General features: G+C 35.8%; 12 protein-coding genes, 2 long non-coding RNA genes and 1 other non-coding gene across 23 annotated transcripts; 6 read left to right on the top strand and 9 right to left on the bottom strand.

Annotated features, from left to right (window-relative positions):
• Positions 1 to 216: 216 nt before the first annotated feature.
• On the bottom strand, positions 217 to 8,863 carry LOC130732926 (uncharacterized). Of its 8 annotated transcripts, none has more exons than XM_057584944.1 (11): positions 8,565 to 8,794; positions 4,641 to 7,596; positions 3,827 to 4,430; positions 3,395 to 3,516; positions 2,945 to 2,995; positions 2,503 to 2,694; positions 2,220 to 2,357; positions 2,067 to 2,138; positions 1,818 to 1,941; positions 1,587 to 1,663; positions 217 to 1,386 (listed from the first exon to the last, which is right to left on the bottom strand). In XM_057584944.1, the coding sequence occupies exons 2-11, from the start codon at positions 7,566 to 7,568 to the stop codon at positions 664 to 666; spliced, it is 5,031 nt and encodes a 1,676-aa protein (XP_057440927.1). In that variant the 5' UTR covers positions 7,569 to 7,596; positions 8,565 to 8,794; the 3' UTR covers positions 217 to 663. The 8 variants fall into 8 exon arrangements, with proteins under 8 accessions (XP_057440927.1, XP_057440929.1, XP_057440926.1 ...); XM_057584943.1 differs by having other exon boundaries at positions 218 to 1,386; positions 1,773 to 1,941; positions 2,067 to 2,135; positions 8,565 to 8,793; XM_057584942.1 differs by lacking the exon at positions 8,565 to 8,794 and adding an exon at positions 8,810 to 8,863 and having other exon boundaries at positions 221 to 1,386; positions 1,773 to 1,941.
• Positions 8,864 to 9,592: 729 nt separating this feature from the next.
• On the bottom strand, positions 9,593 to 12,884 carry LOC130732927 (uncharacterized). Of its 2 annotated transcripts, none has more exons than XM_057584950.1 (2): positions 12,583 to 12,884; positions 9,593 to 12,103 (listed from the first exon to the last, which is right to left on the bottom strand). In XM_057584950.1, exon 2 carries the CDS (start codon positions 11,998 to 12,000, stop codon positions 9,883 to 9,885), a length of 2,118 nt encoding a protein of 705 aa, XP_057440933.1. In that variant the 5' UTR covers positions 12,001 to 12,103; positions 12,583 to 12,884; the 3' UTR covers positions 9,593 to 9,882. The 2 variants fall into 2 exon arrangements, with proteins under 2 accessions (XP_057440933.1, XP_057440932.1); XM_057584949.1 differs by having other exon boundaries at positions 9,593 to 12,100; positions 12,583 to 12,883.
• Positions 12,885 to 14,735: 1,851 nt separating this feature from the next.
• On the bottom strand, positions 14,736 to 15,791 carry LOC130731485 (F-box protein SNE). The gene has a single exon (XM_057583800.1). The coding sequence runs from the start codon at positions 15,637 to 15,639 to the stop codon at positions 15,133 to 15,135; it is 507 nt and encodes a 168-aa protein (XP_057439783.1). The 5' UTR covers positions 15,640 to 15,791; the 3' UTR covers positions 14,736 to 15,132.
• Positions 15,792 to 23,561: 7,770 nt separating this feature from the next.
• LOC130732929 (phytochromobilin:ferredoxin oxidoreductase, chloroplastic) lies at positions 23,562 to 28,552 on the top strand. Its single transcript, XM_057584951.1, has 9 exons — positions 23,562 to 23,823; positions 24,925 to 25,041; positions 25,696 to 25,790; positions 26,446 to 26,539; positions 26,856 to 26,987; positions 27,118 to 27,222; positions 27,633 to 27,683; positions 27,756 to 27,924; positions 28,228 to 28,552. The coding sequence occupies exons 1-9, from the start codon at positions 23,632 to 23,634 to the stop codon at positions 28,233 to 28,235; spliced, it is 963 nt and encodes a 320-aa protein (XP_057440934.1). The 5' UTR covers positions 23,562 to 23,631; the 3' UTR covers positions 28,236 to 28,552.
• Positions 28,553 to 31,904: 3,352 nt separating this feature from the next.
• Positions 31,905 to 36,648, bottom strand: LOC130732930 (transcriptional regulator STERILE APETALA). Its single transcript, XM_057584952.1, has 2 exons — positions 36,265 to 36,648; positions 31,905 to 33,202 (listed from the first exon to the last, which is right to left on the bottom strand). The coding sequence occupies exons 1-2, from the start codon at positions 36,556 to 36,558 to the stop codon at positions 32,045 to 32,047; spliced, it is 1,452 nt and encodes a 483-aa protein (XP_057440935.1). The 5' UTR covers positions 36,559 to 36,648; the 3' UTR covers positions 31,905 to 32,044.
• A 9,168-nt stretch (positions 36,649 to 45,816) lies between these two features.
• LOC130732931 (glucose-1-phosphate adenylyltransferase small subunit 2, chloroplastic) lies at positions 45,817 to 50,086 on the bottom strand. Its single transcript, XM_057584954.1, has 9 exons — positions 49,713 to 50,086; positions 48,688 to 48,984; positions 48,262 to 48,531; positions 47,990 to 48,169; positions 47,558 to 47,661; positions 47,337 to 47,448; positions 47,099 to 47,197; positions 46,800 to 46,919; positions 45,817 to 46,134 (listed from the first exon to the last, which is right to left on the bottom strand). The coding sequence occupies exons 1-9, from the start codon at positions 49,974 to 49,976 to the stop codon at positions 46,018 to 46,020; spliced, it is 1,563 nt and encodes a 520-aa protein (XP_057440937.1). The 5' UTR covers positions 49,977 to 50,086; the 3' UTR covers positions 45,817 to 46,017.
• Positions 50,087 to 56,122: 6,036 nt separating this feature from the next.
• TRNAG-UCC (transfer RNA glycine (anticodon UCC)) lies at positions 56,123 to 56,194 on the top strand. Its single transcript has one exon. It is a non-coding gene; the product is annotated as a tRNA-Gly (tRNA).
• A 2,080-nt stretch (positions 56,195 to 58,274) lies between these two features.
• LOC130732932 (DNA damage-repair/toleration protein DRT100-like) lies at positions 58,275 to 59,936 on the bottom strand. The gene has a single exon (XM_057584955.1). It carries the CDS (start codon positions 59,903 to 59,905, stop codon positions 58,808 to 58,810), a length of 1,098 nt encoding a protein of 365 aa, XP_057440938.1. The 5' UTR covers positions 59,906 to 59,936; the 3' UTR covers positions 58,275 to 58,807.
• A 13,530-nt stretch (positions 59,937 to 73,466) lies between these two features.
• LOC130731486 (FT-interacting protein 7-like) lies at positions 73,467 to 76,053 on the bottom strand. The gene has a single exon (XM_057583801.1). The coding sequence runs from the start codon at positions 76,045 to 76,047 to the stop codon at positions 73,651 to 73,653; it is 2,397 nt and encodes a 798-aa protein (XP_057439784.1). The 5' UTR covers positions 76,048 to 76,053; the 3' UTR covers positions 73,467 to 73,650.
• A 1,623-nt stretch (positions 76,054 to 77,676) lies between these two features.
• Positions 77,677 to 85,866, bottom strand: LOC130732934 (cytosolic enolase 3). Its single transcript, XM_057584957.1, has 13 exons — positions 85,525 to 85,866; positions 85,278 to 85,432; positions 84,298 to 84,472; positions 83,404 to 83,475; positions 83,186 to 83,302; positions 82,833 to 82,913; positions 82,372 to 82,448; positions 81,801 to 81,904; positions 80,586 to 80,684; positions 80,401 to 80,486; positions 80,088 to 80,174; positions 79,499 to 79,696; positions 77,677 to 77,889 (listed from the first exon to the last, which is right to left on the bottom strand). The coding sequence occupies exons 1-13, from the start codon at positions 85,627 to 85,629 to the stop codon at positions 77,824 to 77,826; spliced, it is 1,422 nt and encodes a 473-aa protein (XP_057440940.1). The 5' UTR covers positions 85,630 to 85,866; the 3' UTR covers positions 77,677 to 77,823.
• A 290-nt stretch (positions 85,867 to 86,156) lies between these two features.
• Positions 86,157 to 92,525, bottom strand: LOC130732933 (neutral ceramidase 1-like). Its single transcript, XM_057584956.1, has 10 exons — positions 92,305 to 92,525; positions 91,670 to 92,011; positions 91,118 to 91,326; positions 89,907 to 90,236; positions 88,760 to 89,024; positions 88,396 to 88,663; positions 88,169 to 88,294; positions 87,670 to 87,733; positions 87,025 to 87,188; positions 86,157 to 86,847 (listed from the first exon to the last, which is right to left on the bottom strand). The coding sequence occupies exons 1-10, from the start codon at positions 92,508 to 92,510 to the stop codon at positions 86,296 to 86,298; spliced, it is 2,526 nt and encodes an 841-aa protein (XP_057440939.1). The 5' UTR covers positions 92,511 to 92,525; the 3' UTR covers positions 86,157 to 86,295.
• Positions 92,526 to 96,440: 3,915 nt separating this feature from the next.
• On the top strand, positions 96,441 to 98,509 carry LOC130731487 (uncharacterized). Its single transcript, XR_009016695.1, has 3 exons — positions 96,441 to 96,530; positions 97,331 to 97,366; positions 98,139 to 98,509. It is a non-coding gene; the product is annotated as an uncharacterized LOC130731487 (long non-coding RNA).
• Positions 98,510 to 102,700: 4,191 nt separating this feature from the next.
• On the top strand, positions 102,701 to 104,768 carry LOC130731488 (uncharacterized). The gene is made up of 3 exons (XR_009016696.1): positions 102,701 to 102,790; positions 103,591 to 103,626; positions 104,399 to 104,768. It is a non-coding gene; the product is annotated as an uncharacterized LOC130731488 (long non-coding RNA).
• A 3,892-nt stretch (positions 104,769 to 108,660) lies between these two features.
• Positions 108,661 to 116,651, top strand: LOC130732935 (uncharacterized). Its single transcript, XM_057584958.1, has 9 exons — positions 108,661 to 109,113; positions 109,338 to 110,057; positions 112,503 to 112,598; positions 112,675 to 112,758; positions 113,870 to 114,104; positions 114,197 to 114,357; positions 115,317 to 115,595; positions 115,671 to 115,830; positions 116,260 to 116,651. The coding sequence occupies exons 1-8, from the start codon at positions 108,772 to 108,774 to the stop codon at positions 115,719 to 115,721; spliced, it is 1,968 nt and encodes a 655-aa protein (XP_057440941.1). The 5' UTR covers positions 108,661 to 108,771; the 3' UTR covers positions 115,722 to 115,830; positions 116,260 to 116,651.
• A 256-nt stretch (positions 116,652 to 116,907) lies between these two features.
• LOC130732936 (cyclin-dependent protein kinase inhibitor SMR13-like) lies at positions 116,908 to 118,532 on the top strand. The gene has a single exon (XM_057584959.1). It carries the CDS (start codon positions 117,633 to 117,635, stop codon positions 118,035 to 118,037), a length of 405 nt encoding a protein of 134 aa, XP_057440942.1. The 5' UTR covers positions 116,908 to 117,632; the 3' UTR covers positions 118,038 to 118,532.
• The last annotated feature ends 12,424 nt before the right edge of the window (positions 118,533 to 130,956 follow it).

Genomic DNA, 130,956 nt, shown 5'->3' on the forward strand with positions numbered 1-130,956 from the left:
ATTGGGTAGAACCTACAAAGCATTTCTTTTGAAGCACATTTTGACCCCTTTTCTTCATAGCCATTCCTGAAATTGGCTTCTGAAGCATATTGTCAGGAGAATGATACATCAGAATAATCTCATCCTGCTATGCTATGGTCGAGCTGGATCAGATGGTGTGGATGGCAGTAATCAAGTGAGTGTTTTTAACTGATGCAACAGAAATCAATAGTAACAAACTCATAATCAATATCACTATCACTTCATGAATGAATATGAAGTGTTGTGTGTTAAAAAAATATTGGAAATTTGATGTTAATCAATGAACAAATAATATATATCAGAGCCATTTTTCATTTATGTTAGTAAACAGAGGGAGAAGGCTCACTCTACAAGTGTAACCCCAAACCATACAATAGTTATAACAAAAAAATTCAATAGTTCCTGTTTATGTTGATAAACAGTGGCACACATACATACAGGAAGCTACACGTTCAGTTCCATATTTTGCATTAACCAATGTATGGACTATGGACTAGAAACGAAGGAGTGGACAACATAGTTGGTATGTGTCTTCTATTATTTGCAAAGAATTAATCTGCATAATAGTTGAGTAAATAATTACTAATATGATAGCCTCTAAAACTTAATGAATTTAGAAAAATAACAACCAAGAAATATCCTTTAAGAGTGATTTCTATTAACAATGCGGTTGTGGTGAAATTGGCTACATAGAGCCGACCATTTATAATCCACCGCAAATAATTCTTGCCGAGCTTTTCTTTGATCTTCCACCATTTGAGATATGTCTTTGCTCACATTCCCAAAATCCCTTTTGTAACCTATACTTTCTTGAATGCACTTCTTCTTTTCCTCCTGCAGAGATGATAGGTCAGCCTCACGATCATTCATTTCTTTCTTCAACCGAATAATCTCTCCCTTCAATACTGCTTCCTTCTGTTGAGCTTCATCCAAAAAATCCTTTACCTTAGAAATTTTGGAAACAAGATTATTGGCAGCCTCATTCTGATGAGCTCCAATCACTGCAAATTTTTCAATGGTAACAAAGGCTTGCTTGAAGGAACATAGAATGCTTGGAAGTTCTTTATGCATAGAGTCTATTATAGTTTTAAGTCCATCTGGCAGAGCTGCATCTTTTAAAGAAAGGTGGGACAAGAACTTAAGAGCTGTCAGAAGGCGAATGCAGTTAGCCTCGGACCTAGCTATGTCCTTCAGAGGCATATTTAGAGACTCTTCCAGGTCAACAACTGTCTTTGCTACTAAGTTATCTTTGGTGGAAGAATGCTCGGAAGCTAGTTCAGAAACACACAAGTCGTCAATATTTATAGGATGGTCTGCACTTTCTATGTCTATATCTGTCTCAGTCTGCCTGAGGTTTATTCCGCTCTAGAAAAAACAAGAAGAAAATGTATAAAAAATGGCCTGACCAATAAGCCACAAGTTGCTAAGTTTTTTTTTTCCGTTGCATATAAGTACAATAGTTTCTTGATTGAACTATTGTGGAAAATAATAAATCAGAAACAAGACAACATTATTTTTAAGATTACCACAATTTCGGAATGAGCATTTGCATAGAGTAAACTTACATATGGACATGACTTAAGTTGAGCATTATTTATAGCAACTTGTGCATCATCCATACCAGCAAAGTTCGTGCATGCTCCTGTTTTCACAATGATCAAAGAATGGCTTCCATGAGTATATGCAGAAGATGCTAAAATTTAAAGGACTTCTTGGGTGAGATATATCTCAGACAAGAAGAGAGTACTAACCTGTAGGAACCTCAATGCTGTCATTAGAAACAACACCTATCATACCTTCTTTATTCATCATGTTTGATCCCTCTCCAATGCCTTCTACACCAGTGGACAAAGTTTTCATCCTAGTTTCATTTGATGCATTCCCCTCTTGAACTGTTTCTTTTCCTATGTCCTCAATGCTCTGTGCATCACAAATGGAAAAGCATTTTAAGAGTGGATTTAAAGTTATATCTTTGAAAGAATTATCGCTTTATAATGTATATCATGAGGTGGTATGGCAATAATATGAGCGGTTTCAGAGTTTACAATTGTTTCTCCAAGGGTGACTTGTTTTTCTAGAACACCTTGTAAGCTGGTTTGCTCTTGATCCACCAACTTCTATGTAATATTGAACAAGCATGAAGCATTAGCCTTACTATTATGAAATATTTTTTCAAGCTTTGTGATTAACAAACTTACATGCAGAGGTACTTTATGTAGAGGAGTTGTTAATGATGTTGGAGATGGCCCTCTTAGTTCTGAACCAGAACTTGGTATGGCTGGTTTGTCTAATGCTGGATCCTTTCCCGTATTGGCTCTCTTGGTTTCCTCAATACTCTGTACAGTGCCAAAAGTGTGAAACTTAGTGAGTCAACTTTCATTGTCTCTTAGTAACTGCCTAACCTTATCCATAATTAGTTCAATGTTATCTAGTTTTTTAAAATGAGGAAAAAAAATGAAAGACAAAAAAAAGAGTTAATACATCTATCAAGTTGGGTGAAGAAATGGGTGCAATTTCAGCTTCAACAATTTTAAGTGTGGTATCGCTTTGCTTTCTCTTTTCTGATTCTACGAACTTGGATGATTCAGGTGCAGTTGATTCGCTTTGAATTTGGTTGTCTTCACTTACTGTTTTACCAAGTGTTGAACTGGTTTTTGGCATGGGATCCTTCTTCTGTAGAAAAATGATAAATGAAACACAGTTGAACATGTTCAAATGGACAATTTCATACAGCAAGCTTAGTTAGTTTAGTTGTGCATGTTATTTATGTTATTTATGTTGAAGAGTATCTGATGGGACTGGGCTAGTTAATTCTAAATGAGTTAAAGTAACAATCATTGTCTTATTTAGAGGAGCATCCAAGGGACTTGGGAGATGGTCTTTCAATCAATTGAGAATCTGTTAAAGTTGTTGTAGAGAGTACCTCTGAACTAGAAACTTCCTCAATAAATTCCTTCTTTGATTCTTCATTAATCTGAGCAACAGAAAAAGATACAAAAGGGGTAGCTTAATAAGTTAAATGTTTTAGTAAATGTTAACAAGGATTATTTTTCAATCAATAAGGGGACGATTCTCGAGACTGGAACAGAATCGTAGCATTAATATATCATAACAGAACATATCAGAATCTATCTTACAATTAACTGCCTACTGGAGTAAACGTTCCAAATGGTGTGTTTGCTAGGACTTGTAACCAGTAACACATTCCCTTCTAATTCCACAAAGCCTCGAACTCTATCAGACATATTTTACATACTAAATGTCTGTGTCAAGTTTAGTGAAGCAATGGACAAGACATCTGTTTTGATGCTAGTATCATGATAATTGTATTCAACCAGGTTAGCATGCATAGCCTAGATTAATTGCTACTGACCTGTGAAGAAGCTAACTCACTCCCTGAGGCTGCTTGAGCTTGCTCAATAGAATTTTCACCCCTTATCACTGAATTTATTATGTCACGTAGCTCCCAACTTTCAATCCCACTAATTTGCGAAACTAAAACAAAAAAAGAAAATTACAAAGATAAATCTTCCATGCAACTCAAACAAAAGTGCAACTTAAACAATCAATGGAATTTTCTATTGGAAAAAAATGACATCATATTTAACAATTTCAAAATCTTCATGTTGACACATTTAGACATAATAACCAAATATAAAACACAACTTAAATCGAATTTTCTAATTGTAAGAAGAATATGTCATTATTATAAGGGGAATTTATATGTTGTGATTCATCATATTCATTCCATTTGTATCTATGTATATATGTATAAACCACCATGAAATACATGTATAGGATTTACCGTCGTCCTTTAAGATTTCTTCCTTGAACTCCTGAAAAGTGGCAGTTGAAGTCAAAGAGAGTTTTGGGCAATTGATAACAGTACAATGCCTTACAATCTGTGATTCAATCAATTGGCAGAGTTTTGGCAGCTGCCTGAACATTACATATTTCAGTTTTGGAAGCTCAACTTTCTTTTCTCCTATCTCATAACCACCATTTCCTTGTTCACATCCTATTAGTTCTTCTAGCTTTGAGGCTCTACTTATGATCAGAGCAACTAGGTTGGGAAGATCATTACATCTAGAGAAAGAGATGAAACGTTTCAATTTGTGGCATTCTTCGACGAAGAGTAATTCTAGCTTTGGGAAGCATGGTTGTGGCTGTTGAGAAGGAAGATTTGATAATTTGTCATTCTCCACTTCCTCCTCAACAATCTGCTTCAATTCTTTGCATTCTCTTATAACTAAAATCTTCAACTCACATAGGCATCTTGAAACACGCGCATGAAAAATTACATCTACTTTTTCACATCCTGTTATGTTTAAAAATGCAAGTTTTTTGAATTTAGAAGGGTCTTTGAAAGACATGCAAATATATGTCAACTGAGGTAGATTTTCCAAGTCCTGTAAAATAGGAAGAGGAAATGTGTAAAATGAATTTGTGTTCAAGAAATGGCAAACAAAAAATAATTAAATAAATGAAAAAAAAAATAATTTTCATATACTATAGTTGATTAAAATTTCATTTATTTCATCTATTAAAATACATGATGATGTTAACCACATGATAAAAACAAATAACTAAAAAAAATCCAACGGGTGATTATGTTATACCTTTTTTTCTTCGTGATCGTACCAATTTTCTATCTTCCTGCAAGTTCTGATAGACTTTGTGGCAAATTCTGGACAGCTTATCAAACAGAACTTTTGCAGAGATGGCAACCTTGGATAACAATTGTCTGGGAAAATGCTAATTGCTTGTGGCAAGTCTTCAAGCCAAAGAAAATTCAAAGCAGGAATCTCGATATCGAGTTCATTTCCACTCTGAGGTCCAAGTGAGTTTCTTCCAAATACATATTTTAATGCATCATTTTTCAAAATATGCAAAGTCTCTAACTGTACAAGGCCTTGGGCAACAGTGACCGGGATTATATATTCTATCTTTCCACATTTATAGACCCTGAGGAACTCTAATTTTGAGAACACCAAACTATTATCATATGGACTTATATCCTCTGTGTCATCCTCTACTAATATATGCTTCAAACCATGGCATTCTTCTATCCACAAAGTTTTCAGCTCTGCTAGACTTCGAGCTACTACAGTTGTGAAAAGATATGTAACCTCTGGGCAGTTAATTAAGTGCAGCTCTTCTAATTTCTGGAAAGGGTCGCTCGAAGGTAAATGACCGTGGCATAGAGTTATTAAGTGATCCATATCATAAATTTTCAGAACAAGCAATTCAGGGAAGAGATTTCCAACCTCGCTCAAATGATTGCTAGTGTCAATTAAGTACTTTATCTCCTTGGAGTTTCTTATCTTAACATACTTCAACTCATTCATACTTCCTCCTCCTCCTCCTCCTCCTCCTCCTAATTGAATTATGTCAGGCATAAAATTTTTCGCGCCTCCCTCAATCTGTTTTAAAGTCAAATACTCTGCTCTTTCGGCCAAAACCTTTGCTGCTGCATATGATGTATGAAAATAACCAAGCACCAAAATTTTCTGATAAGGAATGTACCTTAGCGGCTCAAATTCGAAAATAGGATATGGGATGTCATTTCCTTGTATCACATACCTTTTCAGCCCTTGGACCACACTACACTTGTTAAAGAGTTCAGCAACATTTTCATTGTAGTGATCCCATGTTGATGACCAATCACCAACGTACAATTCTTCCAACAATTGGAGTCTTGCAATAGCCTCAAAATTATTCTTTTTTATGCGACATTCTGCTAAAGCTAACAATCTCAAGTTCTTCAGTTGTGTAACTTCAACATCATTGGGTAATTCAATGAATGAACAACCAAATAATTCAAGAGTTTCAAGTTCCTTCATATCTCCTAAAAACGAAAAGTCACTTAATTCCCACCAAGAGAGGAATAGATATCGAAGTTTGGTCAACGATTTGAATGCCATTGTCGACAATGGATTTCTTCCAGTGGGATTGAGAAGAAGCAAAACTCTAAGCTTCCTCATCCTTTTGTAAATTTCACCTGATATTTCCAATTCTGTTCTTAGCCATAGATATTCAAGATTGGAAAAATCCAATTCATATGGAACATTCTCAGTCCATAGGTATCTTGGTGAATAGTGATCATTTGCAATCCAGTGGGCTACATCACGAACCAAGTCATGCATCTTGACATGATCTTGTCCATCTAACAATAAACAAGAACTTATGAGCTTGTTTATAGTTGCACTGACTTCATTCCTTGCCCCTTCATATGAGTGAATTTCTCCACCAAGGCCTAGCCCTATTGCACATCTAGTTAATTGTTCTACTGAAATTTCATAGTCTTCAGGGTACACAGAGCTCAACAAGAAAAGCGCCTTGGCTTCTTCAGTATCCAAATTATCATAACTCAACTGCAAGCACTTGTAAGGATTTTGAAGACCTTTTTCAACATTCACTGGCTTCGAATTTCGCAAGCTATCCAATGCAACCTTCCATTCCACTTCAGACTTGCCTTTCAAAGTGCTGGCCACAGCTGCAATAGCAACAGGTAGTCCTTTACATTCATCTGAAATTAGCCTTGCCAAACGCTTTAAGGTATCAGAGGTGACTTCAGACAAGCATGCTTGCTTTCGGAAAAGAACCCATGCTTCATCATTCTTTAAGATTGACAGTGAAATCTTTCTTTGACAATCCATCGACGTACAAACTGCTTCTAACCGAGTAGTAATCAAAACCTTGCAGCCTTTATGAGTTGTACTGGTGGGAATCCCTATGGTGTCAAAATCTAGAAATTGCCACACATCATCTAGAATCAAGAGAATCTTATTTTCTTGGATTAACCTTGTGCGTAAGCGCTGGGCTCTCTCCATTTCTCCATTTTCAGGAAATGTATACTGCAACGGGCTTGCAATTTTATCCTGAATCGTCCGAATATCTAATGTGTTGGAGTTGGATATAGTGACAAAAAGCACTTTGTCAAACATATGTTGTTTTGTGTTCATGAGTTCCATTGCCAGCGTGGTTTTACCACAACCCCCCATACCATACAATCCAATCATGGAAACCTCATCATTTTCCACTGCCTCCATAAGTTGCTGATAAGCAAGTTTTCTACTATTAAATTTCAAATATTTGTCTCCAGAAAAAGATGGCATGCTTGTAAGTGTTGCAACACGTTCAAGTTGTATGTACTTTCTCCCTTCATCATTACATTTTTCAATGTCATCTTTTTTGTTTGCTAACTTCTTGCCCAAACGGTATCGCCAGAGCCAATTTGGACAGTAACAAAGACATTTGCTGCTCTTGCTTGTTCTTGCTTCTTTCAGTAGACCCTCCACCTCCTCTTTGAGAGGGTTGGCTTCCTCCAGCCACTTATCCAAAACTTCAGCTGTTTTCATTGCTTGCTTCTTAGCATGTTTAGCACGGTCGTCTACACTATTTATTGTTGTGATCAATTTGTTTTCTTTATGTTGAAGGTCCTCCACAAAGTTGTTGAAGCAGCAAGGATAACATAATTCATCTACTGCTCCACACACCAAATCTTTTCCAAACGCAGACGCGAAGCACGAAAGCCAGTCCATCATTTACTTTTCAAAGTGCAGCTTAATTCACCTGAAAATGAGAGATCAACATGTTGTAATGATTCACAAAGCTTTAAAAGCATTATTGTAATTCATTTATTAGGTTTAATGCTATGGCCAAACCTGATTCAGCTTCCTTTATCCTCCTAGCTGTAGTATATTTGAAATTAAATTCAAGTTCTCTTGCAGCATAACAAAATGAAAATGAAGCATTGATTGCTTCTTGAAAATAAAGGAGTATTGTTTTAAAAAAGTTAAGCATCAGATAGAATTATGCTCTGCCCCATGCCCCTATGATTAACAATGTGTTGTTGCTTAATTGCTTACCTTTTTAGGATTTTTTAAGAGGTCATGTTTTTTAGATAATTAGAGAAGGATCTTAGGTTAGTTTTATCAACATTCAGAAAGTTTTATAGTGGTAGCCTAATTTTTTAGTATGTTTAGTAACTTGGCTACATTTAATGTATTTTATATTTCTTTTGCTGCTAGTTTCCCATCAGTTAAGCGCTAAATAGAGCTGGTGTACAAAGGCTCCAATGGTTATGCATTAGTAGGGTTCGGTGCTTAGAGCTTGGGTGCTGGCAATTCAAATTCTAATGAAAAATATAAGTCTGGAGGCTTTAGGGGGAAAAGGGGGATTTATCAGATGTTTTTGGAGGCAGAGGAAGCTAGAGAGCAGTGGCTAAATCAGTAAATCTGAAAAGTTGAAGCATCAATTCATTTAAGCAGTGGTGTATCCTTTTTGTTTGTTTTTCTCATCTTACTATGTGTAGCTAAAAACATCAATCTATCCGAAGAAAGTGAAGGTGCACAATCATAGCTAGAAGAGCATGCTTGAATTGCATGTGAGTGAGAAAGTTAGGGAGTTGAAGGAAGGTTTCAGAGAGAATGAGAGAGTCAAGTCACACCATGAAAGTTAAATCAGTAAACTACTTTGAACCAAGGCTTGAGCAATCAAATGAAACATATATATAAAATTGGGAAAAAAGCAAAGCTTACCTCTTCTTTAGATGGAATACTGTTGCTAAATGATGTCTGGTTGGAGGTAGGATGAATGAAGTATGGTGGAGATGTGATAAATATAATTTAATAATTTATTCATCCATTGGATATATAAAGAAAGGAATAATTTCTACATAATATGAATAGATCAGGTGAGGTATGTGTTATGAAGGAAGCAAGTAATATGTACGCAGAGAATAAAGCAAGGTAGTGGGAGAATGAGGAAAGGAATATGAGCTTACTTGGTGCAAGATATTTAACATGTTAGCTTCTCTCATTGAAGGGTTTTCTTACTTTCTGCAATGCAAGTAATGAAAGGCAAATGCTCATGCTAATTCTTAAAAAGAAGCAAGTCTTTGTCAGTTTGTCTTCTCTTTTTTTTTTTGGTCAAAAAGTATGTCTTCTTTTGTTATCTGCAATGCCACATAACCACGTTGCTATTTGTCAATGGTGGCATGATCTGATTTTTCTTGCTTTATCTATTAATCACTTGCTTTATATGCAATGATTATTGGGTTCTTAGTAACCAGATTGGTTCACCTTTTTACTAAGAACCCAATAATCATTGCATATAATAGCAACAATCTCCAAGTCATGCAATGACCATATACAATGACCAAGAAGCGTATTAACGAATTATCGAATTTTAATTCATCTATGTTCTGTTGGTCATTTCAACCCATTGTGCAGCATATGAGTTGGCCTTGCTGATTGTCCTATTGCTGCTAAAATAAAGAGTAACATAAAGACTCAGATTCAGGCAACCATAGGAATAGAGGAAGAGATTTGGGAGTACAAATGAGGTGATACAATACGATTTAATTGATGCATGGTTGCACCTTTTCACATATGAGTCCTATAATTTAATTTATGATGTATCATAACTGTGAGTAATAATAGTCATATCCCCAAAACCCCCCCCTATACATTTTTTATTAGTTAACCAACTCCAACATTTTGAATGAGTTTATCAGTTTGCATAGATTTATATACAATCCAAATAGCTCTCTACTTTTTTTCCTCTCTTTTAAAATCAGTTTCAGCCTTTGATTGAATCAATTCTTGACCAGAAAAACTGGTCAGAAATACAGTTACAAGAGTTACACCTCCTCCTATGGCAAGAAGAAACTTTACTAAACAGGCAATCACTAGATCTCAAAGTCTAGAAAAATGTTACAAATTAAAATTTCACCCTCTAAAGCATCCATGGTTAATGTCTCATTGGTTTCTAACCAAGTGTGAAACAGTTAAATCTAAATACTGGGAAGAAATGCTATAGTGCAACCCCAATAATTGTTTCAACAATGCATATAACCTACAATGCATTTGCTTCTGTAGCAGCAGCATGAAGAAGATCATCCGGAGTTGCAGCTGGATCAAGGTCCCAACACCGTTCTGGCAAATTGCTCGCCTCCCCTTTCAGCAACCAAGAAGGCACTTGGTGCGAAAACCGCAACATTTCTCTTCTTGGTATCCATTTTATGGCACTTTTGTCTGCATTGCTCTTGTATACTGTTTTAAATCCAGATAACTTTATAAGGGGAGTAACACAAACACCAAGCTCCTCAGAGTAATCATCCAGCACCTCCACCATTTCATACTGATGCCTCACGTCATCCGGAGTAGATCTGTTCCAATCCGGTGACCAATTTCGATAAACAGCCCAAATATCACCACTTCTGGGGTATATGCGAACGCAGCCACCTCGACCAGCCTTCTCCTTACTTAGAACATGAGAAAATATGTTAACTTGGTCAACAACATCAGGATTCCAAGCCCTGAAATTTCCACAGGATTTAGTAAAACCTGAATCAAGCCACTTTACTGAGCCAAACTCACTATCAGTTTTGGAACTCAAGTAACTGATATGAATCTTAAATGGATTAACAGATATAACCTCACGGATCAGACAATATAATCGTGGCATGCCATCCTCCTCATCATACAAGGCCCATATTTGCTTTGGCCTGAAGCATTCCTCCGCCCGATCTTTATCGAAGTCATGAAAGTCAGAATCTGGGACAGTTATTGAGATTGGACCAGCTTTACTGTGCTCTAATTCAAGACCAGGAACACTCAGAACTGCTCTTCTACACGTCTCTCTTTTGACTTGACCAACTTCAGCTTGAGCTTTTTCTCTCTCTTTTAGTGTTGCAGCTTCAGATGACAACTTCATCTCTTCCAATTTCTTCCTAATTTCAGTCCTGGCCTTCTCAATCAATAACTTTCTCGCGTCAAATGCCGGTGCCATGGAGAACTGCTTGGTATGAATGTCATTTGTGCAGGAAAGCTTCTGGCTAAGTCCGACGCTATTATTTCCATTAGACACTATTGCCTCTGAAGCACCTTGAGACCCTTTTTCTTCATAGCCATTTCTGCAATTGGCTCCCACAACTTTCCGTTTCTTGTCAGGTCTACTTGGTTTAACTTCCTGTGGTTCATTACAGGAGAATGATGCATCGGGATTTGTGTTGACCACAGTCTCTGTGACGTGATTCCTTCCATCAGCTCCTGATTTGAGTTTTGGTCTTCCCCTCTTCGCATTTCCATTGGCCTGATAAACAGAATCAGCAGGTAACGTAGTTGATCCATTTTGATGGATGAGTCCAGTAGAACCCCACTGAAATGAAACATTTGCAGCATACTCATATCCATGTCCAGAATGGTATCCGGTGACCCCATTCCCATTGAAATAGGTGGCATTAGTTGGAACATATGTAACCCCATCAAATGAATGACTTCCATACCCATTTCCTGGCACATGTGACCAAGGAGAATATGGAAATGAACCATTTGCTGGGGCTGCCCCGGTTTCAACAGCAACAAAAGTGCCACGGCAGTTCTTACAAGAGAGTTTCTTATTCACATACTTTCGCAGATACTCATACTGAACCTTACAGGAGGTGCAGATTGTCCAAAAGGTGTCGAGCCCACCTCGAGAGGTTGACAAATTGGAACATTTTTTGTTATAAACTGTAGCCCCAGTGGCATGGACAGAAGAAAATTTTGAGTGACTAATCCCACCTGACTGTGAGTTTCTCTTGAGATCGTAAGAACTACGCATAGCACTATCTGAAAGCCAAGTCCATGCCTCAGAAATAAGTTTAAACGCCCCATCAGCTCCCACGCATTTGTTCTTATCAGGATGAAGCAATACTGCCATCTTCTTGTAACTTCTCTTAACAGCCTCTTTATCAGCAGAAGGTTTTAATCCAAGAATCGCATAATAATCTAGCTCACCATTATGTTTGATCTCAGAAGCAATGTAAACCTCAAATGTGGCCACCATTTGAGATATACCTTCCACTTCAGGACAAAGCGTTTTAGCCTTCACAGCATAGCTTTTCGCACCTGCAAAGTCTCTCTGAGCAAATCTCCTCTCAGCAATCTCTAATGCTTGAAGTGCTTCCTCTTTGTTTGCTTGAACTTCCATGTATGAACTGAACCACTAACTAACAGCTGAGCACTTGAAAAATGAACCTACGACCAGCCCAAAATCGTTCCCAATATCACATATAACCTCGTTTCCATGTCTGCTGACAGTTTTGAAATGACAAACAATAAAGTCACTAATTTCATAAACATTTTCCAAAAATTGAACACACAAACGCCAACACCAATCTAGAACCAATAATTTCACAATTGCTAAGAAACCAAGCCAATTTTGTGGAGTAAAATTAACAGATCACAGCATTCAGTTAACTGAAACACAATTTCCCACCTTAAAAACATTAAACTTCACTTCCCACAACCCAAACACTTCAAATTTCAAAATCAACAAACCCATTATTGATCTCTTAAAACATGAAATCACTCAAAAGGGGAAAGTGAGAATGACCCAACATTCAATCAGCACCCCAACTCAGCTAAATTTGATAAAAACAAAAACTTCTGCATATAGATCGAAACTCAAAACCAAAAGCCCCAAATTCTATACTCATAATTCATTCATGTAAAAAGAAAAAACCCAGATGCAGTAAAAACAAACACACTAGAATTCAAAACAAATACTCACTGATAATGGGGTGCTGAAGAAGACCCAGATCGCCACGTGTTCTTAGGAGCTGAAGCGAAGTTGATTTCAGCTGAGACAACTCCGAATCTCACTGCACTGAAAACAGGGAATCAATCACAGAACCCAGTTTTGCTGCAGAAAACCCCAATGGTTTCGGATCCGGGTCGCGAAGAAAAGGAAGTGGGTCGAGGTGGTGGTGGTGGTGGCGGTGGTGGCGGCGGTGAATTGAATCGGCGATGAGAAAGAGAAGATGGAGAAAAAATAAAAAAGGATTTAAATTATTTTTGTAAATAATAAAATGAAATTTCAAAGCAAGTAAACGCTTATTACTGTCATGGTGTTGGTGGTTGGAACAAGCTAACGTGCACCTTAGGTGCGTAATTGCTCAATTCAAATTTCACCTTTTTTTATTATTATATGTTTTATTTCTTAGTTTAATTTATTTACATATTTGGTCAATATTGTGAAATATCATTATAGTACTAGCTAACATTCAATCAATATTATGTATTATCAATGTAGTTGGTGCTAAGTTGGATAATGGTTGGTTAGGAGAGTTATCAGTGATAACACTCTTGTGAATGCTCCTCAATTGTCATATTGAAGTTATGCAAGACAACTTTTATTTATTTTTCATATTGAAGTTATGCAAGACAACCTTTTTTTTTTTCATTACTTTGATGCATTTTATTAAAAAGAAATGCTTGGACTATCAAGCTTAAAGAGACCATTGTTCAAATTGTAAGTCATTTATATGTTTCAATTCTTACATTTCAGGTAAATTATTCGTAACGCATTAGTAAACTTATTTCAGTAATAATTATTGTGATGAAGCTTTAAAAGACAAAATGCAAGAAAGTAATCATGATCATTATCCAATTTTTGTATCAAACTCATCATGTATGGTTAGTACTATTTGAGTTTTTCTCCATTGTAAACTCGTTTGGATGCGTACATTTCATATGGAAGATATTTCATAATGCATAGCACTATTGAACTCATTTTAGTAAAAAAAAAAAAAAAAACTTCTACATCTTAGTCGATATGATAGTAGTTAGCTATTATATCTCAATCATTCAGTAAAACGATCTACTATCGTGATAAGATGCTTCAACAGATCTCATGCCGGAAGAAAATGACATACTTGAAAAATTGTGAAGGGATGCTAGTAATGGAATGTAATTTTACTATGCCTTTATGAAAGCATATATGAACTTGTTATACATCACCCTTCTTCACATACTCGACGACACCCTTTATCCTTGTTGATCTCTAGTACTTGACTAGTATGATCTTCTTAAAAGTTTTATTTTTTGGACAAGGATCAAGCTCACGAAATCATCGTTTACAGTGAGAAAAAAGATACACCTCATCAAAATCCAACCTCATGATGACTGGTTGCGAGTTAAGGGTTAGCTTTGAGACCATGAAAAGCCACTACATGTCCATTGCTTGACTAGGTATCCTAACTTCTTTAATAATCAATATACGTCTGTAGATTTTAACTAGAAAACCTTTGTTAAGGATCGAGTGAAAGTGAGTCGGTATGCCCATCAATAATTGAACTTCTTTAATATATCTCAAAAACATTTCACTTTCTAAGTTCACCTTAATCCCTTGGTGCAAAGAGCATTGCACTTTGTAGGTTCACCTTAACCCTTGGAGCTCATTAGATAAAGAGTTAGGGTGGGAATTAAATGACTAAAATACTGCTTCTCCCATTACTTGTAGGAGGATAACTATTGATAAGACATTGATTGATGTCTTCTCTTTGGTTGGTGCCATTCAATTAACAAATTAAGAATGTACTTGAATTGAATTTTATAACTCACAATATAAATTCATCCCTTTCACTCAAAAGTTGCAAAATGTATCAAGCCAAAATCAAAAGAATTTAAGAGATTTATATGTAACGACTAAGAAGACAACTCATGCAAAACATTTGTCTAATAAAAAAGTTAAAAAAGAGTGTGGTCTTGGGCTTCATAAATTTTACTATAACACAAATAAAAGTTGTTGACAAGATTAAGTAATTTTAAAGTGTGTATTTAAATAACAGTTAAGTTAACATAAAAACACTTAACTTTTATCCATAATAAGAGTTTTGCTCACTTAAATCGTTGACACAGCTGCCAACCGACATTAAGACTAAGACATAGCTAAAATGAGTTCAATGTCATATAGTCCATTACATTTAAAAGAGCTGCACATAAACTAGAAACAAAATATAACAATCCGAGCTTATTACAAGCTTTTATTAATACATTTAACTAGCTCAACAATACTATTGGGGAGGGGAAAAAAAAAAGAGATATTAAGAAATAAGAATAAACAAACAATTTGGTGTGTGATAGTCAAAATTAACTAACCAGGCAGTGCTTCTTATTTTGACTACTAATAGTGGCAAGATTTACTTAATCCTTGCATCTAATGATGAATATTGAATAGAGAAATAATAAGTATGTTTGGAATGGACGCACAATTCAAAATAATAACTCTATAAGCTACATTTTATAAGCGAAGAACCAAACACGGTGTAGTGATCATTGATTAGAATGAAACATTGATGGGGTTGCAGAGGAACATGAGGGACGATGCGGACGCGTCGCTGGCAACCTTTCCTCCCCCCGCCGCCGCCGCCGCGAGCCTCTCATAGCTGTCGACGCAAAACAGAGACAGCGAGAGCTGCACCACCACCTCATGCCGCTTCCTCACCACCACCCGCTCCGAGTCACCGAGTCGACTCAGCACCGGCCTCACGCACACCATGTACAGCCTCCTGTACCCTCCAAGCGCCACCACCACCGCTCGGACGGAATCCGGTGGCGGAGATGACACGTGGCGGAAGCAGAGGTGCTCCCAGAGGGAGTCGTCGCTGCTGGCGAGGCTGCGCCAGAGGCGGCACACGCAGGCGGCGACGCCCAAGGAGGGACCGTCGAGTCGTTTAAGGACTTCCCTGAGAATGTCGATGTTGTCGTTGATGGAGAAGTTGTTGTGTCGTTTGTTTCTTCTCGTGTCCTGCACCTGCATGCTTTCTTGGTGGTGGTGGAACACCATGGTTTGAGAGAGTGAGAGAGGGAGAAGCTAGCAATGTTTGAAGTGGTGAAGTGAGTACACAAGAAGAAAATAAATGGCATGTCAAAGGTGAAGGGACACAGCTTATAGCTATAGGGTGTGAGGTAGGGGGGTTTAATTAAGTTTTAGGGTGTGAGAAATATTTTGACTTTGGGGTAAGTAAAATGTTTGATAGTACATTTATTTTGGAGTAAAAATTTATACATAATCCAATGCATATTTATTTAGAAGGATGGCAAGATTAGAATCCTAGTAAGATCGACATTCAATTAATATATGAGTTTTTTAACGGTTTTAGATGATCATAAATATGTATTAATGTCACAAAAGGGATTGGAAATTAAATTTCAGATAACATTCACATTATTCGTAATTTTAATTTAGACAGCTAAAACTCACATATCTTGGCATTTGTATGTTGGGGCTTATAAACCATTTTCCTATTTAGAACCAGTTGTGAAAAGCCATTCTAAATTTTAGACATTATTCAATACATAGAATTTATTTTAGCTTTAGAAGAATTTCTTAACATTAACTTATACTCCCTCCGTTCCCTATTATAAGTCACATTTTTTAAAAAAAATTTGTTACAAAATATAAGTCACTTTCTAATATCTAGGAAGCATTAAATAATTTTTTCCAAGTTCACCCTCATATTTAATATGAAAGAGATGATAAACTTTAGAAGTATTAACTTGGAGAGAGAAAATCATAGGAAAGTAAATAAGGGTAATCTAGGAAAGTAAATCATTTTTTTTACAAATTTATTACTAGTAACAACTTTTCTTAATCTAAGAGAATTAGTTATTTATGACTTATATATAGAAACGGAGGGAGTAGTAATTTCTAACCATAAGTGGTTATTTTAAAGTATTTCATCGTGAATTCAACAGTGTTGCATGTACCAATATTAAGAAAAGACATAATCAATTAGCGTGATATACTATAATATATTGGATATTTGGGGGAACAATGGAAATGTGAATGTGAACTTCTCAAGGTTAAGACTTTTTTTTATTTAATTTGATGCTACGTTACATTGTCAGAGTATTTGTTCTTATAGTTGGACTTAAGCATGCAGAGAGAGAGACAGTATGAAATTAAGGGTGTGTATGTGAGTATCGAGGGGGGAGAGAAGGGGCCAAAAGAAAGGTCCAAAGCAAAGAACTGGAACCAATGCTATGCTTTCATTTTCCTCTTGTTGCTTTTCTATATAGGTTTTCTGGGTAAAGCAGATTTGGGGTTTGTTGTTTTTGTTTTGTTTTTGCATTCTTTCCAATACCTTGGATGAGGACCGTTGTGTGAAACATATGAGAGAAGATATATATAAAATGGTTGGCTAGGTAGCTCATATCGCTGTTGCATGAATTGTCATTCAGTTTGTGGAGTGTTTGTTTGGACCATTTTTTTTCAATAAAGTGTAAGAGGTTAAAGTCAAGTACTCAGGTGTCAAATTTGAGGCTTCTTACCTTTCTATATGGGCATATGCCTATGCATGTTTTGATTACCAAACTAAAACCTGATATGTACCCTCTAATACTCTAAATGGGGGCAAGTCACGGTGTCTTTGATTTGACATTTAGATTTTGGGAAATGAGCGACACATACAATATTTTTTCTCAATTGATGTACACTTTAGCGGCGATTTTAAACCGTATAAAAAACACTGTGCGCTAAAGTGTGTGTCAAAATGTGTGTTTATATATAATTATTCTTAGAATTTTGTGGTTGGGAAGATACAATGAATATTAAGCTTAGTCAAATCATGTCATGCTAAATGGGCTGCGTCGTCTAAGGTGGACTTACTAGGTATGCCATGATCCACTATGTAAACTTCATAGTTTTATGAAATTCGAGATCATGATGGACCACCTAAATAAACCTCAATTTACTAAATTATCCATTTCTTCAACCTGGCCTCCACCATCACGATCTAAGCTCGTTCGACTCCGACCTCCATTGTTCGAATTCTCCGGCCTACACCATAATGACGACGATGACCCCTTTTTCGTTGCATCGTTTCACGTTGACCTTCTCGTTTGACTCCGACCTCCATTGTTCTCCAGCCTACATTGAGAAGCTTAATTAGGACACTTCACATTATGATCAATAATAGGGTTGACCCTTAATTATGATCATAGGGTTGGACCTCTCTGTATCCTTTTGATTCTTCTTCTGACGTTCCAAACAAAACTTTGGATTCCATCATCAGTTTTTAAGATTTGGTTAAATTAATTATCTTTTCAATTTGACTTATACCTTGGACTGATCACTCTACCTTGATTTAATGTAAGTGCAAAACATACGACATGCACCCAAAAAGATAAATTAGTGTACCAATGTAAATCTAAAAAAGAAATTGAGTATTCTCATTTTTCACCAATGTTTCATTCTCACGGAATATATTAAGAAATTTTCTTTTTCTCATATATTAATATAATATGGCATCGAATGATAAAGTGATTTTAGAGAAGTTATTTTACAATCTCTCAAGTCATTGACAGAGTAAAATTCTTGCTGATCCAGTGAATGATATTAGGGTCAGATTATGTCACAACAGATTATTCAATGAAAGTCATACTTCTTTCCATCCCCACTAATTTTATACAACTATCTTGCTATCAGTTAGGGTAAGTAAGGAAAGAAAGCTAACTGACTTGAAGGAACTACGCAGCGAGTTAGAATGAATAACTTTCCATATGGTAATGCCATTGTTTTCATTTTTATTGAATTTAGTATAGAAATCAAATCTTAATCTTGCTTAGAAGAAAAAAAGATGCTATACTGGCTTGAAGACAATAAGATGAGCTTGTATTTCTCCTTGTGATCGAGTTGGCAATCGAGTACCAAACAGTGCATTTTAGAGACAAAAGGAGAATGCACTGAAATTTTGCCTATGAATCGTTTCAATAAATGGCAATGAAAGTGGTTTGAATTGTGCTCCACTAAAGTTAGTCTCCAAACTTTTTCCTTCTCTAGCTAGGCAAGCCAATTGAAGAGTCACACCACATCATTTAATGTTTTTTGTTTTTTCACTTTGGAATTTTTTTATGTGAATTTGAATTCCAACAAAGAAAAAGAAGGAGCTTTCAGATCATGGTCAGGCAATCACTTTTGAAATGTCTCACCGTGTTGGATTTTTTCCCACAAAGGAAAATATGAGACAAAAGGCAAAAAAATATGTTATATGCCCATTTGTTTTAAAGTTAAACAAAAAAATAAAAGCCAAGGTGTTAGTTTAATCTTGTGGTTAATAAGTTAGACTCTCATAAAAATGAATACACAAGTTCAATCTCTAAAAAAATCATTTGTTAAAAGAGACATCTACAGTGTTCTAAATTAGTGAGAACATTTGTCATAAAAAAAACTAAAAAATATTATACTTTATAAAAGAATGAGAGATCTTTATAAAAACTATAACTAATTTATGGTCAGTTATAATCTAGCTAGATTTTTTTTTTTACTTCATCAGTAATATTTTTCTATCTTCTACTATTGATAAATTCCAGCTCTTTCACTATAGATATTATTAGTATATTTGAGTCACTTCTAAAACTATTGATGTACAAGTGGTTGGTTCAAGAAATAATCTAATAGACAAGGTAAAAAGGCATGGGGATAAAATCACCTTAGACTACCCACAATGGTGTTGAAAGTATGGGTAGTTTAATGTTGAAATGAGGTTTTAAAGGTGTTGAAAGTTGGTGTTGAAAGTTGGAAGGAGGAGAGAGGTGTTGAAAACTTTCAACACTTGTGAAACCTGCAGCCTGTGACACGTGGCACGGCTTGGCTGGTGACCGCCAGGCGCGTGCCACACACGCGCGGACAAGGCGCGTTATGGGCAGGGCGTGGCAGCAAGCGGTTCCCAGGCGGACCGGTGGTGGGACGCGTGGCGGTCAGAGGAGAGAGATGGTCTGATGAGTGACGCGTGTCACGCGTTGATTGGTCCGGGCGATTTTCTTTTATCCTAATCTTTCCAACTCAATTATTTCATTCAAAAAAAATTTAAAAAAATTTACCAAAATTCATGATTTTTTTTTCTCTATAAATAGAGACTTGGTTCGTTTGATTTGGACACAGAAAAAAAAACCAAGTTTTCCATCATCTTATTCATCTTATTATCTTTCTACTATCCCCTTTGCTTTGAAATGGATCCCAACAAGTACCATTATTATCTTATAATTTAATTTAATTTAAATAAATAAAAAAACATTAAATTAAATTAAATTGATAATAGTTTATTTAATTTAATTTTTAACGTAAATTTTAATTTTATGAAATCATAAAAAGGAAAAATATAAAATTAAATCAAAATATGAAATAAAAGTGGTGGGGTAGGGGGTAGGGTGTTGAATGAAAAACCATTGGAGTGGGTAAAAGTTGAATGAAGTGTTGAACTGGAGAGAGAAGGTGATGTGGAGTGTTGGGAAGAGAAAAAGTGGAGTGTTGAAGGTGTTGAATGTTGAAACCATTGTGGGTAGTCTTAGTAATAAGGTTTGTGTGTGTGTGAAGTGACTTGACCCCACTACATTTTAGAGTGTGTCATAAGGTGTTGTTTCATAGGGTTGGACTTGTTCCTTGGACACACTCGAGGGAAGCACTGTTCCCTATTCTTGCTATTAGCAACTCGATAAGTGCAAAACTACAAGGAGATGTAAAATTTTGAACCAAAAAATTCACCAACTTATTTCATCTCAATTCTTTCTCCCCCAACATCTATCCTTTGTACTTTGTTGTTGTAAAGTTGTGCCCACATACTAATTGGTCAACTAGCTTGTAGAGATTCTACCATTGTCATAACCAGACGTCAACAAATACATCCAGAACAGAGTTCAATTATAGAGCCAATCATCTGCACCCTGTGGTCCATTATTTCAGTGGAATAATCATTTCAATCTTTTCATTTAGCTTCTATATGTTGGTTCCTTGTTTGCTGGTCACTAATTGGGAATTGTTCTTCATATAGATTATGCAGATCATACACACTGGCGAGTGGCGAGCAGAAAATTTGAGGGAGTTAAAATGAATATTTATGGCCTATTAAATGGGTAAAATTGGTGTTATAATAAAATCTCTGCTATGTTTGAGGTCCAGAGGTAAATTTGTGACTGTAAAATAACAAGGCATCAACCGTTGTGCTGAAGGTCGCTTTCAATATTATAAAAAGTTTTTTAAATAAAGTAATATCTACTTATACCCCCAATTTTTTGGTAGATACTTATACCCCCAATTAATATAGAAAAAAAAGGGTAAGATGTTAATGTCCTTTATTTTAAATCACTCGCTTGGTTTGATAAAAATGACAATGCAGTAAGTGCATGTAACTCATCTAAGCTTCATTTCACCTAATTTTACTTATTCTAAATGTTTGACAGCATGTTTGGAAACGCTTTGAGCAACATTGGTGATTGTAGTCCACCGGTGACTGAACAACAATAAATTATTCCCGACATTCATTTTTATATGGCAGTTTTTGCCACAAAGTAGAAAAAATATTAGCGGTCAAAAACCTTTAAAAAAATGATGTTTAGAGTCATTATTATTTTATTTAATTGATAGATATATGTTAGTTTTAATTGTCAGTAAATTAGTTCATTCACTAGGATTTTAACCATGACCCTTCACCCTTCACTTCCCTTAACTCACAAAGTGAGCTACCTGCTACCCATCCCCCAAATAATGTTTAGAGTGGTAGCTATATTATTTTATAGTCCGCCAATCTTTTTTGTTTGCCTAAATACTTTTGAAGCCAAAATCAATTTGAGAGAAGCTAGTGTCCGTAGTTTTTGTTGTAATATAAGTTTCGTTTGGAATGATTTATTTGAATTTATTTTATAGTATAAGAGTTTATGCAAATTATCAGAAATAATAATATAAAATCATTCATATGTCTCTTACCCAACAATTTAAGCTTTTAGGATAATTTGTTTTTAACATTGTATCAGGGCCTTTAAGATCAAGCGGTCTAGACTTCGATTTTTAACTTTCCTATTCTTCAAATAAAAAAGTTGAGTATCGCAATGGTAGGTAGGTATATGCACTGTCCACACTTCAAATCCGAACTGGCAAGTCTAAATTAACGGGCTCTTGCATATTATAAATAATAATATAAAATAATTCATGTGCTCCTTACCAAACAACTTACACTTTTAGGATAATTGGTTATTTGACACAAGTGTTTGAGATAAATTATGTAATGTGAACATAATTTTTCACTTTTATCAATGTAATTATGAGTAAAAATTAAAATGTTACACAAGTCAGAAACATCTACATTGTGTTAGAGTTTATGTAGAAGTTTTTTCATTCACAAGACTAAAATTTGATACTTTATTTAAAGGGGATCTCACATGTACAACCAGGTAAAATGAAAAAAATAACACTGACAAATAATATTTCCATCACAATTTAATGTTTTGATAATACCTTATACATTTGGAGATCGTCACTAGATCATGCCTATTTTGTAGAACAGTTCAACTGATATCTCTTCTCCTCAACTTTTTTGATAGAAAAAAAAAGTTATTGCAGTTAATTGAAAATGTTGCAACAATACTATAATGGGGGTTATAATCAAAGCCTAGAGAAAAGATGTACCTTAATGATTTGTGATCTTCAATTCTTATTAGCACAAGTACCTTATGATAAAAACTTTAAATAACATCCAGAGAACAAACAAACAAGCAGGTAAAAGGTAAACAGAAAAAATAACTGGAGAACAAACAATGCAATATTGACAGACATGGTTCTAAATTAACGCTATAGATCATGACACATTTCTCCTAACTACTCTCTTAGCCTATAACTGTGCAACTATGGAATCTGATCCTAATTTTGAAAACTTACCAAATGGGGTTGTATTTTTTTCCTTGTGTCTTAGCTTTTGCAGGCATTGGAGACTTTGTTGCTCATTGATTATTCCTTGATTCATGGTGAAGAAACTTCCTCAATCTAGAAAACTAAGTTCCTAACTTTCTAGCCCTGCTATCAGAAATCTTGGGTGAGAGGCTCTGACAGAGGCATCTTTTAACAGTGATATGTTTAAAGCATAAAAAAACAAATAACTATGGGTTCATAGGATGCAAACAAGTAATAATAAGCACAAGGGAAGAAGTTACAGTACATGGATCCAAAATTAAACTTTGTTAACCAAAAACTAATATAATTAGGCCTCCATTTGATCTGAGGGTCGTAGTGAAGAAACATGATCATCACCAAGATGTCCAAAAGAGACACAAACACACAAACTATTAGCAACCCCGCCCCCTTAACATTACTCATGAGTCATACTCAACACAAACTTATTTTTTATTATAGATTAATTATTACATAATTTATTAGTTTACTTTAGTATAAACTTTTAGCCCAAATCACTAAAATAGACAATTAGCGTGTTTCATTTTGCGGTGGAAATTTCATAATTACTTTAAAGAAAAAGTTCCAAAGATCAAGCTAAGAATCCTAGAGAGAAATTCAAAATTTGATGTGGTATATATAATTGAGAGCATTACAAAAAACCTTTATGACTTACATCCAGGCGAACCCCGTAACCCTAATTTAATTGCATCCCCTCTTCACGTGGCTACCGGGTCTTGCGATTTGTGGGACGTGGACAGCGGGCCAAAAAGACTATCTCAAACCCTAATTTACATAGTTTAAGAACGACTAAGATAACTGTAATCTTAGTCGCCACCAAGCCTTTGCTAATGACCAACATGACCTTCCTTTAGAGCATGAGATCGCCCGTAGATCTTGATGAGACTAGGTCGCCTTGAGTAAGTTTTGAAACATGAGATCGCATGTAGACCTTTCAGAAATTAGTTTTTGGAGACATTTAATTTTTTTTTTCTATATGCCCCATTCACCACACCCTATTGAAACAACAACCATTGGAGTCCAGCCCACACATATTTGACAAAACAAAAACTGTCTGTCTTTCTTCTAACATAGAAAGCAGAGAGTTTGAACTCAGTAATGGTGGGATTTGGTGGTTCTTCTTCAAGCTTTTGCTTGCAACAGAGCCTTCCTCTGTTAACAAGAACCCCCATTTCCAGAAAAGGAAAAGCTTGCATTCAATGCTTTTCTTCAGTATCTTATCATAAGTTTGTTGATTTTGCTTTGGATGAAACCAGTCGCCACACCCACTTGGTCCCTTCTCCGTTGCAGGTAACTCTCTCGCTTTCTTTCTTTCGCTTTTCGATGCTTATGAATGCTTCAATTAGCTTTTCAATAGTTATGTTGAATTGAATAATGCTGAAAACTGCATATTAGAATTAGGAGAAAGTTATCTTTGAAACTCCATAACTTAATTAAGTGCTTATTCATAAGTTAATTTTAGTAGCTCGTTGAATTAAGCTTAACCCCGTTTGGATGAGCTTTATTTGAGCTTATCTTATAGCATAAGTGTTTATGCAAGTGTTTGGGAGAACTTATGTATATACCTTATGACCTACCTAGAAACTGTTTTTAGCTTATTTACATAAGTTGTTCATATCAGCTTAATAAGAGCTTATGCTTATCTATAAACAATTTTCAGTTTATTTCAATATTTTTGTCAAATTAGATAATGAATAAGCACTATTGTCATAAGCGCTTAACTTAGTTGTTTATCCAAACACACGCTTATTCATAATCTGATTTGAGTAGCTTATAAAAATAAACTCAACCTATTATAGTTACGGACATCATAAGCTATTTTTATGAGCCTACCCAAACATTTCCATTGACGCTTATGCCTTGATATAAACATGGGTGAAATATACATGGCATAATTCTTCTTGCCTCTGAGCATGGGTGAAATAAACAATCACTTTTGGTTTGCAAATGTTTAATATGTATTTTGACATTTAAGTTTATTACGGAAGTGATAAAACAGAGTTTATTATAACTATGTGTCATATCCTGTCCTCGTGTTTTTTATTTTGTTGGGTTATCATTTTGAGGATGTGGTGTGATGTTCTAATGTTCAAGCTTTTGATAATAGAATTACATCAGTGAGGTGTGAGTGGTCATTAGCTGGTTCTTTAGTTAATTAGCCATTAATTCTTATAGTTTATGTTTATTATTTTCGTGTTATTCAGCGTCAATTTGTCATTTCACCTTTCTTTTATCTATAGTGTTATTTTAGTTTAATTGAAGCACTTAATTGTTTTGCAGTTACTTAGTTCTCATTTTTTTCCCCTAGTCACTCCTTTACCCTCTACTTTATTTGCTTGAATTGTTCCTCACCATATCTTGAATTTACCTTTCCCTATTTCATTTTGTCAGGAAAAGTTTAACTCCATGAATTCTAAGGATGGTAAAGGAGGCCTTAGTATGCTATCATTCCAATCTGCCAAGATTAGGCTTCTACGAAGTTTGATCATTGAGACAGAAACAATGCAGGTGTCTTTTTAAACATGTCCATCAATTTGGTATATGATTGGTTTCCACTACTGTCTATTTATGCCTTTCTACTTCTAGTGGCTGGTAATTTATTTAGCCAGAGTGATTTCAAATTTAAACTTTAGCTGCATATATTTAAGCCAATTTTATAGCTTTTTTCCTTCTGACGACCATAACCAAATTGTTTTCTCTGAACTCATTGACTTCACTGCATAAAAATATGAAATATCTTCACTCTTTCTCCTGACTGCACAGTCAAAATGCCTATTACCGTTTCTTACTGTGACATTTCTAGCTTAATTAATTTTAATATAATACCATTTCCATCCGTAAATACATTGCATGCTTGCATCTATTTTGAAGCAATAACCACACTATTGGGAAAAATAAGTGGCCGAAGATTGCTTCTTCTTTTCTTAATTGCGCTAAATCTATAGATCCTTCTCATTTGACTTTGAGGACAAGCCATTGGTTTTCAGCCCTGATTCCAAACTTTTTCCATCGTGATGTGAACACGAACCTGTTTTCAGTTTTTCAACCATATAAAATTGAGTAGTCATTACTAAATTATTCTGCAATTTTCTTGCTGTCAGATGATCTGGAAGGTTGCTTTATAGTATGCTTACTGCATTTTTTTCCTGGCCTCTTATGCAGGTTTTGGACTTAGCTGTCTTTCCCAATACAGAATATGACGTTCCCATATTTTGTGCTAACTTTTTCTCCACGGCTAAAACAAACATTGTTGTCTTGTAAGTTAGTATTTTATTCCATAGCTATTACAATCCACTTGTATAAATGTATATTCTTGCTCATTCCTTAGTCCTTACTTCCTGGAAATGTTTCACAATATGGATTATCTTTGCAATTTTAAACTTATTCGTAACTCGTAAGCTATATTCTTTGCAATTTAGTTTATATATGACAATGCCACATTTTTCACTAAAAGAAAAGTTTATCCACTAATTATGAAAGCCTATCTGGGGTTACTTTACATTGTGAAGTATACACAACATTGAACTTTTATATCTTCACTTGGGTGTAGTAAATGCATGCATTTTACTGCCTACTAATATTGCCAAAGTAGGTGTATCGAGTATCATCTAGTCTCATAAGTAGGCCTTTGATTGAACTTCGTAAAAGAAAATATTATAGATGTGAAGTTCTTGGCTAATCACTTAGTCTATTTAGAAATGAAGCCTAAACCAAATCCATGAAGAGTAATGTGGCAGGATGCAGAGCTCACCTTTTCTCCCCAACTTTGTTTGCAAACACGGTCTAATTTTTCTTCACTGACCTCATTGGCAGTGTGATAATAGTTTTCCACTGTGTCATGTATAGCTTCAGGCATTAAGAACAATGTACTATATGAAATGTATAACACTAACCTTTCATTAATGATGTCAGGGACCTTAACCCCTTGCATGATATCATCAACCAGGATGACTACAAGGAAAAGTACTTTAAAAGCTTAATTCCTCTTGGCCTTAAATATGCTGAGGTAACTGCAATGTTATGGGAAAATTACGAGAAAAGAGTTATTTGTAAAAGAATTTTCAGTTTTGGAACTGTTGGCCACAATGCATTACAATGTTTTAAAGTTTCGTTAATGAGTAACTACTTACTCATTAACCACACGAGTCGTTAATTGTTCTGAAACTGGATATATTTTTATGAGGAATTCTTTCTTTGCAATTTTTCCATTGTGTTACTATTGGCTCATCAATGTCCTGATGGATGCTTCTCGATTTTGTGTTAATTATAGTAGTTCTTTCAAAAAGGACTCGGTGTGTTGACTGAACACAGACTTCATGCAGCTTTTTCCATGGGGAGGGAAGCTCACAAGTGAGTCTATACGATTCTTTTCACCAATTGTCATTTGGACAAAGTTTACTTCAAGCCCACAAAAATATGATATTCTGTATTCTGCCTTCAGGGATTATTACAAGGTATTAACCCCAGCATCATGGTCAAAATTATGATATTGGCAATTCATATTTTGCTGATGATATATTTAATCAACTCTGTTGACCATGTAAGTGTGTAATTCTTTTATCTTGATGAGTATTGCCCTTGCAGGTATGGTTGGAGTTGATAGACAAAGCAGTTGAGGAGACAGATGAATCTCAAATTCTCCGCAATCTTGAAGCACAACATAGATATCTAACATGGAGAGCTGAAAAGGTAGTTAGGGTTTAGCTCAAACTTAATTGCCAGTCATATGATTGGTGATCTGATTCTTATAAATGGTTGAGTTTATCATGATCATAACTGGTTTAGAATTTTCTATTCACTGATGATCTTCACTAATTTAGCATCAATTGAAGATAACTAGATGATCACATTATCAAACAAGATGCTTGTATATGATGTGAACATCAATTTCTTTAAAAGAGCCAGCTAACTTGTTGTTCATTGAAAAAGAAAACACATATAAAATCTGTTTTCTTCATTTAAACCAGCACATTAAATTCACAGATATGTTTGAGATGGAGTTTTGAACTATATAACAGTGCACAGACAATCTAACAACGACTTAAATTGAAAATGCATTTTCCATTTCTTTCTTTCTTATTGTTTTTGTGGAAATATAGGATCCAGGACAAGGTGTTTTGAAGAAGCTGATTGGTGACACACTTGCCAAGGTAAATCAAATTTAAGGACAGTTTAAGTTTGGTGACACACTACAGATCCTCATTTTCAGTTTTATGCCACAGGACCTATTGATAAACTTCCTCTTTAATGGAGTCAATGAACTAGGAAGCAAAAAGTTCAGTGACTATTTTCCACACCACAGCTTTGAGGAGGGAACTCTAAATAAGAAAGGCGGTGTTGTGTTGAAGTCTTTTGAAAACCGCCCATGGAATGCGAGAGGCGAATTCCTTGGTAAATTATTTTGTACCTCTTTCATATCTCTCCTCACTTGGTTCCAAGGTGAAATGCTCTAGAATCGTTTCTGATTAGAAGCTACAGGTCTTGGCTTCTGAGGAATTTTGTGCAGATCGGGAAACTAAACATGTCTAAACAATGAGATCATTTCAGTAATGAAATTGATATGCCATATTGCTAGTTAGTAAATAGTATTAAGAACTTACCAGCATACAATATATAACTCGACCAATCTTCAGAATTTTAATGGCATCTAGCCTATAACTTTTAATGTGGTGCTGATTTTGTCTAATGTTTTAGGTGAATGACTATTGAAGCCTGCATACACCTTTGCACTCAACTTTTACAAGGCATGGTACATGGTAAAATTTTGGTGATTCCAGTTCTGCAAGCAAACCAGGACCTGGTTGCCATGCTAGTGCAGATTTTGTCGATGATGAGTGCTCTGAATCAATTGCTGAATTAGCTACACCAATTACCAAGATGCTTGTAATTTTGCTTGTAACTTTTCCTCCATGTTTTTTTATATTTATGTAATGGCTATACAAGCTATGTTGTGTGGAAAAAAATTAGTGGCTGAAAATGTCCATGTTGTAAAATTAGAATTTTCCTGTGTAGATAAGAACATGTTTAGATAAGATTACTTTTCTCATAATCAATTATGTCACCCAGAAGCTACTTCTCAAGATGCTTGTAATATCATCTATATAATCTAAAAATTATCACTTGGTTCAATATTTGGTGAAAAACAGGGACACATTGGTTGCTTACATAAATTATTTTGATGCATGAGGGAGGGCTAAAGCCCCAAATAAACAGGGACACATTGGGATATTTAGCTCTTATGTTTTTATCTCTCCCTTTTTTTTCCATCACATCTTACAATTTCTCCGTTAACTAATAAAAAAATGATATACATTCCAATGGGAGTGTAGGCACATAATTATTCTTAAGAAAAAGTGATGATGGTCTCATACTATCAAAGATAGCTATCAAACCATAAGCTTTTACAATAGAAAACAAGACAAGGAAAAATATTGCAGGTTTTAGTGGGGGAAAACAAAAGTTTCAAGAGGCATCGTAGTGTGAGATGAACGAAGAAGATTTATCCTAGATTATTTGCTGCCCACTATTAATAAAGGAAGCACATTGTTTCTGAGATGGGTGAACGGTAGTTGAAACTGGAAATTCGAATAGAGAAGAGCCAAAAAAGTAAATTAAGAAATTCACTCATTAATATTAATAATATCATATGCTTCGCTTTTCATTATAAACTTCTCATTTTTTATCTTTTTTTTTTATGAAGTTGAGGGCAAAAGCCCATTCATTTTTATCTTTTCATCATGTAATTTTAATGAGATAAAAACGATTTTCTTGAAAAGAGAGAACGTACAAGTACTCTGGTCTGATATACAAGTCCAGTCCAAATTGACCTAGGCCAGCAGAGTATAACATCCAAACCTCTGTATTGTTTCTGTATAGCTGAAAGGAGTTATAGCTCCAAAACATTGAAAAGAGAAAACAGTAACCAGAAATATCATGTGATTTAAGCTAACAATTTCTGTGTAATTATATACATGTTTTGACAATCGACTTATAACATAGATGTTGGTTTCAAAAAATCAATTAGGCAGATAAACTAGAAACTTCTAGTCTTCTACCGTGAATTAATAAATTGTAATATTTCATGACTATATTTCAGAAGATTATCCATTAGAAATCATTTTTCTATAAACACATTCCAACATAAATCACTTAAATGCAATTTTAATATTTTAGAAGAAATTCACTAATAACATTTTAATATTAATATAATTATTTTTATGTCTCAGATTTACCACAATCTTCGGATCTCTTGTATGTTTTGTCTATCAGAATTATGATAAACATGGTTTTAAAAAGTTAGTTCTCTACAAATATTGTTTTATCACATAATGTTCATATTGCAAATAACATAGGTTGAATGTTTTACTAATATTTTCTTTTCAACATTCTCATTCATTAGTGAATTTCATCTAAATTTCAATCAAAGATTTTTTTCTGTAAATACATTATCCACCGAAAAAGAACCCCTCTTTATACTATTCAAAAGTCAGAACATTTTTCATTTACTATTTGTTTCTATTGATCACAAATTTAATTGTGAGTGTTATAATATCTGTTTGGTGAGTATCAAAACATAACCTAAATCTATCCATTCAAAATTTCATCTTTTATTTGTCAAACTTTATCCTTTTTATATTTCCTTTATCAAAAAGTTATTAATTTCTTTTTGTTGCTTTCCCCCATCAAGTACCCCATTGAAGAAGTGAAGGACAATTAAATTTCACACTGAGATGATGAAGATATAGAAAGACAAATGGTGAGTCAGAAAGTATTATTCCATTCTCAATGTATTGGACAACATGCCATGCCATGCGCGTAGTAAGAGCTTTAAAAGCTTCAACTAATTAAATGATCTAAGTCAGAGAGAGGCAGAACCAGCAAATAAGCAGGGCTATGTAATGTAGGTTTAGCTTTTGGCTTAGCTACGAGAAGATGCAGCAGCAGCAGCTAGCTGCAGTAGTAGCTAGCATGCAACAGCTATATAGCTACGACATCAGAAACAGAAGAAAGACAGACAAAAGCATAACATAACAGCAGGAGAGACTAGGGACTAGAGAGCATGTGTCTATCTCACTTTGTACCCTTCTTTTAAATATACATATAATATAATAAAACTACCTAATAAAGAACCTGCTCATTAATTCTTATATATTACTATAATTAATTAACCTTGCTCTTTAATTCTTATCACTGTTCCATGCATGTACCATACCTGGCCATTCATGGTGAACAGTGTTTGTAATGAATTGTTAGAAACATGGTTGTAACCAGCAAGTCAAGTATGGAACCAGAATGTTAGTGTACTTTGCATATGTAATCATGATGCAATAAATACTAAATAAATAATATAGCAATATTTACCGTTTCCCACGTGTACAATTGTTTTTGGCAAACTCAAAAAACATCAGAGAGTATCTTATTCATAATATATATACAAATGCAATAACTTATAATTTGAAGTTAGCTACTACAATTTCAAAAAAAAAGTTTGCTACTACAAAGATAAAAATAATTAATTAATGAAATGTTTTGATTCCAATCAAGAGTGCTTATTTGTGTACTCTAAAATTTCAGCAATTTGTCATAGTTTTGACAGTAAAAATTGGCAAATTAAAGAGCTTTTGCAATTTAGGATAATTAAAACCGCCAAAAACAACAAATGTCATCGGTGTTTGTGAAAATTTTAGTGTACACAAATCTTATAAGTTGAATTACTATCATAAACATAACTTTAGATGAAAATAATATATTCATTAATCCCCATCTTAATTAGTAATTTCATTTTCTTGAAAATTGTTATTATTTTAATTTTTTTTTCAACTTAAAAAAGGATTTCATTGAAATCAAATTGGCATAGAAGCCATTACATCACGGTCTAAAAATTCCTGCAAACTTGAGGATCCTCCTCCAACCAAACCAAATCATTATTTTAATTACTTCCATTAATTCATTCATTGAATTTCCTATGTTTTATGTTTCGATTAAAATATGTATTTTAATTTTACCTGAGATGAGTAGAATTGGTCAATGAGTAGTATCTGTTGAGACTAGCCAAAAACCTAAACATCCTCAAAATGTACTGAGAAACACGCCCTATCACCTTAACTTAACTTAGTGTTTTCCCTTGATAAAAGGTAAACACATCAATTAATCAAGTTTATTTGAATTCCTTTGACAGTATCCCTATCACGTTTAACAATTATGTCATCAATACCCTAAAGTAATTGAACAAGATCTTCAAATGTGGATAACCCTTGAATGAAAAATACTAAAATAGTCTTTTCCTTCAAATATGCTTCTTTTTTTTTTCTAATCATATTTGATTAAGACACATTGCATATCCAAACACTTTAGAAAGACATGAGGATAGGTTAAACAATAGCAAGCAATAGATGTGATTTTTGTGAGATAGTTACAAAAAGGAATCGAGTCTAGTTAGAATGAATGAGGACTAATAAATAATAATCCTAATCTTAATCTAATCTTAATCCTAATGACAAGGATTAAAAAGTTACAACTGTACACTAAAATCCAATAAGTGTATCAAACCATCATTAAATGAAACCGCCACGTGGGTTTGACTAGCCACCATGCTGTTCGCGTATCCCTGCGCCGCCTCTCCTGGTCTAACCGCAACCTCCACACACAACCGTCCAACAGGGTGGTGCGTGTCCCACACGCGCAGCAAACCGGAACCGCCAGAATATGTAACCACGTACCCCAAGTTCATGCACCCCAACAACCCCCTCAGCCACGAAGTACTACTCAACCGAAACCTGCTCACGCGCTCAAAGTTTCCCACGCGCCGCACAGTCCCCATCCCATTCCTCTCCACCACCACAAACCCCTCGTGGCTGACATCCAACGAGCCCACCACAAAGCCCGCTCTGGACCCCACATCCCGAAGCAAAACCTCCGGGTTTCTCACGTTGAAACAAACAAGCCTCGAGCCCGTGCACGCCACCACCACCTCACGCTCCGTCACGCGCAGCCGGCCCACGGGCTCGACAAGCTCGGTCAGCATGTGCCACCCTAAGACCGTCTCCGGGTCCGTCAGCGAGCCCCCGACAAACACGCGCTGCTCCGTGTGCGCGTCCCATATCTGAAACGCCGCGCCCGCATGGCCCGCGAACAAGCCCACCCACCACCGGCCCGAGCCCACGAACTCCACCAGCACGCCATTGTTCACAACGTCGCCGGGTAAAGCCCGCCGGGCCGGACCTGGCACGTCGATGACCGCCACGTAGATGTCACCGTCCAGCCTGGCGAATGTGAGAGCTGAGCCGGAAATTACAATGCCGGAGACGGAGCGTGAGAATGGGCCGAAGAGGTGGCCCTGGTTGGACCAGAACGTGCTGACATGGGCCTGGGTCTGGAGGTCGAACAAGCGGACGGTGCCGTCGATGAAGCCGCAGGCGAGGTGGTTGTCGGAGAGGGTGAGGTAGCGGCAGATGAGAGCTTGGGGGTGGTGGTCGCCGGCGAGGGGAGGGCTGAAGGGTGGGACCACTAAGGAGTAATTGCCCATGCTGAAGTTCCTAGCCGTTCGATGCCAGAAAACGTATTCCAGCTGCCACGTGTCTCGCAATCGGTAGGTGCGGCGCCAGATTCTTCTGGTGAGCCGCTGCCACAGCAGATCCGAGCGTGATACCTCACGCCATGTTGAACAAACCTGCATGCATTTCTCTAATTAGTGGCTGTTTAGTTAAAAAAGTTAAACAATATTATAACACGTTCAATTCTGCAAAATATAATAGAATTTATCTAACTAATTAATCTATATAAGTTTTATATTCTATCTGCTTAACTATAAGTAGGCACTGATTAATCGAATAATGAAAAGAGAGATCTTAAGATAGTAGAAGCTGCAGTGGGTAGCTATGGAGAATGCAGCAATAGCATCAGACAATGAGAGATCTTAAGATGGTAGAAGCAAGATATTCTCGATGGAATTACAGTGGCTATTAAATGAGCTTTCATTCTTTTTTTTTTTAATTTATAGTTTGGAATTATATAGGTTACGTATAGTTTATGCATAGAATTAAATAATTGACTATATATATGTGTGTGTGAATAAGACCATGAGACCATATCCTAAAGTGCGATTGTGACAGATAATATAACTTGAAACACTGGACATAAACAAAGTACGATTCTTAGATACTTGATAGATATTCAGAATCAGAAGAAATGAAAGGAAAGATATTCTGCATATTGATATTTGGGCACGGAGAGAGGAAGTCAAGTCAATGTCAAATTGGTAAAAAGGACGAGGTTCTATTGATATAGCTACTATATGATCAGTTAGCCCTAGAAAAAAGAAGATTTAAAGAAGATATGCTTGACAATTTGAGAAAATATGGAGTGAGAAGAAGACATATAATGCATGATATCATGTTTGATGTTTGTGGATGTGGTCCATACACACACACACACTAGAGATATGGGTTGAAGACAACTAAAACAAAGTCAAAATGTTAGTAATATAAACATATGCATGGTATCAAAAGCGTGCTTTCCCACAAACATTTCACTTTCATTTCCGATAAAGGTGTGGCCAAGGGCCCTGTCTTGTTCCAACCAGCGAATCTCTAGTTCTTCTATCCACGGAGACCGGTCCAACAACTCAAAAAAACAAAAACAAATAGCCAATGATCATGTGTTGTTAATGTTTATGTTTAAATACATGGTCAAAATCACGAAGAATTAAAATCATGGGCCGAAACAAATTATTTTAGCTTTTGTAAATGTCTGCAGTGATTTTGCTAATTTTTCACCGTGTAAGATTATATATATATGCACAAAATGATGATTATTACTATATGTTAAAAAATAATAGTAAAAAAATTGAGATTAATTAGTACTTATGTATGAGGCATTTGTACACAATTGCTAGCTGTACACTTATAAAAATACACATAATTTATTCACATTGTTGGGAAAGAAAGCTAAAATTATGGTAGGTGTGAACTTCTCAGATGGATACAAATAGGATAGGGTGTGTTGTCATGACAAAAATTGGACTCCATGTGCCTTTTGGCACTTACCAAATGCTACTTCTTGAAACATGAGTAGATGCCATTAATAATATATAAACCAACGACTAATCTTTGAAATGTATTCAAAGTTCAAACCCTAATTAAGGTGCTAAAGTGTTTCATTCCACCATAAATAATGCCACTAATCAAGGCAATAATGCATCTCTCTTTGGGTAACAATGCAATTACATTTGATTCTTATTTTTGGTTGGTGGTGGAGTATTAAGAGTGGATGTTAATGTTAATCTCAAGGTGAAGTAACTTGACTGAATAGTTTAACTAATGTTACTTTACTCTGATCTCTACAAAATGTAATATTACACTATAAATAACAATTTTTTGTTAGAGCCATTTCATTTGAGGTGGAGAGAAATTATGATTGGTTTGGGGACACACATTGAACACCAAATAGTAGATTGAATCTCAATATAATATAAAAAAAATGGTGCGGTCAAGAAATATGCAATCAAATAATAGAAACTATAGTTGGAATAAAAATTGTATACTTTCAATGCTCCCACTATAAATAGAAATAGTACACTTGCAAGGACGCTAGCAATGAGACATAAATCACTATATATGCTTCCCTCCTCATGTTCTTTAAGAAAGCAACATCCTTATGAAACAAAGTAAAAAGCTACCCGCAACATATTTTTAGGTAGAAAGGCAAGCAATGGATCTTTGTGGCCTAAGATGGCTAGAAAAAGGTGAGTCAAAAAGGATTCATGCCAAGAAAGGGAAACAGAAGCCAATGTAGCCCTTTTCATTGGATATGAAAATGAAAAAGAGGGACCAAACTAGACATTTCTAAAGTGGAAGAGAGAACAACATTGCCATTTGCCAAGAAGAAAAGACACATCCTTTTTTTGATAGAGACACACATTTAGTTTGGAAAATGACCCACGTAGAAAGTAGCTCCTATCAAGGAACAGTTTCTTCTAATTAAACCACGCTCATCTCTCCTAAATACTAATCCATTAATTAGTTTATATAATTCTATATATCTATATATTATGTATAATGTAATTATTTTAAAATAAACAAAACACCAAATAGACAAAGAAACAAAAATATTCATACATAATTTAACAAAATTCATAATGTTCATGTTATCATTATTTTACTAAAATAAAAAAAAGAATGTGCGCCTGCAAGTTGCAACTTGCAAGACTTGACCAATATTTTGTCCAGTTTCGGAACTGAAAAAGCTACCAGTTACTCATGCTGGAGATTCTACACATCACTCAAATCTCCATCCTCAGACAAACTAATTAATAGCCTGTTTGAATTTTACAGAATACAAAGACAAAACACAGTTCCTCTAGAAGCTAGAATTATAGCTTATAGCTTCTAACTAGAAGTGATTACCAAACTTCTCAATGTAGAACCAAACACACTCTAAGTTAATTACACACATTAAGTAAAATCAAATATTATACTTATCCCCACCTCAAAAAAATTGAACTGCCCGTCATTCTTGATTTAATAAAAGTTACTACAACCCTCATTTAAAAGTTAATTAATTTCTTTGTTGGAGTTAGACTGACCCAAATTCTAAGACTCATGATCCGATTATCAAGTATTTTACCACACTCCTAACCTTAACGAAGATAAAGAAGAAGAAAACAAAGATGGAGAAAGAAACAAGGTAGCAAGGTATGCAGCACGATGATGATGGTGATGATAATGATGTTACCTGAAATACAATGGCAAGGGAAGAAGCAGCAGCAAGACGACCATGGTAATGAGCAGAATCGGTTGCTACTTGGGTGGCTAATAACTCCACAACAGGCTCAGGCCAAACCTCATTCATGGCACGTTGGCGAGAAGAAGAGGGTCCTTCAGAAGATTCACGACCGGTTCTTCTAGTGCTAGGGCCAGGGATGTCATTATGAGCACCAACATTTGCAGCAGCAGCAGCATCATAGGGTGTTGACGTTGTTGAAGATGATTGTGATGAGGATGAAGAAGATGAAGAAGTAGAAGACATGAGTGAGTGAGGTATAAAAGTGGGGAAGGAACTAGAAGGACAAAAAGGTTGGAGATAAGGACACAAACTGAGGGTCCCAAAAGGAGAGTGCCTGGGGACTTCTTGGTTATATGTGTATAGCAATAAACTCACTTTAAAATCTCTCATACAGGTTTAATTTTTCTTTCTTGGTTGGCTTACACTCTTACATAAATAATCTATATTATGATAATAATTAAATAACTTTAATTTGTTGATATTCGCACAGTATAGACAACTAACAAATGCTCAGACTCGGAAAAAAGAAATAGAAGAGAACAAAGAGAAGTAATGTATATGATAACTCGATAGAAGTTAGGGAACTAAAAAAACTAAATTGGTTAGGCGTATTTTATGTAAAATTAAACATGACTAATTAATATAATATTTTGTGTTATGTGATTCTAAGGGTAACTGTCTCAATTTCCAACTCACATGTATTTCATTTTGAGATGTGATATATGATGTATTTGATAAAAAAGAGGAAAATGTGATATATGTGGGATGTTTGAATATTTAGACGTCCAAGTACTATTCTCTCTTTGTATGATAAAAAATAAATAAAATAGGGCTAAATAAATAAAATAGGGGTTATTGCTGGAGATCTGCGAGGACGGCTGGGTGGGGTTGGAGCTATTGCTATAGGAACACAAATGCTGCTCTGAAACGTTTGTGGGAAGGTTGGTCTTCAGGTGCTTTCCAAGATTTAAAGATCAATTGTGTAACGTTCGTGGTCCAAGTTAAACATCCCTGCATTTTTGCTTTTGTTAATGTTTTAGGCTTCTAGGCTAAGCTACCTTCTGTCTTGAACAGGTTTTAGGTAGTAATTAATAGTCTTAGAATTTGTTTAATATCTAAAATTGTTTGTAATTGAATTTTCATTATTGACCAATTTAACCCAATTATATTCAACTACAAGTTTAGTAATACCGCTTATAAAAAAATAGTAATAATAAAATATAGTATTTAATTACTATAAAACAATCCAAAAAATATATTTCAATACAGTAGAAGGACTATAATTGTGTTTGAGTTATTGTGAAATTAAATTCCAGTCTTTTAAGAATTTGATTCTCAACTCTTGCGAATGAAAAAAACTCATTGGTGTGAGCCTCCTATCACTAACTTAGTGTGTTGGTAACATGCGAGGAATTAGTCTCACGACTATCGACTGTGGGGATATCTAGTTAACACCGAAAAATATAAACATTTGCAATTAATTAAGAATGTGTTGATCTAGCTAAAGCAATAATCTCGTACACTTTTCCCTCGATCTTATTTGAACGGAAAAGTGTAAAATGCGATCTTTCTTGTCTAATAGGACAAACAATAGTACTTTAATTGAGTCGGTCAAGATCAAATTTGTTTATTAAAATACTTCTCCGATTGTTGATAAGGTATGCGAGTTAGATTGAAATACAAATTTGATCACCAAGAAAGTCATTTGTTCCAGAGATAACTATAATTTTTTTGTCTAGACACCTGTCAAAAGACTTCAAAAAATATAATTTTGCAATAATGTAATGAGAGAAGATTAATTGCTTCAATCAAGCCCATAGCTTTGGTCATGTCTTTACTTTAATGTTATGCTTTTCCATTTTTTCAGCTTCAAAAGAGAGTTATGGTCGGTTGCCACACATATTCTTGTTTCATTGATGAAGAGTCTGTTTGGTTTTCAGTTGGGTGAATGTGAAAGCACATTCACTCAACCCAACAAGTGCATTCCATTGGCTGAATGTGCATTGAAAATCGTGATATTGAATTCCAATGCTTCAAACTGACTTTCTAACTGAAAATCAAACAGACACGAAAACGATCTTTTACGATGTTCAAAACTTTCTCGCAAACATATAACAATGAATATTAAAAACACTGGGTTTCTTGGGCCTTCCCAAATTAGTATTGCTATCAATATATAAACAATACTTATAGTATTATTGTAATTAAGTTTTCTCCTTAAAAAAATAGCTTGGAATTAGCAAGGCATCTGGACTGTGATTCCGCAAGAGATCCAAACTCTGCTAGACAATGTTTCCAGGCCAAATGGGCAGGCCTACCAAGATGCTTGGAGATGGAACTTATCACCAGATGGGTGCTATTCTACAGCCTATGTTTATGCTTGGTTGAACTCTCGCTCAAGGAATTTAGTTGTTCATCCTTTGTGGCGCCGTTTATGGAAGCTCTATGTCCCGTAAGAGTATAAATTCCTCATTTGGCTGGTTTTGCATGGAGTTGTTCCCTCAAACGCTCGTCCTTTATATTGTAATATTGTGGCTCGCTAGTCCGACTTGTATGCGTTGTTCCCATCATTCGGAAGACATCCTTCATTGTATGGGAGATTGCCCCCACTCTAAAAAGGTATGGATCCGATCTGGATTTTGTTTTATTTTCACAGTTTCATACTCTTGATACTTGGGACTAGGCATTAGGACTCTATTCATTTCTGCGATAATCTTTGGTGGATCTAGCGATGGAGAAATAACATGTTGTTGGGTAGTGAAATATAGTCACTGCATTTTGTACGTAGAAGAATCATGCATGATGCCTCAACCCTTGTGCCTCTTAGGGACGATTCTTCTCCGGCCTCACTTTAGGGTTTTGGCATGCACCTTCGGTGGGTTAAGTTAAACTAAACACGAATGAGAGTTTTAATAGAGTTTTTTTTGTTTAACGGTTGTGGCGGTTTGTTACGTGACCATCATGGAGCTTGGATAATTGATATTTCTAGTTTCGAGGGAATTGGAGATGTTTATCTAGCTGAACTTTTGGCTATTATCCACGGTTTCTCATTGACATGACGTGTCGGTGCTAAAGTTGTTTGCGAGATGGACTGCTCGGACATGGTGAACTGCTTTACGAGTCAAGTTTCACTCAACCTTCATTCTTGTGCGGCCTACATATATAGCAGAAGCGCAGGTGCAAATCCAACAACAGTGAGAGATTACATTCCAACATGTCTGAGGGGAACGAAACAAGCTTGCAGATGTACTTGCTATGATACGGTTATATGATAAATCGAGTTTAAAAACGTGAGGAACTCATCTAATAGAGGTTTTTCGCGTTCTTGAGAATGGCTAGGTCATCTTACTTTGTTGTTGTTTTTTAGTTTTCAATTAAAAAAAATACCAACCACCACTTACGATATTGTCTTAGTTTTTGCTTTGATTTGCTTAGAGAAAATTGGCCATAAGCTATAGTCAAACAATTATAAATGATAATCATTTTCCTTTAAAAAATTATCCACTTTTTGATAAAATAATTTATTTTTCTTAACTAGACATGTTGCCCTGCCTTGGAATTTAGTTGTAGCATGGTGATTTGGGGGAGGAAGAAGATCCGAATCTTATCCTTCACTTTCGGTGGGAAGCAACATGAGCTGAACAATATGAGGGAATGTACTTTGGAAAATAGAATATAAATTCTAACCAATTACTAATTTTTTAATTATTGAAGTTTATATTTTATGTAATTCTTCCAAGTAGAGAAAAATCTTGAATGGTCAGAGCAATAATCGCTAAAATTAAAGTGAGCGTGAATTTGTTGTCTCTCATTTTTGTGCCACTATTATAACCAGTGCAGGTGATTTACAATGATGATTAATTTTCCAAAATTGACTCACTAGAGTACAGAATCTAGATTAAAAGGTATCACGTTCCAATGATGGCTTCAATTTGTTACGTTGTTGTATTAGAAAAGATCGATGAACTTGTAACACTCTAAAATGATCCTTATGCATGTTTTCTTCAAATTGAATGCTTAAATTAAGAAAATTACCTTTATCTTTCTCCATTTGTTAAGTAAAGTACACGAGATGATTAAACAAAGGTGTATTGCGATTCACTAGTTTTTCTGTTTCAATTTTCACTTGAATGTTACTATTGACCTTTAGAAAGAAAAAAGATGAGGGCCTTTTCTACTTGTTTGAGTCTGTTATTGGACCTGGTCTCATCACTTTCCATCATTACAAAATCTTAGTGAAGTCAAGATTCTTATCCCGTCAACTTTTCCTTTTCTTCTTTGAAGCTTTTGAGTAGATATTCGTTGGTGCTTTGTCCCTACTTATATATATTTATTTTGTCACTACCTATTTGGATAACAGTTCATTTTAACAAATAAATGCATTTCTCGCGATTCAAACATATTTTTATTCTTACAGGATTTAGCTTATTTTTTATTATATCAAGACTTTGTTGGTTTATTCTTATTTATATTATGATACGTGAACCACAAAATCCACCCACTTTTGATCATAGTTTTGATTATGGGTGATTATAGTCTCTCAAAATTTTGTTGAGCAGATTTAGCACCTCAACTTTTTAATTGTGTACAAATCAAGTTACGTATCATTATTATTCTACTTTTAGCTCCCAAGTCCTACATTTTATAATAAAAACTTTCACAAGTTGAATCAATTCAATCATTGTAAACATTATTTTCATCAAGATCCACTATAAAAAATAAATTTCAACAAAAGATTTAAGAAATTCTAATTTCTTACCTCTTGAAACCTTAATATCACATTTTTCAAAATCCTTCAAAATGTATTTTTAACTTTTAAAATGATGTCGCATATCAAATCCATCATAAACCCTAAAATGTTTGAAAAGAAAATGAAAACTCAATAATTTTTATGCATGTAAAAATTGAGAGATAGACCACATTTTCTTAATTTTAGAAATAGATGACTTAATTAACTTGAAAAAACTTTTACACAACATCAAATTATATCACTTCAACTTCTTTTTTAAATATTTGTTAATTTAAAATAATTTTGATATGGAAAATTGATGAACTCTAATAGGATAATTGTAAAAAAAAATTACAATATCAGTACATAATAATTAAACTGTTTATTTTTTTTGTCAAACTAATATTTACGTACTTATAAAAGAAAAAGGAACCAAACCAGATTGGGCCACATTCCGTGGGCCAATGGTCATCAAAACACACCTCATCTCATCTTTTTGCTATTTACTTAATTAAGGCCTTTCGAACAAAAATAAGATGGGGCTCTAAGGACTTGTGTTGAATGGTTCTCGGTGAGGAAATACTATCCTAATATGTTTTGATGAATTTTGATAAATTTTTCTCAAACATGCCTCTAACTTCAGAATAAATTGTAGATTTTTCTTCCAAGACATGTATAGTGTTGACAATGTCGTTTGAACGATAATATGTATATTATGGTGGGATTAACTCTCAATAAAGCTGAGATTTATTTTTTTAATACAAAACTTGAATCCAAGATTTTACATAAAGAAAATCAAACATGTATCATCTGAATCAATTACGGTTTATTTTAGAAAGATTTCAAAAATGCATTTGAGTAATAAATGTACTTTGAAGTTATTTATTACTCCCTCCGTCCCTAATTATAAGCTAAAGTTGTAAAAATCACACTTATTAAGAAAGCCTTAATTGATGCATTGGTTTTCAAAAAAAATGTACAACTTTCTATGTTTACCCCTATTTATGATAACACTTTTTCATCATTGTACTACTAATGGTGGTGCTCCACTACCAATAAATACAAGGGTGAATATGGAAAGAAATATTAACTTTTGCAAGGTTAGCTTATATTTAGTGACACAAAAAAAGTCTCAATGTTAGCTTATAATTAGGGACGGAGGGAGTATATAATTAAAATAACAACACTAAATAACAAACAAAAAAATAATAATAACAGCACTAATCCAAAGTCCAATATATCAACTAAATGCATCTCAGGTCCATAAAAGGGGGTTGAATTTTTAATCCCATGCTAAGCATGCTGCTAAGAGCTTTGGATTGAAGCCAAAAATATAAGAAATGAAGGAGAAATGAATGAATTTAGAAGAAAGGGAGAGATGCATCGAAGGTGGAGCCAAATTAAGTGATAGATAGCAGAAAGAAAAAGTAGGGCTAGAAAGGTACACTAGTAGGAAGAGCAGAAGAAGCAGGAGAAACTAGGGACTAGAGAGCAGTAGTAGCTATAGCTGTCAGCTTCTTCTGTCCACATTGACACTTTGACCTTTTAATACACTTCAAATTATTGATTAATAATTAGTTTTGAACTAATATTATATTAAATTAAAATTAAAGATTGATTTTTTACTAATCATACATTGTTGTAATTTTCGTATGTATTATTGATTGTTGTAATTTTCGTATGGAGCCCTTGGTGGACCGGCTGGAGCAGGTTTTGTGGCCATTTGGGCCTTTTTTGACCGGCATGGCCGGTTTTTTCCTCTTTGGACTCCTTTAATTAGTCCAATTTTATTTTTTTTTGAACTTTTAGCCCAAACATTAATATTTAATTATAGTATTAAGAAATTAAAAGGAAATAATTAAATTTAATTATTGTTTAAATTTATTTATAGTATTGCTTTAGTATTAAATTTTAAATCTAAATTGGATGAAAATAAATATTATAAATTAATGTTGTATGGTGGGACCCTTGTAATATTAATTTAAGAGCCCATGCATTGGAGCAAAATCTGCTTCAGGCTTTTAGCAGGCTCTTAAGTCTGACGTGGCACATAAATAGTGTAAAATAGTGCTAAATAGTGTATAAGAGCCCAGATAAGAGCCCAAAGCATTGGAGTTGCTCTTATACAATGATCGGTTTTGTCTTGTAGTGGTAGTACCATAGCTAAAACAAGAATATTCGTGTACTATGACTTTCCATATGCTATGTGCACTCTTCTATTTTGTCATTGGCAAAACAAAATATGTCACCCAAACATTTATATAGAAAAATAATTCATATACTTTAATTACGCTTTCACCTAGGGAGATATATGCTAAAAGAGATTAAAATGTGATATATAATAGATAATGTGATAGGAAAAAAGTGAGAAATAAAGAGTAAATAAGTAAAAATAGGATAAAAGAGAATATGATTATAAACATATTAAAACTCTTTATATATGTTGGCCTAGGTATATAAGGGTATTTTTGTAAGTATTTTATTTTATTTTTTGAGTTTTAATTAGTTTTTAGCGTGTTTTTATTTAATTTTAGATTTATTGTTTATTTTAGGATTTTTATGATTTTTATTTTGATTTGCTAAATTTTAGTAGTTTTTCTCTAACTTTAATAGATATTTTTTGAATTTTAGATTTGGTTAGGGTTTTAGTTGTTTATTTCCGAGTTTTTATCTTATTTTTATTTTATTTTGATTTTAGGAAAATAAAATAAAATTTGTTGTGAGGAATGATGCGATAGCTCGTGCCAAATTGCACTGAAAAATGACGCGCCATTCATGATGTTAGAAAAGAGAAAGCTCATTTGTTATTTAGGCTGAAGCGTTTGCAGCAATTCTTGAGCCCTTTTTCTCTTAAGATTGAAGATGAGAAAGCCCTAACACTATTTGCAACTTCAAGAGCTTTTTAATTTCAATTATTCATTGGATTATGGAAGCCATGCTTGGCTAAACCTACTTAATTACTTGAGGTTTTTGGTTTGATTCTTTCGATCTTATGTCCTGCTTTACTTTTAGACTCATAAGTATTGGTTTTATTTATGAATTCCTCATCTTTTATCATTAAACCTTAATGCATGAACGTTTGCGCCTTAGAGATAAAGGTAACTCGTGTTGGCTAGTAACTAAAGAACGTTAATTTTCTAATTGAACTCACCTAGGAACTACAAGATTAGTGTTAATGGTTTAATTAAGACTTCTACGTAGTCAAGAGATTATCACATAGAAACTTAATTAGGCAAACACCATAAAGCTAGAAATGCATGAGTTGATTGGTATTTTAAGGACATAAGTGAGATTGATGAAATCCTACCCTAGGTATTTGCCTTTTTTTTATACTTCACAACTGCTTTCCTTTTAATTTTGCAATTTTAGAACTTTGTCTGTTTTCAACATTACTTTTTCACCCAAACTTTTTTACTTAGTCTTTTTTAGTGATTTAATAGGTAAAATTAATTTAGGCATCCACAATCATTGAATTTGATATTTTTATTAATTATTACGTAACGCTTATACGTACACTTGCTAAGAGTTCAATATATGATATGCTATCTCTTTTCTTTATTTTCAAAAATATTTCTCACTACAACCCCATCGATCTCTTCAACCCTCTCAAGTGTCACCATCCCTTTCTCACTATTCTCCATCCTATTCCTTACTAATTAACTCCTCAACATTTCCCTCTCCTCAATCCTTTCTTTGTTCTTTTTTCTCGAACTCAATCGTTCTTTTCTTTTCTAAAGTTCCCCTTCATCTTCCCGTAAAAGTGAAGGTGAGACGCGATTTAGATTTCTTGCATTTTAATATGTGGTAGTTAGTTATATAAGTTACCGACCGGTTTTTAATTTGTGGTAGTTATATATGATTCTGTGCTAACTCATGTTTGCGAAATGTGATTTTGCTTCCATGTTTAAGATTGTGGAATATCTTTTGTGTTCCGCATTTTAATTTGCGGAAACTAATAAACTTGAATTCTGCATTTTAATTCACAATAGCTTATAAAATTGAATTTCACATTTTGATTTGCGATTTGATACCTGACATTAAATTGCAGTAGTCACTGCAAACACTATATATGCATGAATTTTATTTTGTATCAGGAAGTGAATATGTTTCAATGTGACAATGACAAATATAGTGATTTGCAATCTCCCCTAGTGTTCTTGTGAGATGTCTTTACCACTTACAGATATTTATGTTTAAATACCGCATTTTTGTTTATGTCTACCATTATTTAAATGTTAAGTTTGGTTGAATTTCAGTAGGGAAATGTGGTAGATCCTAGAATCCAGAATATTTTGTTACATGTCACACCTTACTTTGATGATTGTCATTGTCACATTGATACATATAGTCCGTGTTAATTACTTTTATCCATTCACAAGACTCTTGTTTCAAAACTTCACTTAAAATCAAGTAGGTACCACTTGAACTAACCTCAAGAATCTTGGCTTTGAGATAAGTTCCAACCTTGATTTTGACCAATTTCCAAATAACATTTCTGCTGTTCTCATGTTTGTTTCCATCTTTATTAGCATGTGTAGATCAACTTTACTTTTATCAGAATCATTATTATACATCTGTTTTCTCTCCATAATTGGTTATGACATAATCAATTGTAAAAGTGTTTTCAATTGTAAAAGAGTTTCCGAACATACATTCACATGTCAAACTTTTATTTAGTGCAATATTGTCAAATCATGGTTTTTTTTTTTAAATTGTCAAATCATGGTTGGTCCTCTAACACATGTAGAAGAACATACATGTAATGTCACAAGTGCAGAATGAAGAAGCTTTTATTGAATTGATTAATGAACTTTACACGGGAACTACTACTCAAAGAAGGTCCTCTCTTCCACTATTATTATATACAAGCCATTAGCCAAAAGTATATATATCATGCAGCAGAAAGCTTATCTTTGAGGTGGAAACAAAATGAGGTCCATAGTCTCACCATTGGTAAACAAACGGGGGAGGTTTTAGATGACAGTTCCACTAGGAATCAATGCATCCTTGATTACTGTTACAATCCCACTTTTTATGAAATACCCTTCTGTTTCCCTTGCAGCTTCTTGGACATTGTCAGTGTTAATTATCTGAGCATTGGAACCAAGTGTTAGATTAGTATAAGAGTCTAATTACATGTAACATGCATGGAACTTTAGTACATGGCCAGTAAAGAATGGCGACAGAGTAGGGAAATAATATAATTATAATAGAATCCTTTATCAAGGCTTTCTGATATCAAAGTGCATTCAGAAATCAGAATTGATTGTGGATAATAGTGATTTTAGTGTGTTTAGTTCCACGTTTGGGAGCTTGGAATCAACTCGCATTAATCAGAATCACTTTTAGGTGGTTCTGTAGATGTTTGACAATCAACTAAAAAAATTGATTGTAGTTTAACCCACTTCACTGTAACCCACTTTTACCATAATCAATTTAACCAAAATCAATTATGACAACGGCAACCCAAACACGCACTAATTAGTAAAATTGATAGTGGAAAAAATGGGTTGAATTGATTTTGGTAAAATCAAGCTAGGATCTTTAGCTTCATGCAAAAATTTGATTTTGCAGCTAGAATCAATTATGAATGAAAATAAAAACACCCAAAAACTATTTCTGTCAGTTAAGAATTCATTCTAAGTTCTAATACTTGCAAAGGTGGAGCCAAATATGCACTTAATAGGATAAAATGGCTAAGGATATAAAATGAGGAATAGATTGTTAATATAATTGATGATAAAAGATGAATAACCTTGACATTTTCCCCAATTCGAGCATTCTTGTCAATAATCGCCCTTTTGATGTGGGAGTTCCTGCCAATACCAATTGGAACACTGCCTTTAGCAGCCAAAAACCTCTTATCAGCATCTGTCTGCAACACAAAAATCAGAAAACCATGTCACAGTTAGAACTCAACAACAACAACAACAAAAGACTAATCTCACTAAGTGAGATCGGCTATATGGATCACATGTTGCCAAGCTAAATCCAATCCTATTAAAACTTGAAAAATGATAGATACAAATACAACTAATTTAACCACATTCTTACCTCATAATAATCTGCCCCCATTAACAAAGTATCTTCAATAATTGCACCTTCTGATACGCAAGATCGCAACCCAACTACAGAATGGTGAATTTTGCAGTTCTATGGGGAAATGTGGAATACAAAGTTAGTTTCTTATAAATAAATCAACCTCATCATATTTGACATCTCTGTGAGGAAATATCTACATCTAATATTCATAGAACAGATCAGTAGGTTGTGAAGATTCTAAAAAGTTTACCTTAATTACACATCCTTCACCAATAACACTATCAGTGATATCAGCATCAAGCATCTTAGACGGAGGCAAATATCGTGGTTGGGTGTAGATTGGAGATGACCGATCATAGAAACTGCGATCAATATCCCAAAGAAAATGAATATATAAACATCATAATCATGATGCTATGATTGAAATACATTTACAAAGTTATGAGTATATCAAACAGCCTATTTGTTTACCTAAAGTCAGGCACAGGCTTTTTGGTGATTCCCAGATTTGCATTGTAGAAAGCCTCAATTGTACCAATGTCTTCCCAATAGCCATCATACAAGTAAGCTTGTACCTGTGAATAATCACAAGGATAACATCAAGCTCCAAAGATCAAGGCTCTGAAAGCTTCAAGAGCAAGATTATACAGATCAAATGTTGAAAACTCCAACAAATCATAAGTAGTGAACTTTATTATTATCAAGTGGAAACACTAAAAAGTTATGCAGTTTCTGTAAAAATTCGACATTTTTAATCATCAGTGTCAAAATTCAATCAATTGGGTGCATTTGTTACTTAGAAGGCTTTGGCTTGACATCTCAGGAAATGTGTCCTCCACAAATATCATATGAAAAAAAGAAAGAGAGTTTTCTTATTATTAATCAACTGGAAGAAGCACATACTCTCATTCCAATGGAAGTTGCACCAGGAATTACTTCACTCCCGAAGTCGTTTGCACCGGGAAACTTTTCGCGCAGCAGGTCTAACATCACATTTTTACTGACAACATATATACCCATGCTAGCAATAAAAGGCATTTCCTTCGCTCTCTCATCATCGAGACCCAAAATGGTAGTATCAACCTAGTAGAGAAGAGTGATAGTGGCACTTTTAAGCAATTGCAAGGCAATAATTGCAATAAGAATAACATACAAGGCCTACTGAATGGGCTTACCTTCATAGCTTTCAACTGTTCTCCTTTCGGCTTTTCTGCAAATTCAATTATACGTCCCTCTTCATCAATCTTCATCAGACCAAATGCAGTGGCGCGCTGTTCATCCATTGGCAAAGCAGCCACAGTGATATCAGCATCGGTTTCCCTATGTGCTTGGATAAACTTCTCATAATCCATTCGATACAAATGATCACCAGCCAGCACTAAAAACTCCAAAACATTGTGCTCTTCAAAGAGCCATAAATATTGCCTCACAGCATCTGCAGTGCCCTGGAATGAAGACATCACATATATTGAAATATCACTTCAATGGATGATAAAGGCTATCCAGAAATGCCAAAAACTTGAGACACATAACAATTGGAAGGTACTCAGTAACTATCCAAAATAGAAGATAGCTCAAGCTTAGCATAACACAGTCATTACCTGGAACCAATTAGGATTCTCAGGACTCTGCTGGGCAGCAAGAACCTCAACAAAACCTTCATTCTTGTATCCACCCATGTTGCTTGCATAAGCACGGGAAAGGTGCCGGTTGAGAGATGCAGAATTGAATTGAGTAAGAACATAGATCTTGGACACATTGCTATTCAGGCAATTGCTTACGGGAATGTCAATTAGCCTGTAGTTAGCTCCAAGAGGAACAGCTGGTTTCGCCCGCTTCTTGGTTAGTGGATAAAGACGAGTCCCAGCACCACCTCCAAGTATAATGCCAAGTACACTCTGAACATCATCACCACAACATGTTACATTAGAGGCACAACTAAACCATATCAAATTCAATTATAGGACATAAGTAATGCCTACTAAAAACATTCTACAGTGATATAAAAACTCAATTTTCCATTTTGATCAGCAAGAGAACAGAGAATTCTCACCCTTAATAGAATAGTATTCAAATGTTATATTTACCCATGTAAAAACTTTTATAATGCCTCTTCCAATAAATCTCATTGCTGATTTTACTTAATGTGTTAAATTCTCACCTCTTACCGGTTTTTCCTGGTTCCGCCTATGCTTATAATGCGGTACGAACTAATCCATAGCATGTTTGAATCAACTTATTTTCCTCAAAATTAATTATAGTTCCTAGAAGCTTAAGCTACCACAGAAATTTGTCCCCAGAATTGATTTTGACTGCAAAATCAATTGCTGAAAACATTCAATTGTGATCTAAAAATTCCTCATTTTTTTTCCATTTTGATCTGGAAGAGAAACCCAGAAATATCCCTCCTTCCATCCTAACTAGCATGAACTCCAATCAAATCTAGCAGGGGTATGCCAACATCAAGTGAATCAATTGACACCAGGCTAAAATCAAGCACACCCATTTTTCAGAACACTGACATGACTGAAAATTTCCCATCTTGCACTTGTTTCAAATTTCATTCAGCTCAAATAGAAAGAAAAACAAAAACCAAAAAAAGCACTGAAGAAGGTAGTGAACTCACTCTGCTAGCATCGGGATCAAGGCAAGTCTGAGAGTTCTGGGAATCAGAAACAGCCTTGGGAGAAACAATGACCGGACTGCGGCGGTTGGAACTCCCTCTTCCCGGTGCCACCACCGCCCCTGAAACCTTATCGCCAGAGAGCTGAGATGCAGAGAATGAGAGGAGGCTTCGTGAGGTGGGTTTCCTTCCGACATTGGAAGAAGTCGAAGAAGAAGAAGAGGAACATGGTACTTTGAGAACACCTATAGCAGCCATACACGCCATTTTGTGAGGTGTGACACTTGACAAGAACAAGAACAAGGAACAAGGCTTGAGTTCAGTGTTTGAGATCAGAGTGTGTGGTTCAGAATCAGAGTCTCTTGTAGAATGGAGATATCACTGTTATTCACACAATTTAGACACAAATTTCTGTTTTTACTGTTACAACATGTGATTTTTGTCTTAGGAAAATCAAAATCACAAGTTAAAAATAGAAAGGTACTATTACATTAATAAATCAAATATCACTATCAATTCAAATATTACTAGTACTATATATTTTCATTTAAGAGTGAGAGTTGTTTTAGTCTTTGCATTAGGTTTAATTTAAGATCAAATTTAAGGACAATATTTTGGGTGTTGTTTGTCTGGTTGACCAATAAAAAAACTCACTTACCTATGGTTTCCAATCATATCTATATTTTCAAATTTTTTAAATTAAAATTTAATTATGACATGTCAAATTAATTAATTTTGTTTGAACGAAGCAAAATTTCATTAAAATCAAGTTGGAAGCCAAAGCATCATCGCGCAACAAATTAATCAATTTTATATTGCATGTTCAGTCGGTGCGCAGTTGTTAAACTCTTTTTCATTTTGAAAAAATAACATGTTATTTAAAATATTCAAGCTTATAAAAAATTCAAAATATTCAAGACATTTTTTTTTCATTCATAGCATTATTTAATGCATTTGGTGTAACTTATCACCTTTGTATCTTGATCAATTATTTTTTCTCTCTAGTAGTGACTAATGAATGAATAATAATTGAGTTAATTATAAAAATCTAGAGAAAAATAAATGACATGAGAAAAAAAATATTAAATAAGAATATTTCGGTGAAATTCTATACTAATTTTTTTTAAACAGAAATTCTATACCAATAAATTAGTATAGAATTTCACCGAAATATTCTTAAAAAATAGGTTGTGAATATTAATGTGAGTTAATTATAAAAATCTAGAGAAAAATAGAGCAATGAAATATTGTTTGATTTATGATTGGAAAAATTGTCAGTTTAATAAACGACAAGGAACATTTTGCGTCATAGATTAAGATCATATGCAAGTGGAATGAATTATCAAGTGGAAGACTGAAGGTTTTTGGTATTTCCAAAACGATATTGCAATTTGAACCGTTCTTTTGTTCCAGGGACAGACAAGCAAGCTGTGTAGGCAACTTTTGTTCTTGTTGAATGAGCACCGTTGAGAATAATCTAGGCTAAAATGCATTTTGTGCCCCTGATGTTTCAGGGGCGTGCAAATGATACCCCTCTTCTAATTTTGTCAACGTTTGTACCCTCCATGAAACAAAAGAGTGTAGTGTTTACCCTTCCGTCAATTCAACGTTAGTAAACTAACGGAGGGGCTGACGTGGCTTTTTTTTTTCTTTTTTCTGGCATGCCACGTGGATAATAGTAAAACAAATGGAAAAAAGAGATGAGGGGGATTTGAACTCGGGACCTAGAAGTAGCAAAACACCCATTTAACCAGTTGAGCTACATACATAATTAATATATGTTGTACGAAAATTAAATTTATATCATCTCCTTCATCATCATCAATTTTATATCCTCTTCTCCTTCCTCCTCCTTCTCCATCACAACACACACAGACTCTTTACATTCCTCACCTGGAATGTCACTCCAGTCTTCTTCTTCTCTTTACATTCCTCACAAGCAACATGCTGCGATTCTACACCGATGACGCTCCCGGCCTGAAGATCTCGCTGACGGTGGTGCCGCCTCTCCCCCTTTCGTTCTCTCTGGCCAGCCGCGAGCACCACCGCGCCTTCATCACCATCAAACGACCCTGAACGCGCCCCATGGCCACCACAACAGAGAAACTTTGAAACAGAAATTCATTCACATTAGACTTAACTCGTATTCAAATACGTGTTTATTTAATAGATAGGTAAACAAAACACAAGTGGAAATGATATTTGGAGTGTTTAATTGTAATTCTGGCTAGATCAACATGGTCTAACATAGTTAATAGATAATCTCTTTAAATATTTAATTCATAATTCGATTAAGGGCAATGCAGATGAATAAAAAATTGTTAAAAAAGTTTACTAACTTAATGTAACATCCGATTGTCAAATAGATTATTGGCTTAAATGCATTTTGTGCCCCTGATGTTTCAGGGGCGTGCAAATGATGCCCCTCTTCTAATTTTGTCAACGTTTGTACCCTCCATGAAACAAAAGAGTGTAGTGTTTACCCTTCCGTCAGTTCAACGTTAGTAAACTAACGGAGGGGCTGACGTGGCTTTTTTTTTTCTTTTTTCTGGCATGCCACGTGGATAATAGTAAAACAAATGGAAAAAAGAGATGAGGGGGATTTGAACTCGGGACCTAGAAGTAGCAAAACACCGATTTAACCAGTTGAGCTACATACATAATTAATATATGTTGTACAAAAATTAAATTTATATCATCTCCTTCATCATCATCAATTTTATATCCTCTTCTCCTTCCTCCTCCTTCTCCATCACAACACACACAAACTCTTTACATTCCTCCTTCTACATGATAAATTAGGCTTTTAAAACATGATTAGCTAGTAAAGTTAGGGTTTAGGAAGGGGCAAACCAAAATTGGAAGAAATTAGAGTTCCTTACCAAAAATTGATTATCAATTTGACAAGAGGGGAAGGAGAGCTCCACGGTTCTGAGCTCAGTGAGTCCTCCGGCGAGGGTTGGCCGGAGAAGACGGTGGATGGCGGCGGCTGGCGGCGGTTTACGGCGGAGGTTGTTGGAATGGAGAATTTCTTTATGGGTTTTGCAGCTGATGATGAGGGGAGTTCAGTGGTAGTATTCGTTTCTCCAAAAGCTAAGGGGTTCGCCGGAGATCGAAGCTTGAAGGTGCGGTGGTTAGGGTTTCAAAGTTTCTCTGTTGTGGTGGCCATGGGGCGCGTTCAGGGTCGTTTGATGGTGATGAAGGCGCGGTGGTGCTCGCGGCTGGCCAGAGAGAACGAAAGGGGGAGAGGCGGCACCACCGTCAGCGAGATCTTCAGGCCGGGAGCGTCATCGGTGTAGAATCGCAGCATGTTGCTTGTGAGGAATGTAAAGAGAAGAAGAAGACTGGAGTGACATTCCAGGTGAGGAATGTAAAGAGTCTGTGTGTGTTGTGATGGAGAAGGAGGAGGAAGGAGAAGAGGATATAAAATTGATGATGATGAAGGAGATGATATAAATTTAATTTTCGTACAACATATATTAATTATGTATGTAGCTCAACTGGTTAAATGGGTGTTTTGCTACTTCTAGGTCCCGAGTTCAAATCCCCCTCATCTCTTTTTTCCATTTGTTTTACTATTATCCACGTGGCATGCCAGAAAAAAGAAAAAAAAAAGCCACGTCAGCCCCTCCGTTAGTTTACTAACGTTGAACTGACGGAAGGGTAAACACTACACTCTTTTGTTTCATGGAGGGTACAAACGTTGACAAAATTAGAAGAGGGGTATCATTTGCACGCCCCTGAAACATCAGGGGCACAAAATGCATTTTAGCCTAGATTATTCTCAACGGTGCTCATTCAAATTAGACTTAACTCGTATTCAAATACGTGTTTATTTTTAATCGATACAGAAATTCATTCACATTAGACTTAACTCGTATTCAAATACGTGTTTATTTAATAGATAGGTAAACAAAACACAAGTGGAAATGATATTTGGAGTGTTTAATTGTAATTCTGGCTAGATCAACATGGTCTAACATAGTTAATAGATAATCTCTTTAAATATTTAATTCATAATTCGATTAAGGGCAATGCAGATGAATAAAAAATTGTTAAAAAAGTTTACTAACTTAATGTAACATCCGATTGTCAAATAAATTATTGGCTTAAATGCATTTTGTGCCCCTGATGTTTCAGGGGCGTGCAAATGATGCCCCTCTTCTAATTTTGTCAACGTTTGTACCCTCCATGAAACAAAAGAGTGTAGTGTTTACCCTTCCGTCAGTTCAACGTTAGTAAACTAACGGAGGGGCTGACGTGGCTTTTTTTTTTCTTTTTCTGGCATGCCACGTGGATAATAGTAAAACAAATGGAAAAAAGAGATGAGGGGGATTTGAACTCGGGACCTAGAAGTAGCAAAACACCGATTTAACCAGTTGAGCTACATACATAATTAATATATGTTGTACAAAAATTAAATTTATATCATCTCCTTCATCATCATCAATTTTATATCCTCTTCTCCTTCCTCCTCCTTCTCCATCACAACACACACAGACTCTTTACATTCCTCCTTCTACATGATAAATTAGGCTTTTAAAACATGATTAGCTAGTAAAGTTAGGGTTTAGGAAGGGGCAAACCAAAATTGGAAGAAATTAGAGTTCCTTACCAAAAATTGATTATCAATTTGACAAGAGGGGAAGGAGAGCTCCACGGTTCTGAGCTCAGTGAGTCCTCCGGCGAGGGTTGGCCGGAGAAGACGGTGGATGGCGGCGGCTGGCGGCGGTTTACGGCGGAGGTTGTTGGAATGGAGAATTTCTTTATGGGTTTTGCAGCTGATGATGAAGGGAGTTCAGTGGTAGTATTCGTTTCTCCAAAAGCTAAGGGGTTCGCCGGAGATCGAAGCTTGAAGGTGCGGTGGTTAGGGTTTCAAAGTTTCTCTGTTGTGGTGGCCATGGGGCGCGTTCAGGGTCGTTTGATGGTGATGAAGGCGCGGTGGTGCTCGCGGCTGGCCAGAGAGAACGAAAGGGGGAGAGGCGGCACCACCGTCAGCGAGATCTTCAGGCCGGGAGCGTCATCGGTGTAGAATCGCAGCATGTTGCTTGTGAGGAATGTAAAGAGAAGAAGAAGACTGGAGTGACATTCCAGGTGAGGAATGTAAAGAGTCTGTGTGTGTTGTGATGGAGAAGGAGGAGGAAGGAGAAGAGGATATAAAATTGATGATGATGAAGGAGATGATATAAATTTAATTTTCGTACAACATATATTAATTATGTATGTAGCTCAACTGGTTAAATGAGTGTTTTGCTACTTCTAGGTCCCGAGTTCAAATCCCCCTCATCTCTTTTTTCCATTTGTTTTACTATTATCCACGTGGCATGCCAGAAAAAAGAAAAAAAAAAGCCACGTCAGCCCCTCCGTTAGTTTACTAACGTTGAACTGACGGAAGGGTAAACACTACACTCTTTTGTTTCATGGAGGGTACAAACGTTGACAAAATTAGAAGAGGGGCATCATTTGCACGCCCCTGAAACATCAGGGTCACAAAATGCATTTAAGCCAATAATCTATTTGACAATCGGATGTTACATTAAGTTAGTAAACTTTTTTAACAATTTTTTATTCATCTGCATTGCCCTTAATCGAATTATGAATTAAATATTTAAAGAGATTATCTATTAACTATGTTAGACCATGTTGATCTAGCCAGAATTACAATTAAACACTCCAAATATCATTTCCACTTGTGTTTTGTTTACCTATCTATTAAATAAACACGTATTTGAATACGAGTTAAGTCTAATGTGAATGAATTTCTGTATCGATTAAAAATAATAAAAAACTCGTTAATATTTTATTTTAAGTGTGCTAAGACTCGTTTTCACTACATGGTTATGACATCAAGACATAGGCTAAATATCTTCAGTGGGCCTCGTTGTGAAAATTATTTTAATTTTTGAATGATTTGAATTTTGTCTTGATCCAATTTGATAGAATGCTAATAGATAAATATATGGGCAGCTACAGTTTACTAGGTAAAATCAATTTAAAATTGTGTAGCTTGAGATTGAAAAAGTTTGGTAGGGATTTTCAAATCAGATACCTTTTTTTTCCTGGTTTGAGTAATAATGTTAAAGTTCTTTAGCTTTGGTATTTAGAAAAGTTAAACTACATGCTGCTTTGAAGACTAATTGAAAAAACACAGCAATGAAATTTTATTTGTTTGGTGAAAAGATAGTTTGGGTTAACATTATATAGTATTTGACATTATTTTCACTAGTAGTATATATGTCCATGATTGCAAATAAGTATTAGATTAAGCATCTTATAGTTCTGAATTCAGCTAAGATATTTAGTGGATGAAATCTTGACATGCTTAATAATAATCTTTACAAAAAGAAGCCTTCTAGATAAACTGCTATTTATTTTAAAACAAATATAAAAACCCGATGTAAAGTAACATGAAAGCGTTTGTAGTCCAACGGTTAGGATAATTGCCTTCCAAGCAATAGACCCGGGTTCGACTCCCGGCAAACGCACATTTTTCTTGTTGAAATGTTTTTAGAGTTTTTGGTATTTATAGATGGGCCTTCTTTATTTTTGTTATTTAAAATATAGGCCTTTTCTTTTGGGCCAGATGCTGACTGAACTTATTTCAAGGTTTTTTTCTGAGGTGTTGTTTTGTTTTCTTCAAAATATAGTTTTGGATTTGGTACCCTTAGCACATTGTTGCTTTTGGGCTCAAGGAAAATCAAGTTTGATGTTTAGTGACAATAATATGCTCATAATAATATTTTTTTTGGTTACAGAGGAAAGATATGCTCATGCTCATAATAATATTATATACTTTCACGATTCTTACATCTCTGTTCTATATTAATAATCCCACTTATAATTTTTTTTTAGCATTATCAAAATAATACCTGTTAAATATGTTAAAATCACTTTTCACATGAAATTAGTTACCTCTATTGTCTGGTGTGGTTGTTTTGTTGGGTCTGGATGATGTGACGTAGTTTAGATCGTTTTAATCACCAGAAAAGGAAAAAACACAACACAAAATAACGGAAGATTAGTCCCTTAACCATTTCCAAACGACATTAAAAAGTTTGAATTTATTTTCTCCAATAATCACCGTTATAATTTGAACTAAATGAAGTGAGAAATTAATTTATTAATGGTTAATTAGAGGATTTATTCCCTCCATTTACTATATTTCTAGTTTGTAAGGCTCTGGCGCACCCATAAAATGAAAGAATTAAAATAATAATGCGGATAAATGATGCCAGAAAATGAATAAATAATAATGCATCATAAATTACAAAGACTTGTGCATCTTTGGAGGCAATTCATCTTCACTAAATAAGAGGTAATTTTATATGCGGTTATACAGGAGTAGCATTAATTTCCATGTATATTTTGCTGTATTGCATGCTTCCACCCTAATCCCTCTATAACATATTTACTCGTCGTACCACAAGCACCTTCAATAAAAAAACTAAAAGATAAAATGTTGCTAAGAACTCTGAAAAATAATGTCCATGTCCATGATGTAGTGGCTAGTGAGAGGGTGGTTGTTGTAATTGCATACACATGATCATCATGTACTCGATCATATGCCTGTCCTCAATCCTCAATCAATGATCGAATTAAAAGTGCTGGATCATCCACACGCAAAGAGGGTCACCCTAAAAGTAGAAGCCAGAGAAGAGGGAGGGTCTATGTCCTCATTTTTGCTAACAATTAAGTGGACCAAATTTATGGCATGTCTTTGGTACACTATAAAGGTATCCTTGGGGAAGGTCATGGTGTATTTTCCTCATTTTGATACTATGTCATAATATCTGTATTCATTATTTCTTCACTATCAAATAATATATAGCATACATTTTGGGACACTTTTCTTTTTCTTTTTCTTTTTCTCTTTCACTCAAGTCACATCTCTCTGCTCTATTTTTTTTCTTTCTCCTGTGGTCTAGAGTGGTGTAGAGCAAATTTTATTGTTATTTCTTTTGTCTTTACATGGATTTGAATGGCAAAAAGAAGGACATGTTGCCTCCATCTCCATAGTTAATGCATGTTGGAAGTGAAGATGTTGAGCAGCATGTGCCCTTCAAGTGGTGGTAGTTGGGCTCTATTATTGTTTTTTCATTTCAATATGGCGGCAAAGCAGTAAGCAGAGCACTTATACATAATACTAGTAAAATATCTAACTCTGTCTAGCCTCTCTGAGAATTTGCCTCAACATGAGTAAATTAAAAAATAAAAAATGACCCAAGACAGCTATAGATCATACAATTTCAGTTAATATTCTTAACAACAACATTCTTGTCAAAATTACATTTATCTTTTCTTTAAAATGACACTAACCCAAGAGCATATAACACACTCAAAGTTATGACTGTGTATTGATAGATCAAACATTCAAATCATAATATGGAAAAACAATAATGTGAGTATTAATTCTTTATCCAAAACATTTTACATTATCTAACTAGGAAGCTCAGATTCCTAGTCTTTTTATAAGCCAAATCACATTCAAAACTAGCATAAAGGGTGCTAGAATCCAAATACATAAAGAGGTAATGACGGTATAAGAGAGCAAGTCACTACTCGAAGGAAACAAGCTAAAACAAAACTAAAACAGCATCAAAATTACAATTCTTATTATAAGTTATAACCCAACAGCACCCACCTAGTCCAATCCTACACACTAATACACAAGGTGATGCAACTCTCCTTCAAAGCCCCTCAACAATAATGTAGAACTGCAACCAGACACGCACCAACAAGCCAATCTTCACCAAATTAAGTCCTTAATAAAACACACCAGTCACAACACAAGCATCAGCCCACGAACATACAATTGCTCCTTCATCATCACATGCAAGTATGCAACAAAGAGAAAAATCAAAACAAGCTTGACCCTCTTCCCAATTAAACATAAATTCTTTCCTTTGAAAGCCACATTATTGATACTACTACTATATATGCACGTCCATTAATTCAACTTTAGCACTTCAATATTACATTAATAATTAAACAACATAACAAAACACTACTATTAAATTGAAAAATCACACTTTAGCTACGTGATAAATCATCATACAACAAATCGGGTTCTTAATTCGGGTTTCGGGTCACACACACTACTAGCAAGTCTTCAACGGGTTCCCGCACAAACAATCATTGCTACTAAACGACGACGCTTCAAGGTGATCAAAGGGTTCTCCCATTGGAATTGATCCACATAAGTGGTTATGGCTAAGATCCAAATGCCCGATATACTTCGCGGAACACAACGAACCGGGTACCCGACCCTGTAACCCGTTATACGACAAATCCAAAGCCATGAAATACGAATTCGGACCAAAAACATCGGGTATGGTACCCTCCAACCCGTTTCGACTCAAATTCAAGATACCCATACCCGAATTGCTTAACAAAGTTGAAGGTATTTGACCCGAAAGCGAGTTACTATCCAAATTCAGGGTCGAAAGAACCCGCATTCTTCCAAACTCAGCCGGAACCGAACCGGTGAACCGGTTCGCAGACAAATCCAAGTCCGCGAGCCGGTAGATTTTCGCGATGGAAACCGGAATTGAACCGCTGAGCTGGTTCCGGTTCAGCAACGCGCGGCTGAGCATGGTGAGTTTCCCGAAATCGGCGGGGACCTCGCCGGAGAGACGGTTATTGCTGAGATCGAGGTGCTTGAGAGAAGCGAGGTTGACGATTGAAGGTGGAATCTCGCCGGAGATGGCGTTGTCAGCGAGGTTCAGCACTGTGAGCCGCTGTAACTTCCCTATGTCGGTTGGGATCTGGCCGGAGATTTGGTTTCCGATGAGGTCCATGATGCGGAGGGAGGAGAGTGAGGTGATACAGGGAGGAATCTCGCCGGAGATGGCTTTCCAGTCGGCGACGATGAGTGTGGTGAGGTGCTCGATCTTGCAAATCGCCGGCGAGATTTTGCCTGACATGTAGCCGGAGCGGCCGGTGCTCTCGAATATCACGTCCTCTGACTCGCCGCGGAGGTTGACGTCGGTGACGCGACCGGTGGTGGAGTCGCAGCTGACGCCGTACCAGTTGACGCAGCAGTTATCGCCGGACCATGAGTCGAAGACGCCGAGGTAAGGTTCGGTGAGTTCTTTCCGGAAGGCTAGAAGCGCCGCACGGTCTGCCGGAGAGCAGCCATTGACGGCGACGGTTGCGGCGGCGAGAATGGCGGTTACGATGATTAGAAACGGAGCCATTATTCAGTGTGTTTGTGTGAAAGTTTGCATGGGTATATAAATGCATTGAATGGACTATATTGCCCCTTGCATGGTGCTGTTATTGCAACATCAGAGTTTGAATGTAATCCACATGTCATTGTTGGTGCTTGAAAGTTGAAATTAATGCCTTGTATTCATGTCCTGTCAGTATTAAATTTTACAAAGTTTGCTTGTAGTAGGGAAGGTAGAGGAAAGAAAGTAAGTAGAAAACCACACAAGAGTGGAAAATGTAATGTATGCATCCAATAGTTAAAAGTACTTTTCAACTTAACGAAAGAAATTCTCACTTTTACGGATCCACCTAATATACACAAGTTTTTAATTGTGTAACCTTACACAACTAGATAAATTGTCCCTTCTACCCTTACAACAAAAATTAATCCCATCTCCATCCTTCCCACCCCTAATCTACAATTCCAGAAAAAATTCACAGCCACCACCATCTTCCTCCACCTCCTCCCTCCTCCACCGCCACAACCATCAGAGAAAATTCCAGGGCACCCACTTAACCCAGAAACCCAGAACAACAATCTCACCCAACGAAACCCACCCCAGCAGTAACCTCAACCACCCGAAACCCACCCTAACCTCCATCCCCACCACCGAAACCTCCATTCATCTTCCCCCACTACATTCGTTCTTCCCCTATCTCCCACCTCTTCCCTGGTTCTCCCTTTCTTCCTCCCCTCTCCCTTTTCCCCTTTCAACTCCCTGATTTTTTGGAAAGCTTTTTCCATCAAGCAAGGTGATGTTTGGGTTCAGGTAGATGAAGGGGATCTAGTCAGATCTGGTGCCTTTTGTTGAAGAAGAAGTTGGGGATTGCTTTCTTTGTTGAGCGGAGGGTGGGTGGTGGAAGGGGATGCCCAGAGCTCAACAATGCTCGATGTAAGAGAGGATGATGGTGGAGAGCAGAACAATGATGCTCTGATGCGGGACTCGGTGGTGAAGGTGTTGGATCTGTCGTGATGGTCTCACGGTGGTGTTGTGGCCGTGACTGTGGGAGCTCGTGGTGCTGGCTCCGTTTCGGTGAGAGGAGGAGATGGTGTAGCCGTGGCTGTTGGTGGTGGTGTTCAGTTCCAAGAATGAAGGTGAAGTCATGGTGGTAGGGGTGGTTCTCAACTTAAGATGAAAGAAGAAAATGGTGATGTTGCTGCAGGAGAAAAAAAAATCAAGAGAGAAAGATGTGAGTGGTGAGGGAGATAAACATGAATGAATTTGGAAAAGATGATTGGATGTTTCGGAATCTGGGTTTGGGTGGGGTTTGTGGATGTGGGTTGATGATGAATGGTGATGATGATGAAGGAGAAGAAGAAGATGAATGGTGATGATGAAGATGAAATTATGTTTTTTTTTAATATGAATTTGGGTGGGATGAATCTGGGTTGTTTTGGGTTAAAGATGATGAAGATGATGGGAAGGATGAAGATGGGATTACTTTTTTAAGCAGGGGCAAAAGAGACAATTTTATGGTTGTGTAAAGTTACACAACAAAAAAACTTGTGCATATTAGGGGGATCCCACTTTTACAGCTTTAAAATGTGCGTAAAGTGGGTTAGGAGCAAACCAACTAAAATTCGAACATAACCTTAGCGATGATGGCTTATGTTGGAGAAAAGAGTGTTTCGGTTACGGTTTAGGGCGGGGGAGTTACTAGACGTTTATAAAAGCAAACAGACACAAGCTCGTAGACGGTGGCGGAACTATTGGTTGACAAAGGGGAGCCTTGGCTCCCTCAAAGACTTTCTCAAAAAAAAAAATTCATATACATAGAATATATTATATTATATGAAACTAGTATATATAATAAAGTTAGTACAAAAAGTGACATAAGAGTGTGACATAAGTAGGAAAGTATAAGAAACTTGTTCAAGATGTAAGCATAAATTGGAATCCATACATGATTATAGAACACCAAATAGAATGAGATAGATTGTGTACCTGACAAATCATGAATGGAATAAGAATTCTTGTTTTCATCACCGGATCTTGTGACAGTCAAGTGACTGAAAATGACTAGGGCTTCCTCTGTATCTCACACTCCCTTTCACAGTCATCAATGGGGCAAGCTGTGGAGCCAGATTAGATTAGTGATTACAGAGGGGACCTAGCCAACATATATTTAACCCTAGTCCCTTCCCATCATGGGCCTATAGGTTAAGGCCTACACTGTAGTCCACACTAATCAATACAGATATCCAAGCCCAAATAAATAGACCACTTAACTGATTAAGTTGGCTTACATATGCACTTCTCTGGATCATGAATTAGCCAGTTTTTATTAAAACAAAAATTGCAATTGATTGAAGCCCACAAGAATTAATAAATAATTCTTACATTCTCCCACTTGGGCAAAATCAATTGCATAATTTATATTTTGAAAAACGACTCTCGGGCTAATGACTAATTTTGTTATGTGGCCACATTTTGAAAACACATGATCCAATGTGCGATATCTGAGACTCTTTCCAACTAAAGTAAAGTAATATCGAATCATGGCGGTCATCATAACATTTATTGGTATAAGACCTTCCATGGTTACAAACATCACCGACTCTGTCGACTAGTCATTAGTGTGGTGGAGTGTAGCAAGAAAATAACATGCCAATGTGATCCAACAACCAAACTGCTATTTTCTTTGTCGGTCCTACCGATTTCTCTCAAATGCCTTAAAGCCAAAGAAATCGTATGGTTCTTAGAACCATCATGCCTAAGCTCCAAACTGACGTCGACCACTGGCACAGAGGTCCCATTGACGTCGAGCTAAAATATCAATTTCTCTCAAATGCATTAGAGCCAAAGAAATTGTATGGTTCTTAAAACCATTATGCCTCAGCTCCGATCTAGTGTCGACCACCGGCGTAGTGGTCCCAACGACACCGAGCTCAAAATTATAATTATGCCTCGAACTGTCGACCATAGGCATGATGGTCCAACAACATAGAGTTCCAATATGTCTCAGACTCCCAACTGGTGTCAACCACGAGCATGGTGGTCAAAAAAAACACCGAGTCCCGATATGCCTCAGCTCCAAACTAGCGTCGACCACCGGCACAGAGGTCCCAAATGACGCCAAGCTCCAAATATTTAGTATGCCCCAAACACCATTCTGGTTTCAACCATGGGCACGATGGTTCTGAAAACACCGAGTTTCAAGATCTTTTATATCAAGTTGAAGCAAACTCAACTACTACATATTATCATTCAGGAGCAGAAAACTCGTTAAACTCTTCATCTCCTTGCAAGTGCTAAAATAAAAATTCACCTAAATCATGACACATGATAGCCCTCTTTGGAGAAGCAGTCATATGTAACAATTTAGAGAAAAACAAGAGATATATCATAGCACAATGTCAAACAAACTAAGGGCAATGTCTAACTTGATAAATCATGCAATATACCACAATCTCAATAAAAATAACATATTCAAATAAGTGATCAAATATAACATGTGATTCAACCAATTCAAGTCAAATCCTTAATTGAAGTAGTAATCATTTACCAAAGATCACCATCAATGGCTAATAAGGAATGCATTAGAATAAGCACATCAAGACATATAACTTTAATCAACATAAGCTATCTTAATGAGGCAAACATTAGTACACATTCCCCTTTGGGCAGAAAGTGTACACCAAGGCCAGAACCTCAAATGAAGTTACTCAATGAGCATACACTAGATTCGAAAATTCATCCCCTTTGGGAAGATAAATCCTCTAAGCCAATGCACCCCCAATAACTTCATTCATAAATTTTAAGGATATGCTACTCAATGAGCATACATTGGGTTTAGAAATCTACCCCCTTTGGGCGGATAGACCTCCTTGACCAATGTACCCCCAATAGCTTCATACATTAGTCAAACTCAATCAATCACTACATACAATTACGCCTTTTGGGCAGGCAACTACATGAAATGATTGAAAATATTCCTCAAACTACAAAGAGACTTATATAAACTAAAATGAGTAATCTCACTTTGGTGGCATCACACATAATAATTTATAAAGTTCTTGCATAGGAAATATATTTTTTTTCTTGCCAAAATCATGACCCAGTTCAAGCCAATGTGTATCCATAAATAAACATTATGGGTCATGAATTCAAATAGCATTCTAAATAAATTTTGTACTTGCATAGTTTAAACAGAAGCCCACAACCCAATAAAATTGCAAACCATGCAACATCAAATGGGCTAATAGAACTCAGTTTCACCACTTAATCAAATCAAGTACATGACATATTATTTATCCAGAATATTATTTTCAAAATATCAGCTGGAAAATAAATAAAATGATTCACCTTTTATTACTCTCCATGTGAATTCTCATTATCATAAAATATGAATAAGTTTACGGATAAAACGTACCTCAATGAAAGGAATAGGTAAAATATTTTACCCTTGTGCCAAATACTTTTAAATGATGAGGTCATTCCAAGACTTTTCACGACGTATAATTTGCTCAAGTCTCAAAAGTAAATCGAATCAAAATTGAAGCCAATGTCATAACATTACAACATTGTTATATAACTATAATGGTGACCTTATTGAACAAATAAATGCATTGTTTATACATGTGCTCCCACTCTTTCAAACAATGATCAATATGAAATTGGAAGATATACTAGCTCTATTTAAATCCTTAAAAAATTGGTAGGATAAAATAGTATGAGGCACATGATATGCTAACTCTAAATATTTCTTTAAAAGAAATATTCAAGAACGCAGCGGAAAAAAAAATATTAGAAAGAGATTTATGGAAGACATTATATTTTCAAGTTTAACAATATCATATAACACCGCAGATCAATATTCTAAAATGCATGTTTCATGTCCCTTAAAACTGAACATAAAAAATTCATATACATCAAAGATGACTATTCCAAATTCTTCACCACTAATAAATCACAAACATGAGAATTTAATCATTCATTATATATCATTTATTGAATTAAGGAGAATACCATAACATATCACTGCATCTCCCCTTTGGGCAGAGAATGTAGGACATGCCTAATATTAATCCTATATGATTCATTTCATGAAATTTAGTGAGAATCTATTCAGAAAGAAAATTTTCTATAAGTTAGTGCAATTAAAAACACTTTGACAAATAAAACTGTACAAAATTCTCAAAAAGATAAGAATGCCCGACCCACTGTAGGAGGCTACAACCAGATGAAATGTACATCTCAAAGGACTGGAAATTAAACTGATTTCCATGATCTGGACATTCTCTTCCTCATTCTTAAAAATAGATTGAATATGTCCTTACTCACTATTGTCATGTTCATAAAACTTTTCAATTGTTGTAGGATTCTAATCAAGTTTCATAAGATAGAATCCACTTTACATTTTTCCCTTTAGAACCTCAAACCCTCATCTTTCTCCCTTTGTGAGACATGTTCCTGTTCCTCAAGCTGCTGCAAGTATCCTTTTCTTTATCCAACTTCAATCTCCAAATCCAATTGTCCAAAGCTAAACGGTTAGTGATGCATTGGTATTTTCTATTGATTTTTCATTTTTGAATGTTATTATACTACAAGATTAACTTTGAAAAGTGAAAACTGAAGTGGTCCACTGGTATGGTATTTTAGTGGTTTGTGTGGTGCTTCTAGTAAGTAGTAAAACTAGTGTTTTCATATGAAACATAAAGGGTTTGGGTTTGGTGCTTCTTGAAAATGTGTTTTATTTTATTTTTAACGAAACAGAATGCTCCAATAGACAATAGTTTCCATTTTCCTAAATCCTAATGTTGAGATTGTTATTTGTAGCTAGCATATACTATCTTAATCTTATAATTTTTTGGTGTATTGCTCTTTACATGAAACAATAGAGTGCTACTGCTAGGTGATATATTTTTTGGGTGGTACTTTTGATCTAGTTCCTTATTTCTTTTTGTTAAATTGCTCACATTTCTAAATTATTATTGAATTTGGTAGCGGTCAAGCGTGCAACTTATCTTAGGCTTTGTAATGCTATTTTAGATTAGAGGATTATGCAATTTAGTTATGTTCAATTGTACTTTTATGTAATTTTGATTTTAGTATATAAGATTGGTATATAAAGTACTTTATTAATATATTACTCTTATTCTCTATGAAATTTTTTTTGTTGCTAAAAAATATTTTTGATTTTTATAATTTATGTTGGCCCCTCTAATATTTTGGTTGAAGGTCCGCCACTGCTCGTAGACATCAAACCATTTTCGCAGAGCGACTTAGAAAAGTTATTTTCTTAGTTGGCAAACAATTTTTAGATGGTGTTAAAAGTTTTACACTTTTCTTTTTGTTAAAAAAAAGTTTTACTCTAATGGATGGACATTATAAATTGTTTTTTTAGTAGGAGAATTTAAGTACGAGAGAAGAGAATAAGGGACATATCCAATAATGTAAAATAATTTTACTATGCGCGCGAGTGTGACGTGATTTTAGTTCATTAAATATGTGACATATTTTTAAAATATTAATGATTAACAACGTAAAAATTGTTTTACGCTATCAATACATAAAAAAATTAGTCACCGTATGATAGTTTAGGTGGTAGGAGCTGGGGGCATATGGACTAGGTAGGGGGAGGTCCATAGATCGATTCCTCGCGGGTGCAGTTTATCTTTCTGATGTAAAAAAAAATACATCAAAAAATATAATATCTAAGTAATACTCCCTCTGTTCCTTTTTAAGTGTTATTTTAGCAAAAAGCTCTCCAACCAAGATAGTGAGTTATTGGAGGTTTTTTTCCCATTCTACCATCTCACATCCTAATCATGAAGTTATAAAGTTTTTCAACAAAGATAGTGGATAATTAATTTTTTTCCACTTTCTCATATCATTAAACCATTTATCATTCTTCTCTTCCTAGTACCAATAAAAATTTATTACCTCCCTCCAATTGATGAATCTTTTCCTTTGACAGAATTTAATGTTAACACATTTTTCTATATAACTTTGAAAGCTCTTTTGGGTACTTTTATTTGAATTGATGTAATGAGAATTTAATTTCCAGTTACTAGAAAGAGTATAATTAAAAAAATGGATTTTAAAACATCAAAACATTGATGTAATGAGAATTTAATTTCCAGTTACTAGTAAGAGCATCTCCAATGCTAGTTCTTATTTCTTAGTTCTTAGCACTATTCATGTGGGCCCGTATTGCCACATGTGTTTAAGCAACTCTCAAGTAATTTTGCTCCAACCATGAGTTCTTAGTTCTTAGTTCTTACTACTATTCATTTGGTCCCACCAACCACATTATTTATACATTTTTTTTCCATAAAGTAATAAAACAAAACTCATAAAGTAATAAAGTAATTTGGATGAGAGATAAATAATTAATATTTTAAGCTAAGAACTCAAAAAGCAAAACATCTTATATAAGAACTGAGTTCTTATTTTTAAGAACTAAAGTCCATGTCAGCACCTCCAATGGTAAAGTTCTTAGTTCTTAGTTCTTAACTCCAAAATAAGAACTAAGAACCTTGCATTGGAGATCAGGGGCGGAGCCAGGAATTTCAGAAGGGGGGGACTGAGATCTTTGTAAGAAAATTTCAATTTTTATCAAATAAAAATTGCCAAAATTGGGTAAGCGAAAAAAAAAATTAGTGAGAACAAAAAATTAGTTTGAATGCAAGAGATATTTTATATAAGCATAAGAAATATCATATTAGTTTGGGTGCAAGAGATACTAACCGGCTGATAAGTATTCTGGTGAGAACAAAAAAGACTATCTTGTAGATAATTGAAGAGAAGAACCACAAAATATCTCTTCCGCACCAAAAAATTATCAACACAAAAGTCCACTGAATCTTATAGGAGACTTTTTACAAACAGTAGATGTGCATAATTTTTATCACTTTTTTTTTCACAAAACACAAACACCACAGATTCAATCTCATATAATGAGACCAATTAAGCAACAAAAATGAGAATTGAACCAATAAATTCTAGTTTGAACTCATGAAAATTTGAATATCCATAAAAAGTCATACATGAGAAAGTGAAGAGTAAGAGAGAAAATTGAGAGGTTCTAAAATATTGTACTAGCTAAGCAAAATCTCGTTCTTTTTCTTTGTGCTGTTTCTTTAATTAAACAAATCCAAACAAGGCAATAAGTTTTCTTCTCTTTGCCTTGTTTTTTCATTTCTCCTGCTTCTGTTTCCTTCCATTAGAAAAACACGGCTTCACTACTATCTTAATGTTATGTTTTTCAAATATTATAACTTTGGATGTGTGGGTCCCATTCCATGTGATTATTAAAAGAAAAATAAAATAAAAAGAGGAGCTGCCGGTGCTGTGTGTGTAAACAGTGGTGCTCACACACTGTTACTCTCTCTGCTTCTTGCCTAGTTACCTTTAAATGCTTTGCTTAAAAAAAATTCTTTAGAAATTTCAAGAAGCCAGGGGTGACTAAGCACAGGGAAGTCACCCCTGTGCTTCCGCCACTGTTGGAGATGCTCTAAGAACTGAGTTCTTATTTTTAAGAACTAAGGAGTCCATGTCAGCACCTCCAATGGTAAAGTTCTTAGTTCTTAGTTCTTAACTCCAAAATAAGAACTAAGAACCTTGCATTGGAGATGCTCTAAGGGTATAATTAAAAAAATGGATTTTAAAACATCAAAACGACAGTTAAATTGGAACAAAAAATTTCTTCTAAAACGATACTTAAAAATGAACGGAGGGAGTATGTAATTACGGTATTATATCTCTATTAGTAGAATTCTATTGTTTTTTTTTTGAAATGTAGTAGAATTCTATTGTCAAATAACTTAAACTAGTGTTTTTTATCCGTGCGTTGCACGAAAAATATGTCTATTGTATTTGATACATCAATTAATACTTAAAAATATAATAAACAACAAATGAAATAGAAGAATCTGAAATGATGAGCAAAGTGGAGAGAAAGTCTTAAATTGAAAATTTTCTAGCATAGATTAAAATTCGTATCCCCATAGGATAGCTCAAGTGGTAGGAGCGGTGGGGTATATCGAGTTGGGTAGGGGGGAGGGCTAGGGATCGATTTTTAACGGGTGCAATTTATCTTTTAGATGTATAAAAAATATATTAAAATTCATACAATTGAATAACTAACAAAAAAAATGCTTAACCAAATCTCGAATTTCGCAAAACATATCAGAGGATGATTTAATTATGGCTAATAAACAATAACTGATTTAATCTACAATGAAAAAAAGAGAAAAGATTTTTTTATAAACGTGATTATGAGAGTTCGGGTTTTCACACAGTAAAATAAACTAAGTTTGATTCAGATCAACATAAAATCGTTTAACGTTATTCATGCACATAAAGACAATAGCACGAAATCAACAATAAAACATTCAGAAACATTAATCTTAGAAACAAAAAAGTATGTGATAGTAGCACAAATTAAGTATTGTGAGAGATAAATCATAAAGTATGACATCATTTTGTGTTTATACCAAGTCATTCAGGTTTTAACCAATATTTAATCTTAGAAAAAAAAGATGTGATAGTATTTGATAGGGAAAAGACAATTGCCTAAAGACCATTAGAATGATTAACAGTAGCAAATTGTGTGCATCCTCGGACCAAATCTTTTTAGTGTTTTTACCCATGCGTTGCACGGTGAACTTTGCTCTTGTGTTTGAGGCATGGATCAATACCTTGGTTTCTACAAATTTGACATGCTAAAAACACTATTTGTTGAGATTCTTACTTGATGGAATTAAGAAACTAACAAAGATGATCATTCAATAAAACAACTCCACAACATAATATGAAATACCACACGGCCCGTAAAATCTCATATAATTTTTATGTACATTTACTCCTAAAATCATTAGAAAAACTATGAACAATGTACTTAAATCATATATGAAATTTTATTTTCTTATTAATGTTTAACATTAAAGCATTTCCATGCTAAAATGTTCTTTCCCGTGGGAGCTTTTTGCCATGTTATTTGAACAATATAAAATAAAAATAGACTATATTGTTATGTAGAACATGTACTTATTTATTGAACTCATAAATGACGAAATAATGAGGTTTACCTGTGTTTTTGCTATGTTTCTTAAGTTGTTTGGAGTGACTAAAACATTGTCGCAGTTAAATGTGTATTTTTTAGCTGTCATATACTTGGAATAGGTTGTGAGGAGGAATATTATGGATGTCACATGCTGTAGATTGCTTTGAGGTAGATTGACATGAGTCCTCATGCACATGAATTGAATATAGTGCTTAATATAGGAACTTTGGCAGTAGCTTACCAATGGCTAGCTTGTTGGTAATAATCATGATGCATGACTTAAGAGTTAAGAACTTAAGATATATTCAACTGTTAACTGGTTGTGTAACATTACTATTGGTGTTGTCTTTACCTTGTGTATATTGTGCACTTGAAGAGGGAGAGTTAGGCAAGATCTTGCACATAAAACTCTCAGCTTCTTGCCTGTATTGATCAAAGTTCTTATCACCGTTCAACAATGCCCTCTACGGTAACAATTAAAAAGAATAATGAAAACCCAATGAGTCATGCAAACTTCAAACTAACAAAACGGCTTTTGATATTTTTAAATGCTGGCACATGAGTAATTTTACCTTTTAGAGAAGGACATGTGCACCAGCATACTTGTTGTTCCAGCTGAAGACATTTGGTTGATCCTCAGCTCCCAATGTCTTTATCAAATTGTAGTATTTAAACGCATTTGTAGCTCATGAAAACAACATTTTGTTTACTCTCACTCAATACTGCATGCCCAACCTAAAACATTTAGACCTGCACAAAATGGCATTTGGGTCCTCTAAAATCCTACAAAGTCATGATAATCATAAGCAATTTATAGTATCCCAAATAATTTAAACAAAGTAAATATGGAAGCATTTTATTCAATCAAAGTAAATCCGAATCAATCAATCTAAGATACTAAGATAGAAAGAACAATCATAATAAAAATGTAGATATTTATAAAACATAAATACAAACACCAAATTCTAGTGCTTTGTACCATACACTGAATTAACTAATATAAAGGTTATGAAAGACACATGAATTAATTGAGTAAAATCTGTAACTTTGCACATGTGAGGTATAATTGAATTTTGTTCGCTAAGATGTAAACCCATGCGTTTCATAAAGGGTATAAATGTGTACTTTTTAGCTGCCATATACTTGTAATAGGCTCACCATGTCTTTGAAACCAAAAGTAACCCAAACAATCAAAACATGGATCTTTCGCTTCATTCCACAAAATCAAAACCAAAATCAATTTTGTATCTGCATATATATAGGGAGAAAACTGCATATGCTAAGGTGAGGAATGAAGGGAAAAGGATTAAAATGATTCATAGAAGTGTTTCTTTACTTAGAAAAGACAAATGTCCTAGAGCTTTCTTAAACAAATTAGAAGTTGACAAATCTAACTTGCTGCTTACTCAAGCAAAATTAGGAAAGAAAAAAGGCTTGAAGAGAAATCCAACAATGTATGTTTCTTTTTACTGAAGCTGAAGGTAAAAGATCCATTCTTTCATATATGAGAAGCAAAACTTACATGATTTTCAGTCATTGAACTATTATAGCATCCTTCAAACTCTGGTTATCTCTCACAATTTAGTATTGATAACATATTGCTAGAGATGTATGGTTCGTAACACTTTTCCAGCTGAATCCCTAGTTTAGACTTTCATTGAAACAAATATACCCATATTTACCCAAATATACTCAAATATCAATTTGTATTCAACAAACCTCTTCATTACAAAAAAAAAATGAAGATCATAAGCACAAATAGTATTGCTTAAACAATCAAGGAAAAAAATCACAACATGATTGCTTAAAAATTTATTCAAAGTGTGGTCATACCTTTTGGAAGCAGATGATGGCTTTCATAGTAGTGTAATCGTTGGGCTGTCAAATTGGTGTGGAAGAGTACTCTGAACTCTTTCTTCTGTATAAACTCTAATGGAGTTTTCGGTTATTTTTTATTTGATGGAAAAAATTGTTGGTTTTGACATACCATTCAAGATAAATAGAAATAACTTTTTAGAATGATATGATATTAATTTAAATCACTTATCACAAATTTTGTATTTTTTTAAAATGGCTAGTTATAAGGAAATTTAAAGGTTAAAATAAAAGAAGATATACAATATTTACCCATTGAATATCTTTTTGCTTTTTCCTTGACGTGAATCTCTTATAAATGGAGCATGATCACGTTGGATTTTATTTATTTTAATATTTAACATAATCACATTTTTTTTTGAAAAATTAAATATGTAACATAATCACGGTTTTGATATCAGGGAACATGTAAGATAAATTAAAAATAAAATAAAAGATAAAAAATCAAGAAATAAACAACCCAAATCCTAACCAAATCTAAAATTTAAAATGGTAATAATTAAAAATAGATAAAAACTACCAAAATCTAGCAAATCACAATAAAAACTCATAAAATCATGAATTAATTAAAAATCCGAAAATTCAATAAAAATGAATTAATACTCTCAAAATAAATAATAAGATAAAGTCAAGAAATAAAAAACCTAAATTCTAATTAAATATAAAATTTAAAAAGGTAATAAATAAATATAGATAAAAAGTATCAAAATCTAGCAAATCACAATAAAAACTCATAAAATCCTGAATTAATTAAAAATCAAAAAATTCAATAAAAATACCATAAAAATTAATTAATACTCTAAAAATAAAATCAAAAATAAATTAAGATAAAATCAAGAAATAAACAACCTCAATCCTAATCAAATCTGAAATTTAAAAATGTATTTTTTTATGAGAATTAACATGAGAATGACACATGATTTTTTTTTTATGAGAATGACACGTTACTAAGAATTAACGTGAGAACGACACGTCACTAAATCAGCCTGATGGAAGTTCTTCTTTTCTAATATATATTGATATTGATATTGATTGATTAGTTTTGATGTATTTTTTATTTTTTATTATGTTTCCTTATTTCAGTAGTGATTTAATTCCTATATTTTTTCGAAGCATCAAAATGAGATACAGTTTCTATCATACCCAAATTCTGACATATCTTTTTCTCCAATGAAAAATTCTTATATATCTTATATACTAATAAGAATCACTTATATCCAATCAAATAAAGAAAACATATCAATTTGGTTTAGAATCCTAGCTAACAGAAATATGGTACCTTAATACATATTAAATATATTTTCTGATCTCAACATATAGACATAATTTCTCTTATATATAATATAAAAAGTTTACTTAATTGTGGAGAAAGCGAAAGAAAAGCATAAAATTTTGTGAAATCATAAAAATAACATAATAAAAAATCTTATAATGATTACTAATCAATGAGATAATTTCCATTAGTTTAAACATTATTCGGAAGATAATCCGTGAGTAATTATTTATCAATGAATAACTTCTATATTTGTTCTACCATAAAAAAACTTCTATTTGTTTGAACTTTGAATATCTTTTCAAAAAAAAACTTTGAATACATTGAACGAGAGATGTGTTCTAGATGTAGCTTACACTCAATGAATAATTCGACCAACAGGAGAATGGTATAACTTGGAACCACACACAGATGAAGAAGAACACTAACACACGCAACAAAAATAAAATAAAATCAATTGATTGGTAAGAAAATAAAATTGAAGAACTACATAGATAGGTTGATGAATATATTGTACATCAATTTTGGCTTCCCTCTCTCTAAGAAAAAAAAACTATTGACTGAGATTCAGTCTCATATCATTCTATCTAGTTTTGAAGGCATCCTTCTTAACCAATTTTCAAGAGGTGAAGGAAAGGGTGAACGAAATATTGGATGCCTCAGCAAATAAAGCAACCAAAAAATCACAATAACTTTGAGAGGAAAAATGAAACTAACAATCCCCATTACCAAGAAAAAAATCATAGTTAACAATGAAGCTGTGAAGTCCTCCCAGCTCAAGAGAGATTCCAGCTTCTCACCTTTTGTGGCCAAATCACCCATCAGTGCTACATATTTTCCAGCAGCAATTCTCAACCTATCATACCTATTCCTCATGATGTTGTCTCCAAATTTGGAAGGAATTGGATCAAACTCTTCTTCCAATTCATCTACATTTGCTGTGTGAACATGAGACAGTTGTAAATCTACTTGAGACAATTTTCTTGGCTTCCTTAGACACAGCTGAAGCACATTGATCAGGATCATTAAACAAATCACTGTGGCAAGCAAGCGTTGAGGGGGAACATAAAAATAGCAAAAGATAGCCACAAGGAAGAAGAAAACCGAACAAACTCCTTTGAATATGAATTGATACTGCTGATACAAATTCTGATTCAGGTACACGATCATCATAGAAAACATTGTGGGGAGCAAGAGTTGAGGGTGACAAACCACAAGGAGGAGAATAACACAAGCTAAGACTGTTGCATATGGGTTTTTCCACTTGCGTATGTCGTCGAGTTGAGCGAATACGGCAGTGACCTTGCTCACGAGAATGTTCACCCTTTCAAAGTCAGCTCTGCCTCGCCTCATGCTCCACGCGATCTCACGCGAATCCAGCATGTATTCGACAACCTCTCTTCTCAGCGGCGATTCATTCTTGCTCATCTTTGATGCCACAAGCAACACAGTTTGTTTCCTCAAACCACTCAACTGAGATGGAGACAGTGGATTGGAAAAATGCAGTGCCGGAAGCTGTGGTAAGGTGTAGACTTTGCAGAGATTAATCATACTCGGACAATAAAACCTGAAGGCCAAATGAATCACCCCCATCTTCTTCAGCCCTGAAGGTTGGAGTTCTACAAGTGGATAAGAATAGGAGTAAAGTCTATTGGTTTCTAGTTCTGAAAGACAAATTCTCACCCTCCCCATTCTTGTATCCATTGCTCCTGAAGCGATATCTCCTTCATGTAATTGGCAATTATCAAAAACAGAAACTGTGATGAATGTGGAGGGGTCATAGACCTCCCAAGAGAATTGTTCATTCCACTTCCACTTTGGAGAAAGACTATTCACAACTGTTCTTGTCTTAACCCATTTTGGGCCATATTTAGCAACACAATACGCATCGGTGCGTCCCGGTTTCATGGCTGGAAGCAATGTAGCATCCAATATCCCCATCTGAAAATCTCCAACCTTGACTCTCCACAGTTTCTTGGCTGTTGGATTCCAATCACTGCTACACTGAGGCTCATCATCAAACATATGGTACCCACCATCCAAAGAAAGCTTCACCAGTATCTCACCTGCAGATTCTCCATGCAGTTCAACACCAAAGGTTTTAGTTGGCACAGATGAACCATCTAATCTCTTGTCTTCATTCTTAATGGGAATCACACATGTCCCTAACCTCTTGTGACCTCCTTGTGTTCCTTGTTCCTCCACACTGAGAAACAAGTGCTGATGATCAAATTGCTCTTGCTCTGCCACAGCAATTAACAAATCTTCATTCCATGTTGGGTTTCCATTATTGCTGTTCACCATTTTGCTAGTAAAAGTGAAATTCCCCAAAGTAGCTTGGATGAAAATCAGTGAGTTTTCACTTTCAGTTCCATCTTGGAGTACCAAGTCCTGGGCTTGAATCAAATTAACCCTAAGACACCAAATCCTAGGCATAATGTATATCCCTGAGCGAGTGTTAGTAACATCGTAAACACCAATTGATTCAGCAATTCGCTGTAAATGCAATGCATCAGGAAATGCCTCATCAGCTTGAGTTCCCATCCAAGTAGATACCATAAGCTCTCCCCTGCGTCTTTGCCCTATGTGATCCTTTAGCCCAAAACACTGGAGTGCTAGTGCACTATCACTTGGAAACTTTTTGGGAATATCAGAAACAGCAAATGAAACCTTACCAATGTAATCATCAAACTCATACCTCCCATTCCCAAAAGCACTGTCTTTGACAAAAATCTCAAGAGTTTTCTCTTCAGTTCCAATTTGGTCTTTGTCAAGGGCAAAGACTTGATTCCATTCTGGATCATAATGACCCCTGAAGGAAAGGGTTGTGCCCTTGAACCTTCCAAGTTTGACCTCAACATAAGGACCCCAACTGTTATGGCCATAACATGCAAGCAAATCTCTGGCCCTGGCAACCCTGACAAATAAGTAGTCAGGGATCTCAACAAGGTCAGTGCCACTTGTGAACATTCCTCCATTTTTGGCTCCAATGTTTGGAGAGATTTCCTTCAAATTGAAATCCATTCCCTGGCCTGACAAGGAAAAAAATTAAAATTGAAATCTTTGATACTGACAAAATATTGCTAAATTAGAGTGCAAAGTTGTTTGTATAAAATTGTTGTCAACATTTTATAACATGACTCCCCCTGTAGCAGCAACATATATAACCGAGGGAGAGTCATTTAAAATTACCTTAAGATGAAGATGAAACTTGACCCTCAAGGTACTAGGGAATGCTAAAGGGGCTGTAGCAGTAGTAGTGGAAAGGAACTGATGAAAATAAGGTTTTATGGGATGGGATTGGTAAAGTTTTTTTTAAAGGAAATCTGCATCATATTTACGTTGATCTTTTATTTTATAAAATCACACGTTACTAATATATTAATCATATTCATATAAATTAGTTTCCAGTTGTAACCAAAAAAAAAAAAATCATATAAATTACTAATACACTTTGATCCCGTCAAAAAAAGTAATACACTTTGATTGACTGATAAAATTATTTAAGGCAATCATTTTATAACTACTATTGATATTGTTTATTTGATTGAATAGATTTAAGAATTAATTACTGAAATTGGTGAAATTAATAAATATATTTGGTTGAATAACTATTTGACCATAACTATTTAAGAATATAATCAATTTTGATATGATTTTGATTCTTTAAATTTTCATTCAGTCGGGATGTAAATTGTTATTCCAATTATAAATCACCCTTCTTGTAGTCAGATGTACATTTGTTCCCCCTACTACTTAATGCGCTGACCGTGAAGTGAGGGATTAGTCTCACAACTGTCGACTGTGGGGATATCTTGGTCAACACAAAAAAAAATATTTATCTTTGTAATTTAGATACTTTATAATTTTATGAATGACCATCATATTTTTTATTGCACATATATATTACTTATAACTTTAATGTTAAATTTGAATATGAATACATTTTTTTAAAATCTGTAATAAACTATAGCTGATCCCTGAACCTTCTCATCCTCAATTATCCTATATGGATGATGTATCTAGTGAGAGGGTTTTTTTTTTTTTGATAGACAAATGTTAGTTGTTAGAAATGTCACTAAATTAATCTCTCATCCGGATTCGAACTCGGAACCCTTCACCCTTCATCTCACTCAACCCTTATGTCCCCAGCTCTTACCACTTGAGTTATCCTTCAGGGACGAGAGGGGGGTTCTTATGTGAGAGTGAGAGAATTGATTTTTAACCATCAGATCAAATTTAAAAGTTGAGATTAGAGGCCACTAAAAAATCCCGTGCCTCCCTGCTACCTCTGTTTCCAAAACCCTTGTCCTGTATGAATTGTATCTTCATCTCTTTTTTTTGCCAGCACACCAAGTTTTGAAGTTCGAACTCTATATCTTCGTCTCGTTTCTTTTCTATTTGACAAAGAAGATCTAATTAAATTTGTTTCTCCTTGATGCTGTTGTGTTATGGACAAATTTATTTTGAATGTTTACCAATAAAACTAATCCAAGAGGATGGATCTGGTTATGAATGTTCAATCAGGGCACACTCCCGTGCCACACTATAGCTTGGGCATGTGAAAATATTCGAACCACAAATTCACAATCATACATGTGAGACTAAAAAATATTTGCATACTATATGAAGTTACGGCAAAGAAGTTGGAAATATAGTACAGTAATGAACTTCAACTCTCATACATATATCAAACTTCAGAAGAAAAGCATATCTAAAAAATAAATCTGAAGAAATTGTTCATTCTTATTGCCTCCAATCTTCACCAGCATAAACTGCTTGATCTCCAAGCTCTTCCTCAATCCGAAGTAACTGCAGCAAATTTCAGAGCGTAACTACTATGTTTTTCCTTGTTTTCAATTTAAGAGGAGGACAAATGACAATAGACTTAATTGCATTTTTATCTCATCTATTCAATTGTGCGATTTTTGAACCCCTAATAATGTTGTTAAAACGAACGATTTTGGTCCTGGAATTTTTAATTTGTGAAAAATCAAGTCCTTTCGTTAGATGGACATCCAAAATGTAACGGAGGGGTACCACATGCCATGTCACTCTCTTAATCAATTAATAATAAAATTAAAATTAAAACATGACTTAAATAACTAAATATAACCCTAAAAAAATCCCAAACCTAGCAGCCCCACCCCCTCTTCTTCATCTTCTTCCTCAACACTATATCCTCCATAATCACCTTCTTCCCCAACACCATAAGATCTAAGTAACAGAAAAGAACACAGATCCTGCCAACATTAAAAGAACACAAAGATCCTACAAACATTAAAAGAACACAAAGCAACAGAAAATTTCATTCCAGAATCAAAGTAAACAAAAATGGGAATAGGTATGTAGGAGTAAATTTAGTTTCATAAACATGAAAGCACAAACCCAGAGCCAAGCCAATACCAAACCACAACTACTGTCCTACAACCTGACGTGCCCTTCTTCGCACCACCTCCCCACCTCCCCTCTCTCTCTCTTCAAGCCAACCACCATCAGACCCAATCACCAACCAAACCCCATCCTGTTGGAGCCAGAAGCCCCACGAACCCAGGTCCATGACAGAGCACCACCAGCATTCACCCAACCTGTCCTCAAGCCCCACCGCAACCTCTGATGAACAAAGCCTCAAACCTCCCTCACCGGCGCAGGCAGTGCTGCCAGGTCTGCTCCGCCGCAAACTTACTTCACACCGTACTTGGAGCGCTTGTTAAGCGCATCATCGTCCCACTCCCGTTTTCATTCTCTCGTTATCTTTCTCTTCTCTCTCACAATCACAATCTCACCCTCTTTCTGTGTGCGGCTTCTGTGTGTAGGGAATGTTTTGGGAAGTTAGGTTAGTTGGTGTTGGGGAAGAAGATGAAGAGAGGGGGTGGGTCTGGTTTAGATTTTGGTGTTGCTCCGATACCCATTAGAAATGGGAGGGTTTTGAACCCTTCAGTCTATATTTATAATGTAAAGGATTAGATTAGATTGCAAATTATAAAAATGTATGAAACCCCCTCCACTTTTAGATGGGTGCCAGAGAAATTGCCTATGGCTTTTGGTGGGTTCTCTCTCTCTCTCTCTCTCTCTTAGGGCTATATTAGTAATTTAAGTTATGTTTTAATTTTAATTTTACTATTTAAGTGAATAAGAGAGTGACATGGCATCTACGTGGCACCCCGGTTGGCGTCCATGTTAATTAATAAGAGAGACATAAGCTCTCTCCGTTTCATTTTGGATGTTCATCTAAAAGTACCCAATTTCCACAAATAAAATATTATGGGACCAAAATCGCTTGTTTTAAACAACAGAGACCCAAATCGCGATAGATGAGAGACCAAAAGTGCAATACGACATGACAATAAGTACATGAACCAAAAGTAGCCATAATTATAACAGTGAAGTAAAAGCATCAGCATAAGAATCAGAAAGAGACCTGGTTGTACTTCTCTAACCGCTCTCCTCTGCAAGGAGCACCTGCTTTAATCTGACCAGCAGCAAGGCCAACAGATAAGTCAGCTATGAAAGCATCTACAGTTTCCCCACATCTATGAGACATTACCACCCCCCAATGCGCTTCCCTTGCCTGCTTCACCACTTCAATGACCTCTGTAACAGTCCCAACTTGGTTGACCTAAATTACGATGGGAAACCATCATGTTTTAGTGTTTCTTTTCGTCTAAGAAAATAGAAGGGAACGTACAAAAGAGGAGGATTAAAATACCCTTCCAAATTACAGAAAAAGCACATGAATAAAGAGGCAAACAATGTTTATAACTTAATATTTCTTTCTCTTTTATTTGCATGAAAAAGCAACCTTTTCCAAAATCTGTAGATATCAAAAGTCTCAACTTAACTATGAAACACTGACTTTTTCCATTCCATGAACAACTAGATTTAGCATTTATTATTCAAAACAAAAAACCTCTCTAAGTTAAAACAAAGTGAGATATAAGGTTAAATTCACTATTAGACCAACCAACCCCTTAAAAATTCATTGAAATAATATTCGGTTACCTACTTACCTTCAGAAGAAGAGCATTACAAGCAGATTCGGTTATTGCTCTCTCAATGCGTTTTGCATTTGACATTAAGAGATCATCCCCAACTACCTGCAGAACCATTCAAAAGAAGCGAAACTATATAAGCAGAAGTTCCAATCAGTAGTTAATAGATCAACTAGTGGTAACATGCAAATGACCTTCCTAATCCTCAACCACAATAAGGTGACAACTAGGACCAAAAATGAATGCAAAATATCTCAAACAAAATAATAAGAAATCATACCCGACAAAGTCCAAGAGTTGAAATAAATATTAATTTCTTAAGCAATAATACCTGACATATTCCAAGACTAGAGATATACTTGATATGTTCCCAATCTTCCTTGTCAAATGGATCTTCTATTGATACAATTGGGTATTCTACAAATTCAGAAAGAAAGATTGAAAATAAACATGAAGCATAGCCAAAATAATTTATAGCCTACTTAATAGGAAATGGGGTAAGATAAACTGTCTTACCAGAACATAGTTCCTTGTACAGCTCAATCATATCCTCTGCTGACTTAAAATTCTGTCCTGACTTTTGAGGAGATTGAAAGTCCAGGTCATATCTTTTACCTATTTGAGGGGAAGAAACATATAACCATAGCATAAACTGGTTAAAGATTGAATGTGGAAAGCCAAAAAGCACTAGTGGATTTTAACACCTTGAGGTGAAAGGTGCCTCACACAAGAAAGGCATTAACATTAGAAAAATAAGAGAACATGGCATATATTACTTACTTTGCATTAATTTTCCATCTAATTAACCCCTCAAGCATAATAATGTGTCAATAACAAGATCTAAAGATTATTAGTTTATAGCCATAACACATTGTACTGCAACCATATTACATTGTGTTAAACTTCCACAGCCATATTTTCTCTCTCTAATTTTTCAAAGAGTATGTAAACCCAAAATAAATCTGCTAGGACCTAAGTGCAAGGTATGAGACTTGAGTCTCACATTGGAAATATGGGATTCTAATGTGGGATTTATAAGGCTTTGGGCTCTCCAACTACAACACCTAGCTTTTGTCGTATGGTTCTGCCAAGGTTCTTGATATCAGGGCCTTCCACCATGTCTCTCAGTTACTGTTTGCGGACTAGTTAAAGGATTAGTGGAGAGATGTTAGGACCCAATTGCAAGGTATGAGACTTGAGTCCCACATTGGAAGTATGGGATTCTAATGTGGGATTTATAAAGCCCTGGGCTCTCCAACTACAACAGCGCTTTTGTGGTATGGTTGTCCCAAGGTTCTTATCAGTTATTAATATCTGAATGAAAATGTTACATATTACCCCCTCCCCCCCCCCCCCTCCTCCGCCAAAAAAAAGAGAGTTATGATTCATACCAGGTCACAAATATAAGTAGATTCAGAAACCAAGTCGTGACGATATCCCTAAATTGAATGTAAATTGAGAGATGAGAGATCACTATAAGTCTTCGGTATTGATAGCATTATTGAAGTGCTATATAAGATTCCTATTTTTACAACTCTGAACAAAGCTAATATTATTTTGCAATGATAGCACATTGAAATAAACTGCATTTATTTTTTGTAGATGATGCTGTGAACCAGTTAACATATTTCTCATTATGTTAGCAACAAGCAATATTAGAGTGAGCAAGAATTACCAAATTCCATCTTCTAATAATCTAAAAGCAAATAAGGGGCAGTGAATTATAATTACCTATGCAAAAATTTGTAGCAGCGACATCAAGGGCTATCTTTATTTTCTCATTATAACCAGTTCTGCTAATGGCCTCCTTTACAAGATCCAGGGCTTCTCTAAAGCTGATAACATTCTCAGAAAATCAGATCAAAAGTAGAAATCAATATAACCACAACACCTCTAAAAGTAATCATTTTATAGCAGAGAAATACATAACAACACTACCCAAGCATGCATTACATAGAAAATAAGTGACTTTATGTAAAACATAATAGTAGTTTGGCACTAAAATAATTTAGATAACATGTTTTAAATAAAATGAATAAAAAGCAAGTAAATTAACTTAATACAATATGTTGATTCAGAGATAAAGCAAGTCAGATTAAGAAGCAAATTACAAATGGATTTTTATCCATCATAGATTCCAAGGACCAGAGATATTATATGTCCAACAAATTAGGCAGTAATAGAAATTACAATAACAAATGAATCACCAACCAGCTTCATGGTGTGATGGTCATTATATTATATGTTACTCATTTAATGGTAAAGAATTTTAAAAGCTCTAGAAAATCCATAAAAAGCTTACCTGGAGACATTAGGAGCAAATCCACCATCTTCGCCAACATTACAGTTATGGGCCCCAGATTTTTCTGTAATAACAGCCTGCCCTTTTGTCATCAACAATACAAATAAATATATCAGCTTAAACATGATATATGCAAGTGGAGAATGTTAGGAATCTTTACTCCATCATTGAACATGCACGTGACACACACATATATGGGCTGAGAAACAGATTGGGTTGCTGAATCAATTAAAACCAAAGACCAAGGCCATAGGAACTTAAGCAGCAACAAAAGCAAAGACAGCAGTAGTAAATAATAATAGCATAGGATCTAAATCATTGTAAGACCGCTAAACAACAATGCAAATAAACTTGATAGTTTTCCAGCTTGGGAACATTACAATGAGTGAGGTTATGAGAAAAAAACATCTAAACATAGAGTAGAAAAAGAAGGATTATGTTAAAAAATAAAGCAAAATCACCTTCAAATGATGATAGGTCTCAGAGCCCATTCGCAGTGCTTCCTCAAATCTACTAGCTCCAACTGGAAGAATCATGATTTCCTGACAGAAATAATGCATGAAAGCTTTCTCAATTGAAAGAATTTAAAATCACTACGAAGCAGCAGGTGCAACACAAGATTAAAGATAAACTACAATCAATAGAAATTGGTTACAACAAAATGTATGAGACCCGAGTTATTTTATAATTAATTTGGCATGTAATATAAATATTTCCATATTCATTTAGCACTTAACTTAATTTTCCATAAGTTTCTTTTGAGGAAAGGAACACAACCCTAATAGAGGTAAGGTTACTGAAACAGAAACTATACCTGAATAGCCAGATTATTCCCAGCATGTTTTCCACCGCTTATAACAGTAAAGGCAGGAACAGGAAGTAGTGGGCTAGTTCTTCCAGACAGGTCAGCAATGTGCTTGTATAGTGGAACCTGGTATTTTTTCATGATCGCTTGACAGCATAAATATACTTGTTTTCTAGATTAAAAGCTAAATGAACTTAATAAAAACATCAAAGGACAAATAGACATGCCTCCTTTTCAGAAGCCCCAGCTTTGCAAGCAGCAATAGAAACAGCTAATATAGCATTGACTCCAAGTTCCCCCTGCAAGCGAAAATAAAAAATGGAACAGATTAAAAATAATATTAAATCTTACAGAACTTGGGAGAAGTATCTTTTAAGACGAAAAATTCAAACATGCATGTCATCATTAGCATCTGTTCATAACATATTATGTCATCAGAATCAGCCACATACACACAGCCTTCATCAAGCTGGCCAGAAGAAAGACAAACAATCCCTTGGAGTTTTTCTAAAAGAATGATATTGTGGATTTGGACAAATAAAAACTGAAAAGGAAACTGACTAAATTATTGCAGTTTTTACTTGGATAAGGTTAAAAGATTCAATTATGAAATCCCATCTTGCTGAAATGAAAACCTACTTCTATAATACCCTTTTTGAATCTATCATGTTTCCAACAGCTAAAAAAATTTCAAGTAACATAAAGATGTGCTTTGTGCAGGAGATGACAATTTAGAAAATAAAACAGTGAAAATATACAGACAAAACTGATAGTTTTCACTATTTGACAGTTTGAGTTACTTTTGAGTTATGAGTAACAACCTATCATTATCCCAACTGTATGATTGTATCATTGATCAATGTCATAACAGTTTTATATTCATTGCCCACTACCCAATACAAATTTATCTTAACTACAACATCTCACAAATGAATATCAGAAGAATGCCAAAACTCCTATCCTTGAATAGAGCAAGAGAAGAAAATGATCCTATAATATTATTCAACTTTTGATAGTTTATTTTAGTTTTTTCCTAATTGGATGCAAAGAATCATTAAATTGAAATGACATGGATTTGACAACTAATTATTTTTGTTACCGGTGGAAAGATGTTAAAATACCTTCTTCTCTGTTTTGTCGAGGTCTATCATTGCCTGATCAATCTGGGACTGCAGAGTTGGGTCCATACCAATAAGTGCCTCTGATATTTTCTCATTGATATTTTTAACAGCTTTAGCCACACCGTTTCCAAGATACACAGCTTTGTCCCCATCCCTTAACTCGACAGCCTCGTACCTGAAACGAATCATTAACCATAACAGTCAATCTTAATCCCATTTTATGATTGGCCTAAGAAAATAGCCAACAGGCTAGAAATCCAATAACAACCCTAAAATCCCCAATATCAGCAGACTGCTGATCCCAATCAAAGAATCACCCAAACACGGCAATGCAGTTCAGTTAACAGTCACAAATGAGCCTTGCCACATCGGTCAGGCACAACTGTGGACATTTATTGAAGAAGTTTCCTCTTCTTAAATAAATGTTAGTAAACCATTTTGGATTAATGGATTGATATTTGATAGTAGTCAAATGTGCAGCTAATCTTGGGCTTTAATCCAGCTATTTTGGCAAAGAGAATTCAGTTATTTCATTTATATTTTGGTGTGATTTGATTAAGTACATAGACTGGGACATGCTTTGTAATCTATGAATTTATTCGCTGATATAAAAACTAAATTTATTTTGGCCCCTCCGTCCAAATTTTCTTGTTCAAGTTATACACCACTCCACTGGTCAGGACTTCCACATTGATTATGAAAATTCAAACCAATACAAGATTCCGTAACATACAGCAAACTCGATTCAAAATGGAAAATGCAACTGCAAATAGCTAAATCATGTTAAATTGTTAATTGTATCTGTAACAATCACAGCTCCACCACTAATGCATATGAAGAGAAGATGCTGAAATCCAAACACAGACTTACATGAATCATCATTTCATTGCTAGTACTTAGTTTTGCGACATGACGCGAACTCGATTCAAAATGTAAAATGCAACTGTATGACAGTGAGAGTTCCAGAAACAGAGACTTACATGCCGGAGGAGTTGCCGGAGGGAACAGAAGCACGGAACATGCCTTTGTTAGTGTGAAGATCAACTTCAACAGTTGGAATCCCTCTGCTATCGAGGATCTGCCTCGCTTTCACTCTCGTGATCACCGATTGCACTGCTTTCTTCATGTGATTCGACTGTGCTCATCACAAACAAGAAGAAAAATTGAGTTAGAAATTCCGATGAGTAAGAAAATCGAGAGAGATGATTTACAGAGAGAGAAGAATACGATGAAGAGAACGGGATCGGAGGTTTTGGCCCGGACGGCGGCGTTGACGGCATCTTCGAGTTTTCGAGAAAGCATGTGCTTATCGAGGTATTCTTGCACTGACATTTCGTCGAATTCTCACTGTAACTGCTTCTTCTTCTTCTTCTTCTTCTTCTTCTCTTCCCTCTCTGTGTTTCGATTCACACTCTCAGAGAGATAGAGAGAGAGAGAGAGAGAGAGAGAGAGAGAGAGAGAGACGATGTGAATTTTGCTTTCTGGGAAAAAGGAGGAGGAAAACGCGATTCAGTGCTGTGCGGCCAACGGCGTCGTATCTTTGGGTTTTGCTTGCACTTCTTCTTCTATTGGCAAAATATTTTATTATTATGCTCAAGCTTTTATAAATTGGATTGATAGAATAGAATGGAGTGAAAAATATATGTTTAATTATTTGGAAAATAAATTCAAATAAAACATGATAAGAATATACATTTCATTCTATTCAATGTATACATCACTTTTACTTATAATTTAAGGGATATGAAATGAAAATTCAAACAATAGTATTTCTTTCCTTTCATTTTCCATTCCCACACAGAAAAATACAATGAAACTGATTGATTACCTCCAAAGAATTTGAAGGAGATCAAGAATAATGAACAACAAAGGATATCTGCTGGAAATTGGAATCATCTTTAATTCAGTACATCATTCTAGAGTTCAGTATACAACAAGTAGTAAATATAGTAAATAGCTTTCAGACCAAGTAAACATGTATAATCAGTATCCCTCCCTCTACTGTGTTACTACAAATGCACTACATGAGCCTGTGAAGTGATGAATTGATCCTAATAAGCCCTTTGCAGCACCAAAATGCTTTATTCTGTATACACCAGGAGCTGCATCTTGTGGGATTCTCCATTCTATGGTGGCTTTACTGTGAGTACTGAGTTTAAAAGGCCTAGACCACTTGAAGCGCAAGCAGAAATCATCATCATCATAAGCAGGAACCCAAGTATCCTTTCCTTGGAGAAATTCAACCAAGGAGAATGTGCCTTCAGTCATAAGGTCATTGCGAGGGCATGCGGACCAGAATGTAACCGACACCATGTCACCTTTCTTAAAGGTGGCGTTCTTCGGTACGTCAGAGCTGCAGTCCCCAAACTGTACACCAATAGGGGTTCCATCCATCACAACCGGTGTTAAGAAGCTTATTTGCTTGTTCAGGAGGTCAGGGGGTTGTGGCCCTGGTTCTACAGGCTGGCCACTGATGAGAGCGTTCGCGAGCTTCTTAAACTCCTGAATGTATGCGCTCAGTGTGTGTGGACCATAGAGCGTCGAAGCACCCTGACAACAACAAAAATGGTTGCCCATAATGGTTACCGCATTGTCATCATGAGGGAGGGAGACAGAAAAAATGTGCAAGGGGCGGAAATTCAACACACTAAGCAAAATCAATACTCTGACTAATTGGAAGAGGCGTTATAAAAAACTTGAGAGTGATAAATATAAGAGTTAACTGACCTCATATCTTTGCACCTCGTACTCTTCATATGTAGTCACATACTGTGAATAAGTATTAGTCAACCCTGCTAGCACAACATGAATGTTTCTACCAAAGTCTTTGTCAGCACTAAGTACTTCCTTCACCGCATCACGTAGACGCCTCCCAGCCATTGTTGTAAATTCTGCCAGAATTAAAGTAATAGCAACAAGCATGAAGCACCCAAATAAATACATAGGCCAAATGAGATTGTCTACCAAATAATTGCACACATAGTGTAAACATGAATTTCCAAGGAAAAGAACAACAACCGTATACCATAATATCACAGTAACATATGACCAAGACGTATGGAGTACATTAGGTCTTAGAATATTTATTTTGACACACATAAAAAAGTGAAGATTCAAATTTCCAGTAGTTCCAGACTTCCAGAATCGAAATCACCAAAATATCATGACATCAGTAACACTTCAGCGTATTTTTGTTCTTTTAAGCTCAAAGATATTCAACAACTAGGAATGTTTGCTTTTTGATAATACAGTTATATATTACTCCTCATTAAACTAAGTTCATTGATAGTTGAAACTTAACGTTTCAAAATGCAAAGGATAAAATTACAACAGCAAAACATCTTAGAAGAAATTAAGAGTAAGGGATCATACCTCCTGGTACACTAAGAATAACAAACTGCCCAATTCGAAGAATCTGGATTGGAAGTATTGAAGGCTGCAAATGAGACAAAGGACGAAAGCTGATTAAGTAGAAGTTGTCAGAAATTAGAACTGTATGGCAGAAAATAGATGGGCAAAGACAAATGGAGGCCACCAAAGAACATCGAATCAGGTCTTGGAAAATGTATGCCATAATAACTGGAGAATGCATACTAGGACTTCTATCCAAAGAAAAGAAAATGTATAAGAGACGTAATTATCTTTTATTGAGATTACGTAATTTATTAAAGGAACTAAAGTGGACATGCCAAGAACAGCAGTCAAGTTATGCCAAGCTCTGAGCAAAGTAAATAATATGCTAAAACCAGTTTCTATGCTGTCAACCTTCCATCTATCTTCCAAATAAATCAACACAGAGAACATAGCTGAACTGAGCCAGGAGACCATAAAGACATGATATTCAACATAAAAGGGTTAATGGGGAACTTACTGCCCAATCATATGGTATCTTCATTTCACCGATATCAAGCAAAATGGGCTTTGGGTACTGACAGTCTATTTGTTCCTTGCCTGGCTTTTTAAGTAAGTTGCGAACCGTGTTCCAGAAAGGATTTCCCTGAGACAATTAGAAAAAACAGTAAGCATAGAATTTGAAAGATATTTAAGTATACAGGCCAATGATCATGGATAAGCATAAGGTATAGAATCAGTGGTTACCTTAACATCACCTTGCTTAAAATCAAAAGCTCCTGGCCCATCTGTTGTTCCAGCAGCAAGTGCAAATCCCAGGGCAGCAGGACATGTCTTTGCTCCCTTAAAAGCTCCTGCACTAGAAAGATTTACCTCGAGCTGGGAGAAATCTATGTAGGCATGTCGAAAATCAACCTTTCCTTTAACCTGTTCAGATGCTCCATTGAATAGCTCCACTGCTTTTCTAAATTGCCTCTCCCCTATAGTATGCGTACTTTCAAATTCATCTGGGTAACTGCCATATCACTTATAGGAGGAAATTAGTAATCACATAAGCATAGGTAAATTTGCAAAAACTGGAGAAATAAGCGAGTGTGCAATAAATAATTACCCAGGTCCTCGGCCGTAGCATAATTCATTTTTCCCTCCACATGTACTGTGATTGAAGTCACAAGGTAGTCCAGTGTCTAAACAAAAAGCTCCGAGTGTATTTGGACTGACATCACCACAATTTGATTGACAAAATGCAGAAACAAATCTAGGCTTGTCAACCTGCTTAAGGACACCCCTCACTCGTCTAGCAACACTTGAAGTTCTGGTTGCTGGTCTACCAGGAGGAGATTGGAATGAGGCGGCAAGTTCCAGTAATTCATGGTCTGCACCAACAAATTTTAAGTGAGATTGGACATATATTTCATTTATTAATTATTATCATCTGATATCTCGCCTTAATGATGATCAAATTACATCCCTTATAGAAAGCAAGGTATAATTCACGTATGTTTCACAAGACAGCTCAACCAGCCATTGCTAGAATATTTACTTCTTGTCTTGTGTGCAGACAATTCCATTGGATTTGACCAATATTGGGACATTTATCAGGAAAGAACTTGTAAAACTTAAAAGCATCATATCAGAAATGAGAAGTCGTTCTACTAGACTATGCAATCCAGCACATGTACAATAGAATAAATTTGGCGGATGTTGATGCGCACTCGAAATGGAACCAAGAGAAATAGATGGATATTATACGTTCAAAATGTATCACCACATAAGAATAATTCGGCCACACTGCTTCTCTTACCCCAAAAGAGACATTTGAATAAACTAAATGTGCAACTATGTGAGCAAGATTGGAGATATGATATGCAAGTGATGATCAGTATCAGTATATGCTTAAGAATTAAATATTCGCTACTTACCAGCTACCAAAAAGGAGCATAATTAAAGTCTTAAGCATTCAAATATGAATATGAACACGCACAAACACACATGCATGCATGCATTGCCACATGCTTAGTTACTAACGTAGTAATATTTATTTATGACTAGTTAATCACCGAAACCATTTCAGAACACAGTTCGAATCCAATCAATTACAGCAGCATCAAGGATTTCAGAGTGTGGCATATAAACCTACAAATTCTGAAGGTATTAAATGGACATATTTATTTTGTCTCTTCAATGTATAATGGAAAGAAGCTAATAATGTTATCAATTGACGTACAACATTAAAAAAAGAAAAGAAAAAAACTTACGATTAGCATGAAGACTGGGAATTATGTTGGAAATTCTTCGGGGTAAGCCATCATTTTCAAATCCAGCAGAGCCTTTTTTCTCAAACCAATCTTCCATAAATCGTGCAGCAGCACCCTTATTATCGCCACTAATTAACGAGTTTGTACGACTCATTGAAGTCCCATGAGTAGCAAACCAATTGAAGCTTCCTGAAGGACCCCATTCATCATCAACAAACTTTAAAAGAGTCATTTCTTTATCAACATTGTACTTATATTTGCTTCTTTCTGCAGCAGGATTATTGAGATAAGCACTAGGGCTGCGATTTACACCAGCATCTAAAAGCTCTCCTGCAAGTTGAAGATAACACATTTGTAACCATCTGATATCGCCGAAAGAAGGGAGAAAGTTTATATAACAGAACACCCATTTCCTACCTGCTTGTGCACTTGCTAGCAATCACACTAACAGCTCAAAAATAATGATAACCATATTTTCACTACAGTTACCAATGTCTCTAGGAAATAGAACAAAAAAAATAATGGAGGGAAAGCTAGAAGTGTGCCTTATTCAAGGTTCTTCTAAGTTTTTTGCCTTTAACTTATCAATGGATGTTGTAGTTACCGTTGCCTTATCAACACACGTTACTTATTATTTAAACCTCATATTACATCCTTTTTCCTTGTCTTTTTCTTTTCCAGGGTGCCTCAGTTATGACTTATGATACAAGCGATGATATAAATTGACAGTTTTCTTTTCTTTTCTTTTTCTTTCCAAAGAAGTTATCTCATTAACATTGTTGTAAATGGCGGATAGCGGACTATGTCAGAGAGCCAAAAACCTGCCGTTTTTGACAAATAATGATGGCGGATATCGGACATGGCGGAGAGCTAAAAACCCGCCATGAGATTCCGCCGTGGTGGATATTTGATAGCACTGCTCATTAATCATGTGGGACTCAAGATTGTTGCACCAGTTTTTTATTTATTTATATGGTTTTAGTGTTGAACATGTGCCACTTCCACCCAGTAAAATTTCCTTATTTTTTCATCTCTTTAACAAAGGTTATAGTAAAATGTAAACAATTTGATACAGATACTTCAAACAACTGAACTCAAGGAAAAAAGAATAAGCAACTTGCTTCCTATAGATTTTTATCCTTTTCTGACCTCTTCAACAGTATGCAGAACTCCCATCACTCAAGGAAAATGAATGCCAAGTCTTTCCTTACCTTTATTGACAAATATTGATCCTGGGCGGAGATTTTCATGAGCCTGAATGATGCTTTTCTCAATGCCATCAACAATGACATCAAATGACTGGCGAACAAATCCGAGCGATGTTACAAGATACGTAACATACTGGAGAAAACCCCCAGGACCAGCATGAGTATGAGTTCCACTAATAGCTACATTCTTTTCCGTATATAGGTCACCATATCTGTCAAACAAATTAAAGTATGACTTCAGGCACATAACTTTGAGATTAGTAATCTAAATCAACAATCCTGATTTTTAAACATGCCACAGTATCGACGCCTCACATACATCTCATTTTTCTTTTTATCTCCTTCCCATCACATCATATATCAGATCTACCGTTTCTCTCTAGTCTCTTCCTTTCTCTCTTTTTTATTAGGGTGTTGTCTACAAAACATTTTTGTTAATTCAAGTCATCAGCCCTCACTAGCAGACATTAAAGAAAATCATAATCAATCTACCATAATTTCTGCAAGTAATTATCACAGCAATTTCTGGGGAACAACCCCGGTTATTATTGGTACCTTGCTTTCAGCCTCTCAAATACTTTGGTGGTGATAAGATCTGAAGCCATGCAAGCATCGAGGTTCACAAACGCTGCCCGGTTACCCTTGGGCTCAGCAGCAATAAAAGTACGAGCCCGCAGCCTGAAGTGAACCCCAGAAGCAATTTGTTCTGTGTTAGTATACCCCATCATGTTAACATCAGCTGCAGGACCAGTGATGTCATAGCTTCCAAGACCAATCAAGTAATTAGAATCTGAATATACAACATCACTCTTCAGTAGAATCAGGAGCAAGAAAAAAGGCCAAACTCTCATAGTTGCAGTTGCCCTCCAATGAGAGAGGGAAGGTAACTCCATCAACCTAAGTTCAAAGCAAAAAAATACCAATAGTCAAACTTAGCCAGTTCTTCTATTTTCCCTTCACAAATCACATTCACAAAGCTTCCAATTGTACATACCTACAATCATACTCATACATGCATACATAAATATAAAATAACTATGTTTCAAATATAAAATACATAACTTCCAATGCAATGAAATCCAATTTCAGAAATTGCAACCAAACATGGCAGGAATATAAAATAACTATGCTTCAAAATAGATACTTAATTACAAAAAAAATAGAGGAAGAAATGCAATTGAGTTTCTCACCACCCAGATGTAAAGTTTGAATCTTTACACGAACATGAGCGTGAGAAGTAATCGAAGCTATCTGGGGTTGCAGAGAGACAGGGCCAGAAGAGGGAACAGTGAATTGCAAGAGAGAGAAAGAGGAGTGAGTGACTGACTGACTGGTAGATAGAGTGGAGGAACAGGCAAGGAAGAACAATGGTATTTGAAACTTCCCAATTTGTCATCAAGCCAATTAAAAAATTAAACATTTGAGTACTATTTTGTTTTTGCTTCAATGCAAAGATTTAGAAAAATCATTATTCCCTGTTTTGTCACTTTTGGGTTAAGCCACCTGTTTTTTATTTAATAACAACAAGCCATACCAATACCAAATATATATAAAAAAAGTAATGATTAAGTAACAATGACTAGCATAATAATAATAATAATAATAATAATAATAATAATAATAAGGTGTACTTTAACTCAAATCAAGGTATGGTGTCAAAAATGAGATTTTATTGTAGTGATGCAACGTTTTCATTCTCAGAGACATGAGATTTGTAGGTTGTGTTTTTTTAGGTTTTGTTCTTCCGTCAATCATGGTCATTTTGCACACATCTCAACCATCATTGTTCATATCTATAAGTAAATCATTTTTCATTAAAAAACAAGTTTGATGAGATGAAATTAATTGAATAGTAAAATGAAATGCGAAAATGTAAAATTTACCTACAAAAATATAATAATCATCTATTAAATTACTCAACACGGGTATTATACCCAAAATATTATATGGGTACCACAGAATTTACCTAATAATAATAATAATAATCTCACAGGATTCAAGTGAATGAGAAAGACCTCAAGGTTCAAGTCTTATACATCGAAGAAACTATCAAACAATATTATCTCACATGGAAATTACATGTAACCTCATTCACTGCTTTTCTTTCTACCTAATATGAGTGTGTAGTGTGTGGCTTTCATAATTAGAGCCATTTTTTTAACAGTACTGATTATTAATTTTACATATGTACAATCATAAGTGCGTATGGAACCAAAATTTAAGCGGGTGACATATGTGCAGCTGTAAGTGAATGAATTGAATGTATGGGAATTGAAGGAATTGAGAGATGATAGTGAGCTAGCTTCACATGGCTGAAAATATTGCTTTTAAAATTGGTGCACGGGAGATTTGTGGGAAGTATGATGAGTTATTTTGACTAAATCCGGTGCTCCATGGAGTTGGATCTTGAGGTTTCTAAGATAATGGCTGTTGTGTCTCCACTTAGCTGTATTTCTTTGATTTTTTTTAAGGGACAGTTTTCCAGAATGACATGAGGAAAAATAAAGACATTCACATGTTTGCGGTTCATGTGCTTAAGGATTTAAAACATTTTGGTAAAGATAAGCTAGTTTGTAGTTACAGGTCGACATACCGAAGGATAAGGGGGTTTATAGTTAAAGGTCGACATACCTTAACTACGGGATGCTTCGGGTGCTTGGATCTCTGGTTTCCTAGTTGGTTCTAGAGGAGGTAATGCGTTTAAGGCTGAAACTTTGGCTCTAACGTTTGGCCTACATGTTCTTTGGGATGTTAATATTCGTGATGTAATTTGTGAGGTAGATTACCTAGAACTAGTTGAGGCCCTTCAGGACGAGAGATATCACTTCCATGAAAATGCTAGTGAGATCTGGGAGATTAAGCAATTGATGCTTCGTGACTGTAATACTCAGCTTGTGCACATTGCTAGGACTGCTAATGAGGCAGTGGATTATCTAGCCGCCTTGGGATCGAATCGCCAATGTTCTGTTCTTTGTTTGGAGGACCCTCCTCCTCAGCTTTAGCCCATTCTGGCTAGGGATTTATTAGTCTTGTAGTTGTTTTGTTTTTCGTATTAATTTTTCGATGTACCAAAAAAGGTCGACAAATTATATGACTGAATTAGGAGTGTTTAGTAAGATTGGCATTTAGAAAGATGTAGTCCGAAGGATAAGGGGGTTTGGGCTTTAGAAAGATGTGTGATTTCAATCAAGCCTTGGTGATGAAGGTTGGGTGGGGTTTGATTAATAATTCAAGGGCTCTTTAGGTACGGGTGTTGAGGGGAAAATATGGTTTTGGGAGTGAATTGATGACGATTATTAGGAGAGGTGGGAGAGAGTCGCTCATGTGGCAAGGTTTTAGGAGAACTTGGAATATTTTGGTTTCGAGATGTCGATGGAAGGTTGAGCACAGAAGGTCTATCAGATTTTGGAGAGACTCTTGACTACTTTCGGGGCATGTTCTAAAGAAGGTTGTGTCTAGGGAGGTGTCAGTGGACATCCTTGATCTTCCCCTTGCCCACTTCTACGAGGAGGGTCGAGGGTGGAAGATGTTTTTGTTTTCTAACTTCTTGCCTTGCAGGTTCTTTTAGGAAGTGCTTTGTGCGTCTCCCTAGTAGCTCGAGAGACTCTAATAACGTGGTTTGGACTGGGTAAGCTTTAGGTTGTTTCTCAACTAAATCATCATACAAGTTGGTAGAGCAGCCTGATCCACGGGAGGTCTTAGGATCTCGAAGAAAGTGTGGAGGCTCAAGGGTCCATAACGTATAATCAGAGTGTTCATGTGGAAGTTGTAGAACCAGGGGGTCCTTACCAATTATCAACATTTTCGTAGGCATATGAGTTCTTCTGTTGTGTTCCCTTTGTGCAATGTCTATCAAAAGGATTAATTGCATTTATTTCGGGATTATAGTTGCATGATTCCCTTTTGGCGCGACGTGGTGGGGGTAGACGTGTCCTCTGATTTCTCCTTGGCAGATTGGCAAGGTTTTTGTCAAAACTTGGGCAATCTGGCCTTCGAGAATGCCTTCCTGACTGAGATTTCTGTTGTTCAAACGACGGTGGAGAATGATATCAACTTACTAAATTGTTTGGGTTCCTTCAAGCGGGAACTTTGTAAAATTCAATGAGAAATGATTCAAGAATTTCCTTTTCGGTACATATTGGACACAATTAGGCCAACATAAAGATACCATTTATGAAAAGGGTGAAAAATTTGTCACCCCATCACCCAATTCCACACCCACTTTAATCTAGTAATTGTCTAATTATGAAGTACATTATGAGTTTGTATTCCCAGAACCTATTGTGAGTAACATTCCGGAAATTTAAAACTCGAAACTCTTCATTGAATTATGAGATTTAAATCCCAGAAAATTTCGGGAATATAATTCTCGGAAGGAAATGGGTATGTTTGCTCGGAATATGAAGTCCCAAAAAGCAAACATAGTGTTTCGGGTTTTAAAACCCTGAATACAACGAAAAAGAAATATGTCTGCATTTCGGGATTCAAAACCCATAATGTTAAAATGCGTAACTCATTAAACAACACCAGAATCATGAACAAGGTCACCAAATGAGTTGATCCATATATAACTAAAGCGAAGTGATCTGTAAGACCTGGATTTTCAGAACAAGCTAATTTCCGACTCACGCGTAGAACCAGTGTAAGCGTGACAGGAGTTTGATATTTGAGAAAGATTAATGAAGAAGAAAGTTCAGGAATTGCTTGAGGAATGTTGCGTAGTCATTTTAGGAATTAGAGCGAGTCGTCTGCACACCCGCCTTATGGCAAGCGTGTCCAGAATAGGCTAATTTCGCTTTAGAGCAACGTTTTAAGTGAGATTTCGAATCCTTGGAAAATTTAAAGATTTTCTTTATTTTTCCTTCGACCAGCGTTTCATTTCGGAACTCTGGACTGTACGCACGATAGGTTTCACTTTTCGGATGTCCGCCGACGCTAATTTCTTTGCTTCGAAACCCTATTTTCGAGCAATGGATGAAGACTTTTTCTATTCGGGACTTCTAACGAAGATTCCGTCCATGTTGCCAGACTTGTTTCGACGTTTCCAATCTTTCTTCAGTTGGAAGTTTTGTCGTTTGAGCATCACAGCAAAAAGTAGTTTTTCGGGGCAGATTAACCGACACCGCTTTTGAGTTTTTCGATATCGTTTTTCCCAAATCCTAGATATTTGTTTTGAGTTCTGGAATTCTGACGCCAGAATCTCTCTTAGAATTTCTCGGTGATCGTGCTGCAAAAATCGGAATCGCGAAATTTTCATTTTCCCGCGATTTCACCCGCCTATAAATAGCGCGAAAAAGCAAAATCCTCTCATTTTCTTTCCATTTGTGGCTGATTTCGTGGGGAGCAAGGGGGGAGGAGATTTCCGCGAAAACTTGACCAATCTTCGTGCAGTTCGTCCCTACTTCTAGGTATCGAGGTAACTATCATGAATCCTGCCTCTGATTTCTGTTTCTGCTGAGTTTCTGAAGTCGTTTCTGTGCTCTAAGTTTTGAGCTTTTTCTAAAATTGTCCGATTTCTCTGATTTCTCGCTTGGGTTATGTTCCTTATGTTCCCCTGAGTCTAAAACCTCTGTCAGTAAACTCTGATTGCGATTCAGTTGTCCAGGATCTGAAAAATTGACTCAAAACTCTTTTTGTCTCACATTTCGAAACTTTATTGTCGAAAAGACTTAATCTGACTTCGTGCCTTTAGGATTTGTTGTCACGGATATCATGAGGATCGTTGCCGTCAAATTTGTTTTCCGAACTGATAACTTTGAAGTTTTGAGCCTTTATTTTGGACCAAAATGCCCCTGGATAGTCGTATTTCGACCCGATTGTCCGAAAATTGTTCCGACAATTTCTTTGCCTTAGTTTTACCCTAAAACTACCTTGTGAATTGATTTAGATCGAAGAAAAAGTTCGAAAACTCTATTTTCCATAGTGGCCGAAACCTAATTGCTTGGGTACCGTGTCCAAAAATAATTTTTGGGTCTCTATGACCTGAGCCATTGCGTAGCTCTTTCAATTGTCGAAATTTTGGCGCCGGTTTCGTGTCATTCTGAGTTCTGTAGCTCGAGTTATGCTCGTTTTAGCGAACGAAGTCTCCGTTGTCAATTTGTGCCTAAATAGGAACTCTGAAGCTTTAGAGGCTTTCTTTACGATTTCGATTAGTATTAGTAGATCGTGTTGCTCCTAGTGAAGCTTGTGTTGATGATTGTGTTTTCTTTGTTCTAGGTTCGCAATTTCCATGCCCAACTTCTACTCACGAAGGTAAGGGTAACTCGGTTTTAGAGCGTCTTTGAGTCTTGCATGCTTTTATCGCACTGCCTGTGTTTGAGATGAAGATGTTTATATTGATTGGCAGATGATTATGATTATTATGCTGAATTTGGAAAATGTTTTCTGAGAGGCTTCGGCCGTTTACTGGTTTCTGTCGTTACTGCTTCCTAGTGGATGGAACATGTGGTTACTTTGGATTGGTCCTTGGGTGGGCTTTGTTATTGTCTGACTTGGCATATAGGGCTTGAGTCAAGTGGCGATGAGGAGGTGTGTCCTATCATTGTCCCATCTTGCGAGATGCTAAGTGGCGATCAGGAGGTGTGTCCTATGATTGTCCCGTCTTGTGTGACGTTAAGTGGCGATTAGGAGGTGTGTCCTATGATTGTCCCGTCATGTATGACGTTATAAGTGGCGATGAGGAGGTGTGTCCTATCATTGTCCCGTCTTGAGAGACGATATTGATCGATCCATTTTGTTAGCAGCATATAGTTGCATTATAGGGAACTAACACCTGACCCTATGTTGTTGGATTTTCGTATTGGTTTATTGGTATCTGATTTGATGTTACATTGTTGAGGTTATTATTATCTGAGTCCGATTTATGTTTAAGTTGTTGATATATGAGTTGAGTTATGTTGCTAGTTATTTACCATGCCAGGTAATTAAATTCGAACAGCATGATTTTTCTCTTTTATACATGGTAATTGCATGGAGTTAACCCTTTCTATTTGCTACTTGTTGTTTGGGCGCTTAACGCTATTAGGCGATGGAGATCCTTCCGCCGATGCATAGCTACTCGAGTTGGAGATCGAGTTGTAAGCGGTGGAGTAGAGGTATGAGAAGCAGCTTTGCTTCTCTTCTTGTGGATTATGTTGGAGTCTCTTTTACTTTATGAGAACTCTGTTATTAAAGTCTTGCTTCCGCCACTGTTAAAGTGCGCATGTTTATTCTGAACCTTACTTATGGTATTGTAAACTATTATTACTGTATATCGGGAAACAAGTTATCTAAATAAAGTTATGGTATGTTTCCAACCTTTTAGCCGAAGTGTTTAGTTGTTTTACAGAAAAAAATTCCCTTGGTTTTTAGGGATTGCAGATTGGTCCTTAGACTTTGTTAGGTTACTAATGTGACTCCTCAGTTGAGAAATTGGGGTGTTACAATTGTGGTATCAGAGCTTTGGTCTAGAAAACCAGAGCTTTTGGGTAGAGTGCCTGCTTAAGATGTTTGAACTCTGAGACCGATTGATGGGGTGTCAATCGGAGGAAGAGTGTGCTTGATTACTGTTTATATAGATTATTTTTGAAGGTTATTCGTAAGTGAATAACCTTATGCTAGTTATTGTTAATTATACATCTGATATAAGTATATACATAGTTAGTTATTATCGAACAACATGTATTAGGTAGAGAACGTTGTAGCTAACTTGACCTGCTTACCCCTCTAGGGATTGGATGTGATCATAGGCATGTATTGGTTGTCCCACCATCATGTTCTTCTTGATTGCGCCAATAAGGTAGTTATCTTTCCCGATGCTGGACTCGCTGAGTTCCTGAACTCGTACTTTTCAAAGCTTTCTTTGAGGAAAGGAGCTTTGAGTTCTCTCATGTCTACAACCGTGGTGGAAGCTAAGGAGAATGGAGTACAAGGAATTGCTGTTGTGCAAGATTTCGAGGATGTGTTCCCCGAAGACGTACCTGGAATACCTCCGGTCAGAGATATGGAGTTCACAATTGATATAGTCCCAGGCACTGGACCTATATCAATCGCACCGTATCGTATGGCACCGGCAGAACTGACTGAGCTGAAGAGTCAACTCGAAGATTTAACCAAGAAGGGGTTTATCCGACCTAGCGTTTCTCCATGGGGAGCGCCAGTGCTGCTTGTGAAGAAGAAAGACGGAAGATCGCGACTTTGTGTGGATTATCGACAGTTGAACAAAGTCACGATAAAGAACCGTTATCCGTTGCCAAGGATTGACGATTTGATGGATCAGTTGAAGGGTGCTGCTATTTTCTCGAAGATTGACCTGAGATCGGGATATCACCAGATTAGAGTCAAGGATGAGGATATTCAAAAGACGGCGTTTAGGACACGCTATGGGCACTATGAGTACTTGGTGATGCCGTTTGGAGTTACGAATGCACCAGCTGTATTCATGGACTACATGAATAGGATCTTTCATCCATTCTTGGATCGCTTTGTTGTGGTGTTCATCGACGACATCTTGATCTACTCAAGGAATCGTGAAGAACACGAGGAGCATCTGCGACAAGTTTTACAAGTTCTTCGGGAGAAGGTATTGTATGCTAACGCGACAAAGTGTGAATTTTGGCTCGAAGAAGTAAAGTTTTTAGGACATGTCATCTCAAAGGAGGGTATTGCTGTGGATCCCAGTAAAGTGGAAGCGGTACTTGCATGGGAGCGTCCTAAGACTGTGACAGATATAAGGAGTTTCATCGGTTTAGCTGGATATTACCGACGATTCATCGAAGGTTTTGCTAAGATTGCAGGACCATTGACGAAACTCACCCGGAAGAACCAACCTTTTGCTTGGACAGAGGATTGTGAACAGAGTTTCCAAGATATGAAGAAGCGTTTGACGACCGCGCCAGTTCTGACATTACCACAAGAGAAGGAACCCTACGAGGTTTACTGCGATGCTTCGTACCAAGGTTTGGGTTGTGTGTTGATGCAACACCGAAAGGCTGTGGCTTATTCTTCAAGGCAATTGAAGATACATGAACGGAACTATCCTACGCACGATTTGGAGTTAGCGGCTGTGGTATTTGCGCTCAAGATTTGGAGGCACTATCTTTATGGGAGCACTTTCACTGTTTTTAGTGATCATAAGAGCCTGAAGTACCTGTTCGATCAGAAGGATCTGAATATGAGACAAAGGCGTTGGGTGGGATTCATCAAGGACTATGATTTCACTTTGTTGTACCACCCAGGAAAAGCAAATGTTGTAGCAGACGCACTGAGTCGCCAGACAATTCATGTTTCATCGTTGATGATTAAGGAATTGGAACTTATCGAGACTTTTCGCGACCTCAGTTTGGGTATGCAAGTGACACCTGGAAAATTGAGCTTTGGGATGGTGACGATCACTAGTGATTTTCTGAACGAGATCAAGGTGAAACAACTGTTAGATGAGGAGCTGATCGAGAAACGGAACTTGATCATTTTGGGAAAAGCGCCGGATTTTGAGGTAGGAACCGACAACATTCTGCGTTGCAAAGGACGTGTCTGCGTACCATTGGACATGGAGTTGAGAAGGATGATTCTTGACGAAGGTCACAAGAGCAGATTGAGTATTCATCCGGGATCGACAAAGATGTATCAAGATCTAAAGTTGAATTTTTGGTGGCCAGGAATGAAGAAGAATGTAGCAGAGTTTGTGGCGGCATGTCTGACATGTCAGAAGGCGAAGATAGAACATCAAAAGCCTGCGGGTATGTTGCAGTCACTTGATGTGCCGGAGTGGAAGTGGGACAGTATCTCTATGGATTTCGTGGTAGCTTTGCCAGCTACGAGGAAGAGATTTGATTCCATTTGGGTCATTGTGGACCGTTTGACGAAGTCAGCACATTTCATACCGGTGAAGACCACGTTCAATGTGGAGGCACTTGCAAAAGTGTATGTCGCTGAGATTGTACGACTTCATGGAGTACCATCGAGTATTGTTTCTGACAGAGATCCGAAGTTTACTTCGCATTTCTGGAAGGCGTTGCACGAGGCGCTTGGGACGAAGTTGAGGTTGAGCTCTGCCTATCACCCTCAGACGGATGGACAGACAGAGAGGACAATACAGTCATTGGAAGACTTGCTGCGAGCCTGTGTTCTGGATAGTCAAGAAAGCTGGGATGAGCTGTTGCCGTTGATCGAGTTTACTTATAACAACAGTTTTCATGCTAGTATTGGAATGGCACCTTATGAGGCTTTGTATGGGAGGAGATGTAGAACTCCTTTATGTTGGTTTCAAGATGGCGAACATCTTCTCGTTGGACCTGAATTAGTACAACAAACTACTGAGAAAGTGAAGCAAATACAAGAGAAGATGAGGACGTCACAGAGTCGACAGAAGAGTTATGCTGACACACGACGGAGAGAGTTAGAGTTTGAGGCGGGAGACCATGTGTTTCTTCGCGTGACACCAACTACCGGAGTGGGAAAAGCGATAAAGTCGAGGAAGCTGACACCGAAGTTCATTGGACCGTATCAGATTATCGAGCGAGTCGGTAAAGTAGCTTATCGGATTGCGTTGCCACCTTTTCTTTCCAAGATTCATGATGTGCTACACGTGTCACAATTGAGGAAGTATATTCCTGATCCCTCTCACATCATCAAGGAAGATGATATTCAGCTTAGAGACAACTTGTCTTTTGAAGTGGCACCAATGAGGATTGAGGAACGTAGGATCAAGCAGTTGAGAAACAAGCAGGTTCCTCTGGTAAAAGTGATTTGGAACCAAGTCACGGGCGATGCTACTTGGGAACTAGAAGAGAGGATGAAGGAACAGTATCCGGAACTCTTCACTGAGCCTTAAGTTTCGAGGACGAAACTTTCTTTTTGGGGGGTAGTATTGTAAGACCTGGATTTTCAGAACAAGCTAATTTCCGACTCACGCGTAGAACCAGTGTAAGCGTGACAGGAGTTTGATATTTGAGAAAGATTAATGAAGAAGAAAGTTCAGGAATTGCTTGAGGAATGTTGCGTAGTCATTTTAGGAATTAGAGCGAGTCGTCTGCACACCCGCCTTATGGCAAGCGTGTCCAGAATAGGCTAATTTCGCTTTAGAGCAACGTTTTAAGTGAGATTTCGAATCCTTGGAAAATTTAAAGATTTTCTTTATTTTTCCTTCGACCAGCGTTTCATTTCGGAACTCTGGACTGTACGCACGATAGGTTTCACTTTTCGGATGTCCGCCGACGCTAATTTCTTTGCTTCGAAACCCTATTTTCGAGCAATGGATGAAGACTTTTTCTATTCGGGACTTCTAACGAAGATTCCGTCCATGTTGCCAGACTTGTTTCGACGTTTCCAATCTTTCTTCAGTTGGAAGTTTTGTCGTTTGAGCATCACAGCAAAAAGTAGTTTTTCGGGGCAGATTAACCGACACCGCTTTTGAGTTTTTCGATATCGTTTTTCCCAAATCCTAGATATTTGTTTTGAGTTCTGGAATTCTGACGCCAGAATCTCTCTTAGAATTTCTCGGTGATCGTGCTGCAAAAATCGGAATCGCGAAATTTTCATTTTCCCGCGATTTCACCCGCCTATAAATAGCGCGAAAAAGCAAAATCCTCTCATTTTCTTTCCATTTGTGGCTGATTTCGTGGGGAGCAAGGGGGGAGGAGATTTCCGCGAAAACTTGACCAATCTTCGTGCAGTTCGTCCCTACTTCTAGGTATCGAGGTAACTATCATGAATCCTGCCTCTGATTTCTGTTTCTGCTGAGTTTCTGAAGTCGTTTCTGTGCTCTAAGTTTTGAGCTTTTTCTAAAATTGTCCGATTTCTCTGATTTCTCGCTTGGGTTATGTTCCTTATGTTCCCCTGAGTCTAAAACCTCTGTCAGTAAACTCTGATTGCGATTCAGTTGTCCAGGATCTGAAAAATTGACTCAAAACTCTTTTTGTCTCACATTTCGAAACTTTATTGTCGAAAAGACTTAATCTGACTTCGTGCCTTTAGGATTTGTTGTCACGGATATCATGAGGATCGTTGCCGTCAAATTTGTTTTCCGAACTGATAACTTTGAAGTTTTGAGCCTTTATTTTGGACCAAAATGCCCCTGGATAGTCGTATTTCGACCCGATTGTCCGAAAATTGTTCCGACAATTTCTTTGCCTTAGTTTTACCCTAAAACTACCTTGTGAATTGATTTAGATCGAAGAAAAAGTTCGAAAACTCTATTTTCCATAGTGGCCGAAACCTAATTGCTTGGGTACCGTGTCCAAAAATAATTTTTGGGTCTCTATGACCTGAGCCATTGCGTAGCTCTTTCAATTGTCGAAATTTTGGCGCCGGTTTCGTGTCATTCTGAGTTCTGTAGCTCGAGTTATGCTCGTTTTAGCGAACGAAGTCTCCGTTGTCAATTTGTGCCTAAATAGGAACTCTGAAGCTTTAGAGGCTTTCTTTACGATTTCGATTAGTATTAGTAGATCGTGTTGCTCCTAGTGAAGCTTGTGTTGATGATTGTGTTTTCTTTGTTCTAGGTTCGCAATTTCCATGCCCAACTTCTACTCACGAAGGTAAGGGTAACTCGGTTTTAGAGCGTCTTTGAGTCTTGCATGCTTTTATCGCACTGCCTGTGTTTGAGATGAAGATGTTTATATTGATTGGCAGATGATTATGATTATTATGCTGAATTTGGAAAATGTTTTCTGAGAGGCTTCGGCCGTTTACTGGTTTCTGTCGTTACTGCTTCCTAGTGGATGGAACATGTGGTTACTTTGGATTGGTCCTTGGGTGGGCTTTGTTATTGTCTGACTTGGCATATAGGGCTTGAGTCAAGTGGCGATGAGGAGGTGTGTCCTATCATTGTCCCATCTTGCGAGATGCTAAGTGGCGATCAGGAGGTGTGTCCTATGATTGTCCCGTCTTGTGTGACGTTAAGTGGCGATTAGGAGGTGTGTCCTATGATTGTCCCGTCATGTATGACGTTATAAGTGGCGATGAGGAGGTGTGTCCTATCATTGTCCCGTCTTGAGAGACGATATTGATCGATCCATTTTGTTAGCAGCATATAGTTGCATTATAGGGAACTAACACCTGACCCTATGTTGTTGGATTTTCGTATTGGTTTATTGGTATCTGATTTGATGTTACATTGTTGAGGTTATTATTATCTGAGTCCGATTTATGTTTAAGTTGTTGATATATGAGTTGAGTTATGTTGCTAGTTATTTACCATGCCAGGTAATTAAATTCGAACAGCATGATTTTTCTCTTTTATACATGGTAATTGCATGGAGTTAACCCTTTCTATTTGCTACTTGTTGTTTGGGCGCTTAACGCTATTAGGCGATGGAGATCCTTCCGCCGATGCATAGCTACTCGAGTTGGAGATCGAGTTGTAAGCGGTGGAGTAGAGGTATGAGAAGCAGCTTTGCTTCTCTTCTTGTGGATTATGTTGGAGTCTCTTTTACTTTATGAGAACTCTGTTATTAAAGTCTTGCTTCCGCCACTGTTAAAGTGCGCATGTTTATTCTGAACCTTACTTATGGTATTGTAAACTATTATTACTGTATATCGGGAAACAAGTTATCTAAATAAAGTTATGGTATGTTTCCAACCTTTTAGCCGAAGTGTTTAGTTGTTTTACAGAAAAAAATTCCCTTGGTTTTTAGGGATTGCAGATTGGTCCTTAGACTTTGTTAGGTTACTAATGTGACTCCTCAGTTGAGAAATTGGGGTGTTACAGATCATTACTAAACTACATAAACCTATAAATAGTAATGTCTAGAATCAACACAAATTGTCAATGAAAATAGACATCCAAAAATGCAATTACGAATTAGGCCCCATCGGTGAAGTGGATATGTCTCTCGTAAGCTTCCTATGGTAAACGAATGTGGAGTTACTCTGACACCTGACATAGTCCAAGGCCCTCTACATGATCTCTCATAAATGAACCCCGACCGAAGGTGCATCGTCTGCACTCAGCGCCTCTATGAGCCAGTTCTCCACTAGGCGCATAACATCTTGAAAAGGCCAAAATTTGGATGTTAGTGAAACACAAAATAAAAAACATAACTGAATGCTAGTTACTTTTACTTAAAGTTACCACTCCATCATTTGTGCATGCACAGAGTCGGGTATGATGAACATATGTGATACTCGGCCTACCCAAGGCATGTAACCGAAGACCGACTCTGTAGGAAAAGCAGCCTGATTCCCTAGCGGGATGACTTCATTGACATGAGCCAAGAACGCAACATTTATCTCCTCCATTGTGGATATCGTGCCTGAGGAGTCATTGGGAACCGTATAGACGTACCCGAACTAGTGAAACACTCTCTATGGGAGGTAAGGTCGATTGACATTTAGTGGATGAATGTACCCCGAATACAGTGACACTTGTTGGAGTGAGCAGAACTCTTTGTGATCACAGTAAGGGGTCCATATGACGAATTGCATGTCCATGTCATCTATATGAGCTCTCCTAACCTAAACTGGGGAAGTCCCTTTGTGTAGCTCGGCGCCACATGTCTGTAAAATGTACTAGATGGAAAATGCTCATAAATCCAAGTCTAGAGGGAAGTGTATCCACTGAGTCGTTTGATCTCTTTGTGAGTCGACACAACAACCTGTGCATGCCACACATTTTAGGCCAATAAGTCTTTATAATGTAATCTTTAAAATTGTTACTAAGACTATTGCGAATAGTTAAAGTTTGTGTTACCTAGTCTTATTTGCAATGCTTAGAGTGCATTTGTGTCGGGTAGGCTGATTACTAATAATGCTTTAATTGCTCATGAGTATTTTCAATACATGAAAAAGAAAATTTCTGACCATAATGACACGATGGCCTTGAAACTCGATATGTCTAAGGCATATGATAGAGTTGAATGGATCTTACAGTTTGTATTGACAAAGATGGGTTTCCCCGTCCATTGGGTGGTTCTTATTATGAATTGTGTGTCCTATGTGGAATTTTCAATCATGTTGAATGGTAATCCTCAACCGAGTTTTAACCCGTGTAGAGGTATGGGACAGGGTGACTCTTCCCCTTATTTGTTTGTCTTATGTGGAGATGTGTTTTCTGCTCTAATATAGAGAGCTATAGATTTTTCTTCCTTACATGGTATTAAAATTGCGCATCATGCACCTGTTATTTCACACTTGCTTTTTTGTAGATGACAACATCATTTTTGTAAGAGCTTCTGATCAGGAGACTGAGGTGGTGCAAATCATCCTCGCCGCCTATGAGAGTGCTTCTGGGCAGATGATTAACTTGAAAAAGTCTATGCTTTCAGTTAGTCGAAATGTGCCTCGAAACCCTCTTTATGAACTTAAACAACTTTTGAGTGTAAAGGCAGTAGAAAACACTGACAAATACTTGGGGTTGCCAACTATCAATTTGTTAAGGATCGGGTGTGGAAAAAACTTAAGGGTTGGAAAAAGGGGTCTCTTTCGAGAACAGGAAGAGATGTTTTAATTAAGTTTGTGGCTCAAGCCATCCCTTCTTATGTTATGTCTTGCTTTACGCTTCCTAACGACCTTTGTGGAGAGATTGATAGCATGATTTCCAGGTTCTTCGGGGGTGATAATGTTGAGAGGAGGTCCCTTCATCAGGCTAGCTGGAATAAGTTGTGCCGGTCAAAGTGGACAATTGAAAGTCATTAGAGAAATTATTATTCGGAAGGCTAGAATTGGTACATGAAATAAGTCTTATTGTCATGGAAGAGACAGTGAAAAGACATTAGAGAAATTATCATTAGAAAGGCTAGAAGTGACAGATTGCAAATGCATTCATGTATAAGTCGAATTAAGGGCATAACATGAAAATTAATTGTGGTATTATGATTAACTTTAGAGAACTCAAAGAACTGTCATTTGACTTTTAAGGGAAATTGGAACTCATAAATTTGAACATGCCTAGAATGTTACTTTGCTATTTTTCACCATACAAAGATAACTTTGTGATTTGGGCTAGTAAATGAACACATATAGAGTATACTCCACACACACACACACACACAAAAATAAATAACATGGAGTATACTTGAATTCTAATTTAAGTTTGTTGTACGACCTCAATAACCAAAGACGTGAAACATGTGATATGTTGGTTGTATATGACACAAGTTCAGGAGAGCTATTGTTGTTCATAGAAGGAGAATGAAGCCTATGTATTAACTGTACATTTTTTATTTATCAAAAGAGATGAAATTAATTTCCCCTGCTATCATAAAAGGAGTATCCTATAGAAGCATAATGGCAAAACACAACCGTCAAGAAACAACTATTTTTTTCTTACACTATACAAGGTTTGTCAACATAAAATTCCACTAGAAGCTTAAAGAATGAGGTTAACTGTATTAGTGTGTGTTTGGGTAAATTAAAAACTTCCATTTCCAAGTATTGGAAAATTAATTTGGGCTTTACATCAATGAGAACACGTAAGGAAAGTTTTCCATCAGTTTTGTTCAATGGAATTTGATCAAACATAGTTGTATCGTATGTTTGGAACCGCGCTGGAAAAACGCATACGCGCGTAAAACTTACGTTACTAATTGTAGTTTCTTAAAGAAATGTTTCCTCGTTTTTTTTATAAGCAAATGTTAGTTGTTAATTGTTAGTAAATTAGTTCCTTCACCAGGATTCGAACCCTGGCCCTTCACCCTGCAAATCCCTTCATTCCCTTAGCTCACCAAGTGAGCTACCCTTCCCCCCCCCAGAAATGTTTCCTCGTGCCCCAACAGTTCAACGTCCACAACCAATAAGTGCCGACAAAGGAATGTTTCCTTGTCCTCAACAATTCAACGTCCACAACTAATACATTTTCAAAAAAAAATGAATGTTTCCTCGTGCCTCAACGGTTCAACGTCCACAACCGATAAGTTTACATAAAAAGAATGTTTCCTCGTGCCTCAGCATATCAATGTCAACAACCGATAAGTTTCCAATAAAAGAATGTCCGTTCGTGCCTCAATGGCTCAACACCGACAACCGATACATTTCCAAAAAAGGAAAAATGTTACCTCGTGCCTCAACTGCTCAACGCCCACAACCAATAAGTTTCCAAAAAAAAAGTTTCCTCGTGCCTCAACGACTCAATACCGACAACCAATAAATTTCCAAAAAAGGAAAAATGTCTTCTCATGCCTCCTCGGCTCAACACCAACAACCAATAAATTTCCAAAAAAATGAATGTTTCATCGTCCCTCAACATCCACAACTTGATAAATTTCCAAAAAAAAAAAAATTTTCTTATGCCTCAATGGTTACGCCACAACCGTGCCTCAACAGCTCAATCTCAATGGTTCAGAGTCCACGGTTCACAACCGATAACTTTCAAAAAATGGCATGTTCCCTCGCGCTTCAATGGTTCAACTTCCACAACCGTTAAATTTTGAAACACACTATTAAAGGAGTAGCATGAATTATATGAATTTTAGGTAGGTAAGGCTTAGGTAAAAGTATGTTCTGTATTCTGTAAGAAAAGGGCGCCACTTTCTAAATTCCAATAAAAGTCCAAATTAGTCCACATAATAACAACACCCTCAATTATCCAAATCTAACCATTGAAATGAAAACTCTTCTTACAATAAACAATAAAAACCAAAAATATATAAAAAAAAAACAAAAAACAAAAATAAAAATAGGGATCTCTCTCTTCGCGTGTTCTTTCGCATTGAAATGTGGAGGTAATTCCTCCGCCGTCAATCACCATGCCGGCCACTCGCCCCGCCTCCGATCTCATCCTCGACCGCCTTCTCTCCATTTCCTCCTCCGATTGCCAAGTCAAGCTCAAGGCCATCCGAGAGATCAAGAACCAGATCATCGGCAACCGCACCAAGAAGCTCTCCTACATCAAGCTCGGCGCCGTCCCCGCCGTCGCCGCAGCTCTTACCGGAGCCGATGCCAGTTCCGATTGCGGCTCCAGCCTCATCGTTCAGTCCGCCGCCGCGCTCGGCAGCTTCGCATGCGGCGTCGACGCCGGCGTCCGCGCCGTCCTTGACGCCGGTGTGTTCCCTCACCTGATCAGGCTCCTCTCTGCCGCTGATGAGAAGGTCAGTCGGTTCTGTTAATTACAACGTTCTTTGATTTTGCTACCATGAATTAGCGGTTAAGAGGAAATTGCAATGCAGATTGTTAGGTTAAGATGAAATGTAGATGATTTGATCCAATGTTTATATTGTTTATTGCTTATGATGATATATTGGGAAATTGGAATGTTAATGTTAATGTGTTTATCTCAAAATCAGCTATCTATTGATTCAAATTTTGATTTCAGGTTGTGGATGCAGCTGCGCGCTCTTTACGAATGATTTATCAATCGAAACTCGCGCCGAAGTTTGATTTTTTTCATGAGGCAAACATGGAGTTTCTTCTTTCGCTATTTAAGAGTGAGAATGAGAATCTTGCCGGGCTAGGTGCGAGCATTATTATTCATTCCTGCGAGACAAGTGACGAACAAAATGTAGTATGTTCTGCTGGTGCTTTAGAGAAACTTATGGGCCTTCTTGATGGTTCTATAACCCAGAGAGATGCTAGTTTAGAGTCCCTAGCTACTATTCTTAAGAACAATCTAGGAGCCGTCTCGAAATTTGTTGAGCTTCAAAATGGAAGAGCTTTGAGTTCTGTAATTGAATTGACGAAGGACAGATGTCCGAGGACAAGGTTACTAGCTTGCTTGTGCTTGATTTGTGTAAAGAATTCTTCATCTTGCTATCTTCAAGATATAGGAATCAAGGCCAAACTGATTCATATTTTGCTTGAGCTCCTTGATGATTCTGGTCAAGTTGGAGACGAGGCTTCCTTTGCTTTTTCGAGTTTACTTGCGGAAAAGGAAGATTTGCATAAGTTAGCATTTGAGGCAAATGCTATCGACAAGCTCTACAATCACTTACAAAATTGTGCTTTGCATCCCAAACGTCTTGAAGGGATATTTCTAGCATTAGCTAATCTTTGCTCAAAATTGGAATGCTGCAGGTCTAAGTTTCTTTCATTGCAGGTCTGTTGTTTTGTGCGAATATACATTTTTCAGTCCCCTCCCCCATAAATATTATTGTATTCTTTGCTGCAAAATTAACTGATGAAAATCGAAAAGAATACCTGCCAAGGTAGTCAAAATCGAGGTTTATATCTAAAGTGGAGAGGGGTCGTGAATCGTAAATTGCTAAATTGTAAGATTTAGTAAATTTTGCTATTCATATACGTATTTAAATTCTTATGTGCACATAAAACAGCATAAATAACCAAAACTCTTAGGAATGTCATATATAAATCATAAAGTGTCATAAAACGTAACTCGTAATTCATAGGAGTGTCATACATAAGTCATAAACTACTAATCCAAACACCATAAAACTTAGGAAGCATGAAACTATCAAGCCATAAAACTTAAACATCCAACTTAAGCTAGGAAATGGTTTAGCATGGTTTAAGATTTAGTGAGCACTCAAAGCGGCCAGGGGTCCAGAATCGCTAAATCGTTCACATTAATGCTTCATAGCGCGATTTTGACTACCTTGATACCGGCAGTTAGACACTTCTATAATCGTAGAGATGTCAATATTATGACTACACGAGGCAAGATGGGATATGAATATGATCAATAGAGAGAAAGTTGAGGTAGCTCAAATTGTAGAAAAGATGGTAGACTATTTTCTTCGGTGGGTTTGCGATGTGTTGAGAAGATATGGAGAAGAGCTAGTAAGGAGGGTTGACCAAATGGGAAACAGTCCGTTAGTTAGCGGTAGAGTGAGACCAAGAGAAACTATAGGTCAAATCATTTAGAGATGTTAGGTAATACAGTATTGTGATTTTTTTGATAAGCCAAAATGTATTCTATCATACGCACAAAGGGTGCTTAAAATCCATATACATGAGAGAGTTACAAAAGACTAAATTAGCATACACAAACAAAGAAACCTTTGACATAACCACTACTAAGTCATAAACCTCTAACAACTGCTTTGACACAGATTAAGTTTAGGCCTCCCTTCTGCTATTTTAGCTGTTCTAAAGTAGGCTTAAATATGTTTTTAGTCCCTACATTTCAAAACGTGCTGATTCGATCCCCAGCTTTCTAACATAGGTGATTTTAGTCCTTGCCGTCGGTCTTCGTTACAAAAAAGGTGACGAGGCTGACATAGCTTGTTTTCTCTCTCCTAGTGGAATTACACGAAATATAAATAAAATAAAACATTGCCACATCACTTAATTCATTCATTTAAACCCTAATTCCCAAATTTTCCCCCAATTTCTCCCCTTTCATACGAGAACCCTAGCTCCTGATTTCACTATTCCCTTCTCTCATCAACATCATTTGCAGCAATCTTCTTCCAATTCTTCACCCTTTGCTTCAGTCCCTACTCTGATTTAACTGCAACAGCATGAAGGAGGCTGCTCGATCTTTCGAACAGAAGAGAATGATGTATGTGAGAACTTCATCTTCATCCTATGCGCCATCGTCGAAGGCGCGCGGCTGTACCGAGTGAGTTCTACCTCCTATACCCCACTCACTCTTTGATTGGAAAAAATGTGAACACTAAAGAGGAAATCCATGGTCCCCACCCCCATTATTCAATATAATCACGCACACTATTATAAACCCTTACAAATCAATGGTCCCCATACCCATAGCCATTTGCACATAGTTTAACCATTTAAAGGAAAGGTTTTTACTTACTTGCTCTTCTCGAACAGCAAACACAGTGAAGCAACACAGAAGCACCAACGAACCACCGAGGCACCGCCGTCACACCCTCGTCGTTGACACCTCAACGACCACGATCAAGCACCAATCAGACAGATGATGAAGAAAACGAAGGGAAAGTCGAACAGAACTCTCGGGTTTTCTTTCTTCTCTGAATGTTTACGGAGGGTTAAGCTCAAAGAAGGTAAATGTGGAAAAAATGGGAATTAGGGTTAAATGAATGAATTAAGTGGTGTGGAAATGTTTTATTTTTAATTATATTTCTTGTAATTCCACTAGGAGAGAGAAAACAAGCTCCGTCAGCGTCGTCCCCTTTTTTTTTTGTAACGAAGACTGACAGCAGGAACTAAAACCACCTATTCTAGAACGTTTAGGATCGAATCAGCACGTTTAGAAATGTAGGGGCTAATGCCAAAGGACCCCTATTTTGTAGGGACCAAAAACATGTTTAAGCCTTCTAAAGTATTATGATGTATTGTCGTCTTGTGATTCATGGAGCCAACCCCATTTAATGAGAAAAGACTTGGTTGTTGTTGACTTGTCGTATTGATCAAATTGTTCTTTTCATGATATAATATTTTATCATGCCACCATGAACATATTTGAATTAATCCAATGTGTTCCTTTAAGATACACAATAATCAGTTTTGTGTTTCTTTTCAGTTTTTGCACCAGTAACCTATACATGTGGATACTAAGTCTGCTTGCAATTCCTTCTACTCTTTTTTATGAACACAGGTGTTGAATCTTTTAATTGATGCCTTAACCCATGATGAGGCCAATGTACGTGCCGCAGCTTGCATTTGCTTAAGAAGTGTGTCTCGCTCAGTCAAGGTCTGCAACTTGCAACTAATGGCACTTGAAGTCTTTTATGCTATGTATAACTTAGTTCTTATAAATTTGCATTCAGAATTTAAGTGCAGGTTGTTTTATGAATGAAAAGATTGTAATTCCATTGTTTCGGCTTCTCTCTGATCATTCTACTTCTGTCCAGGTATGTCTTATTTTATTTTTGCATTTAATTAACTCAATTAGTTGCTAGGTTTCTTTCATCAAAAAATGCTTAAAAGAATCTGTCAATCACACTGAAGAGTTAGAAATTAATTTCAGAGTCGGAGGTTGAAAAAGTCAATTTAATATGTGCCTCTTACATATATAATTTTATGTTACTATTGTTCATGCTAGTCTCATGATTATTTATATGCTATTTTCTTGCCTGTTAATGTATATCAAACTTGAAATTGAAATAACTCAGAGATTAGGTTTTTTGCTTGTCTGGTTGATTAATTAAGATGGTCTATAGTTTATCTGCCTAATGATTGGGAAGTTTAACAGATAGTTTTTCGTTATGATTTGAAAGATATATTCAATTAGGACTCGTGTAATTTCTGTAGTATCTGTGTTCATTTTGTGTTTGTGCCACCTATCTTAATAGTTTCCAAGTTTTATTTTTGAATTTATCATAATTTATCCACTGTTTGGTGCTGGTTTTATAGACCATCGTCTATTCAAGGCCATACATGCTGGTGTTAAGTATTTTTAACAATCCCCTCTTTAACATAGTTGAATAGTTCAGTTCTAAGGGTTTAAAACTTAGCCTTGAATTTGGAAGTATGGGATGGAAGATATATTGGATTTGATGCAGAGTAGGGGGGAGCTTATTTAAAGTGCTAATTTTTGGATTTAAACTGTTGCAAAATACGACATTCAGAATACAGGATTCAAAAGAGGGATTTTGATTTGCTGGACACTTTTTCTTTAATAATATTTGAACCGTGTTGTCAAATAGATAAAAAAAATGTATTACAATAAAATCTGATATTGTAAAACAAACTCAATCTGCTGAGCACTAGGAGTATTATGTCGCATTAGATATATCGTATCTTGTTCAAATGAGGTTATAACAAAGGACATTTATGCCTATTTATTAATTATACCTAGAAGCTTACCTTTTATTAGATCCAACATGACCTCTGCTCTGCAACACTTCGATTTTCCCTCAAAGTTATACTTCCTTGATTACTCATATTTAAAGTGATTTTCATTTTCCCTCATTAGCTCTATTAAAACTTAGTAAGGACAACTTTTTCTGTGTTTTCTTCCAGGTTGCGGCCCTTGGTGCTATTAGCAACATAGTGGTTGACTTTAAACCCCATAAGTCAACATTCATACAATGCGGAGGCATTAAAGAGCTTGTCCAATTCACAAAGTCTATGGATTCGTCTTTGAGATTGAATGCTGTATGGGTCCTAAGGAACATGGTATTTCTTGCAGATAAGAGTTGTAAGGAAGGAATTTTTATGGAGTTGACAGTGTCTACATTAGCTAGCCTCATCTGTGGTAATGATCTTCGTTGTCAGTTCATTTTTTTTTTCTTCTGATTAATTGGTCCCTGGCAAAGAAAGTCATCATTGGTTCTGTATACCCTGCAGATCCTGAGCCTTCTGTTCAAGAGCAAGCTCTAGCCCTTGTTCGCAATTTTATTGATGGAAGTATTGATTGTATTGAATATGCTTTTGCTGGAGATGGTATCATACTGGATGCTGTTGGAAGGCAATTGCAAAAATCCTCAAAAGTTGAAATTGGGATACAGGTGGGAAATAAATTTTGAACTAATTAGTCATTTGTGGAAATCAGACATTACTATTGGCACTGCTATAAATGTTATTTAGTAATAGTAAATATGGAAATGTTAGGATATTTTATGATTCTTATATTCTTCCTTTTTTGTACTACCTCTTTCTTTCCTTTTTGGGGTTAAATCATGCATAGGAGCTGCAAGCTCTTGGGTTGGGGAGGAGGGGCAGGTGGGATGATGGAGGATGGGACCTCTTACATCAGAATCACACCCAAGTCTAAAGACTTGGGCAAGTGCCAATTGAGCTACAGCCTTGTTGGCACTTCTTTCCACCATTTATTAATAGCTTTTTATCTAAAAAAATTTGTGGTTTTTTCTCTTGATTTTAGGCTAGTATTCTGTCGGAGCATGGTTAGTGTCTTATTAGTTGCTTATTGGATGATGAATGTGCATCTCATAGTGTATAAAATAATAAAATAATTAATATTAATTTTTTATTGCAATTGTAAATATTGTTTACTTTTGTATAGAATGTTTACAGGCGAACAAGACACCCACTTTAATCAATTTCCCTTACTTGTATGGTTCAACAACAATGTATATAGCACCTTGGGAATGTGGTGCTGTTTATTTATTTATTTATTTATTATTAATGTTATTATTTTCTGGTATATCAACAGAGAAATTCAGCAAATTTTTGAAATTGTGTTATTCACTAGTCAAGTATGCTTACTGATCCTTTCATGTAGCAGGACAATCTGTTTTAATGATATATCTAGCTAGCCATTACTTTATTTTGATATAATTTTTTTTAGTTATTGTAAAATACTACAAATTAAAACTATTGTTACAGTCTGTTATTTTGAAACTGTCCCATACAAATATTTCAACATTTCTCAGTAGGAGGTATAAAAGGTTAACAGAGTTTTTATTCAAGCTGATTAATGATGCCTTTGTTTTTATTTTCTGTGTAGGGAATGTACACACTAAGCAATATTGCAAGTGGAAATGAGTTTCATAAAGAAGCCATAATGCAGCTACTCTTTCCACAAGCAGAAGATGGGTCAAACTCTTTCTTGAGCCAGTTTTTGCAGAGTAATGACAATGATTTACGCGCATCTGCTCTCTGGGTCATAGTAAATCTGACATTTCCTTCAAGTCGCGGTGCATTTAGTCGGATTGTAAAACTGCGTAATCTTGGCATTGTTTCTCAAGTCAAGAGGATGGTCAATGATTCTTGCATGGATGTGAAGGTCCTTTAATCTTCATTGTAAATTGGTTTTTGTTATATGCTTCTTTTAGTCATTTTGTATATTTTTCTTATGCAGCTTCGGGCAAGACTTGCACTTGGGCACATTATTACTTTTGGTGATAGTTAAGTTTAGTTAGCTCCTACATTTGAAGTCCTTGGGCTGCAGGCAAAGAAGAGAAATCCTTATAGAATTTATTTCCCCCCATATCCAGCCTTCTGTTTAAGCTTCCAATATGGTATGTTTCAATGGCTTCACTTCACTGACTTTTTCACTGTCTGTCCTGAAGTTCCTTTCTAGATATTCTATTTTATGAGAGTTACAAGCGAAAATTATTATATATGTAATTGAAAATTGGAATGTTGAATGTTATTTAGTTGTTTATATCTGCTTAAACTTATATGGTATATATGATGTTAAAATCTTTATAAAGTTGGTTGTAGTTCAATATTCCTATGACAGTCAAGCAAACTTTAGAGCTTATGATTCTATTTCTTTCATCCTTTTGAGATTGTCAATTTTTTATTAGGGTCAACTTTCAAGTATTCTTTTTTGTCTGGTGAATCAATAGTATGTTTCCCTTGATTTTTTTTTTTCATAAACAATATGGTATTCTGTTCTAGATGTGTTAAATTGATTCATGCTTTTATCATGTTTCCTTTTGCAGGTGTACAAGATTGCTTTTATTTTTTTAAACTGGCCAGAGGAGTGTGAAACTTATCAATTTTGTAAGCACTCCTGGGCTGGTTACCCCCAAGGTCTATTTTTCTTATTGCTTACATGATGTATTATTACTCTTTGCGATTCGGAAGCTCAAAGTAATTTGCAGGCTTTTAGTATTGTACCATATGAGTAGTGAATGTCAATTTTAGGACTTAGTTTCATCGTCATTCTGGAATTGTTTGTGTAAGCAAACATGTCGAGGGGGTAATAGTAGACAAAATTTGGATTCTGGTAAGCAACATTCGGATTCCGGTATATCGACAAATGTTTAAACAACATTGAACATTCTTCTGGTTCTGGTATTGGTGCATCTCTTGTTATCTTTCTTTTGGTAAATTGGCTTATCTCTTGTTGGAAATTACACAAATGTTTGTCCAAATAAGAAAAAAAATGATTTCCTTTTCAGATTTTGATTTTCTGAAAACTTAAAATATATTTAAAAACTTTTCAACGTGATTTTTTGTTGTACAAAAGTGTTTTTTAAAGAATAAATTGGACAATTACGCTCTAATAATTAAAATGTTGGATGAACTTTTCGAGGTCTTTTGTATAATTTTTTTACTCAAACATAACTCTGTTTTACATTAATCTGAGCATGACTAGACAACTAACACTCTAACAGAGCAAATCAAATGTGCGGTTTGAAAAATACGTATTGCCGTCTAGATGTCTATCTATCATAAATGTTCTAAGATTGAATAATACAAACTCCTTCTAATAAAAAAAATGGCGTATACAATACATAAATTTCGTGAAAACAATGGCACCTTCAGTTGCTAGTATATCCTTAAAAAGCTTGTCCATAATTATTCGCTTGAAAATTCAATTCATTGTTTCCCTTTTTTTACTTGGGACAAAATTGTTTTCCTTTGAGTTGTTTTAAAAAAACTCTCAAGATTTTCAAGAGCCTCTTTAGGGTAGTAATTTTGCTTGGTTAGTAAATTGTGTGTTTCAAGGGCCTCTGAAGGGTAGTAATTTTGACTTTCAATGGGTTTGGTCTGCTTTTTCACAAGTATCTCTTGGATTCCTTTTTTTTTTCATTAACCTGTGTTTGGCTACAAAGACAAAAATATTATTGTTAATTTCATGAGGAATCATTACTTGACTTTTCCACAAAACCCACTTTTCAGTCAAATATATAATTTCAAAGCATTAGATCTCTCCATAAGGATAACCTTGCTTATGCTCCTGGTAAAGCCTTAAGGTCTAAGGTTCTTCTTGCCACTGCTTGCAGCTTTTGTATGTACCACTTTACATTGAACTTTACCAAGTCTTTTACTTAAACCTTCAGAAGCTTCTCTTTTACCATCTCAAGAAATGGTCCCTCATGGAAGATCAACAACAAAAACAACAAGAAAGAAGACAAGTAGAAGAACAACAACAACAACAAAGCCTACAAGAAGACCCTTCAAGAAGCAGCATCCACAGAGCCAAAAGCTAGAAGCTTTCTCTGCAAACTCCTCTTCATCAAGCTCCAAAGACTCCTCCAAGGATTCTGAGGTGGCTGAAGTCTCTACCATCAGTGTTTGTTGCTCCACTCCAAAGGGTCAAAAGTTTAAGATACCAGAAATTTCAACATGTCCACCAGCACCTAAGAAGCCAAGGGTGCTCTCAAATCGCTCTTTGAGAAGATCACCTTTGGCTTTTTTTGCACCACTGGACTTGGAGGTCTTCTTCAGTGTTGCCCTTCGAGACGTTCCGGTTTCATTTGTTCGTGTTTGATTTCACGATTTACACAGAATTGATGTCCTGTTTGCTTAGAAGCTAACACTTGTAGCTTATAATCAAAAGTGATTCCAAAGTATTTCAACCGTGAAACAAAACATGCTAGTATAGTAGAGCACATGACACTTTAGAAGATGGTCTTTTGAAGTGATTCTAGTTTCTTTTCTCTCATCACACCTCTTGTAAGAGGTATATGCTTGAGAAATTTAGATTTTGAAGTGATTGATCTTAAGGGGGGCAGTTATATTCATCCCTTCCTTCTGCTAATTTTAGCAGGGTTGACACTAGTTTTAGATTTTAGGTTTTTTCCCCCTCTCTTATAGAAGATATATGATCTGACCTTAAAGTGTGCTGAGTGCAAGTGTATTGGGTTTGATTTGAGGTTTGTAAGTGTTAATTAGAGCTTGAAGTTCTACAATAGCTACATGTTTGTTAAGCAGTCTCCTTGAGAGAGATTTATTAAAGTTATAAGCTTTCTTTCTCTTATGCAAATCTTATGGTTTTTCCTCTTCTACTTTTCTTCAGCATCGTTGATGAAGATTTTATGTTCTGACTACAATTAATGTTGTTAGAAAAACTTGAGATGTTACTGAGTTATGACCACAATTAGTTACTTAATGGCATTAATTTATTTTACTCTCTATCAATTAGTAAAAAGTAAAATCTAAACCTTTCGCTGCATCAGAAAAAAATAATTTGAACAATATTTGGTACTCTGCCTTTACAGTACATGCACCAAAAAAAAATTGAACAGCCAAAGAAACATGTATATGTAAGATAGGACAAGGGATTCTAGTACTCATGTACACACAAAATCCAGATGCATGGAATCCAATACAGGAAAGCATCAAGGATAAAAACCAGTAAACCTAACCGTACAACAATTGGAAAAAAGGGAGAAAACAGTTTGAACAGAGGCTGTACTTTTGAAAGTTTAATTTTGATCAATGATTTTTGTAGGCCTAACCGTCTATAGTTTGTCTAAATTGTTTATTACTTGTCTAGAGTGTAACGGTCTATTTAATCATGAATCATCAAACTTAGGCTGGAATACCTTGTTGTTTTTGGATAATCCAATTGATATGAATTGGTCTTTTAGTGTTTAACATATCTTATAAGATAAATAGTTATAGTTCATATACTTTAGTTAAATTGTTACAAAATGATCATAATGCGAGCAGTGGCGGAACTAGAAATTTTAGGAAGCCTAGGCAAATTTTATGATTAAGTCCCTAAACTTTGTCTTTCCTTATAAATTTGTCTTTTCTCTATTTTTTTTTGGGTCAAAAAAACCTACCTAGTCCAAAGAAATTTTCATTTTTTTTTCTTTGAGCCAGGGCATTGGACCTACCAAGCCCTGTGGTAGGTCCGCCCATGAATGCGAGGTTTCTGGATGGCACACAATCACAAAAGCTACAAGGAGTCGTTTCTATTGCCATAATTTTGGGTTCACTGGAATATTTCACAGAATATATATGCAATAAAAGGGATGCAGTTTATGGCTAGAAATCCTGTCATATGTGATATTTTTCTGTTCAACTGCGAGTGTGAACATATTGGGATCATTGATTGATAAATTTGATTTTTCAAAGCATGCAAAGGAAACTGCAGTTAAGGAACTGATCAACTGAACCATTTTGTCAGATATGTGGCTATACTGATCTCAGCATTCAGCAGGCCCACATCAGGGAGAATCCAATGAAGGGACTCTCGTGCGGGTCTGCCATAATATTGTCATTGTTTATCCTATTATAGTGAGTGAGAATCTCAAGACATTTTTTCATATACTTTAGGCAGGTAAACTTTATGTGCCTAATTAGTAAGGCTGATATTAACATGGAAAAATATTTGTAGGAATCCAAAATGAATTTTTTTTTTTGACAACAAAAGAAAAGCTTTATTGAATAAATGAGAAAAAAGAGACATGAGAACAAGCCTCTCTCATGGAAGCTTAAAATGAATCAGAACTTGCCTAACCTATTTTTGGAAGAGCACACTTGGGAAAGGGCCTCGTTAAAACCTTCCTTAGAAAAAACCTATTGAGAAAAATCATAAGGAAGCCGAATCCAAAATGAATTGAGGAGAAACTTTAAAGTAATCACTTCTAGATGGACTAATATTTAGTGGATTTGATAGTCCCAAAAACATAAGTTCAAAAAAAAAGAAGATAGTCCCAAAAACATAAATGACTATACTAATGTAGATTTTGCTGTTGCCTTATCATCATTGCAATTGTAGTAATTGTGCCTTAAGTGGGACCATGTATTACTCATGCACACACAGTTACCTTGCAGTAAAGGAATACAAAAGTGTACTGATTGGTGTGTGGTGATGTTTTATTGCATTGTATAAATAAATATAGTTATGCTTGCATATGGATTGATGATTTGATTAATTTTCTCTTAAAGTAGAGATTGAAAGGCTTGTTTCCTAAATGCCAATTGCCAACTTTTCAAGAATCCGAGGTTGCCCACCTTGTTATTCTTTCATCAAAAAAAGGTCATGTTGTGTTACGTTTAATTTGCTACATTTGACTTTTTTTTTACCTCCTATTATTTATATTGAGTTAAAGTATCCGTTGTACTTCAATTTAAAATATTTTATTTACTTATTAAAAAAAAACTTTTGGGGTTTTGGGAGAGGATCCTCTCTCATGTCAAATTTTTTCATGTTTTGTTGTGTTTATTTATTATTGGGCATTAGTTTTAACACTCCCCTTATTAATCCCACACCCTCTTTTATTTTCTAAATTCCCTTAATACCCTCTCTTATAAAGAGATAGTCAAAGTGTGATAGTATTTTCACACATACTAAGTGTGAAACATTTTCACACTCAATGTGTGTGAAAATATTTCACACACACTAAGTGTGAAACGCTTAAAACGAAAGGAAGAATATGAAGAGAGAATAAAGATACTCAATTCGCACAATTGTGTTTCACACGAGTGTGAAACACAATTCAGTTTCGCACTCAAGATCAGTAGTGTGAATAGACTTTATTTTCAATTTTAAATTTTTCGTTTCTTTAGAATTAGATTTCACACTCAAGTGTGTGAAACATTTTCAAATTTCACACTCAAGAGTGTGAGTTATTGAACTGTTAATAATTTTTTAATTTTTTTTTTTTATAATTTTCATTTCACACATTCTTTTCAAATTTCACACTCAAGAGTGTGAAAGAACCAAGTGTTAAGAATTTTATTTTTAATTTTAAATATTTAGTTTTTAATAATTAAATTTCACACTCAAATGTGTGAAACATTTTCAAATTTCACACTCAAGAGTGTGAGTTATTGAACTGTTAATAATTTTATTTAAAAAAATTGATTTTTTTATATTTTCATTTCACACTCAAGAGTGTGAAATATTTTCAAATTTCACCCTCAAGAGTGTGAAGGAACCAACTGTTAAGAATGTGAAAATGTTTTCCACTCACTGAGTGTGAAATACTTAAAACAAAAGGAAGAAGGTGAAGAGAGAACGAACATACATCGGTTCACACTTACAATGTATGAAATGTTTTCACATATATTAAGTGTGAAAAGTGGCAACGAAGAAAACTATGAGATGAGAGTAAAAGTGAAGGGTGGTGTGATAAACAAAAATGATGGTAGTGATAAGATAGAAAAAGGGATATGTTTGGAATGAAATTAAATTTTAAAAAGTATTTCTGATATTTTGGTGCATAAAGGAGGGTGATGAATTAATTGAGGGGTGTTAAAACTAATGCCCTTTAATATTTCATATGTATTAAGTAAGTGTTAAATAGGTCATAGGTGAGATCATATGTGGATGTTTATTAAGAGAAAGATAAATAAAAAAATTTAACATAATAAAATATGAGAAAATTTTCACATAAAATATACTCAATGCAATTTACCCTAACTGTGATATTATGGGTTCAACTTTTTTTTGAAAGGTATTCTGGGTTCAACTTCGAACCACACACTTTCAAGTTTAATTGATCCTTAAACTTGCTTTATATAAATGTTCCTTTGATATGACAATCATCCTACGGTTTGTCATTTGTATATGTCAGCTAAGACAAACCCACTTGGGATACCATGCCACTATCAGGGACATGATGAAAGGCCATCCCTAATGATAATCCTAATAGGCAAAATATGGACATGATCAATCAAGGAAAAAGATCTTCTACATGTTTGGAAACCTACCTATATAATTTATTTATTTTTGTTATGGTCGGTCCAAATGGTTATTAGATCAAATATTATTTAATCGGTCCAGAGGATTTACAGTTAAGTGAACGTCATATTAATAGGCCATAATGACCAAAGTAAGATTTATCTTATCCAACATACAACCGAGTAAAATACAGAGTTGACATTATTGATTGTCTAAAAGCTGCCAAGTGTACATAGTCATTAAATCGAAAGTTGTCCACAATCAATTTGCTAAGGCTAAATGTCTCAATCACAAGTCACATTAAATACTATAAATTTATGTTTAATTTGATCGTTTGATTACATACATTCTTCATTTGCACATCTTGTACTTTTGAAATCTTGAGTTCTCTCTCTGACTCCAAACTCATAATTTAAACGTTGAAGTAACTTATATTATGCTGGTGCCTCCCCAACAGTATTCAACCGTGGACAACAAAATCACCCCCATGTGCAAGGAGAACGGAGGGATCCACGACTTGGTCACTGGAAGAACAATTCTCAAAAATAAAATTAATTATGGAAATTAATTTATATAAATAGGTTATGTGTTTCATAAATAATTCTTGATCCGAACATATTACATACCTATACCTATATGTGTATGTTAAGTTGATTGACATTTGTCAAAAAGTAACATTTTTACACACTAAAAGTCATATATATATATATATATATATATATATATATATATATATATATATATATATATATGTGTGTGTATGTGTGAGAGAGATGCAAGTGTGAATTGTCAGCTTTTATGGGAGTGTAAGATCTTCTACGAAGATTATACATACATATGGGAATATATTTTTACAACTTTAATACATTCAGACTTATTCCTTCTTTTATCCAAATTTTTATCTATTTTTTATCACGTTACTCATTATATATCTCACTTATTTTTCTTTTATTTTTATATTTCACTAACCAGAGATAAATTTTAGTGTGTATTTGAACTATTTCCCTCTTTCATAAACATAATCCTAGAAGTATTCTTAAAAAAAATCCTAGAAGTAAAATGTAAAATTTGGCTAAGGCATTGGGATTTGACAAATGGCATAATGAGAGGTTTAGTTAGTTTCTATGAGATAATATGATTAAAAATAAAGTTATATTAACATTCAAAACACACTCTCATCTTAATATATGTGAAGAAAAAAGAGAAAAAAAAGATGGTATGATAAGAATAAAAGTGAAAGATAAAAAGAGAAAAAGAGTGAAAATAAAATGGAGAAGAAAATAAAGTGCAAATAAATCATAACCAATTAAACTTTTGTCATTGTATTTACCAAAAAAAAAAACCTTTGTCATTGTCATGCCATTATAAAAGAATTGTAAATTTATCACACGGGAAATGAAAAAGGTAAAAAATTAAAAATAGAGCCGTCGAAGAAGGCATAGGCAAGGGAATCAAATTACTTGGAATCCTATGTTCAACTTTCTGTTAATTAGTTGATTACATGTGAAAACATATCCAAATTCTTTGTTTCTTTTGATTTCCCTTTGTAACCAAAAAAAAATATCCAAATTCTTTAATTAATATTTACCAATTAATGCGAGGAAAGCAAAATTTGTCGGTTCCCTACCAGCTTAGGCAAATCCGCAAATGGCATGAGAAAGCTTTCTTAAATCAAGAGTCAAGTGATCCCAATAAATTCAACATTGGGCATGGACTTTGACCTATATGACTATGAGAGTGCCTTTTTTTATGTGGCCTTTCCTCTTTGTCTTTCACTAGTCAATGTGCATGCCTTTTGGTTGCTTTGCCAAAACTTATATGCCGTTAATATTTAGGTACTAGTTGTTATTCCCACCCAGTCTTCTAATTCAACCTCTCCAAAAATGGTAAAAAGTCTAAAATACCCTTTTAAAATAAAAACTTTTCCTTTCCATCCCCTTCTCCCACCACCCATTCTTCCTCATACCTCCACTCATCTTTCTTCATCTTTCCCCAACACCTCTTTTATCCTTACTTTCTCTCACAAAACCCACCCTCCTTTGCATCGGTTACCGACGCCCCTATCTTCGCCGCCCTCGCACCCCACATCGCATCTATCTAAAGTGTTGCCCTCGATTCAGCTCGTTTATGTAGTCGTTCACACTTTAAAGTGTGTGTCATTTAAATTAATTTATGTTTTGTACGCACTTGACAGTGCGTGATCTACGCACTGGACAGTGTGTTAACTACTCACTTGAAAGTGCGTGAGCTACCCTGTTGAAAGTGTGTACGTGACTTACTTCCAAGTGCGTAGGTCACACACTTTCAAGTGCAAAAATTGGCAGATTGCAGGAAATTTTTGAATGGCAATGTGAAACCTAGCAACATTCAATTCCCAGCTGATATAAATATTAAGGATAGTGCTCAAATGAGCTCAATGGTTTCTCATTAAGGACTCTCTATAGAGCCTTTGAAACAAGTGAATTCTCAAATAAGTTTGGAATTCCTGGTATGAATTCCCACCAACCAGTTAATCCTTAAACTTGTTGGCAATTCCATTCCAAGTTGCAACTCACAACCCGTTTAAGAATAAAGAAACTAACTCTAACTGACAACTAACTCTAACTAACAACTATGGTTACTTCTAGCTGGCTAAGCATGTTGCTTGTCCATTTTAACCACACTTTCGTTTTCTTTTAACCGTGGTTCTAACTGTAATCCATGGTTTAGTTAATTGACCTGGGTGAGTGAAATCCATGGTTGAGTTAATTGACCTAGGTGAGTGAGTTGATTCCTTAGCATGAATTTCGGTAATTTAATGTTACCCTTTGTTAATCTATTCCTATTCCTATTCAAACTAGTTTTATACCCGTGCATTCACGGGTGACATTTGATATATATTACTATATTAGTACTCATTTGATATGGTTTATAAATTATAAATTAATTCTATAAACTTATATAACAATGCAAGTTTGACTGAAATAGTGGAAATGTTATTATATACTTATCAACATCTAAGGTTTTAGTATTGATATAGACATTTGGTCTTTAAATGAACTCTTATACTTCTAGCACAATGAGTCATGTCACACATATATGAATGAATTACTATACTACACATGTATTTATAAGCTTTATGTATGTCCATCATAATGATCTGTGAGAATCTTTAAGGAGCCCTTCAAAAGGTCTCTTGAGGTCATGGCTTCCCAAGGGCAGCCATACATGATCATTGTTATATGAACAAGTGATTTAACACTAGCTCAGGTTTTCTGGGACGTGATATTCTTTACTAAGTCATCTTTTCTGTTTTATGACGAACTTAACCTTTGAACCAATTGAAATATACTATTGAGTTACCATTTTGGGTCGAGCGATACAAGTATTAATGAGGGTCACATTACTATCTTATTTGCTTTCTCAGTGCCATATTAACTAATTCAAAATTTAATGCGTACAGTTGTTTATATTTTTATTTTGGAAATGTAAAAGAATAAAGAAAATTTGTGTTCAAACTTAAAATGTACTATATTTAATTTCGGATTTTTTTGTTCTAAAGGAAAGCTTTGTTACAATAATGCACCCAAAAGTTTACCATAAATATCATTGTCGAACATTTGATATTGTTGACCACCAAATAGAGTAGCAGAGCTTGAACAAAAATCATACAGAAAAACGAACCCAAACTCGGCTTATTTTAAGTACTTCTAGTATCCTTCACGAAGTACACCCTTAATCGCGTTCATTCTGAAACCTCTCCAGGCCACAAGAAAGAGAAATTCCACAGAAGCAGCATTAGACGAAAAGTTAGCAGGAACCTTCAAGACGCAGTTTCTGACACCGCGCTTGTAGAACTTCATGAGCTCTCTAATCACGTTGGAGTATTGAGCACTAGTTTGAAACTTGTCCGGGAGGCGAATCTTCAGTGCAGTTCTCATCTCGACCTTCATGAGTTCACTTACAAGTGTCGAACAGGTTTCTTGGGGTAAGATTACCCTGAAGGCGAGGACACCTTCCACGCGGTTGAAGCGGCGTGACGTGCCAATGGGAAGTTTGTGGCGCCGCTTCATGCGTGGAGTTAAAACTTGTGGGCACCGCACATCAAACAACCCTTCGACACGCCACAACATTTCAAGAAGGCGTCCACGCCTGAAGGGTAATCCTTGACCAAGAGTAACTTTCAGGACTTCGTCATGTTTAGAGAACGAAGAAGAAGAAGCAGCAGCTGAGAGAAAAGCTAGAGGAAAGAGACAAGTGTTATCAGAGATAAAAATGGAAAAATGATTTCTATTTCTCATTGATTAAGCAAGTACATTATACACAAAACGACTAACTATGGCTAGGTTAGAAACTAACTCTAACTGACAACTAACTCTAACTAACGACTATGGTTACTTCTAGCTAGCTAAGCAAGTTGCTTGTCCATTTTAACCACACTTTCATTTTCTTTCAACCGTGGTTCTAACTGTAATCCATGGTTAAGTTAATTGACCTGGGTGAAAGAAATCCATGGTTGAGTTAATTGAGCTAGGTGAGTGAGTTGATTTCTTAGCATGAATTTCGGTAATTTAATGTTACCCTTTGTTAATCTATTCCTATTCCTAATCAAACTAGTTTTATACCCGTGCATTCACGGGTGACATTTGGTATATATTACTATATTAGTACTCATTTGATATGGTTTATAAATTATAAATTAATTCTGTAAACTTATATAACAACGCAAGTTTGACTGAAATAGTGGAAATGTTATTATATACTTATCAACATCTAAGGTTTTAGTATTGATATAGACATTTGGTCTTTAAATGAACTCTTATACTTCTAGCACAATGAGTCATGTCACACATATATAAATGAATTACTATACTACACATGTATTTATAAGCTTTATGTATGTCCATCATAATGATCTGTCAGAATCTTTAAGGAGCCCTTCAAAAGGTCTCTTGAGGTCATGGCTTCCCAAGGGCAGCCATACATGATCATTGTTGTACGAACAAGTGATTTAACACTAGCTGAGGTTTTCTGGGACGTGATATTCTTTACTAAGTCATCTTTTCTGTTTTAACCTTTGAACCAATTGAAATATACTATTGAGTTACCATTTTGGGTCGAGCGATACAAGTATTAATGAGGGTCACATTACTATCTTTTTTGCTTTCTCAGTGCCATATTAACTAATTCAAAATTTAATGCGTACAATTGTTTATATTTTTATTTTGGAAATGTAAAAGAATAAAGAAAATTTGTGTTCAAACTTAAAATGTACTATATTTAATTTCGGATTTTTTTGTTCTAAAGGAAAGCTTTGTTACAATAATGCACCCAAAAGTTTACCATAAATATCATTGTCGAACATTTGATATTGTTGACCACCAAATAAAGTAGCAGAGCTTGAACAAAAACCATACAGAAAAGCGAACCCAGACTCGGCTTATTTTCAGTACTTGTAGTTTCCTTCACGAAGTACACCCTCAATCGCGCTCCATTCCGAAACCTCTCCGGGCTCTCACTCATGCGTAAGGCCAAGATCTTGTCCACAAGAAAGAGAAATTCCACAGAAGCAGCATTAGACGGAAAAGTTAGCAGCAAACTTCAAGACGCAGTTTCTGACATCGCGTTTGTAGAACTTCATGAGCTCTCTAATCACGTCGGAGTATTGAGCACTAGTCTGAAACTTTTTCGGGAAGCGAATCTTCGATGTTGTTCCCATCTCGACCTTCATGAGTTCACTTACAAGTGTCGAATAGGTTACTCATGTGAAGGATTATCCTGAAGGCGAGGACACCTTCCACTTTACATTTTTGTGATCGCTCATATCGTTGTGATTACATTTTTATCCCTTGAACATTTAGGTTTCCAATTTGCTAAGTTGAGTCAAGAACCTACTTAGTTTAATTTTTGGTTTGTAGAGATACATTTTTAAATGGTAGCATCCAGTTGTGACTTGTGATCATAACTAACCAAAACTATTGTTTCATATAGATTTGGTAGTGAAAAAGTAAGTGACCGTTAACCATACTAAACTCACAGCTCTGCTTGCGGAGAGCTATTTTCCCTACAAAAAATTGTAGGCTTATTCTATAGGGTGTTGGCACTTGGCACCGTCCTACTGGAAGACTTTCAGTTTATCATGTAGATGTTTTTAAGCCTTGAAAAGATCAATCTATTCCTTACCCATGTTTTTTTATCAAACCATTCTTTGTAGTAGGGAGACTAAGAAACCTTAGGAATTTACAACACAACGTGATATTGCCTTCAACTTTGTGAAGGTTTTAATTGTCTATTTCATTTCATATTATGCACATAATTATAAGATTACATACTACAGTGGCAGGGGTGTATTCAGGGTTTTCTTGTTGGGGCCGAAATATAAGACTAAAAAAATCTTTATTGAATATTATATAAACTTTAAATAATTAAAAATTATTTAAATACAACTCTTCGTTTTTTCTTAGTACTGCATTTATCTATTATTGTATCAACATAGATTTTTCATCAATTTTCTCTCGATAATAAATTTATGAGAAGATCATCTTCAATTTTGTTGCGAATCAAAGTCTTAACAACTTTCATTGCAGAAAAAGATCGATCTGTTGATGTTGTTGAAATAGGGAGGGTCAAAACAAGACGTATCAATCTATCAACAAGTGGAAATAATGTTTCTTTTCCAGTTTCAACTAACTTCTGGTAAAAGTCGGATAAACTGGAAATTTTTCCTAAATTAGGATCTCGGGAAACATCTGAATAATAATGTCTCGGTTGGAACGACAAATTCATTTTTTCTAGCTCGAAAAAATACCTATAGTCGGTAAAAATTTTAACATTATTTGGGGGAGGGCGATGACCCCAGTCAGTCCCTCCCTAGATACGACCCGTGCTGTGGATTTGAAATTAGTTTGAATGATTACATAGTTTCTCAGGTCATGTCAACGAGCTGATCTCTAGTAGTGCATTACCTGAAAAACTCTTTGAATTAAATTGCTTTGTCTGTCCTAGGTTAGACTTAGACAGTTAGACTACAATGCAACCCACGGTGACCAGCTCGACAATTTTCCGACAAATTTATGCTTGCATTGGTAGTTGTCGTTGATTTTTAGATTCTTTTCATATTTTAATTTTCAATTTCATTCGGAAGGACATTTCTATGTTGTCTTCTAAAAAACCAAAAGTCAAGAAGAAGGTGGGATGGAGTATCAGCAGCACTTTATCCTGCATAGCAAAAAACACAAAATTGAAAGTTTTGGCTTAAAGTTTAGAGACAAATGTTAGTTGTTAGTAATTTTAGTAGATTAGTCCTCATCAGGGTTCGAACCCTGGACTGTCCACCCATCACTCTCCCAAACACTTATATCCCCTAACTCTTACCACTTAAGCAAATCTTCGACGACGTTTCGCAAGAAAATATGTTTGAGTATTTGGCTCACGTTTCGCACTTCATCTTGCATAACAAAAAACACAAAATTGAAAGTTTTGGCTCAAAGTTTAGAGGCAACCAGTGAGATAATAACCCCTATCATTGTAGTATCTTGATATCTTCCCTTTCAATTCCTAAACACTAATAGACGCTTCGTAAGATTTCTTATTTTATTTTATAGGAAAATGTTAGATGTTAGTAATTTATTAAATTAGTCATCTTCATGGTTCGAACTCTAGACCCTTCATCCTCCCAAACCCTTATATCCTCTAACTTTTATCACTTGAGCTAACCTTCGAGGATGTTTTGCAAGAAAATATGTTTGAGCATTTGGCTCACGTTTCGTACTTTATCATGCATAGCAAAAAACACAAAATTGAAAGTTTTGGCTCAAAGTTTAAAGGCAACCAGTGAGATAGTAACCCCTATCATTGTAGTATCTTGATATCTTCCCTTTCAATTCCTAAACACTAATAGACGTTTCGTAAGATTTTTATTTTGTTTTATAGGCAAATGTTAGTTGTTAGTAATGTTATTAAATTAGTCATCCTCAGGGTTCGAACCCTGGACCCTTCACCCTCACAAACCCTTATATCCTCTAACTACTTTTATCACTTGAGCTAACCTTGGGCACCAATATTAGCAATGAATAATCCAGTCCACCCGTTAAGGTGATTTCTTCCTTCTTAGAATGAAGGCAATCCACTAATCAGATAATTGTTACAACTGCACTTGAAACCTACAAGTGACTAACAATACACTGACTTAGCTATCACTAAGATTCACTCTCTTAGTCTTCTCTAGGATCCGATCAACCTTGATCTCCTAAAGGAATCACCACTAAGATTCACTCTCTTAGTCTTCTTAAGGATACTGACCTACCCGGTCCCTTAAGGAAAATCAAACAACTGTTTGAGGTTGGTGTTTACAAAGGTTTGCTTCTAAATAAGCTGAGTGTAAACTAAATAAGAACAGATGAAGAAAGTAGAGACTTGAATCTTTTCTTGTATTGCAGCTCTTTATCTCTCGCTCTTCTCGCTCTCTTTTTCTTTCTTCTTTTCTTCAGCCTTTTATAGTCCAAGGTGCAAAGGATATTTCTGTTGAGAGAATATGACCGTTGGAGGGCATTTCTGGAACTTCCAGAACCTGCAGTGGCTGAACTTTGGTAGGTAGGCATTTCAGAATAGTACACTGCTCTTGTACTTCTCGATAGAGACATTTGCCTTTAACCATTGACTTCTGATCAGAGTTATGCTTCGTGTTGGAACTTGTGAAGCTTGGTGATCAGAGTCAGAGGGATGCTTGGATCCTCTGACCTTCGTAACTTCTGCTTCTGGACCTTCAGAGCTTCTGAACCTTCAGAGCCTC

The sequence above is a fragment of the Lotus japonicus genome, chromosome 1 (genome assembly GCF_012489685.1).
Source record: "Lotus japonicus ecotype B-129 chromosome 1, LjGifu_v1.2".
Taxonomy (NCBI): domain Eukaryota; kingdom Viridiplantae; phylum Streptophyta; class Magnoliopsida; order Fabales; family Fabaceae; genus Lotus; species Lotus japonicus.

Bases quoted from the DNA above. Each gene is read 5' to 3' on its own strand.
- LOC130732926 (XM_057584942.1), bottom strand. From the start codon at position 7,568: ATGATGGACTGGCTTTCGTGCTTCGCGTCTGCGTTTGGAAAAGATTTG. The intron at 2,358-2,502 runs GTATTAACTCTT...GGCACTGTACAG, and splicing joins CTTCACCCAACTTGATAGAT to AGTATTGAGGAAACCAAGAG. The intron at 1,664-1,772 runs GTTAGTACTCTC...TTGTGAAAACAG, and splicing joins CAGCATTGAGGTTCCTACAG to GAGCATGCACGAACTTTGCT.
- LOC130732927 (XM_057584950.1), bottom strand. From the start codon at position 12,000: ATGGAAGTTCAAGCAAACAAAGAGGAAGCACTTCAAGCATTAGAGATT.
- LOC130731485 (XM_057583800.1), bottom strand. From the start codon at position 15,639: ATGGTGTTCCACCACCACCAAGAAAGCATGCAGGTGCAGGACACGAGA.
- LOC130732929 (XM_057584951.1), top strand. From the start codon at position 23,632: ATGGTGGGATTTGGTGGTTCTTCTTCAAGCTTTTGCTTGCAACAGAGC. The intron at 25,791-26,445 runs GTAAGTTAGTAT...TAATGATGTCAG, and splicing joins AAAACAAACATTGTTGTCTT to GGACCTTAACCCCTTGCATG. The intron at 27,223-27,632 runs GTAGTTAGGGTT...GTGGAAATATAG, and splicing joins TAACATGGAGAGCTGAAAAG to GATCCAGGACAAGGTGTTTT.
- LOC130732930 (XM_057584952.1), bottom strand. From the start codon at position 36,558: ATGTCTTCTACTTCTTCATCTTCTTCATCCTCATCACAATCATCTTCA. The intron at 33,203-36,264 runs GTAACATCATTA...AAATGCATGCAG, and splicing joins CCCTTGCCATTGTATTTCAG to GTTTGTTCAACATGGCGTGA.
- LOC130732931 (XM_057584954.1), bottom strand. From the start codon at position 49,976: ATGGCGTGTATGGCTGCTATAGGTGTTCTCAAAGTACCATGTTCCTCT. The intron at 48,170-48,261 runs GTAAGCCCATTC...CTTCTCTACTAG, and splicing joins AACAGTTGAAAGCTATGAAG to GTTGATACTACCATTTTGGG. The intron at 47,449-47,557 runs GTAAACAAATAG...TATTGATCGCAG, and splicing joins AAGCCTGTGCCTGACTTTAG to TTTCTATGATCGGTCATCTC.
- LOC130732932 (XM_057584955.1), bottom strand. From the start codon at position 59,905: ATGGCTCCGTTTCTAATCATCGTAACCGCCATTCTCGCCGCCGCAACC.
- LOC130731486 (XM_057583801.1), bottom strand. From the start codon at position 76,047: ATGTTCACAAGTGGCACTGACCTTGTTGAGATCCCTGACTACTTATTT.
- LOC130732934 (XM_057584957.1), bottom strand. From the start codon at position 85,629: ATGTCAGTGCAAGAATACCTCGATAAGCACATGCTTTCTCGAAAACTC. The intron at 83,476-84,297 runs GTATTTTAACAT...TTTCGCTTGCAG, and splicing joins TCGACAAAACAGAGAAGAAG to GGGGAACTTGGAGTCAATGC. The intron at 80,175-80,400 runs GTATTATTGCTT...ATGGTTCTGCAG, and splicing joins CTAGTCTTGGAATATGTCAG to GTAGTTGGGGATGATCTCTT.
- LOC130732933 (XM_057584956.1), bottom strand. From the start codon at position 92,510: ATGACAAATTGGGAAGTTTCAAATACCATTGTTCTTCCTTGCCTGTTC. The intron at 90,237-91,117 runs GTAAGGAAAGAC...TTCAACTTGCAG, and splicing joins ATCAATATTTGTCAATAAAG to GAGAGCTTTTAGATGCTGGT. The intron at 89,025-89,906 runs GTAAGTTTTTTT...TTGTTGGTGCAG, and splicing joins TCCCAGTCTTCATGCTAATC to ACCATGAATTACTGGAACTT.
- LOC130732935 (XM_057584958.1), top strand. From the start codon at position 108,772: ATGCCGGCCACTCGCCCCGCCTCCGATCTCATCCTCGACCGCCTTCTC. The intron at 112,599-112,674 runs GTCTGCAACTTG...ATTTGCATTCAG, and splicing joins GTGTGTCTCGCTCAGTCAAG to AATTTAAGTGCAGGTTGTTT. The intron at 115,596-115,670 runs GTCCTTTAATCT...TTTCTTATGCAG, and splicing joins ATTCTTGCATGGATGTGAAG to CTTCGGGCAAGACTTGCACT.
- LOC130732936 (XM_057584959.1), top strand. From the start codon at position 117,633: ATGGTCCCTCATGGAAGATCAACAACAAAAACAACAAGAAAGAAGACA.